This window comes from Mustela nigripes, chromosome 7 (assembly GCF_022355385.1).
Source record: "Mustela nigripes isolate SB6536 chromosome 7, MUSNIG.SB6536, whole genome shotgun sequence".
Classification (NCBI taxonomy): Eukaryota; Metazoa; Chordata; class Mammalia; order Carnivora; family Mustelidae; genus Mustela; species Mustela nigripes.
This window is the reverse complement of record NC_081563.1, coordinates 113,489,911-113,632,491: the sequence shown is the minus strand read 5'-3', so window position 1 is coordinate 113,632,491 and position 142,581 is coordinate 113,489,911. Positions and strand designations below refer to the sequence as shown.

Sequence of the window (142,581 nt, the reverse complement as noted above, 5' to 3'; positions counted from 1 at the left end):
GGGAAAAACGGGAACACAGGACCCCCTTGGGAATGGTGAGTGGTTCATAGCAGTGGCTCTGGGTGGGTGAGAGCTGGGGTTCACATTTCCAGCCCTGTGCCCCATGGCTCTAAATGGTGTCTTCCTCACAGGTTGTGTGAGGATGAAATGAGATGGACCAGGTAATGAGCTTAGCTCTGGGTCAGGTTCCCCATGAACACTCCAGAACATTGACGGTAATGTTAGTGGTGCCCTTTTTAGACGGGGTTTGTGCCGAGGTGTTTGGCGTGGTCCCCACTTCTGATTTCTCTCGCTTTATTACCTGCCTGGACCCTAATTTGCCTGGTTTAAGAGAGGCTCAGTGGCCTCGGCCCCCTCAGTCCCCTCCCCGAGGGGCTGTTGGGAAATGCGCTTTTCTCAGAATCCTAGTTCACACTCAATTGCTCTGCGTCCTTGAGAAATGACTCAACATCTCTGAACCTGTGCCGCCTCGTGTGTAAAATGCCATCAACCGACCCGTCTCACAGGACAGGCTCAAGTCTGCCAAATGCGTCAGGCTTTCAGGAAGTGGGTCCCATTAAGGGTGAGAGTGTGCAGGGGTGGCATGGGGTTCCCCACGGGAGCTGACCCCTCTGTCTCTCTCCCCCTGCCACAGGACAAAGCTGGTGCTGGAGAACCTGGAGGACGCCTGTGTGCTGACCGGACCCGACGACTCCCTATGGGACAAGCATGCATGTCCAGCCTATGTGGGACCGGAGATCCTCAGCTCCAGGGCCTGCTACTCGGGCAAGGCCGCCGACGTGTGGAGCCTGGGCGTGGCGCTCTTCACCATGCTGGCTGGCCACTACCCCTTCCAGGACTCAGAGCCTGTCCTGCTCTTTGGCAAGATCCGCCGCGGTGCCTTTGCCCTGCCGCAGGGCCTCTCGGCCGCTGCCCGCTGCCTGGTCCGTTGCCTCCTTCGACGGGAGCCGGCGGAGCGGCTCACAGCCACGGGCATCCTGCTGCACCCCTGGCTGCGGGAGAACCCGATCCCCTCAGCTCCATCCCGATCCCGCCTCTGGGAGGCTGACCAGGTGGTCCCCGAAGGGCCGGGGTTGGAGGAGGCTGAGGAAGAGGAGGGAGGAGGAGCAGTGGGTCTGTATGGCTAGGTAGCCTTAGACTCTCAGCCGCAAACAGTGGACCAAGTTTGGAGTGTCTCCAAGCTCTCTCCTGCCTTTTTTGCACTGAGCCAAACCTTAGTGCCTTCTACAAGAGAGAAGGGAAGAGGCGTGTTGTGGACTGTGCTGTCTGCACACCTGTGTGGTTCCTCATACCTGCGCACACAGGCCCGTGCATTTAACACATCCTTCTTGGGGGTTCACTGTGTACCAAACCCTGTTCTGGGTGATGGGAACACAGCAGTGAAGGAAAGGCAACTCTTGCTCCCAGAGCTCCCCACACTTCTCCACGCCCACAGGTCAGTGTCCACACAGGGCCCTCTCCAAACAGGTGTCAGCACCCACTTGAGCTGGTGCCTAGGCCCTTCTTACCTGGGACAGTCCCTCTCACAAATTGCTGTGCCAAAGGCTCCAGGCCTCTCCCTCATAACTCAGGATTCCAGACCCCAAGCCGTGGTGGGATCTGTGCTCCCAGCAGCTCTGCCTTCTCCATCCAGGCCTGAGCCCAGGATTCGGGCTGGAGGCTCACTAGTTCAAACTGTGAGGCTGGTCCTCATCTAACTCAAGGAGTGCTTTGGAATGAGGGTCCATGTCTGTCCACCTCTGGCAGAGCACCAGAGTTTGGGGTCAAAGGAGGCAGGGTCTTCCTCCTGGCAAGTCTCAAGCCCTATTCTGGGTTTTTGGATCAACACTATGGGTTTTGGATGCCATAAGAATATATTTTTACCTTTTGCCTAATAAAGGAGTTATGAGATATGTTAATGTCTGCTGGACATTTGTTTGAGCCTCTCCTCCCCATCTCTGACCAGTTTTCCTTGTGGTGTGTGAGCTCAGATTTCCTGCAGCCCAGCGGGATTTGTGCACGCGCTCTGTTCCTTCTGGAGGCACTGGTGTCTCTGTTAGGGTACTTTTTGGCTGCAAGTAACTGAAACTCTGGGCCAGAGTGGAAAGAAGGAAATTTCACACAAAGCAAGAAATCAAGAGGGGCTGGCTGATTCAGCTCTCAGAGCTTTCAGCAAGGACTGGCTCCCCGGGCTCATTCTCTCTCTGCTGTTGTCCCTGGTGACTACGGACACAGTAGCCACAGCTGTCCCATGACCAGAGAAAGCCGGGGGGGGTGAATTTGTAGCCCCCAGAGGACTCAGTCCTCTGGAGTCAGACTGCCACTCACTGGCTGACCCTCAAGTGTCTTAACTGCTCTGCTCTGCTCAGCTTACCCTCTATACAATGAGGGCAACAGTGCCCACCAACTCACAAGAGTTGAATGAGTTATTTCCTGGAAAGCACTTAAACCCTCAATAAAGGTTAACTGTTACTATCACCCATAGAACTCTTTCTTGGGATGGGGAAAACTCCCAGAAGCCCTCTTAGCAGACATTTGCACAGATTTCCTTGGCCAGGGCTGAGTCACATGTCCTTTCTTGACCAATCACCAGCAGGGAAATGAGGGTACCCGAATTAATCATGAGTGGGTACAGCCTCCCTGAGGCTCCTGCTTCATGTGGGAGGGGGAGCATCACTTCAGCAAAGTCAAATTCTGGGAGGAGGTAATGGGAGAAAGCACGAGAACAGAGGTGTGCCGGTTAAGGTTATGGCTGGCTGCAGACAGGTGAGGGAGGCTGTCCAAGATCATCCAGCCACCAGCCTGCAAATGGACAGATCAGTCAGGCTGGCTGAGACCAGAAAACTTGCCACAGGTTCGTGAACTAAATAAAGAGATCTTTGTTTTAAGCCACTGAGTTTTAGGGTGTTTTGTTACACAGCAAAAGCTAACTGATGGACAAGTCAGCTTCCTCTCTCTGCAGCCAGGATTGCCATGGACAGGGCCCCAAGCTTACTTCTTTCCCCTCCCCACTTCCAAAGGACAGTTGGAACCACACAAATGAATAGTCCCAGTTCCCTCACTGAGTGTCCTCTCTGGTACCAGTGGAGAGAGAGGAAGGGGCACAAACTCATATAAAATGGGGGTGCCCAGTGGCAGGAACTCTGTTAACTTTTTATCTACCTTACATGGCAGGACTTGTTTGATTCTCATGCAACTCTTTAAGAGAAATGTGCTTGTCATCTTACAGGTAAGAAAAATGTGGTTTAGATTAGAGAGCAGAAGACTCAGCCAAGACCACACAACAAAGAAAAAGACTCACCCAGTTTTGCCTTGAAGCAGGAACTTTTTTTTTTTTTTTTAAGATTTTATTTATTTATTTGAGAGAGAGAGTGAGAAAGCACAAGCAGAGGGATAGGGGGAGAGGGAGAAATAGATTCCCCACTGAGCAGGGAGCTTGATGCAGGGCTCAATCTCAGGACCCTGAGATGGTGACCTGAGCCAAAGGCAGACGATTAACCGACTGAGTCACCCAGGGACTCCGTGAAGCAGGAACGTTTGACAATGTGGCTCAGAGGCAGCTGCATAAGAACTGGCACAGAAAAATGCAAAATCCACTCCCACCAAGTAATGCATGTGGCCACACCCTGGATGCAGTCAGTGAGGACTTTCATGTTCCGTTGATATTCATATAATGATCCTTGTAAGCGTTTTACAATATCAACTGGGATACATGTATATTATTGCAAATGAGGGATTATAGGAAAAAATTTTTTTTAAATTGTATTTATTTATTTGACACACAGAGAGGGATCACAAGTAGGCAGAGAGGCAGCTGGGGGCAGAGTGGGGCGGGAGGGAGGCTCTTTGCTAAGCAGTGAGCCCCGTGCAGAGCTCTATTCCAGGACGCTGAGACCATGACCTGAGCCAGGCAGAGGCTTAACCCACTGAGCCACCCAGACGTCCAGGACCATTAGAAATTTTAATTGAGGGGAGCATCTGGGTGGAGCATCTGGTTGGCTCAGTGGGTTAAAGCCTCTGCCTTCCACTCAGGTCATGATCCCAGGGTCCTGGGATCCAGCCCTGCATCGGGTTCTCTGCTCGTTGGTGAGCCTGCTTCCTCCTCTCTCTCTGCCTGCCTCTCTGCCTACTTGTGAGCTCTCTCTCTGTCAAATAAATAATTAAAATCTTAAAAAAAAAAAGAAAGAAAGAAAGAAAGAAAAATTTAATTGAGGTTTTTCTCTGTAACTGGGAGCTAAACACAAAAGATAATATTGTGGCCTGCCCCATTATTATTCGCTTTCGCAATTCAACCACTACTATGAACAGAGGCTATGGGCCAGGCATGGAGCCAGATGGGTGCGAACGTGGTCCCTCCGCTCAAGGACTCAACCTAATAGAGAAGCCAGATGTTAAACAGGTAAGCACCCACTAAGAAGCTAATAACCAGGGGCACCTGGGTGGCTCAGTTGGTTAAGCGGCTACACTGCTCAGGTCCCGATCTCAGTCGTGGGATCGGGTCCCACGTGGTCTGGCTCCCTGCTCAGCAGGGGGTCTGCTTCTCCCTCTCTCTCTTCGCCCCCCGCCCCCATGCTCGGTCTCTAAATGAAATAAAATCTTGAAAAAAGAGAGAGAGAAACTAATTACCGCTGTGGTAACTAAGTTCTTTGTTGCTAAGGTGGGAGTCATCAAATATTCCAGGTGCTCCCCTACCGGCCCCCAAGTCACGTGATCAGTTCCGACCAATGAATAGTGTGTGTGCATAGCCCTTCTGGGCTGAGGCCATTGAGAGCTGGTGAACTTACACACCTCTCGCAGGCACCTTGAGGCCACAGTTCCCCTCGCTACAAGACCGAGGAGGAGGACCGCCAGATCCACACTGGATTTTACTGAGCAAGAAACGAAGCTTCCTGGGTGATATCTTTGTGAGTCGGGGTGTGTCTGTTGGGCCGTAGGTTTAATGACCGTGATTAAGGAAAATTTGCCCCAGAGGAGGGGAGGAAATTTCTCTCCGTCAGGAACTAGGCTGTAGCCGTCTTGGCTGCATTACTAACAAAAACTCAGTGGTCCCTGGGCTCAGGCTGGGCTGCCTCACTCACAGGGTAGCGGGCAGCCCCCTCTAGAACTGCGCCCAGCCTCACTCCTGGCTGTGTGTCCTGCTCTGACATTGTCAGTCAGCAGGCTCCAAGGAGGCAGGGCTGGGTGGCTCCCCTCTGTTCCCCCAGGTCTCTCTCCAGCAGGCTTAGCCGCAGCCCCCTCACCTGGTGGTCTTGGGTTTCAGAAAGCAACAAGAAAGGGCAGATGGGAATGTAGAGCTATGCTGGTGTCACACTCGCAAAAGTCCCATTGACCAAAACATGTTACACAGCCAGATTTGGGAGGTGAGATTCTCCCTCTGGATGAGAGGAGCTGAAAATGATTTATGGCTTTTTTTTAAAATGTTTTATTTATTTGATAGAGATCACAAGTAGACAGAGAGGCAGGCAGAGAGAGGGGGAAGCAGGCTCCCCATCGAGCAGAGAGCCTGTTGTGGGGCTCGATCCCAGGACCCTGGGATCACGACCCGAGCCGAAGGCAGAGGCTTTAACCCACTGAGCCACCCAGGTGCCCCGATTTATGGCTTTTTATATACTTAATTATTTTATTTTATTTTATTTATTTTTAAAAATATTTTACTTATTTGGTGGAGAGAGACACAACAAGAAAGGAAATACAAGAAGGGGGAGTAGGAGAGGGAGAAGCAGGCCTCCCGCTGAACGAGGAGCCCGATGCGGGGCTCGATCCCAGGACCCTGAGATCATGACCCGAGCTGAAGGCAGACGCTTAACGACTGGAGCCACCCAGGTGCCCCTAACTTACTTATTTTAACGGGCAGCATGAGATCTACTTGATCAAAGATGTTGACCACTGTGTACCCAAAACTGACGCTGCGGGCTGTGGTCCCTGAACAAATTGCTGGGTGTCTCTGGGTCTCCCCCTGTTCCCCTGCTCTCTCTGCTTGGCTAAGCCCCATCCAGCCTTTGAGCCTGGACCTGGAGACTGTGAGAGTGGGCCAGCCCTCCCTCCCCTGCGCCTGCCTGTGCAGCCTGAAGAAAAGAGCCTAGATGTGGTGGGTCGGTCCCCTGGGTGTTTGTTTACAGAGCTGATCCCTGACCTCTCCTGACCTGTGAGTCAGACTTCGTGCACTCGTGCATCTTAGCAAACTCCCTGGGAGATGCTTCCGCGCATCTGATTTGGAGAACCTCTGTATTCTGGAAAAATCCTGACTCCTTGGGGGAACTCAGAGCTCACTTCAGCTCTTCGCTGAGCTTGCTTGACCCTAGCCCAGGTATAAAATGGGTATAAGTTCCACCTGACCAGGATGCCAGGATGGGCTCAGAGGTCTGAGAGGTCCCTATCAGGGGTCAGATCTGAGCCACCATGCCTGTTGTACTGACTTTACCTCTCCCCTCACCTGACTCTGTGGTTCTTCTTACCACTTAGCCCCACCTGGTAGGACATTCTATCTCTGTTGTTTGCAGGAGTTACAGAAGGCCAGGGACTATGTTTTGTTCATAACAGTCTCCCCCTAGAACAGTGCCTGGCACCCAGAGCTGCTCAATTAAATGTTTGTTGAATGACTAAATAAAAGCGGTTGCTATGCAGACCCTACATGGCTAGAACAAAGAAGGACACTTGTTAGGGAAGGTTAATGTTTACTGAGCATACATCACATGCCAGGCATGGTTCTAAGCACTGTCTGTCCTGTCTCATATGACATGTGTTAGCCAGCCTTTACTGTGGCCCCCATGATCCTTGACACATGGGATTCATGCCCTTGTGTAGTTCTCTCCTACCCTGAGCTGGGTTAATGGGGGTAACAAATACGATGCTGTGAAAATGAAGAAATATGACTTTTTTTTTGGTAGCAGTCCTTAAGTAGTGTATTATGTCTTCAAGACACAATAATGTCAAATCTTATCTAAGAGAAGAATCTTTCAGACCAAGGAACCATCACCCTGATGAGTGGCCCATTTGTCATTTTCTTTTCCTTCTTTTTTAAAGATTATATATATTTATTTATTTGACAGAGAGAGAGACAATGAGATCAGGAACACAGGCAGGGGGAGTGAAGCGGGGGAGAAGCAGGTTTCTGGCCGAGCAGGGAGCCCGATGTGGGGCTCGATCCCAGGACCCTGGGATCATGACCTGAGCCGAAGGCAGACGTTTAACGACTGAGCCACCCAGGCGCCCCACTTTTGTCATTTTCATAAGCAGCTGAATTCTTCCCCTTGGATTTCTCAAACTTGTGGGTCCCCCACGTGTGGCTAAAACAAAACACTACAAATGGTGGCCCAGTGCCAAGCGTGGATGTCTGAGTGTGGTGCCGCACACCGGAGCTGCCCTCACCGAAGTGTGTGGGAAGGTGCGATGCTCGAAGGACCACAAAAATATGTGTGGTCCCATGTTGCATCCATGTTAGATTCCCAAACTCGTGGGGTAGGGTCACAGCGACGCCTCACTTCCACACAGGGATTCCCCTCGCCCTCCCCAGTCGTGGGGAATCACTGTCTGACTGAAGGAGTAAGGCTCGGCCATAAAATATGTCATGGCTCCTGCCTCACTCTCCCAGATCATCTGCTCTTGGGAAAGCCACTGCCATATTTCAAGGACACTCAGACCTATGGAGAGGCACGAGCGACAAGAAACTGAGACATCCTGCAAACCAGCACCAGCCAGGTGTAGAAGCAGCTTTCCTGAAAGCACCTCGTCCACCCCAGTCAAGACTTCAGATAACTGAAGCCTCCGCCATCTTTGCGATGACCTCTGAGGGACTTTAAGCCAAAACCAAACTAAGAAGGTGCTCCTGAATTCCTAACCCCCAGAGACTATGTGAGGTCTACATGTTTACTGTTGTTCTCAGCCACTAAGTTTTGGGGTAACTCATTAGATATCACTGAGCAATAACTGACCAGATCAAGACAGCCCTATGTGGGAGGGGCCATCGTGATTACCATTGCACAGGCGGGAGGCCAAGAGAGGGGGGAATCTTGTCCCGCGTGCACAGATCGTGAGCAATGGGACTGAGCCCAGGTTTGAAGGACTAAAGAGCCTACCCTCTGGGATGAAGGATGTCCGAAGTGAATGCCAACTCTGCCCTTGAAGGCCCTGCGCAAGGACCAAAACAGCCAAAAGAAAATACCTGCCCCGACTACAGGTTTGTGTAGGTAACTTCATGGCTGAAGGGACCGTGACCATCACAAACCGGCAGGGTCACCAGAGGAAAACAAGGCACTGGAAGTGAAAACCAGCAGAAACAGACACTCAGAGTTCAGTTCAGCAATATTATCAGATATAGATTACAAAAGAAAAAAACACCACCCTGAAATTAATAACAAGCTTGAAACTATGGCCAAAGTGTAGGAACTTATATCAAGTGAAATAGATTTGAAAACCTAATAGAGGGGCGCCTGGGTGGCTGAGTGGGTTAAGCCTGTGCCTTTGGCTCAGGTCATGATCTCAGGGTCCTGGGATCAAGCCCCGCATCAGGCTCTCTGCTCAGCAGGGAGCCTGCTTCCTCCTCTCTCTCTGCTTGCCTCTCTGCCTACTTGTGATCTCTGTCAAATAAATAAAATATTTAAAAAAAAAAAAAAGAAAATCTAATAGAGGGGCACCTGGGTGGTTCAGTTGGTTAGATGTCTGCCTCTGGCTCAGGTCTTAATCCCAGGGTCCTCGGGTTGTGCCCCTCGTGGGCCTTCCTACTGAACTGGGAGCCTTCTCCCTTTCCTTCTCCTTCTCCCTCTGCCCCTCGCCCCTGCTCATCTTCTCTCTCTCTGTCTTTCAAATAAATAAATAAATAACATCTTTAAACGGAAAAAGAAAGAAAAAAAGAAAACCTAACAGAACTTCTAAAATAAAAATACAATAAAAATACAATAACCAAAATTAAAAATTCAAAAGCTTGGGGTGCCTGAGTGGCTCAGTTGGTTAAGCATCTGCCTTCAGTTCAGGTAACAATTGCAAAGTGGTGGGAGTGAGGCCCGCATTGGGCTCTCTGCTCAGCAGGGAGTCTGCTTCTCCTTCTCCTTCTGTGATCTCGAGCTCTCACTCTCTTTCAAATACATAAATGAAATTTTTAAAAATAAAAAACATTCAAAATCTGGGTTAAACCACAGAGCTCTACAGGCGATTCAAATGTACAGCCCAGGCTGAGAACCTCTGTGTTAAGAGATGCCTTTCAGGGGAAAGATAAGTGACCCTAGATGAAAGTCAGAGATTCCTTCATTCGTTTAAGATATAATCCTTGAGCACCTATTAGGAACTGTCCTAGACACCAGGAACACAGCAGTGAGCAAAATAGATAAGAGTCTTGGCCTCTAGAAGAGGGAAACAGACCAAACCAAACCAAACAAAATAAAAACAAAACAAAACAAAAACTCCAACCAAGATATGTAAGTAAAACATGTCATTAGATAGTAATATATGCTTTAGAAAAAAAGAAAAAATGAAGCCAGGAAGGAGGGTATGAAATGACGGATGTATATGGCTGTGTGAAGTTTCAGACAGAGTGGATGGGGAAGACTCTTGGGTAAAGACCAAACTAAAGGGAGAGAGCAAGCCATAAAGATATTTGGGTTATGGCATAAGCAAAGGCCCTGAGGTGGAGTGTGTTTGCCTTGTTGCAGGACCTACAGAGGCCAATGGACTTGAGTGCAGTGAACCAAGGAATCGAGGGAGACCTCATTAAAATGGAGGGGAGGCCAAGAAGGGGACCTCTGACAGTTAGTCCTGGAGGTCCCTTACAGGAGGAATGTCAATTACACTTCCCAACAAAGAATCCTCAACTGGAAAGAATAAACTACAGGCCCCAAGAGGGAAAGATGTGCATTGCATCTCCCACAAGAAATCCACTACCTCTGTAACTCCACCAGTGAGAAACTGCCATCACCCTGAGCTCTTGCTTTTCTCCAGCAGACTTGGTTCAAAGCACCAATTTCCTCCTCGTCAGTAAAATAATATTCCTTTGCTTTGTTAGACTTGCCCGTTGTTTTTTATAGTTCGAATGTCCCAAATCTCAATTCTTGGCTCTTCCTGAATAAACCCATTTTGCTGGGGAAATAACGGGCTGTTTTATTTTTTAGGTTTAACAGTAGACAGAGAAGGGGAGGCAATCTGCAGTCCGTGGGGGAGGACCTCGACTTTTGCTTTGCGGTGAGACTGTTGGGAACTACTGGGAGTGTTTTGAGGAGTGACGTGGTTTGATTTACATTTTAGGGACCCTCTGGCAGCAGGTGGAAAATGGACTGCTGCAAGCCAAAAGGAGCCAAGTGAGGCTAGGGCTTCCGTTGGTCTTGGGCATACAGAGCTGAGGATGGGGGCGACTCTCAGGTGTTCGGGTGGGTCCACTGAGGCTGAGCCCCGCCCCAATACCGCCCAAATCCCCGCCCCCGGCAGGCACGGTCCCGCCCCCGTCCGTGCTCGGCCGCTCCGTCCGGGCCCCGCCCCCGCCCCTTCCGCGGCGCTGCGGGAGCTGCTGGGCGGGTGAGTGAGGGTCGGGGAGTCCGAGGTCAGCTCAGCGGGGTCACTCCGGCCAAGGTCACCGAGGACCCGGACCGCCGAGATCCGGAGTAGGGCGGGGACCGCCGGGGACTGCGTAGGTGGCAGCCGCCGCTGGGTGGGCCGGGTGCTGTGTGTGGAGGGGGTGTCCGGATGTCCCGACAATCCGCTGCCCCACTTCCGGGGCCTCCACTTTCACTTTCCCTTCCGCTGTGCCGCTTTTCTCCCCTCCCCTCTGTGTGAGACCGCCCCGCAGGGGAGGCAGTGTTGCTGCAATCCCGGGCGCCGGGCGGCGCTCCCAGCAGCAGAAAGTGGGGGCTCTCCCTGGGGACTAAACAGCGCCCCGCGTTGCGGCGTCACTCTCATCCCCACGGGCTTGTCCCGTTTCCTCTGTCGTCCATTGTGGGCTTGGCTTGGTGCCGCCTGCCCTTTCACCTCCCACGCGGGGTCCTATCGGTTCCCATACCCAGTCCCCGGTGCTTGTGATGTTACCCGATTGCCGCTGGGGACATCAAGGCACAAAGAGGGCTCGGGCCGCGTTGGAGGTCACCGGCCGGGGCTGAGTTGCTTGTGGTCGTCCGTCCTCTGCCAGGTGACCCAGGGATAGCATTTCTCCGGAGCTGCTGCCCCCGCCCGGGGGGATGGGCGCAACCACGCCAGATGGACGAGAAGACCAAGAAAGGTGGGCACCCCCTGGAGGCGGCTGGGAAACTTCCTTAAGAGTTGGGCCCCGGCAGGACCCGGTCTCCCCTGCCCAAAAGGGTCCGGAAGAAGCAGCTTTAACAGTGTCCTTCCTCTACCCACCGGTCCCTGAGTTTCCTTCCTTGAGGCCTGGTTGCTGCTAGAGGCTTGTCATTCAATTATGGGATGCCCCTGAGGCCACCATGAGCCAACCGGCTGCAGTGGGGTAGGGAGCTCCCAGAGGGCACAGAAGACCTCACAGGCTGGTGGGGGAGACAGATCTCAGCTGACCTGAATACCAGGCGCTCTTGCCTCCCCTCTTGCCTGCTTCAACCAGCATCATAGAACATGTCAGGTCACCACCCTGCTTAATCATCACTCCCCCATTCCTCCTCCCCTGCAACCCGGTGCTCCTCTGTGTTCTTAAAACTGAGGCCAGAGCCCTTGGTTAGCCCACAAGGCCCTTTGGGCTTTATTATCCTCATAGTCTTATCCCACTCACCCCCTTGCTTGTTCTGATGGAGTTCCACTGGCTTCTTTCTGTTCTCTTCTAACCATTTCTTGCTCAAGGCCTTTGCCCTTACCTTTCTCTTCACCTGGTAGACTCTTCTCTAACTAGGTCTAGACATATGTAGCTTCTCCTTCTGGTCTCAGCTTCAGCATCCCCTCCTCCTAGAGGCCTTCCCTGATCTTACCCTGTCTATTTACTTGCCAGCCTGGATCACAATCTGAATTTTTTTCTGTTGTCTGTTTCCTTACTGGGCTGGGAGGTCCATGAGGAGAGGGTCCCTGTTTATCTTATTCAGTGCTGAATCCCAGTTTCTGGGACAGTGGTTGGTACCCAGTAGGAGGCTCAGTAAATGCTTGTCAGATAAATGAATGGAAGTATGGGGACCTGGGAGTATGAAGAAAAAACAGAACCAAATGAATAGGGAGGTGGAATGGGAGTTTCAGAGACTGGCCACTCAGAGAAAGGGACTTTTAAGCTGGGTACTGTTGGATATGTAGGAGTTCACCATGAAGACAGAGGAAGCAGCATGTACAAAGGATAACCACCCCCCTCACCCCCAGCTCCTAAAAGATAAATTCTGTGCTAACCTGCTTCCACTGTGCTGGGTTTCAGCGGAGGAGATGGCCCTGAGACTCAGCCGAGCCGTGGCAGGCGGGGATGAAAAGGTGGCAGTGCAGTGTGCCATCTGGCTGGCAGAGCAGCGGGTGCCCCTGAGTGTGCGACTAAAGCCTGAGGTCTCCCCAACACAGGATATCAGGTGAGGAGTGCACGGGTGGCCAAAGATGTAGAGTTTTCTGAACCCCAGCGGACCACAATGTATTCAGTTATGCTTAGTGGCAGGTTCTGGTTCTGGTGTCAGGAGACCTAGGTTCAGACCCAAGCTCTATCACTAATCAACTGTGAGATCTATGGCAAGTCACCACCCCTCTCAGAATTTCAGGGTTTTTTAAATTTTTAAAATGAGGCAATAATAGTAAGCTATTTCATAGGGTTGTTTAGAAGGTGTATTAGAATGTTAGTTCTCATGTAACAGAAAGAAACTTAGTAACAGTGGCATGAACAAGTTTGAGGGCAGGCAGTTGAGATGTGGAGGCTGTGCTTCCCAGGGTCTTCAGAGACTCAAGCTTCTGTCCTTTTATTCTGCCATTCATGGACTCCATTGTGAGGTTTGCTTCATGGTCTAAAGTGGCTGTTCCAGCTCCAGCCATCACATCAGCATTCTTGTCAGCAGGAAGGAGAAGGGGGTAGTGTCTCTCCCGATCAGGTGGGGGAGGCCCCCAAATGTGGGGCCACCCACACCCAATTGGGTGGAAGCCCCAGGGGGTGAAAGAATTCACCCTAGGCCGAACAATGGACATAGAAGTTTATTGCATACACCACAAGGGAGCAGTGGCAGGAGAGCAAAGCAGAGACTGCGAAGAGGCAGGCTGGGGGGCTGTAGTTAAAGGGCAGAGTGAGGAAGTAGGGGACCGGAAAGGATGTAATTTTCCCTTCATTGGTAAGTGTGCCCAGTGTAAGGTAATCCATTGTCAGCTAGTGCTATGAATATGTTGAAGTGGGTTGCTTAATGAGCCTGTTTGCATTCAGCTGTGGGCCCTTTTGCCTTGATCAGGTTTCCATTGCTCCAGCTTGTTGCCCCAAAGTGGCTTCTACAGAAGGGCAAAAGGATACCCCCTCCCACACTTGAGAGCACACAGCTCAGAAAGTTGCCCACTTCTTCCACTAAATTCCTGTGGACTAGAATTTATTCTCGCAGCCACGCTCAGCCTGAAGGGAGGCTGTGAAATGTGACCAAGTATCCAATAGAATTCAGGAGTTCTGTTAGCAAGAGAAGCGAGGGAGGATGAATACTGTTAGTCTTTCCCCAGAAGACTTAAACTTGACGTTGTAATACTTAGCACTGTGCCTTGCACATGTCAATCACTCAATAAACAGTGGGATTTGTCTTTTTTTTCCTGCTCTTTCCCTGCTGCTGTATAGTAAGACAGTAGTTTCATAGTTAGTGATTTTCAATGTTCCTGGTGCATCCCATTTGATTTTTTTTATGGTTTCATTGAGGTAGGGTTGACATACCATACAATTCAGCAATTTAAAGTATATAGTTCAAGGCTTTTAGTATATTCAGAGTTGTACAGCCATCACCCTCAATCAGTTATAGAACTTTTAAAAGACTTTATTTATTTATTTATTTATTTGAGAGAGGGAGAGCAGAAGCAGGGGGAGTTGGCAGAGGGAGAGGGAGAAACAGGCTCCCCACTGAGCAGAGAGCCCAATTGGGGGCTCGATCCCAGGACCATGGGAACGTGACCTGAGCCGAAGGCAGATGCCTAACTGAGCCACCCAGGTGCCCCACTTATTGAACGTTTTTATCACCCCCCTGCAGAACCCCAGTCCATACTTAGTAGTCACTCCTCATCTCCCTGCCTTTCCCCAACCCCAGCCTTAGGCAGACACTGATCTACTTGTGATCTACAGGGTTGTGCCGAGTCTGTTTATTTCATGTAAATGGAATCGTACAATATGTGGCCTTTTGTGTCTGGCTTCTTTCACTTAGCATAATGTTTTCTCAATTCAACCGTGTTGTAGCATGTATCAGAACTTTACTCCTTTTATTTTTGTTTATTATTTAAGTAGGCTTCCCTGAGTGTGGAGCTTAGTTGGGGGCTTGAACTCACAACCCTGAGATCAAGAGTCAGAGGCCTAACTGACTGAGCCACCCCAGTGCCCCAGAACTTCATTCCTTTTTGTTGCTGCATAATAATCCACTGTACGAATATACCATATTTTCTCTATTTGTTAATCATTTGATGGACATTTGTTTTTTTTCTACTTTTTGGCTAATATGAATAATGTTGCTGTTGTGAACATTTGTGTCTAGCTTTTATATTTTTTTCCAGTTTACTGAGATAGCATTGACATGTAACATTGTATTAGTTTAAGGTGATGTGATATTATGACTTATAGAGTATATATCTGGTCTTTGTCCTTTCCTGGCACAAAACTCCTTGGAACTTGGTAAGTAATGAGAGTGGTAAAGGTGCCTTTTGTTATGTGAATGAGGTGACTTTTGGAATGTCCCCAGATTACTTAGGAATAGGGCCTGGGTGGCTCCATGGTTTAGCCTCCGCTTTTGGCTCCGGTCTTGGGTCTTGACTGAGGGGAGGGAGGGCTTGATCCTGGGATCAAGCCCTGTGTTGGGCTACCTGCTTAGCAGGGACCCTGCTTCTCCCTCTCCTACTCCCCCTGCTTGTGTTCCCTCTCTTGCTGTATCTCTGTCAAATAAATAAAGTCTTAAAAAAAAAAAAAAAAAAGGAATAGGGGCTGGTGCAGAGAATCCAACCCTGTGATTAAAGAGTTGGAAATTTCAGTCCTATCCCCTTGACCTGGAAAGGGACAGGGGCTGGAGGTTGAATCAGTCCCCAATGACAATGGTTTAATCAGTCATGCCTGTATAATGAAATCTTCTTAAAAACTGAAAAGTACAGCATTCAGAGAGCTCCAGGATTGGGGAAAACATGGAGATTTGGGGAGAATGGTGCAATCCAAGAGGGCACAGAAGCTCCTCACCCCCTCCCATATACCTTGCCCTATGTGTCTCTTCCATTGGGTGGTTCCTGAATTATATCCTTTTATAAAAAAACAGTGATCTAGTAAGTAAAATGTTTGAGTTCTGTGAACTGCTCTAGCAAATTAATTGAACCTGAGGAGTGGGCTGTTGGAACCCCCAACTCTATAGCTGGTGAGTCAACACAGGTGACAACCAGGCTTGTGATTGGCATGGAGGGGGGAGGGGCAGTCTCGGGTCTGAGCCCTTAAACTGTGGACACAGCTGCTGTCTCTGGGTGGAAAGGGTGGGAATTGAGTTGCAATGTAGGGCACCGTGCTGGTGCCTGAGAATTGCTGGGGCTGTGTAAGGAGCTCCCCTCTTCTTGTCCAACGTTGGAAGTGGAGTCTAAGAATCATTTTAGATGTTCGCCATAATGATTTGGTACATGTGTGTATTGGGCAGTGATGACCACAGTAAGTTAACGTCACATACTGACATACTTACAGGTTATTATTTTTTTTAAAGATTTCATTTATTTATTTAACAGACAGAGATCACAAGTAGGCAGAGGCAGGCAGAGAGAGGGGGAACGCAGGTTCCTCCCCGAGCCGAGAGCCCAACTCGGGGCTTGATCCCAGGACCCCAGGATCACGACCTGAGCCAAAGGCAGAGGCCCAACCCACTGAGCCACCCAGGTGCCCCCAGATTATCATTATTTTTAAGTAAACTGTACACCCAACATGGGATTCCAACTCACCCCCCCCAATCAAGAGTCACATGCTCTAGGGGCATCTGGGTGGCTCAATCAGTTAAACGTCTGCCTTTGGCTCAGGTCATGATCCCAGGGTCCTGGGATGGAGTCCAACATCAGGCTCTTTGTGCAGCGGGGAGCCTGCTTCTCTCTCCCCTCTGCCTGCTGCTCCCCCTACTTGTGCTCTGTCAAACAGATAAATAAATCTTAAAAAAAAATAGGCACCCCTATTTTTTCTTGTGATAAGAGCTTTTAGGACTTATTCTCAGCAATATTCAGATACAGACACAGTATCGTTAACTGTAGTCACCATGCCATACATTACCTCTCCATGGCTTGTTTATGAACTTGGTATCATTATCATACCTATTAAGGAATTATTAGTAATAATTCCTTATAATTTCTAATAATTATTAGTAATAATTCCTTAAAATTCCATTTATATTAAAATTTCCCTGATTATCTCATTAACAATTTTTATAGTAGGTTCCCGTTAGGAACCAAAGGAGATCTACATGTAGCATTTCTTAATATCGTCTCTTTTATTCCCCCTCTCTTTTTAGGCTATTAATTTAAGAAACCTGGTCTAGGACTTCCAGAATTTTCCCACATTCTGGGTTTCTTAATTGCTGTCTCGGGGTGTCATTTTAGGATCTCTAGTTTTTCTTGTGAACTTGTAGTTGGAGCTGAAGGTTAGGTTCATCAGGAGTCACTTTTTACATTTCCAGGTGCTTGTCCTCACTTCCCGATGGCTCCTTGCTGTTCTTGTTCTGTTCTATGATTTTTCTGTTTCCTTTGGGATCAGTTCTGTTTTGTTTTGTTTTAACCTTAGCCCTTCCTTCCATGCTTTTCTTTTGATCTTCCAGAAATGTTGAAGGGTCCTTGAGAAGGCTGGTGTTTCTCTGCAGTGACCCCGGGTTGGAATCCTGCCTCTCACAGTCACTCAGTGCTTACTGGGTAGAGTCTATGTGATCTGGCTGTGCCTCAGGTTTTTTATCCTAACATAGCGGTGACAACAGTATCTGCCTCGTGGGTTCGTGGAGAGCATTAAAGGAGCAAAAATATATAAAGAGCTTTGAAGTCTTGGCATTATAGTAAATGACTGTTGGTGGCTTGGCTAAGGGGCAAAGGACAGAACCAGAGAGGAGGCTGCGGAGTAGGGGAGTGGGGCGGGGCCGATTGCAGAGGTGCTCTGTGGGGGCTGTGGTGAGTGTGGATTTGATTCTCAGAGCAGTGCAGATTCATTGCAGGGGCTTCAGCAGTGGGTTCTGATCAAGAAGGAAGCCCAGGGCTGCAGGAATCCAGAAAAAGTCCCTACCCCAGTCTGGGGGGCCGTGGGCATGTGCCCATGTGTCTGTACACATGTGTGCGTGCGCAAGTATGCAGACACATACGTGCCAGTAGCTGGAGGCTGGGGCTGGACCTGTGACCTTCTCCGCAGGCTGTGGGTAAGCGTGGAGGATGCTCAGATGCACACAGTCACCATCTGGCTCACAGTGCGTCCTGACATGACCGTGGCTTCCCTCAAGGACATGGTGAGTTGGCAGGGGGCAGGGCCACACTGAAGGGACACATCAGGGCACATGCTTCCCATTTCGCTTCCACCTCCCTTTACTCTGGTCTTCCTTTTCTACCCTCTCGCTCTCCGTATCCCCTGCCAGGTATTCCTGGACTACGGCTTTCCGCCTGTCCTGCAGCAGTGGGTGATTGGGCAGCGGCTGGCCCGGGACCAGGAGACCCTGCACTCCCATGGGGTGCGGCGGAATGGGGACACTGCCTACCTCTACCTGCTGTCAGCCTGCAACACCTCACTCAACCCTCAGGAGCTGCAGCGGGAGAGGCAATTGCGGATGCTGGAAGGTGAGGCTCAGTCTCTGAGTGGCTGGGGACTCACCTAGATCCAGGGCGAGGGAACAGAGCCCATGGCTTTGGTCAGGAGCTCTCATGGGGAGGACCTTATCCATAGTGGGGAAGAGAGGACAAAGGGCACCCTGGAGGGAGCCATTTCAGAGCCATTCTGAGAGCAGCAGGAGAGGGTCTGAGTTCAGTCCTGGCATTCACCAGCTGTATGACATCGGGCCAGTCCCTTCTTGTCTGTTCCTCAGTTTCTAAATCCTTACACTGGATATGATGATGATGATAACAGCGTTTATTCTAAATGTTTTGCTTATTATCTGGAAATATTTCAGACTTCCAGAAAAGTTGCAACATTGTACAAAGAGTTGTATAACAAATTTCCAAGTACCTTTCACCTGGATTCCCCAAAAGAGTAACATTTCACCACAATTGCTTTGCTTTGTCATTATATAAAAATTATTTATGTACGTCTAAATAACTTTTTTTCTGAACTGTTTTGAAGTTGCAGACACGATGTCCCTGTCCCCTAAATATTTCCGTGTGCATGTTCTTGGAAAAAGGGTCATTTTCTTACATTACCACATATAACTACCAAACTTAGGAAATTAGCAATGATGAAATACTATTACCTAATCCACAGATGTTACCCAGATTTTACCAGTTGTCCCACGAATGTCCTTTTATAGCCAGGCACCTGGCAGTGTCCTCATGTCTCTCAGGGCCTTTTAGTCTTTAGTGTCCTGTGTTCCTCTGACTTTCCTGATATTTGGCCAGTTTTTTTTTCTTGTCTCATATCCCCTCATGAATGGATGTAGATCAGTACTTGGCAGGAGCATCTCAGAAATGATTGTGCCTCTAGGTGCATGGCCTTTGGAGCACAGGAAGCCGGTTTTTAAGCGGGGGGCTAGCAGGGGCACTCACGGGTGGAGGAGGGACCCCGACCCTGTGGTAGCCATACATTCAGCCAGGTGTAGGCTCACCTGTCGAATCCGGGGGAGACTTCCCCCAGGGAGAAGGGAGCTGCGTGGGGGCAGGGCTCAAGGCGCCTGACTGGCTCGGAGTATGCACGAAGTGGGCTGCCTGGAACTGCCACCCCCTAAACCCTCCTCCCTAGATCTGGGCTTCAAAGACCTCACGCTGCAGCCCCGGGGCCCCCTGGAGCCTGTCCCCGCGAAGCCCGGAGGCCCCCAGGAGTCGGGGCGGGGCCAGCCTGATGCCACGCCAGAATCCCCGCCGGTAAGCCGCCCCCGCCTCCGTGTGCAGGTGACCTAGCGCCCTGCCTCTGACTCCGCCTCCAAGCTCCCGGGCCCCGCCCCCCAACCGACGCCTGGAGTCGGGACCCCCGGCCGCCCCTCGCGTTGCTCAACCCCCTCATCTCCCGACTCTGCTCCCAGGTGGGCTGGCAGTGCCCGGGCTGCACCTTCATTAACAAGCCCACGAGGCCCGGCTGCGAGATGTGCTGCCGGGCGCGGCCTGAGGCTTATCAGGTCCCCGCCTCTTATCAGCCGGACGAGGAGGAAAGAGCTCGCCTGGCGGGCGAGGAGGAGGCACTGCGCCAGTACCAGCAGGTAGGCGCGGGAAGTCCCGGGACTTTGCCCACAGAGTGGGCGGGGAGGCGTAGAACGGGAAGGGAGGCCCCTCCGCAATGCCGCTCCTCCCCCGTTGCTGCCTTGCCCTCTGACCCCACCGCTGGTGGAAACTGCACTTGACGCGACTCACCCTCTCCTGGAGGTCTTGGGTGCTGAGAGCTTGCTCCCGGGCTGTGGCCCCGGCCCCAGCTTTGACTTACACACCCACTGTGCTTACAACTCGCCTGGCTGTGACTCCAGTACCCTAGGTCCGACCATGCTTTTGTCCACCTCCCTCCGTATCCGCCTGTGACCTAGCTCTTGCTCCACTCAGACGTCACCTCACCCTGGACCCTAGTGTTCCTGACCCCCTCCGTCCCTGTTGTGTCACCCCCGACTTCCTATGAGCCTGGACCCAGCCTTTCACCTCTCCCTGGGAGATTGAGCCTGTCCTCTGTCCTGCCCCTCCCAAAGCTCTGCCCCCGATCCTGACACAAGTCCTGATTAAACAGATACCATATCCTGACTGTTCCCCATTCTGATCGGATGCCCCCTAACCCCCACCTGCATTCCCTTTGGATCTGGTGCTATCCTTTTCCCACCCCAGCCATGACCTCATTCGTGGTCTTACCTCCAGCCGTGGTCCAGATCCATCCTCTCTCCCGTCTTGCTTTGCTGCCTAGCTTTACCACCACCTCCATACCCCTGACCCACTCTGTGACCTTGGCCGGCTCCAACGCCACCCCCGCTCAGCCCTGCCCTACTTCTTGGCAGGGATGTGAGCCCTGTTACTTCGACTATCCCCTCAAACCTTAACCCTCTTCCTTTCCCTACCGCCATCACTTGCTCACGTGGTTGCAGCCCCGACCTGCCGCAGCCTGGCCCACCTCCGTCCCTTGGCTTCCTCCCCTCCCCTCCTGGCCCCGCTCTGGCCCCACCCTTCCCAGCATCTAGTCTCCTGCCGGCGACCAGGTTCCCCCCTCCCAACCCGGACCCAGGGATCCTGCTCTACCCCAGCTTTGCCCCGCCTCCAGGGTATGACCTGGTCCCGGGTCCTGCCCCTTTCCCGGTCTGCCCCTCCCCTGAGACCCTGACCCGCCCCGCGGCCCCACCCCGTGTGCCCAGCGGAAGCAGCAGCAGCAGGAGGGGAACTACCTGCAGCACGTCCAGCTGGATCAGAGGAGCCTGGTGCTGAACACCGAGCCCACCGAGTGCCCCGTGTGCTACTTGGTGCTGGCGCCCGGCGATGCCGTGGTGCTGCGTGAGTGTCTGCACGCCTTCTGCAGGTGCGGCCCCCACCCCCACCTCCCGCAGCACAGCGTTTCTCACAGCCGCCAATTCCCGGAGGGCTGAGAATGGGTGGGGCCCGTGCTCTTACATCTCATTGGATGCCCGCAAAAACCTGCGAGGTCGGCGAGGTAGGCGCTGTCTCCGCATTTTGCATAGGAGTGCGAGGTTCAGAGAGGTCTGCGGCGTGCTCAAGGTCACACAGCTCAGGCGTTCTGGTTCCAGCATCAGCGCCCTTTGCTACTGCCTGGGCGGGCGCCTCGAAGGGCAGTGGGGCCCTGTCTCCCGCAACCCAAGCCGAGCCCGCTCTCTGCCTGGCCCGGGAGCAGGCTGCCAGCCCCGGGCTGTGAAGATCGCACCCTTCTTCACCCCAGCAGGCCTTGGTTGAGTGGCCCCTTGGTGCCAGAGACTGTGCCAGGCCTGGGGATCCACGGGTGAACAAAAAACTGTTCATTCCAGTGGAGAGCCTGATGGTGATAAAAAAAATGACTGGTATAATTGTAAATTGTGTTGGATGCTAAGTCCTGGTGAATTATGAGAAGAAAACAATAAACCCAGGGGCTCTGCTTCTGGAAGGGGGTCAGGGAAGCCCCACGGCAGGTAGCCCTTGAACAGAGACCAGAAGGTCTGGTGCAGGGGTGTGCCTGGCTCATCTGTGTGGCCAGAGCAGAGGGATGGACAGGGGTGTTAGGATGCACCCCCGGGGTTCTTGTGAGCTGTAGTGAGGGGTGCGGGTTGTTCTGGGCAGGTCGGGTTGGGAGGCTGCTGGGGACAATGCGGCCACTGTTGAGAGTGGACTGTAGGGGTGACGAGGACTCAGGGATTCCAGTGAAGCTGCACCCACAGTCCCCCAGGCAGGGGGTGATGGGGGCCTGGGCCAGAGTAGTGGGGGTGGCCGTTGGGTAGACGGAGGCCTTGCTGGTGGATCTGTGGGAGGGATAGGAAGGGAGAGAAGTACTGAAGCAAAGCCTACCTGGGGTCAGGCCTCGCCACGTGAGGGGTATAGTCTGGGTAGATGGGGTTCAGAGGACACTAACCTCCACCCATCACCCCTCTCCCCCTTCAGGGAGTGTCTGCAGGGCACCATCCGCAACAGCCAGGAGGCGGAGGTTTCCTGCCCCTTCATTGACAACACATACTCGTGCTCGGGCAAGCTGCTGGAGCGGGAGATCCGGGCGGTAAGGCCTGGGGGCTGGGAGGGGGAGGGGCATGCCTGGAGCTGGCAGGTCTCAGGCTGCACACATATATCCAGAGCCTTCTGGGTGGGATGCTGGGGGCCAAGCAGTGAAGAAGATGGGACTTGGGGGAAGTAGCTGCTTAAGAAACCACTCTTGTGAAGGAAAGACAGCACAGGTGTTAAGAGTGGGGAAACCTGGGGCCATTGGTCGTGGTGACCTCCAGTCAGATACTCAGCCTGTGCCTTGCTTTTCTCATCTCAGGGTCAAAGTTAGTTTCTTCGACGGTTGTCTAAGGTTGTGTGTAAAGCACTACTCTAGAGTAGTGCTTAGCGCATGGTGAGTGAGCCCTTGTATCAGCTTGCGTCTGCTGAGTAACAAGTTATTCCAGACACTGTGTCTTCAACCACTGTTTATTTAGTTCATGCATTTGCAAATTTGTCATTGGGGTTGGATGGGTTTAGCCAGATGATTCCTGTAGCGCCTGATCCTTCTAGCTTCTGCTAGCCCTGGCCAGTCTCCGGTGGGTTTAGCTGGTGGGTCCACTGTCCTGGACTGGTTCATGATGGCCTTACCAGTGGGAGGGGAAGGGCAGCTGGTTGTCTTTCCAGTTTGCTCTCTCCACCCGGCAAGCTGGACCCGCCTGCCCACTGGCTGGTGGTCCCCAGGTTCAGAGAGCAGCCAGCAGGGGGCTCCAGTGCAAGAGTGCTTGCCCTCTTCTCTCACTTGCTGCCCTCCCAGGGAGCATGCTTAAGCCCAGAGTCCCTGCGAGAGGGGACCACCCAAGGGTGTGGAGTCAGAGAGACACAGTAAATGGTGGCCATCGCTCCAGCAGTCCATTCCGGTGATGTAGGCATCTGGGTGCACAGTCGCCTTGACTGTTACCAGTGGCATTACCAAGTTCTCACCCTCTGGGAGTCTCCGTATCCCCACTTGGAAAATTGACTGTTGGGCTTGATTCATGGTTTTTAAACTGCTGGGGAAGGGGCCTTCTCAGAATTGGGCATCTTGGGATTACCAGGCCAGAACATGAGGCAGGGTCAGAGGTGGCCGAGGCCCACGTGGGAGACCCCTCCAGGCACATCCCCAAGCCCTCTGTTCTGTTCCTTCTGCCTCTCCTTTCTGCGAGCCTCCTTGGCTGCACCTAGTATTTCCTGGAGTCCAAAGGGTCTGCCTCAGCTGAAAAAGGGGAGGCAGAAAGGGTGGGGCTTGGGGAACTTACTCCTACAGCAAGAACAGCCCCTTGTATGTGTTGTCTGTGGGGCATCAGGGAAGGGCGGCTCCAGGGGGCTGCTGAGGCCTTCTCACTGCGGCCTGGAAAGCTCCCAGACATGGAGTCAGTCATTCCGTATGTTCTGACACCCATGTGGTTACCCAGAGGTTTGTCCTTGAGGTCCATCCCTGCCAAGGGCATTGTGATGGGACCAGAGTTCCTGCCAAGGGGTGCAGGGCCCACGCTTCCCCAGAGCCCCTGGGGATTAACCCAAGACGGAGAAGGTCAGGTGTGGCAGAGGGGGAAAGGGGCATGGATCAGCAGAGTAATGCAGTGGGGGTTATCTTTACAAAACACATGTCTCAACCACCTAGAACTGGAACAGAAATCAAAGAGAAAAGTCACCTGCCACCTTGCCGTCCCGGGGGGTCGCTGATTGCATTTTCCGGTTTCCCAGGTCCCAGACATGACTTTATTCATTTTTAAATTAGGTTTACTAAGGGAAACTTGGCATGCAATAAAATGCACGCATTGCATGCAGTTGGGTGAGTTTTGACAAGTGTTTAACTCTTGTAAACACCACCCAATTGAGATGTAGAAAGTAGGCATGGTTTTTCCTTTGTTGTTACCAGCAGAGATAAAACAGCTTTTGCTCTTTCATGGTAGAGTGTTTCTAAGGATTATCATAAATCTTACGGCATCTGTCCTGCTTACACCTCTTCTCATAATAATTCTTGTTTCTCAGTTTGGAACAAATGCTTCAGGGGACATTTTGTGTGGTGTCTCTTCTTCTATGTTGTATGTTAGGATGAACTCATGGAAGTGGAGTGTGTCCCAAAGGGTCAGAGAAGTTTATTTTTTTTAAGATTTTATTTATTTATTTGACAGAGAGAAATCACAAGTAGATGGAGAGGCAGGCAGAGAGAGAGAGAGGGAAGCAGGCTCCCTGCTGAGCAGAAAGCCTGATGCGGGACTTGATCCCAGGATCCTGAGATCATGACCTGGACTGAAGGCAGCGGCCTAACCCACTGAGCCACCCAGGTGACCCGGGTCAGAGAAGTTTTGTTGAAACACGACTGCCACGTTGCTTTCTCAGTGTGATGTACCAGGATACTAGTTTAACAACATCTTCCCCAGCATTGCCAGTTACTTTCTTGATTATTTTTCCTTTTTTTTTTCAAATTGTAGAATATACATAACAAAATTTACCTTTTTTTTTTCATTTATACTCTGTAAGTGCACAGCTCTGTGCCATTACGTACTCTGACAGAGTTGCGCAGCCATCGCGACCATCCATCTCTAGAACTTTCAATCCACTTTCTGATTGGAGTTTTTAAACACTGAGGGTGGTACAAAGTAAAGAGCCAGGGCCAGGTTGGACTTCATGGGTTGGGGGCTTTCTGGAGGATATTTGGGAGCAAGGAGGGCCCTCATGGGCTGTTCTGAACCCCAAGCAAACCGGGTTGTGGGTTGTGGCCTTTTGGCAGCTACTGCCCCCTGAGGATTACCAGCGGTTTCTGGACCTGGGTGTCTCCATCGCAGAAAACCGCAGTGCCTTCAGCTACCACTGCAAGACCCCGGACTGCAAGGGATGGTGCTTCTTTGAGGATGATGTCAACGAGTTTACGTGCCCGGTGTGCTTCCACGTCAACTGCCTGCTCTGTAAGGTGGGGACAGGGACGCATGCCGTCTCTCCCCCCATCCTGCCAGGAGCTCACTGCAGCTCAGTGCCTGTTCTCCTGGGAAGGGAGCTGGGGCACTACTAGCCTGTCAGGACAGATGCCAACATGTCTGTGACGGGACCTGGCCTGGGCTCCAAACAGAGCCTAGGGTTTGGTCCAAGCCTTGGCCCTTGGTGGAACCTCAGCTTAGACTGACCCCTGACCTTGGCCTCTAACCAGACCCTGTTCCCAGTCACAGACTGACCCCAGCCCTGGCCCCTGACGGAGTCTTTCCAGACCCTGACCTCAGGATGCTCCCTCCCCTCATCGTCTCAGTTCTTGACCACTGAGGAGACTGGTCTCCAGCAAGGAGACAGATCTGAGCCTGGTCACGGCCTAAGCAAGCTCGGTCTCAGAGCATCGGTCCTGCAATCAGGCAGAGTCTAGCTGGGGCTGCAGCTGTGGGGAGAGGGGGCGTAAGGATTTCTCTGGCCTCAGGACTTAGCGTACATGGGTATTATCATCATCCTATGGGACAGCCCTGGCCTCCCCTCCCTGACCCCTTGTCGCCTTCCATAGAATGGGTAGCTGGTGTATGAAGCGAGGCCCTGTCCCTGACGTCATCTAGAGGCAGTTAGTGCCCCTCAAGTCTCTCAGCTTCATAACCCCTTAGGGAACCTTGTCACCTCGAGCTCCTCACTCTGCCGCAGGCCATCCATGAGCAGATGAACTGCAAGGAGTACCAGGAGGACCTGGCCCTGCGGGCTCAGAACGATGTGGCCGCCCGGCAGACGACAGAGATGCTCAGGGTGAGGCAGGGTTGGGGCTGAGGGCCTGGAGACTGGAGTTCCGGGAGGTCTTGGCGGGTGGGGGGCTTCTCAGCGCTGTCGGGCGGTCCTGGTGTCATCGCCATCCGGAAGTGGGACCTGGTTAGGACAAGTGGGCGGGTGGCGAGCAGCAGGATGGGCGTCCGCAGAGATGAGGCCTGGGTGGAGTGGTGGAGCAGAGTGAGCCCCTGACCCCTGAGGGAACAGCCGGCTTCCCTGTGTGGGGGGCCAGGGGCTGAACCCCCGCTCCGCCCCAGTCCATGCTGCAGCAGGGCGAGGCCATGCACTGCCCGCAGTGCCGGATCGTGGTGCAGAAGAAGGACGGCTGTGACTGGATGCGGTGCACTGTCTGCCACACGGAAATCTGCTGGGTCACCAAAGGCCCGCGCTGGGGCCCCGGGGTGAGTCCTCTGGAGATCAGGGGCTTGGGAGTGCTGTGGGGAGGTGCCCAGGGGGCCCTGCCCGAGAACAGGGCCCAGCCCCTGGGCCAGGTCTGACCACTGCCTGTATTTATGCAGCTGGTAAAGTAAGAATGTTCTTTACATTCTTTAAATGTTTGAAAAGTACCAAGAAAAGTAGACTGTCTTGTGAGCTGTGAAAGTGACACAAAATCCAAGTGTCTGTCCTTATGTAGCATGTTCCGGGAGCACTGCCCTATACATCCCCTGTGGCCCATGTGTGGCTGCGTTTGCGCCGCAGGTGGGGACCGTATGGACCCAGCAACCTGAAGGACCCGGCCCCCACCCCACCAAGGGCAGCGAGGAGGCTTCGGTCTGGGGGTGTAGGGCAGCAGAGGCAGAGTGGCCCCCGGCACCAGCACGCCCTGGCCTTGTGGTTAGGCTGTTCATCTGGAACCCAGAGATGCCGGCAGGGATGGGGCTGGGGCCTCTCGCCCCTTCTCCCAAGTCAGCTGGAAACGCGCACGGGGTGCTCCATGGCAGCCTATGGGTGAACGTGGAGGGCCGCTGCCTTTATTAGGAGTGTGGTCGTGGAGACGGGCTCAGCTTTGTGTACTGCCGGACGCCAGGAGAGACGGAGGCAGAGGGAGCTGCCCTCTCTCCAGGGCCCGGGCATGGGCCCACCCAGGATAGGCAAGGGTCTGTCGCATCCTTTGGCTGCTCTGGGTCCAGGGGAGCATAGACTGAGACCATGTACTTAGGGGTGCCATGGGAGCCCAGAAAGGTCTTACTGCTTCCACCAGGTAGCTGAGGCCTAGGGGGCTGTTGGTAGCAGGAGGACCTGCCTGAGCAAAGGCCTGGAGTGGGAACGTACAGCGCTTGGGGGTGTGATGGAGCAGCCCCGGGGGAGGGCACTTTCTTAACCACCATGACCTTCTCTCCTCCCCATCCTCTAGGGCCCAGGAGACACCAGCGGGGGCTGCCGTTGCCGGGTGAACGGGATTCCTTGCCACCCCAGCTGTCAGAACTGCCACTAGCTGAGGATGGCCGGGTCCCCACGCTGGCCCAGCCCCACATCCCCACGCTGCTGTGGGACAGGGCTAGTGCTTTGGCTCTGATTTCTGGCCTGGGAGATGCCTTTGTGCTTGGCTGAGACGGGCCTTGTAGAGACCACAGCCCCTGAGCCGTGTGGATGTGTCTGTAAGGGGTATTGCAGGGGGCCCTGCCTAAGCTTGTGCTCGGTGTTTGTGGCTCCCTCTGCCCCAGGGCCTCTGCCCTGCCTCTGGGGCTGGCTGGCCAGACCTCTCCGCTCTTCTCTGCATCTCTCCCCTCTGCCTGACACAGACTTAAACACAGCCCTGCCGGATGAAACCTCTGAGAGCCCCAAGTGAGCCCACACTCTGCCCTTCCCCCACCCTCAACTGCTGAGCGCCGAGCACCCAGAGCCCACCACTTCCTTGTCAGCTCTCTGGGGCTGACTTTCCTGTCTTTGCTGTCGGAGGTTTGGGGCCTCACAGCTGCTGCTAAGCCCGTTTGGAGACGGGGAAGACCTGGTGCTATCTGAAGTGGTCCCTCAGACTTAGCTTCTGGGTCTCCCCTTTGCTGCCTGTGTGAACGAATTAAAATGGCTTTCCAGAAAGGGATGAGGGTGATGTTGTGAGAGGGCGTGAAAGCGTCACGGCCGGTCCCCTGCACGTGGGCAGGACAGCGAGTTCTGTGGGCACCAGGGCAGGGTCGGGGAGCCCCTGGCCATGGTGGAGCAGGGTGTGACCAGCACGGGGATCCTTGCTCTGGTCGGGGCATCCTTGTGCCCGCTGGAGGGGCTGCCTGCTCTTGAGTCAGCAGCCTCCTGGGCGGGCGATTGGCAGTATGTCCCGGGACGAGGAAGTGGGCTCTGCGGATGGGCCACTGGGCGGAGCGGGGCAAGGCCCCGACCAGACGGCAGGCCAGTCTTGCTGCAGACTTGGGGCCCTTCAGTGGATGTCCAGGGTTGGACAGCGATCTTTCAGGAACACATGAAGCTGCTACAGTTGAGGGGCAGGGTGGAGGGGGCTGGCCATCCTCGTTTAATACCTCAGGCGAGCTGGCGCAGTGTCAGGGCAGCAGCATTTATCCATCATCACTCTGCTGGTCAGAGATGAAGAAAGCATGGCGGTGGGTGTCCATTCTGGAAGTTCTGCTGCCTTTTCTCACCAACCCTTTTCCCCGTTGAGATCTGGTATTTGATGGCGAACACGTATCTGAGCTTGGATGTGGGTCACCGTCATGACAGGCAGAGGGCGTCTCTGCCTCTCAAGGCCTGACTGGATTCAGGCCCCAGAATTTGGGTTATGTGGCTTTGGCTGGGGGTAAACGATAGGGCAGGGCTCATTCCGGTCCCTCAATAGGCACTGCCACCCGTCCCTGAAAGACAAGACTCAAGAGTTGACCCCAGAGGATCTGGGTGGCTCAGTTGGCTAAGCAACTGCCTTCGGCTCAAGTCATGATATCAGGGTCCTGGGATCGAGCCCCACATCGGGCTCTCTGCTCAGCGGGGAGACTGCTTCTTCCTCTCCCTTTGCCTGTCACTCCCCTGCCTGTGCTCTCTCTCTGTCAAATAAATAAAATCTTAAAAAAAAAAAAAAAAAAAAAAAAAGACTTGACACAAGACACTGGGAACGGAGATGACTGAGAACATGAGTGCCTTGTGTTCTGCTGGCCTCCCTGTCCTGGGAGGAAGAAAGGGTCAGATAGAGCCCCTGCCTGGAAGGAAACAGAACATGCTAAGGGGAGCCTGGCTGCAGGAGAGTGAGATGGGCCCCAGCGCGGGTGGGAGGTGTTCTGTCCCCAGCGCCTCCCTCATCCTGCCGAGGAATAGCCCTTGGGGGCCCGGGGCACAAGATCTAAGCAGAGACCATTCTCTTAATGCAGAGGGGATGAACTGACGAGCCACAGGCTGTAACCAATCTACCCGGTATTTTAGAAATTTGAATTGGTTGTCAATGATTTTACATTAAAAGATACTACATTAAAGCCTAGATGCCCAGCGTCTCTTGAAAGAGACAACACCTGTAACCCTGGGTCCTCGTTTCCATAGGGCAGGACTGGGCCACAGTTGTGACTGGCTCCCCGGTTCACCCCTGTCCTCACCCCCAGTATGCCCCACACTGTGGCCTTTCCTGGGGCCTTGTACCATTCTTTGTCCAGTAGCATTAAGAGGTACTGATGGGGTCTGTCTTTCCCCACGGCTGTATCAAAAATGAAGACAAGACAGGCCCCGGGGGCTGTGCAGCTCCGCTCACTCGGCCACTGTGCCAGAGAGTCCGAGAGTTTGAGTCTGCTGCAGCCAAGCAGAGGGTCAGGAGTACAAATGGAGGGGTGCAGGGCTCCCAGGTTCTGCCTCCAGCACCAGACATACACGCCAGTGGGTGAAGGAGCCAGGACGAGCGGGCCTCAAGGGCTCCCTATGTTGGATCGGGTGGGGGCACTTCCCCCTCCCAAGCGGTCAGCCCATTTCCAGGAGGCCCAGACTGCTGAAAGCCCTGTGCAAACTCACCAGGACAGGCTGGAAACCAAATCCCACGGGCTTTGGACTGGAGCCACCCACCTGAGCAAGCAGCCAGAGGACAGTCTCCATCCTGGGGCAGGAGACCGCGAGTGGAAGCCTGCTGCTCCGATGAGAGCAGCTGCTGCTGGTGAGGGTGGCCGTGGAGGTTGGGCTGCCCAGCCCCTGCCGAAGCTGACAGGTTATCCTCTCGTGTCCGGGGCTAACACGAAAGCCCCACACTGCAAAGGCAGGAAGTTGGAGGCAAGCCCACAACCTCACTGGCTCACGGAGGCTGCTGGGCCAATTCCAACCGTCTGTACCTCTGGAGAAGACCACTAGCGAATAGAGGGCCTTTCTAAGGACAGGGGGAAAAGGCAGCAGGTGACACAGTAGAAGGGAGAGGGGTAAGGGGATAAGGGGATGCAAGACGGGGAAGAACAAGCCAGGCTGAGCCTCAGGGCCCGTCACCTCTTGGTTGCATTTGGCAAAAGCCTCAGGCCTGTTCCTCCCTGCAGTCCCCACATAATCCCTGGATGAGCCCGGCGGGGCCCCCGGGCGTGGGGCTGACTAGCGGCATTTATGGACCAGTAAATGTTCACTGAAATGGAAGTAAAGGCCTCGCACGTGCTCACACACCTCTGCTCACGAAGCTGCCGGTGTGGGAGGGGCGGATCCTCACCTCACAAGGCCAGGAAGTGACACACTAGCCCTCCCGCCACCCCAGCTGTGGTCAGGAGTGTCAGGTCAAGGGGCAGCACGGGGCTGGCCAGTGGTGGTGGGACATGGCCTAAGAGCTGAGTGATGCCTGTCCAGCTCGGGCGCCGTCCCACCTCTGCTCTGGGCCAGGGAAGCATCAATAAACGTCCTAGACAACACGGATTCATGCCTCCAAGGTGGCCTCAGGCTCAAGATGGACGCCACTTGGTACTGCCCTGGGCTCACTGTCCAAAGGCTGGCAGTGTTAAGAGGTGTTGGTAGAGTTTGGCTAGAACAGCTCTCAACACCTCCTCTGAGGAGGCAATTACATGTGGAGATAAAGTTGCATTCACATCACTTGGATTATGTTCCCAAACCAAATGTCCGCCTTTAGAGCCTAAGGCATCTCCAGAAGTATGTGGAAAACAGGCAAGATCCCCCAGACCAATGGCCCATGTCACCTGTGCTGCTTAACTGGGACCAGTGCCTCCGGGGCAGCACCTGGAGTGTGAAGGTCATACCTCTTGCAGATGAAACAGAAACAGAACTGCAGGTGCTCCCCAAGCTCTCCAGGTAGGTCAAGGCCAACTGAAGTCCCTAGACTCCAGCACAGGCCCAGGCCGGGCTGGGAGGTGGGGGAGCACAAGGACGGAGGAGACGGATTAGTGACCACATATGGCTGTTTATTTTATACAGGGCTCTGTACAAAATATTTACAGATATTCTTTACAGAATAGTAAACCACCTGAAGATAGAAGGATAATGCTTTCTTCTCATTGGCAGGGAGAATCCTGATGTCAGCAAAGCTACCAAACAAATGAACCCCCTCCTTCGGCTACAACAGAAGCCTGTGCCACTTGCTTTCTGGGATCCGAAAGCTGTGGCCCCGGGAGCCTGATGCCATGCCCCTTCTTCCCTCTTCCCCAACAATCCCTTTACTCTTTACAGACAGGCCCCAGTGCTGGGCAGGAGGCGCGATGCTGCTGTCCATCTGTAAAGGTGGTAAGGGGACAAACCTGCTGGGGAAGATTGGGACTCCCTGCTGCATCACTACCTCTCCGTCCTGGAACAATTTCCTCTGTCTTCATGATTCCACCACTGTCGAGAAGAATCCATCCACATTACACTTACCCCAAGTGGGACTCCTGCTAAGAAAATGACCCCTCACTTTAACCTTTGGTATTAAAGTGCTTAGCGTCCCTCACGTGACGTGGCGGAGACACCTGCCCTCACAGCTCCGGGCCTGCCGGCTGCCCGGCGTGCTAAACACCCTCCACTCTGCAGTCTGGAGATGCTAAGGGAGAGGACTTCTGGCACATTCACTTTAAGAAAACACCTGCCAAGAGAACAGTGCCCAAGAGACAGGAAAATGAAAGTACATGGCTGCTTCATACTCCACACCTCAATTCTTTAAAGCAGCGAAAGGCACTTTTTTTCCAAGCCAGCGTTCATCGCACACAAACTTGGTTTCGCTTACAGGAAAAGCTGGCCAGGACTGAATGATCCATCTTGTCCCCTAAGGCCTGGAAAGTCCTCCAAGAAGCTTGGGGCGGGGGCTGGCTGGTCTCGGCCTCTCCTGAGCGCTTCAGGATGCAGTGTGTCCCTTCTGGTGGCTGACAAGTCTCCAGTGACATTTCCAACCAGGAAGGAGAGACCAGCAGTTGAGGAGATAAAGTGAATCCCCCCAACAAAGCCAAGACAGGAGGGAGTGGGAGCCTACTTGGGAGGAGAACAGTGGTCTGAGGAGAAGGAAGGAGAGCAGGCCTGGGGCGCTCTGGAAGGGTGGGGCTGGTGACACAGAAGCTCTAGCTCGAGTAAGATGTTCAACAGTTGAGCAGAAAGGAAACTTCAGGGCCTTAGAAGCTCATCTTGCTGATGAGGACTATTTTTCCCGTGAAGGAACTATCATTTTTAGAGTGAGGGTACCTTACGTGTTGGGCATATGTAATTCTAAAAATAGTAATAAAAGTGTCCTTGAAGAGCAACACCATGTGGCTTGTGGGAGAGAAAAGGGAGGAAAAAGAAGGCAGGCAAAACCAGTTTATATCTGGGCCCTACAACCTCACATTCCTTCCTGTTTGACTGGGAATGCCCAAGCGATTTCTAGGCTGAAAATAGGTCGGATTTACCTAGTAACCTAGTTCACGTCTGTCTGATTTCTGACCAGCTAATGGAGCTGCTCTCGAGAGGGGCCGACCTTATTCCTGGCTAGCAGCCTCTGTCCCTTGCCTCCAGTCCAAGGCCTAACTCCCTCGGCAGCAGCTCCTGCCTCCCCAGCCCAGCAGCAGAAGATGGAACAGAAGGTGACTGGGGGCCCCACTTACTACAGGGCTGCCAAGAGGGTCCCCAGTAACCAGGCCTGGCGGGCTCCCCAGCAGCTGGCAGCTCCCTTAACCCACAGCGCCCCCCTCCCAGAGGCACGGGTGGGGAGTGCAGGGAGCAGGCGGCGGGGAAGGAGAGGGGTCCCATGGCCCGGCCCCCCGGGGGCAGCTGCCAGGTGCCAGCAGCCTCTGAACCTAAGGCGGACCAGGGGCAGTTGGGTGGGTGGGGGCTGGGCAGGAAGAGAAAACCCTTGACAGAAACCCTTTTAATAAAGGAAATGCCACCCCCTCCCAATCCTTCCATAGAAGGGTGAGACCTCAGTTGCCAGAGGAGGACGTGCCCTCCCTGGCCTCTAGGGGAACAGCTGCAGCTGGAACTTTGGGGCCCACTCCAGGGCGCTTTTCACCACAGCCAGGGCAGCCGCTCCAAGCGCCACCGTCAGCCCCATCACCGCCAGCTTCACAAAGCGGTTGGTCCTCGGTTTGGTCAGGACGTCTTTCGTTCGGTCCTCAGGTCGCAGGAGTCCCCGAAACCGCTGCCGCAGCACCATGTCAGGCCTCTGCTGGGCGGACGCCAGCTCAAAGTCTTTGAAGGTGGAGGCGGCCGTCCTGCTGGGGCGGAGAGACAGAAGAAGGAAACACTATGAAGGAAGAGAAGGAAAGAACAGATCCTTACAGAGGCTGAGGGCAGAGCTGCTGCTGCTCGGAAGGCTCTTCTTGACAGAGACCCATGAAGACTGAAGTAGGGATTCCTTGGGCCTGAGCTTAGAGCTCTGGAACTATCCCCCAGCCCTGACCCCGAAGACACCATCCCCCACCACTTCTGCTCATTCACAGACACCCCCAGTTCGGCCAGAGCCTTGGCCCCACTCACTTCTCGGCCTGCTGTTGGGCAGCTGCCTCCCGAGCCAGTTCAGACGGCGGAAACTGAACAAACAGGTCTCCGGCTCTACTGATCAGCGTCTCATAGGGCAGGTCCTGAGGGATCTGGGACAACAAGTGGTGGACCGAGGCCATGTCACAGTCACAATCCAGGACTTCCTGCTCTCGATACAACACGATCTGTGGGGAGCAAGGCCTTGCATCAGAGATCGGGCCACGCACAGCCTTCGCCACTTACACATCCTTCTCCTTAAAGAGGAATTTAAATCAGTAAGATGGCAGACTCTTGCATCCAGCTACGAAGGAATAATGTATGTATGCTTTTCCCAGGGGGCTTTTCCCAGGGGGCTGGCCCTTCCTGCTACAGGCAAACTTCCGCCCCAGGATGTGGAAGGCTGACCAACGAAATGCAGGAGGTTCTTTAAGGAGGAAGAAAAGGAAAGGGATCACAAGGAGACTCCTGGAGCTCCCACACAGAAAATAATGGTTCAAAGCAGCAGAAAGAACAGTCTCGCTCCCCTTTCAAAAGCCCTGAAGGGTGGGCGCCTGGGTGGCTCAGTGGGTTAAGCCGCTGCCTCCGGCTCAGGTCATGATCTCAGGGTTCTGGGATCAAGTCCCGCATCAGGCTCTCTGCTCAGCAGGGGGCCTGCTTCCCTTCCTCTCTCTCTGCCTGCTTCTGTCTACTTGTGTTCTCTGTCAAATAAATAAGTAAAAAAAAAAAAAAAAAAAAAGCCCTGAAGGGTGTCCATGCGCTCCCACCTCCGCCCTGATCTCCACGATTCAGGCCGTCCTAAGAACTGGAACCCCACCAAGCCCCGTCAGTGCTCCCCCGTCGTGGCGCACCTCCTCCCTCCCTGGCCTGCAGCCGGCAGTCTCTCTACTAGTTCCGGGAGAGGTCGAGAGGAACAGGGACAATTCGTAACACGCACGAGTATTTTAAAGGTTCTGAAGAATCATGCAGGAAACAGATCTCTAACTTGGTTTAACCAAGTACTTCTCAATCCTATTTTTACACAGGGCCTCATCCTTCCCCATGACGCTCGTCACATTGCACAGAGCGGTGTCCGGGGGCATCAGTCTGGGAAATGCCGTCTTTCCCACCTTCCCATAATCGCCAGGTTTCCCTTGAGGAAAAACAATCAAGCTGGAATGGGTGACGGTGAACCTAGGTGCTGGCCTGTGGCCTGTACCTACCACGGCTGCGAAGTAAATGGGCATCAGCGGGTGGCAGGCCAGGAAGAAGTCATATAACCGCACGACGTGCCTGAAGTCAGACAGCACATGCCCAAACCAGGTGATGAGCCAGCTGAGGGCAAAGATGGTTCCCACCTCGGCACTAAGAGCAAGGAAACTCAGATGTTAGATTCCCCGATGGGCTGTCCCTTCCCGTTCTCTGGAGCATCTTTGTCCTCAGTGCTCATGAGAAGGAAGAATTTCGGAAATACACTTCCTGGAAAATTCAGCCCCCTAGGAATTCAGTATCTTCTCACCAAACACAAAGTCCTCAAAACATACCCACCATCATGACACTAAAACTACGATGGGGTCCTGACTGCCTTATCTCACTGGCTGCTTTCCTAATGCCTAACCAATGTCAATTACAGGAAGAAACAGCAGCTGTTACCACAGAATACCATGGTTTTCTTTCTGAGAAAGTCATATATCCTTTTGGCAGACAAAGGCACATATTCTCAGGGTTAGAGACACAACTGTATTAATTGTTACCATGAGATGATTGAAACATCTTAAGACAAAGACATTATTTTAAAAAAAGGGGGGAGGGGAAGGTGAGGCATTGGCCAAGGATTAATTTCTAATTACACAAAACAGAAAAAAGAAATCATATGAGATTTGCAAAGAAGCATTTCTTCTCCTTGGACCCTGGAGAATAAAACAACCAACAGATGGCCTTCTCTCCTTCTTGATTCGGGATCTTACAGTAGTATGTCCTTCTCTTGCAGCAATAACCTCAAAGTCCACCTCGGCACACTCACCTCCCTCCACCCCCAGCTGTGACCTCAAGGGCTGTGACATCTTGCATATTCTGCCCCCACGAGCACAGTACCCATTAAAATGCTCCCAGACTGTACAGAACTGAATTACCCAGCTCGCTGGCAAACAGAAAGGACAACTTGAAAGAACTTAACACTAGTCAACATGTGACGGCGGTGAGATAGAGCTGGACTTGTGAAAAAGAGACCACGGCCCGGAGAGAGTCAAATGGGTGTGGGTGCGCATGTGCACGGATATACCTAAGTGGAGACGGGGGTGCCTGGGTGGCTCAGCCATTAAGCATCTGCCTTTGGCTCAGGTCATGATCCCAGGGTTCTGGGATGCAGCCCTGCATCGGGCTCCCTGCTCAGTGGAAGGCATGCTTCTCCCTCTCCCACTCCCCCAGCTTGTATGCTCTCTTCTCACTGTGTCTGTCTGTCAAATAAACAAAATCCGTAAAAAAAAAAAAGTGGAGACGTGTGCGTACCTCTGCATGAAGTCATGCAGCTCGGGATTCACCTGGTCAATGATGGGCATCAGATAGTTCAATATATGCTTGGTGTTGTCCATTGTTGGATCCATGAAGTCCCTGCATGGAGACAGTTCAGTGAGCTCGGTCAGATCAAATGCTCAGATCAGGGTCAAGTGGGTAGAACGGGATGAGCAAATGGGCCGAGGACTGAGCCTCAGCCTCACATCTGCCTGCGCCGGTACCTGAGGTGGTGCGTGGACAGTTTCTCCACCAGGGAAGCTGTCAGCTTCTCGCCCACCACCAGCAGGAACGTGACCACGATGTCGTGGTAGCCCTGGTAGTAGTGCAGCTGGGGGTTGCGCTCCAGGACCAGGAGGATGATGTCGATCAGCTCTTCCTGGAGCCCCTCTCTCTGCTGCTCTGGCATGCCTGCGGGGGGAAAGGGAGATGCGCCTGAACACCCCAAGCAGCCTGCTACCATGGAGGGGAAGAAGATGATCAGCAAACGATTCGCCAAGTGTTTACTAACAAGGAGGAGTTATGAACAGCCAGGCAGCAACATACTAAAACCCCCGCCCCACCAACACTACTCGCATATGGGAAAGAGCACAGGGGCGGTGGGGCGGGGTGGGGGGGGGACCACCAGCGCCCCCTCAGCCCGCTGCCAAGGCTAATAGTGCCGGGCACGAGACCACCCGCCCGTGTGTGCCCCCTCACAGGGTGCCCTGAAACAACTCGGGTTCACCGCTGGGGGGTGCCTATCGGCAGGCACCTGCCCAAGTCTACGCATGACATAATCCAAACTGAGGGGAATTTGGTAAAAATAACCAAGCCATAAAACACAGAGGAACTACTCTCCAGGATCAAGGAGGCTAACGAGACGGAATGACTGAATAGGAGCTGCTTGCATTCTTATAGCCTTTTCCTTTAAAGGACTTTACAGCAGTGAAGGGTGAGACCTGAATAAAACCTACAGGTTAGTAGCAGTGGTTTTCAGTGTGTTGCTGATTTATTGTAAGAGCCTTGTTTTTTGGTTCTTTTGTTTTTTTAAGATTTTATTTATTTATTTGACAGAGAGAGATCACAATTAGGCAGAGAGGCAGGCAGAGGGACAGGGGGAAGCAGGCTCCCTGCTGAGCAGAGAGCCTGATTCAGCACTCTATTGCAGGACCCTGAGATCATGACCTGAGCTGAAGGCAGCGGCTTAACCCACTGAGACACCCAGGCACCCTTAAGAGCCTTGTTTTTAAGAACCACACCCTGAGATATTGAGGGGTAAAGGGACACCATGTCTGTAACTGATTCTTAAATAGTTCAGGGGAAAAAAAGTGTGTCTGTGTGTGTGTGTGTACAGGAGACAGACAAAGCAATACTACAGCAACACAGCAAATATAGTTAAACGTTAACATATAAGGAAATCTGCATAAAAGGCATCTAGGGAATTATTTGTCCTATTTTTGCAACTTTCCTATGGGTATGAAATGATATAAAAATAAGAAAATTAAGAGTTGCATGTTTTCCCCTAACCCAAACTAAGAATCACAGGAATATATCTTGATCCAAGACATATCTGGAAACCCCTTCTCAAAAAAGCTTCCTCTAAAAGACCCAATTAAAAGAAAATGGAATTAACAACTATGGTTAGGGAAAGTAACCAAAGTGGTAAGAGAACAAGACTAAACTCTGTTTGAATTTTCAGAGTAAGAGAGGTTAGCTGAGCTCAAAAGAACATGGATGTAAAAAGAATATGAAGCCACATGGAAAGTGCAGCCCACATAGCGAACCACACAGACCGATGTTCCATAAATGGAAGAGGAAGAAAGGGTTCAGAGGAAAAGCAGGTTACCTAGAGGGAAGCGAGGGCACCTGCCTGCACGGTCTCATCCAAACCAGCAGGAGAGGGAAAGAGGACTGGGCCATGGGCAGACATTTTTATCAAAAGCAAGCGGGCAGGCTACTGGCTACACAGGAATCATAAGCAGGGGCTCAAGCAAGATTTAAGAGGCAAAATCCAAGCCAGAGCATGGTTTCAGAAGAGTAAGGCAAGGAGTTTGGAGGCTCCTGTCCCCTTTAGCAATCCTCCTTTCTTCATTGACCTCAACAAAGGTGAGGCTGCCGAAGGAAGAGAAATGGATCATAAACACGAGGTCTGTTGCCCAGCTTCCTTCGCTGTGAACATGGAGACAACAGTGGGTCCTTCTCAAGTTTCCCAGAATGGGAAGTGATATTTTCAAATAGACCCTTAAAACGTGCAGGGAATGGCCTCCCTTCTGATCCAGGGACCCAAAAGAGGCATAGATAAGATATCCCTATCTGTATATCTAATCAAATGAAGGTATGATACCTCTTAGTGCCCCCTTGTAAACCCATCTGCTCTTTAAGGCCGGACCATGGCCCTAGCAGTCCCTATGGAGTCTCTTCGGTGGCTCTGAAGGGGGGAAAGCCTCTAGGTCTTTCATCCACCACCTCTAGGCCAAGAGAAATCACTCTAAGCCAGGCTTTCACGGTGGGGGTCTGAACATGACCGAGCCGGTGAGAGAATGTCTCAGCAGACTGAGAGTACAAAGGGCCCCTGAGGAGGCAGGGGCCCCCTCGAGGTCACACTGTGGGCCCAGACGGAAGCAGCAGCATGAGGACGTGTGCGAAGCTGGGACAGCAACTCCGGGATGGCGGGACTGAGGGCGCTTCTCACCAGGCGGGAAGCGCCGCAAGGAGCGCCTGACGTCCAGCAGCACTTGCTGGTAGTCCTTGCTCACTTGCCGAAGGTCCTTCCCTGTGGGAGGAGAAGGAACACGTTACTGCAGGAATGTCTGGGAAGCCAGATCAGGGACAGAAACGTTCTCGTATGGTATCAAGGGCCTAGAGGACATCCTTCAGCTTTTTCCTGAAGAGGGCGGGACACCAGGAATCCCCAGCTTAGTTCCTTCCACACAGGTTGTTTCATTTGAGTCACAGCGACAGTAAGAGGGACGCACACTGTTCAGGGTGAGGCGGAAGGAGCAGAAGAGAAGTCAGGAAGCCTACTGGAGGCTGCTCCTGCGTGTCACTGGGGGACTGCTCTGAATTTCAACGTCCACGTGGGTAAAATGGGGCTATTTCCTTCCTATGTACTTCTCAGGTGACTATGCTGATCAAACGAGATCACGAATGCTAAAAGCACAGATCCCCAGGAAACCCGAACATCTATGCAGCCTGGGGAGCGCTGAGCTGTTCAGGAAGGAGCACTAAGATACACTCACACAAAGAAGAACATAACCTCTCTTGACCCTGAAATTTAAAAACTAAGACACTGTGAATAGGAGCCTGTGCTCGGTGGAGAAGTCCAGCGCAGTGTGAAAGTGAGGCGGCAGTCTCTAGCTGTTGAAAATGGAACCGGTGTACATTTCCCTCAACCCGAACCCAGTCTTATCTAACAGGTGCACATTTCCAGCACAATCCAAATCCAAAGCTCCCAGAGGAGCCTGCGTAACACCTCCCTGCACACAGACTTCATCTTCTAAAGATCTGGAAAGTCTGGAATCTGACAGAAGAACATCATCTCAAGGTTTAGAGTGTGAAATGTGGCAACATCTTTTCCTTCCCACTGAAGGCTGACTGCTCTGATGCAGCCAGTTTCCAACAGCTAAACACTTACTGGGCTGCCCAGCAGTGCCCTGAGCGCATCAGCAGAGGCCGTGGGACTCACGTGTAGCCCCTGGCACACAACAGGAGCACAACCAGTACCTGCCACACGAATGATAGCTCCAGCACCTGGACTCTGGCCATACATAGCAGGAAAGCAATCAATGTTTGTTGAGTGAATGACTGACAGAGTGTACTCACTGCTCTCCCATACTTTCTTTGTATTTTGTTCTATATTCCAAGGAACTGCTTTCTCATGGGCCTTACAAACAGTTAAATAACAGCCTTTCTTTTCTTTAAAAGATTTATGTATTTATTTTAGAGAGAATGTGCACAAGAGCACATGGGGAGGAAGTGCAGAGAAAGAGGGAGAGAGAATCTCAAGCAGACTCCCCACTGAGCATAGAGCCCCACATGGGGCTCGATCCCATGACTGCGAGATTGAGACCTGAGCTGAAATCAAGAGTCAAACTCCCAGCTGACTGAGCCACCCAGGTGCCCTAGTAACAGCTTTTCATACTGTTACAGAACTTTAGAATTCAAACCGATCTTAGTATTTCCCCAATAAAAAAGTTTTGTTTTGTTTTGCTTAAGGACCAGAGACGTATTCTCTCTCCCCATGAACCAGTGTTCCTCAAAATGAGTTCATCTGCACCAGCATTAGCTGGGGAGCTTGTTAAAATACAGATTTCCTATAACCCACCTCTAAGTGAATATAGAACCTGGAATAATAAACTCCCCTACCCAGCCAATAAAAGCTATCGATCAACCTAATAAAAGTTCATTCCATTTTTTGAAGAAAATTCCACTTATCAGTTTTAGAGTAGGCCCAAACATGTTCTAAATTGCTTTAGGTTTACTCATTTACTGTTATCTTAAAATGAGTATCAAAATCAAAGATCCTGGAATTTTTTTTTTTAAAGATTTTATTTATTCATTTGAGAGAGAGTGAGAGCAAGCGAGAGAGCACAAGCAGGGGGAGTGGCAGGCAGAGGGAGAAGGAGAAGCAGGCTCCCCGCTGAGCAGGGAGTCCAATGGGGGGCTCGATCCCAGGACCCCGAGCCCACGACTTGAGCCGAAGATAGCCCAACCAACTGAGCCACCCAGGCGCCCCCTGGCATCTTTTATCCTTGTGTCCTAGACAAGTTTCCCTCAGAACCACCCCTCACCATTACCTGATATAGGAGGTGGGTCATTGGTGTTGACATTGAGGAGCTTGGGCCACACTTTCTGCCTGATCTCATCAGTCAGGAGCCCTCCTTCACTGATAGCCATGCGTCTAAGGGCAGCCACATCGGTGGGGTCACTGTCCAGAGCCTGGTATATCTCTGCCACTTTCTTTTTCTTTTTGGCGTTCAAGTCTGCAAAACAAAGGAGAAAAGGCACCAGGTGCATATTCAGCATGTGTGCATTTTCTGTGCTGGGCTCAACCTCCTTATTTGGTTTGAGGTACAAGTAGGTATTTTTAAAGTTGATCTACAGATCTGTAATTAGTGCCTAAGTACAAAACACTTAGTGCAAAACACTAAGGAGATAGGCCATATAAGTAACGAGAAAGGAATTACAATGATAATAAACACTCAGGGAATTCAGGCATATCTGATACTATTAATGTTTTGGAATAGAATAAAATGCTTTCTTTCCTAGTAACAAACTTCACAGAACAGACATATGTCTTTATATAAAAATTTTTTCCTCTTGTTTATATACATGCCACCAAAATTCACTACTTTTAAAACCCTGTGAGAAAAAATTCTCCAGTTACATACTAATACAAGTGGTAACATCAGAATTACAGAGAGATTTTTTCTTTTTCTTTCTTTTTTTTTTTTAAAGGCTTTGAGACTCCACGCCCAACGCCCAATGTGGGGCCTGAACTCATGACCTAGAGATTAAGAAGAGTTGCATGCTCTGTCAAACGAGCCAGCCAGACACCCCTACATAGAGATATTTTCAAAAGCAGAATACTGAAGGTTGTATTTGGGTCTCCAGTTGGCTGGTGCTAAGGGCGGCATGATCGTGCACACAGAGCAACTGCTTCTTGAAGACCATGTGAGTTACAGGTGTGCCGAAAGTAATGTTTTAAGCATCTTATGTCCTTATGTGATAGTTTGTGATTTATACACTAACATTTTACTGTGTTTAAACTCCTTTTTAGGAAATTGGCTGAGAGTCTGTGGTTGATGTATGTCCTATGGTAATTTTTCTATCGAAAAGAATATGTTAATATGCTTTCACAGTTTAATGCGGTATATCTAATTTTAGGAATAGCAAATGCAATAAAAGTTAAACAAGACAATGCCAAAGAGACGTTATAATACTGTGTAGTATAACTGCCCCCCAAAAGGGACGTGCGGACACCAAGAGCTCAAAGAGCCTGCTGGAGGTCAGGCTAACTTGAGAATGCCTTACTGAAGAGTGTAATTTCAAGAGGAAGGGGGGATTTCAAGAGGAAGGTGGTGGGGTAGGGAGCAAAAGCTAGACTTGGATCCAAGAAACACAAGGTCCTTTCATCTAACAGGAAACAGACTCATTTGAGAAATACTGATGTAGCTTAAAGAAGGTGCACGATCCAGTTAAGGGGAAGGTAACGCTGGCAGGAAGGTTAGGCTTTAGAAGGGTCACTAAGCAGCTTTCCTCAGTAACAGTCTATTCTGAGACAAATTGTTTCCATCACCAAGACACACATTATTAACACCATGAAAGTTGGTACTAATGGTCCTGGTTACCTACGACAGTGGTGACATACAAACCACACAGAGGCATCACTGGCCAGGAGTCACATGCACCCAGAGGTGCAGACAGGAATACAACACAGGTGACTCTTCACCCAGGTAAGCCAGTTCTCCTGGCTAGACTGTTACTTTCCCTGGTAACCGAGTAGGGTGACCCCCTGCTCCAGTTTGAGAGATTCTTGGTTTATGTCTATAGTCCTGGCATCATTACCCACAGTAAACCCCTCCTGCTAACTGCACTCTCAGAAAAGTCCCAGCTTGGATGTTAAATTAAATGGTAACTCCACCTAGAGATCATGAAAAAATCAACTCTCAGTTCCCTCTGTTAGCTTAGCACCTAACAGGTCTAATGTTTGTTTATAAGATGCATCAAGTTCTTAAAGACTGACCGATTGACTGATTGACTGATTGATTTAGAGTGTGTGCATGGAAGGGGGGGAATGGGCAGAGGAAGAGGGGGAGAGACAATGTCAAGCAGACTCCCCACTGAGCGGGGAGCCCAACATGGGGCTTGATCTCACGACTTTAGCCAAGATCCTCTAAAAGTTTTTTCAGGGGCACCTAGGTGGTACAGTCAGTTAAGTGTCCAACTCTTCGTTTTAGCTCAGGTCATGATCTCAGGGTCATGAGATTGAGGCCTGCATCATCTGGCTCTGGCTCAGTGTGGAGTCTGCTTAAAGAGTCTCTCCCTCTGCCACTCCCCCTCTAAAATAAATAAACAAGTCTTAAAAAAAATTTTTTTTTTCCATATGAGCAAAATACATATAATCTACACACTAATTAAATCTTATGTGAGAGTACATACTGATTAATTTGGTTTAAGCTTACACATCAAGAAACCTTTACAGTCCTTTTTAATTTTTTTTTTTTTTTTTCATTTTTGAGTAAATTCTACTCCCTCAAATTCCCAACCCTGAGATCAAGAGTTGCATGCTCCACAAACTGAGCCAGTCGGGCACCCAGAGAAAGCTTTACAGTCTTTCAACATAAGTTACACTGAAACCAACCAATGTTGGCCAAAATAGAAACAATGGAAGACCCAGCCAGAGGGGAGACAGAGTCCCTCAGACAGACACCTCCTGTCCCATCCCTTGAACTCTTAATGCTGACACTGGAAACTAACTTAAAATTTTATGTTTGAACTTCATACCTGTACCACATAAACACCGTGGGAGAGGAAAGCCTTACCTTACTTGGAGTAAGGTTCCTACTAAAAACAAAATAAAACAAAGTAACCTCTGTTTCTGGAAGTCCTAATTAGTTTCAACAAACAGTATCTAAATCAGCAGAGATCTATTAACTACCTGAAACATGAAGACAAGCATGTATTAAGAAAAACTGCTTGGGGCGCCTGGGTGGCTCAGTCAGTTAAGCATCCGACTCTTGATATCAGTTCAGGTCTTGATCTCAGGGTGGTGAGTTCGAGGCCCCTGTTGGGCTCTGTGGAGCCTACTTAAAAACAAAACAAAAAACTGCTTTACCCCAACAATAAAGAAAAATATTCTAGAGAGTAAACCAATCTGATCATAAGGTCTACAAAGGGCTTCCAATATTAGTAACTTTGCCAACAATTCTCCAATATGATTAAAAGCAGAACAAAACTCTCATCTCCAAATTCCTCACAGAGAAGCAAAACCAAGGAAAAGTTAAAGAAAAAAAAAAAAGTTAAAGCCTCACAACCTAGGGACATTACAACAGGTCACAAAACCCATACTGCTTGGGGCACTATTATGCCATGAGGACAGATGTCATACAAAAACACTAGCAAAGGGTTACAAGGCCAAAGGCCCCAACGAAGTAATATGAGGAGTGAGTAGGAGGAAAGGAAGATAACAGAAAATGAGCCCAGAGAAACAAGGTGTGGACACCAGGTGCTTCACCAAAATGTGGGTTGCACATGTGGCTGGTTCTATTATGGGTAGCACCCATCAGAGGGCGGAAAAATGGGAAGCCTACCTTAATCTTAGGAGAAAAAGGGATTATTTTCCTCCTACCGAGTAAACATTACTAATTTTAAGTGTCCTGTTTTAGCTGTATGTAAAACACATTCAAAAACACTGCACAACCATGATTTCATAGAAATTACTGCTTAGTATGAAACTATAAAAATCTGACAGAATCGTTTTCTTCTACACAATTAAGTAACATTAAATTAGGCGGCACAGGATCGAGATAGGAAGTAGATTAGTGGTTGCCAGGACCTGCAGAGACGGGAGAATGGGGAGTGATGGGGGTTTCTTTTTGGAATTAGAAATGTTCTGGAATCAGATGGTGGCTATGATTGCACAACCCTGTAAACGTGCTAAGAACCAGTGAACTACACGTTTTAAAAGGCTGGATTTTTATGGCAATTAAAAAAGAAATAAGTGGTGCACGTACACTGCGTAATTCAAGTCGGCGAGAGATGAATGAAGTCGGGGAAACGTGCCTTACAACTAGGGAGGAGGCACCAGGAGTGTGCAGACGTGGCCGGACAGCTTCGAGTCGGGGGTGGAGGCTCGGCCTCAGTTCTCCGGGAGACCCAATTCTCCCTAGACGTGACGAAGCCGGACCAGATCCCCCGCCCGTCCTTCGCATTGGGGACACGAGTCGGCCAGCAGGATTCCTCTGGTCTCAGCATCCGCTGACTCCCAAACTCCAGAATCGCTTCCCTTTCAGACGTGACCGGGCCCATCACCCTTTTCCTCTCCCGGCATCCCGACCCCGGCCCGCGGCGCCTGGGCACAGCCCGCGCGGTCCCTCGGGCCCCCCAGCCCGCGGCACCCCCAACCCCCACTCCCGGACGCCGCCTGCAGCCCGGGCCGCTCCTCCGACAGCTGTCCCAAGCCTAACCCCGAAGGGCCGTCCCTGCCCCTCGGGCCATCCCCGAAGGTCGCTCCTCGGCGGCCCCGCAGGCTTCCGTACCTGTCTTCTCCGCGCCGCCGTCCCAGCGGCTGGAGGTGGGGCCGTCGCCCTGCGCACTCCGGAGGGCCATGTCCCGGGGGCCCGGGCTCGGGCCCGAGCCCCGGCTGGTGACAGAGCTGAAGGAAGACGCAGCTATGGCCGCGGGACCCACAGCCGGCTCTGCCGGACAGGGTAGAATCGGTCAGCCCGCGGCGCGCAGGCGCGCAGGCGTCCCCGCGTGGGCCCCGCCCCCGCGCCGGCACGTGACCGGCGGCTGCGCCAGGCGGAAGGCGGTCGCGGGGACACACGCGCAGGCGCTCTAAGAGGCGAAAGGAAGAGCGCGGGGATCGAGCCAGGGAGTTCCATACGAACTGTAGATTCTGGTAGGCACACTTGAGTAAGTGTGTTCAGGATCAGATTTTGCCATTTCTTTTGCTTTTCTTATCTGTAAAATGATACTGATGATGATAAACTTACTGAACTCACGGAATTATTGGGAAAGTTTCTAGAACACTTAGAAGCGTATAGTAACTGCCCCACAAGTATGAGCTATTATTTTTGTTTACCAAGGATTTTACCTCTATTTCACCTCCCCACGCGAGCTCCCGTCGTCATACTTGGTGACTTCAGGGTTCAGAAGAACCCAAGCATCCAGCTCCGCAGGTTGTGCACTGCTCAAGGCCAGAAAGTGGGGTTCACATAGATGGTTATGTGAGTTGTACCCTTTCGAGGGGTACAAATTGACTATTCACGGAAAATGAGCACCTATCTTATCTATCCTTCTTACTATCTTACTGTCTTATCATCTGTCTTCCCATGAAAAGATAAATGTATTTATGTTGGAAAAGCCCAGAAGCTGAGATTCATGATGGAGTGTGGGGCACAGGCACACGCTCTATTCTTGCTTGCAGTGCTGATGAGACAGTGAGTGACCTGCTCTACTCCCCATCACAACTCTAGGGATAAAGTGTGTGGTCTTTGCAAGGCTTGGGCCAACTCTCACCCTCTGTAAAACAAGGGAGCGTGGCTAGCTCTCAGGGAAAATGGAGAGGGAAAAGCTAATCTCAAATGCTCAGCAACTGGTTCAAGGCATCCCAGTGGAGATAACCAGTTCTTGTCCTAGGCTGGTACCCCATCTCTGAGCAGCATATTGTCTAATTACAGTTCACCATGAAGTTGTGATAGTTTAACCAAGAATGCTTTTTTGCCTTGTGATTCTCCATGCACTCTCTTTTTATTTTTTATTTTTTTAAAGATTTTATTTATTTGACAGACAGAGATCACAAGTAGGCAGAGAGACAGGCAGAGACAGAGGAGGAAGCAGGCTCCTCGCCGAGCGGAGAGCCTGATGCGGGACTCGATTCCAGCACCCTGGGATCATGACCTGAGCTGAAGGCAGAGGCTTTAACTCACTGAGACACCCAGGTGCCCCATGCACTCTCTTTTAAAGGAGCACTAGGTGGCAGATGAGAATTTAAAAAAAAAGCTTTCCCAGGCCAACAGAAACGAGACTATCATTCCTGTGTTGTGATGGACAATACCTATTGCCCTGCAGCCTGGGCTTGGAAGCTGTAGATGAGCTAGGGTCTGCTAGGCTGGGTTGCCAGGGGACCCAGGACACCAGGAAGTATGAGTATTTTGAAAGACCCCAAATCACAAAATAGAGATTATTGAACCCTTTTGTTTGTTCAACAACTATTCATGGTCCTTATGCAGAGCAGGCCTGTGCTGGGACCCAACATAATGAACCTCTTCAGTACAGCTCAGGGTGATGGGAGAGATGGACTTAATTTACAAGAGGTGACAAGTTCTAGAAAAGAGGGAAGAAGCGTAGAAGGTTGGAGAAGCCCAAGGAGGGACACTAACCACAGAGAAGCAGGACAGGAAAGGGTGATGGGGGAAAAAAAAAAGACCCTGCGTAGTGATTTTGAAGTTTATATAGACGATGGGTAGCACCGTTAAGTCAGTTGTAGGGAACTAACTTCTAGGCTAAGGAAACAGCACAGGCACTATTGTGAAACTAAGAAAGCAAGCCGTATCTAGAAATGAAGTGATTTAGTGTTCTTACAGCACAGAGAGTATGAAAGAGAAAGTGGGACTTTGATAGTAGTGAGGGCAGAGAACTGTGCATGGGGCATCAGGTAGGACCTCTTAAACCATACTCAAATTTGGACTGCATGTAGTCAGCAGGGTAAAGAATGTTCATAATTGGGGCACGTGAGTGGCTTAGTGGGTTAAGCCTCTGCCTTCCGTTCAGGTCGTGATCCCAGGGTCTTGGGGTGGAGACTTGATTTGCATCGGACTCTCTACTCAGCGGGAAGCCTGCTTCCCCCTCTCTCTCTGCCTGCCTCTCTTGCCTACTTGTGACCTCTCTGTGTCAAATAAATAAAATCTTTAAAAAAAAAAAAAGAATGTTCATAATCAACGTGGTCTTTGAATTCACCTAGATTAATCCTCATCCCCAACATAAGAATCTACTCCACTTATCTACACAAGTTTGTGGAGCGCCAGACCTGTGCCAGGTTGTGAACTGGAATGGAGATAATGAATATTCATTCAGTAGTCAACTTCTCATGGGGGAAGAGACAAGTAACCAGGCGATTGTAAAGGCAAGTGAAAAGAAGTCAGACAACCTGGAAATCTAGTAAAATATGGAAAATTCCAGAAACTGACTCATGACTGAATGTAAGGCAAAAGGGCATCAGGTCAGTGGTAGGCAGAATTCTAAAATGGTTCCCAAGATTCCTACTCCACGGTATACATGGCTGTATAATCCCTCGGAGCGGCTGAACTCGTGAATATGATGGGGATTTTGCTCTTGTGATGTTACAAGGCAAAGGTAAAGGGATTATGCAGACATAACGAATCTCTTCTATCAGTTGACTTTGAAGTAATCGAAGGAAAATCAGCCTGGGTGGACTTAAATAGGGGAAGCCCTTTAAAAGAAGGTGCAAGCCTTGCCTGCAAGAGGAATTCAAAGCAAAAGACATTCTCCTGTTCACTTGTGAGAAGTCAAGTTTCATGTTGCAAGAGGGCTACACAATAGCGTTTGTGGAGTAGCCTTCAGGTGTGGAGGGCCTCCGTCCTACACCACAAGGAACTGAATGTGGCCAACAGCAAGCTTGGAAGAGAAGTCTGACCATCAGTTGACAATGATGAGAGTCTTCGTTGACAGCTTGATTTTAGACTAGTGAGACCCAGGCCAAAGAACCCAGCTAATCCACACTTTGATGTCTGAGCTGGGGAAGGATAAATTTTTGATACTGTATTACACATCAGGCGACTGAAAAACCACACACACCCAAACAAGCTCAGGCAAAAAGCTTTATTGGCTCATGTAACTAAAAAGTTCTTGCCCTTCTGCATCCTCTCCCATCTCTCAGCTGCCCATCTCTTCCCGATGACTGTGCTCACCAACAGGTCTTGGGTCATAACCAGCCTCTGGCAGTGCCAGATCTGAAGTAGTTTCTACATCTGACTCCATGAAATATAGCTCAATTGTCTTTGTCCTGGCATTTCCTTGACATGTCCCACTGGTTCTGACCATCACAGGTCTCAGCCTGAACCAGTCATTGTGGCCACTATGTGCTTCTTGATTTGGCCTGAGTCTCATGCTCCACTGTTGAGCCCGGGGCGGAGCCCTGTACAAAACCTGGGCTGAGAGTGAGAAAGAGGTGGAGAGCCGATTTTAGTGATTCCTCTAGGATTCCCAACACACCTCGTTAACAACTTTGCCTTCAAAGAACATCCTGCTTCATTTACAGCAATGAAGAGCTTGTAATAGTGAATTTCCATTTCCTCTCTTCTGTTCTTCATGTTGTTGTCATACACTTCATTACTTTTTTTTTTTTTTAAGATTTTATTTGACAGAGATCACAAGTAGGCAGAGAGGCAGGCAGAGAGAGAGAGGAGGAAGAGGCACCCTGCTGAGCAGAGAGCTGGATGCAGGGCTCCATCCCAGGACCCTGGGATCATGACCTGAGCTCAAGGCAGAGGCTTTAACCCACTGAGCCACCCGGGCGCCCCTTCATTACACTTTCTTAAATCTCTTCCTTCCTTAAATCCCTTCTCTTCCCCTTCTTGCACCCCATCCCCACCCTGCACTTGTAGAGAACCACTTAACTACATTCTGTCACTAGAGATTAGTATGCATTTTCTAGAATTTTATATGGATGGACTTAAAACAGTACGTAGTCTTCCTTCACTCAGCATAACTGTTCTAAAATTAATCCACATCAGTGCATGTACAAGTGTATTCCTTTTATTACTCGGTATTTTATTTTACAGATATACCATCATACATGTATACATATTTTTTATTTTTATATATGCTATACACAATCTAAAGGATGGCTCATGAGCCAAAAATGGCTTTAACAATTTTAAATGATTAGGGGGAAAAGGGCCAAAAAGACTAACTTGTAGCACATAAAAATTATGTGAAATTTAAATCTCAGGAGTCCATAGTTTTACTGAAACACAGCCATACTGATACACCTATTGTCTAAGACTGATTTCGTGCCACAGCTGTAGAGCGCTTACAGTAGAGATCATAGGACATGCAAAACTTATTATTTACCTGCTCCTTTAGAGGTTTGCTGACCTCTGTAGACTTATTTTAAAGCAACTAAATTTTAAATTTTACTTTCATTTATTCCATTTCTAACACTCTTAATTTTGTTGCAGATCCATGCTTCTGTCTGGTTTCACATTCCTTCTGCCTAAAGAACTTCCTTTAATATTTCTAGTTGAAATAGGTCTTCTGGCAATGTATTCCTCAGATTTTTTTTTTTTAGAAAGATTTTATTTCTCCTTCATTTTCAAAGATTTTCACTCTGGGTTGACAGGTTTTCTTTCAGCGCTGGCCACTCCACTGTCTTCTGTCATTTGGTAATTTTTTGCTTCCTCTGTAGGTCGTATGTCATTTCTTCTCTGGGATGGTCTTCAAGATTCTCGTTAATATTTTGCTTTTATTGTTTTAACATTTCTGACATGCTTAGTGTGGGTATACATTTATTTTGTTTGGTGTTCTTTGAACATCTTGGATCTATAGCTTAATGTCTTATATGCCTTAATTTTGGAATATGCCTTAATTTTGGAAAATTCCCAATCTTTATTTCTTTGCTTGTGTGATTTCATTTGGCCTCTTGTGCTCCAACAGCTCACTGCAAGAAGAGTATACCCTGGGCAGCAGCTCCAACTTCAGCATTGGTCCCAGAAGGAACCAGTGAACAAATCGGAGTCCAATCAACACGGGAACCCAGCCCCGCCTCAACCCAAAGCAGAGCTGTTTGACTGAATCCAGTCTAGACAGCTGAACTACAGTTACAATTGACCTAGAGATCTGTGTGAGGCAGAAGTGCTTCTAGTGAAAGGACCAGAGAGCCAAAGAGAGAAAGAAAAAAATTATAATGACTGCTAGAAACCTGGAGAGATTCTTGGCAGCACAACTCATGCAAAGGCAGTCCAGGAAGCAGAACTGAGCCAGGAGACATGGGTTCTGATCCCAGGTACAGGCCCTGCCTAGGCCTCTTCCCTAACCAGCTCTAGCAGCCCTTCCTCTGGGAAAGCTTCCTTGACCATTCTCTCTGCCCCAAGAGCTTGTTAGGATTCCTTTCTGCAGACTGAGTTTTTGTGACATTTATCCCGCCCCCACATTATTCATTTATTTGAGAGAGAACGAGAAAGCAGAAGCAAGGAGAGCGGCAGAGGGAGCAGGAGGAGCAGGATCCCCACTGAGCAGGGAGTCTAACACAGGAGATCGATCCCAGGACCCTGAGATTATGACCTGAGCTGAAGGCAGATGTCTTGACTGAGCCACCCAGGAGCCCCTGTGACATCAATCTCAACCTCACTTCCCAGAGTCAACTATAGTTAGTATGTTATCTTGGAGGCAGCCTATTTCAGTTTCTACTGTGAAAGTCCCTGAGGCTATCTCCTATCTTCCGGGGGCATTCAACCCCTAGGCCCTAGCCTCTGTGGCCCGTCTGTACCCATACCCCATGTCTTGGGAGGGGGTCACTGGGACTTCAATATCCACTTACCTTCATATTGAATTCTTCTTTCTGCCACCTGGAAACTTCCATATCTTCCTTTGAAAATGGCTACTTAAAGTAAATTATTTTAGCCAGCATCCTCATGTATTTAGAGCAGGATGAAGATGGCTGAGTTAGCTTTGTCTACCATGTTGACTGGGCAATCTGATTTTTCCAGTATCCTTTTTTTAAAAAAAAAAAATTTATTTATTTGATAGAGAGTGAGAGAGAGAATGACAGGGAAGAAGGTCAGAGGGAGAAGCAGACTCCTCATGGAGCTGGGAGCCCGATGAGGGAATCAATCCCGGGATTCTGGGATCATGACCTGAGCTGAAGGCGGTCGCTTAACCAATTGTGCCACCCAGGTGCCCCTCCAGTATCTTTTTTTTTTTTTAAAGATTTTATTTATTTATTTGACAGACAGAGATCACAAGTAGGCAGAGAGGCAGGCAGAGAGAGAGAAGGGGGAAGCAGGCTCCCTGCTGAGCAGAGAGCCCGATGCGGGGCTCGATCCCAGGACCCTGAGATCATGACCTGAGCCGAAGGCAGAGGCTTTAACCCACTGAGCCACCCAGGCGCCCCCAGTATCTCTTTTTTAAAAGTTTCTCATATACATAGTTTTGTTTCCCATTTTTCTATTTGACAAGAACACATTTCCGCTTGGGGTTATGTCTCATCTCTTCCAGTCCTCATTGTTTAGCATAGGGCTGGGTTCATAAACACCAAATAATGTTTGCTGAAGGGCATCTGATATAAACAAATAAACTCTGGAAAGACTGGTCAATAAGGTGAGTGTGTAAGGAATCCTGAGAGGGAGGGATGTGATTCGGTGAGCAGAAGAAGGTATGCATGAGTGTGGAGAGCTGTGGGTATGTAAGCTTCTTCATAGGAAATTTCACTGTGGAGTTCCCAGAACTGTTCACACAGAAAAAAGCAATGTCCTCCGTCTTCCTTTCTAGGTAAGTCTACAAATGTTTATCTATAGCTGAGACTGACTCACAGGGTGTGATCAGGAAACCACTTACCAGCTGCTGCTGCTTTTCCTTTTTCCTCATTAGAGAAAGCAAGAAAACTCTATCAAAGCAGGTGATGCAAGAATGAAGCTGACTCAGAAATACCCAATCCCCTCAGGAACTTCTCCAAGAAAAGGATTGGCCATTTTATTAGCTCCCATCTGGAGGCATTACACTGAGACCACTAAGAATCCCTGGTGATTATGGCCAGAGGGAGGCAAATCCGCAGTGTAATTTGGTACACTGCAAGAATATAGTTTTCAGTAGATAAGTTAAAAATTCAAAGGAGACAGTGATAACTATCTTAGGGGTAATGAGTGAGATGGGGTGGGAACAGACAAGGCAATGCTCGCCTTCATGCAAATTAGAAACGACTTACATCACTGAAAATCGGTCACATTTAATGGATGGGTTTTTTTTTTTCTTAAAGACAACGACATTTTACCACCATCTACTGTGAAATTGTAGGAATGAATGCAACAACCTGTGGGATCCCTATACTTGTGAGATCCTCTTTCTGTATATGAATCTGCACAACTGTACAATGGAAATGGGCATTTAGTCCAACTGTAGTGTGTGCCAGGCACTTTCCAAACACTGATCATCAAATGTGAACCACCACCCTATGAAACAGGTATTTAGACCCCGATTCTACAGGTGAAGAAAGTATTAGAACATCTGGGGCAGGGAGGAAGAGAAGAGGATCTGATCAGGAAATAAAGGGCAAAGTGGGCTTCATCTGAATTTATCACAATAAATCACTTGTGAAGATTCTGAGAGGTTAAGTAACTGACCCTAAACCACATACCCAGACAGAACTCTGCTTAGAACCAGGACATCTGCAGTTCTACTGGGTTACTTCTCTGAAGTGGTACAATTTAGCGCAGAATCATAGTAAGATACAAAATCTACAAAGTACCTGAATACGTGGACTCCAGAACCAGACTACCTCCTGACAACCTCTACACATCTGTTTCACTTGGAGAATAGTCTGAATTTCGTATTATATACAAGTGGTGGAAATCAGGGCTGTTAGCATCTAAGTCTACTAAATTGGTCAAAATCATTGCTTAGTCTTCATTCAGCAACTTTTATTTCACCAAGGGCTCATTGTGTTTTCTTGTTATGTTAATTCAGTCTGACCCATGGCTTATAATTATAGCTGCAAACTTAAGGGCAAGAGTCTTCTGATCTTGAGATGCTCTTCATGCAATAATACTTCCATTACTTACTGTGTGTGTAGCAGGGTGGGAAGGTGGAAGTTGGAGTGGAAGATGGTATTACCACTGACTGAGCATCTGCTCTAAGCCTGGTATGGTGCTAAGCATTTTCCATGTGCTACTCTATTCAATCCTCTTCAATCCTGAGGGACATTGGTGCACTTTTCAAAGAAAAAAAAAGAAGGTTTTATGAGGATGCACAGATTAGTAAGATACAGAACATCAGCAGGGAGCTCACGTGTAGGTGGGGAAAGACAGTAATACAATAAAAGTTCAGGTGTTACAAGACAGAGGGGAAAGGTGGTAGCGATGGCTGTGGGGGGAAGAGGCTCGGGGGACTTGAGATAGGGTGAATATCTGCTCGGATCAAATTTTTTAGACCTGTTTTCTGAGGAGGGAATCACGGACTGCTTTACTTCAAAGCCTTTCAGTTAACTTTTTCCTCAAGTAGGAAAAGACCCTGGGGAAGACAGCCTCTCTAGCAAGCATGTCCCATGAAGACAATCGGCCACAGTCCCTAGAGGTGAGGCACAGGGAGGAGATTACCAGCTGGGGGTAGTCAAGGACTGATGGTTGAGCAAATACTCAACCTCACCCTAATCTTGGGAGAGAATCTGCTCATGGGAATCTATAGGCAGTGGTGAAAAACTAGATTTTTCAAGAGATGTTCAAATGGTCAATTCTAATTATAAGCACACTTGATAACAGGTGAGGCAAAACGGAATTTAAAGACTGAGAGGAAATTAAAATTCCCCAACCTGCCAACCAATCTCCAATTTTCTCGACTATTTTAGGACTATGGTAATTAGCCATACTCTGAAGACAATCTTACAAAATAGATTCCTCTGTCTCTAACAGGCCCACTCCAGCAATTTAGTCTTCCTGTCTCATGTATAAAATGGAAGTAAAATTAAAGTTCATGAAAGTTAGGCATTTCAGATACAAGATATTACACAATAGTTCCTCTTACCTGAACCACATTTGAACTCCCAATATTAATAACAAGCAGATGTCCTAAAATAGTATGCAATGAACATTTAAAGGAAACTAGAAGTCTGAGATAATAGCATCTCTTGATTTCAATTTTTAAAAATTGTAGTTAAATGAAAAAGATCAAATGGCAATTCAAGTATATAATCTTGGAGAATTTACTCGTTTGGCACTGATCAGCAAGTGAACTTTTTCACTTCTTTCACCAGCCCTTTGAACAGTTTCTGTTTAAGCTGCCAAATATGTTCCTATAAGCTCTCCAGAACATCTTCAAGTCAGGACGCTGCAAGTTGCCTCCAGGGGTTAGGTATCTCCAAGGCTGACCTTCCACAGGGCTTGCTACCATTTATTCAACAACGATCTTTTCTGCTATTGAATAAAGCTGTCTCCGTGGACCTCTTTATGTAAGCACCACTCAAACTTTCTAAAATCAGTGTTAGAGCTGAAGAGCAACTGAGAAGACACCTCACCCAACCACACCCTGACTGAGCACATAGAGGACAAGTCCAGAGGAATGATCGTACTGTGAATCACTTGCAAAGTCCGGGCCCAGAACCAATCCTCCATACCAGGGGGCCTGGGGAATCAGGGTTATCAACAGCATAGCAGGTGCCCGATATTTGACATTTACTCTCAATTATTCAATCCCAAGAAAGCAGTGGCCCCATTTTATAGATGATGAAACAGATTCACAAGTTAAGTAACTTGCCAAGTAGCCAAGTAAGTGACAAGACAGGAATGAAACCAATCCTGTTTAGCAACACCACCATGCTTTCTTCACTGACTCTTGAGGTCAAAAACTTCCACTTCAGTGCTCCTCAACCAATCTGAATCCATCCCACGTCACATCTCCATCAACCCAATATTAAATTCAGAGCACATGAGAACTAAGCCATCTATCACACACGGTGTCGGTTGGAGAAGCATACTGCTCAGGCTGCAGGGACATTTCATTTGTTTAAATGTTTTTATTTAAAAAAAATTAAAGACCTTCATGGCACAACTTCTTCCCAGCACAGTTATGTTTTATGTTATACCAATTACAATACAATTACAACCAATAAATCAAGGGGGCGAAGGGGAACTTCTGACTTCAAACTTAAAAAAAAGGGGGGGGGACCACTTCAAACAAAATTAAAAAATACTTAAAAAACCTTTCAGAGTAATTGCCAACACAACTGTCTTATATTGGCATTCCATTTCCTGCCATCTCATCAACGCAGACACAGGTAGTGCTGAGAAATAAAGTGTCCCAATACAAGGTATACAGATGAGGTAATTTACAACAACACAGAAGTTGTTACTCTGTAAACCCTTGCCCCCCACCCACCCGCCCAACTGGGTCTTCTTTTTTTCATGCTTCTGCAGTGACTCCTTAAGTAGCATTTTTTAAACTTCTATTTATTTTAAAAGGCTCCCGGGTGGCATTTCAGAGTCCTCTGCATTCACCTTCCATCTCCCGCAAGGTCTGATGCGTGTTTAGGAGGTTCAGCTGTCTGCAGCTCCCCACATCAGCCTCAGCCACAACTAGATTCTCTGAGCTATAAGGGTGGGATGTGAAGTCCCGATTTACAACCCTCCTCCCCACCTCGAAAGGAAGAATTCATTAGTCGTAAGTGTCCTGTTCAAATCACAATCCAGTGCAAACGAATCACAAACTGCATCTCTGGCACATCTGGTGCTTTTAGCTTCTGCACAAATTCAACATGGTAACCCCCACAGCATTCCAGGGCATAAAAGGGTCAAGAACAATAAATATCCACTGTTAAGTGGCCACAAGAAAGAAAATCACCCTGCCACACAGAATGTTTTCCCTATGGTTGAGAAGCATTGTAAAAGGAGGCTTTAGCTTCCTCTAAAGTTTACCATTATATTCACGAAAGCCACCACCTTGATCAAGTTACTAGAGCCAAGATGGGTTATAAAGTTAGATAAGTTCATTAAATTCAACTCGTGAAACGATTACGCTTGTCTATGGCGCCCAGGCGAGAAAGGCTTATGATCTATAAAGGTAGGAGAAAAGGGAACTAAGACTTTAGGCCTTCAAATATGTTGGAAGAATTTTTCCTAGTTCCCACAAGCAGCTACTGTAATGAAAGAACAGGAGAAAATACAGAGCTGATGGTTTTGCTATTGTGCTTAAAAAACTAGGCTTCCTCAGTGAAGCACCTGATAAACTTAGGTGGTTGGATTACAGTGGAAAATCCACTTTACACGCACACAAACACACAAAAACTGGCGACTTTTCCATCCCCAATCCCTGCACTGCTGAGACACAAAATGAGTTTTATGGCAAAGGATCCTTAATCCCCAGAGACGCTTTGGCTTGTGGTGCTTTTTTAAGGCCTCTCTGCCCTGCCCGGTACCATGGGTCGAATGAGGGGTGTATAAAAATGGGGGCCTTGGGAAGCCTCCACGGTTCAGGGCTGCAGGCCCCTCGGATGTGAACGTGAGACACCCACCCAGCGAGACCTTTACACAGGGAACTTAAATCTAACCTTGATAAATAAAACCAAACGTTTATTTACACCAAAGAATTCCAACACTGGATCTTTCACATATGAAGGACAAAGTATTATATATATACACACAGCAAGGGGTGGCAGGGCTGTAACAAGAGAGTTCATAGTTTTCCCACAATTACAGGTCTACCATTTCAGGTTCACTGGAGATAGTGGCTCTGCTCCTACCTCTCAGATACATTTACAAGACTGAGGGGCAGGTCTTCTCACTGGATGGCATGTGAAGGAAGGGGAATAAAGAAGAAAAGAAGGTAGAAAGCTTAAGATGAAACCTGGTGTGGCCACATCTTCCATTAGCTCTTAAAGAGTTGCTAGCATGAAACCTATACAGACAATGTTTTTCTTTTGTAAAAAGCAATAAGTTAAGCCCAGTAAGTAAGTGAATTCAAAATGGCCAAGTCAAAGAAAACTGGAAAAGATTTTTCCTTCCCCTCCCACCAGCTACAGAGCATGTGGGGAGATGAAAGAGGAGAGGACCAAGGTAAGGAGCCCAGGAGGGAAGGTATTAACAGAACCGAAACTAAAAGCAGAAGTGAGCTGGATTTAGGGTTAGGTCAGTAAGACATGATTCATATTGAACAGAAGATTTTAGGACCTGTCTGCACTTTGGGGGAGATTTTCAGCATCTCAATGAAACAAAGACATATTTCCACTAAATTCACCAGGACAACCCCACTGAAGCACTTGGAGTAAAGTGAGGAAAAGTGACCAGCAGTACACTGCTCTTGTAGCTTGGCCTTAAGCTTGGGCTTCCTCCTTCCTTCCCACCTCCCTTGAAGAAGCTACATTTTTGTAATCTCTGGAGAAGAGCATGAGATATTAACCCCCCATAGTGTGGGATGGTGGGGGAGCAGTGGTGGACATGGAAAAATATCTCCACCCAAATGCAGCAGCCGGGATTGAGGCTGGTTCATCTTTGTTCTTTAGTGATGAGAAACTGAATTTGAAAGGAGGGAAAATTTTTGTCCGTGAAATATTCCACCTGCAAGTAATTTTTCAGGGAATCCCCTGAGTTATGAAAAGTTCGAGTTAAAAAAAAAAAAAAAAAGGAAAAAAAAAAAAAGAAAATCAGCCTATTATAATTTTTTTTTTATGACTGAACTACTATAAATCCACAAGCAACGGTTCAGACACGGTGCTTCTGAAGTATTTCACCCCTCCCCGCCAGGCGCAAGCTGCATCAAGGAGAGCGCAGACTCCCCCACCTCTGCTTAGGCATCAGGAGACAGAAGGGGCCGTTACTGCTGAGCGCCAGCGGCAGCTGGAACAGGCATCCCAAGGGGGTTGGCAGCAGCAATCACTGGTGAGCCTGCCAGAGGTCCAAGGGGTGAAGGGGTTGGCACTGAAGAAATCCCTGAAAGAAAACAGCTAACTGTGAGCCAGATACTAACCACAGAAATCTCAGTCACCAGTTTTACATAGTACCTATTTCAAAAGTGACACAACAGTTATTTTCTCTCTCTCTTTGTAATCTCTACACCCCAGGTTGGGCCCCATAGGGCTAAAACTTAAAATCCCAAAGATCAAGAATCACACACTCTTCTGAGTGAGACAGCCATGCACTCCAGTAATTCTCTGAAGGCCTCTACTCACCCGGATTTCTACAAAGTAAAACTAATTTCAAATTAAAATTAATTTCTAATCAATTTAAAAGAAAAAAAATTTTTTTAAAGAAATCCAAACTTGGAGAGTTTAAGAAGTCTGTACAAAGCACAGTTAGTAAGTGGCAACCATGTCTGAATTAAAACTGATGCCTGTCTAGGCGTCTATCCACCCAAATTTTCTGCTCTGTAACCTTTGTTAATACAGTGGTCACTACCCATGGGTGGCTACTGAGAACTTGCAATGTCACACCAAGGAACCCTGCTTTAAATTTCATTCTATTTTAATTAATTTAAATAGTCACATATGGCTAGTCATGGCCCTAATGAATAGCACAAGGCTAGAGCCAGAGCTCACATGTTCTTGTATCATGCTGCCTAGTTAGCTGGAAGCTTTCAAAATTACCAAAAGTCATTTTCAGTGAGGAAATGCTAAAACTGTGTTTTAGAATTTACTGCCATTTGGTTTCTTCTACTCATCTGAATTACCTATTAGACTGCCCTCTTCAATCAACCAGTAAATTTTCAAATTGTTATATATGTATTTTTTAAAATAGGTAATATATTCATATGGTACAAAATATCAAAGGTTCAGAAGAGTATATAGTAAAAAATTTCTCTTGCCCTTTTGCTTGTATCCTTCCTGAAATATTTTATGTGTAAACATGAATATAACTGTGTAACACTGGGCATATAAAAGTCATATATAAGGAATGTGGTTATAGAGTTATCTATTCTTGTCCATTCCTGGTCTTGGACATGGTTCTGCATTTTGCTCTTTTCATTTCACATTATTCTGGAGCTAAAAAAGAACATGAGATACTTACTCATTCTTTTCTCTGGCTATAGAGCTTTCCACTGAATGGATGTCCTAAAACTGATTTAACCAGTTCCTTACTGGGAGCTGTTTTTAATGCTTTGATATTATAAATAAGGCTACAATTAGCAGCCCTGGATATATATCATTTTGCCCATAGGTAAGATACCTAGAGGGTAAGTCCTAGAAGGTAGCTAGTTCTTAAAAAACAAAAAACCAACTGTGACAACAATTTAGTGAGGATGTGTCAGTAAATGTCCTCACTATCACAAGAACACCCACATGGATGTTGCCCACATGTATAATTCTTAGGGGATGAGCCTATAGTTTCTTTTAGAAAACTGTGTATTCTGTACACTCACTCACTCTTGATTCATGATGACTCAACAATAGTAAAAATTAATTGTATACAAGCCTTTACAAATTTACTAGGCACACTATAGGCGGTCTGGAGAACCATTCTTAGACACATACATGCCTATGTATAAACCCCACTTTTATCTCCACCCCTAATTTCTTAATCTTGCTTGTGAGAATCATACAACCACAGTCATTCTAAAATAAAAGATAAAAAGATCTCTTTTTACTCTCCATGGTTTGTTGGGGACTTTGAAGTCCTTCTGGGAGAAATTTTTGGGACTCTGGCCTAGAAGAGACTGCTCATGCCCTCCTCAGTGTCACTAAGAACACCAGATGTCAAACAGCACGCTGAAAGCTGGTGAGGAGACTGCACAGGGAAGTGCTGCCAAGAAGATAATCACTACGGAAAGGAGAAGGGCCACAAGAAATCAGGCCACAAAGAGAGAGCAAAACTAAGAATAATTACTGACTTCTACTTTTGTCCCCACATGGAAGTTACCAGTGAACTGACCTGACATCATATTGGCGCTGCTGACAGGCGTACTGCCCCCCGGCATGCTAGACGAGCCCATTCGAGCCTGGTCCTTCACAACAGTATCTAGAAAAGAAAAAAAGGGTTAGGCTCTTCTATTCCAGAAGAACGTTAAGGTGGCAAGAGCCTTCACCATGAATTCAGACAAGTAATACAAAATAGGACTATCTTTCTTGTCAAACTGTGGTAGAGGCCAACTCTTAAACCAAATGGGAGGAAGGTGTGATAACTATCCACAGCAGAGCTAATTTAAAACAAAATGATTTTGTTAGGTTTTAATGAGACAATACAACATAACCTGGCCAAGACAATAATATATTATCAGAGCGAATTGCTTTTATTGCAGTCCACAGCTCAGCTGGTCAAGCATGGTGCAAAACTGGCCAAAGCTACAGGTTTTATGCAGGTTGATGCTATGATCAGACTTCACGCTCCATTTCAATTGGCCTGTCAGTTTGCTTTAGGTCTGAAGATTAGGTAAGATTATAATCAGTTTACTACAAAACCATCTCACCACTCCCCAGGAAGCAACTCAACATTGAAGCTAATGTCACAGTGAGGACAGTGTGGGACTAAGTGGCATTTTCACCCAGGACAGCAGTTAGTTATGGTCACAGACCTAGGTTAAGGTGTTCATACAGTAGATGTTCAAGCCTCCTCGGTTTTCTCCAATGAATGAGTCCCAGACAAGGTCAGATGAAGGGTTGCTATGCTAATCCAACTACTCCAGACTCAAGAAGCATCACCCACACAGGAAGAAAAGCAGTTTACCCAGGAATGATCATGCGGCAGGCACAATGTTAGAAAACTACAGTCCTCTGAACAATTCTCTAAGACAGCTGCCATCACTATCTCCATGTGGAGAAACCAAGGCTCACTAACTTGACGGCCAGCTAAGGGAAGCTGGGATTTCAATTCTGCTGGGCCCAGAGCTTTCATCACAACACATATTCTCCCCTGCCTTGTAGAGTCGGCTAGGTGGGCCTGCACAATTGGTGGAGTGGACAGTTCGACTCACAGAAATAGGGGTGCTCCATGGCTTCTCTTGCCGTGAGCCGTGACTGGTGGTCGTATCGCAGCAGCTTGTCCAAGAAATCCAAGGCCTCAGGGCTGACAAGGTGCTGGTTTTCACTGTGGACAAAGCGTTCCCATCGCTTACGGGAGTGTCTGTAGAGCCAAATGGGGAATGAGAAATGGACCAATGGGCACAGAAGCCCAACATTTTACTTCTACATCTTCTTTAGTGGCTAGGAGCCCAGCCACTAGCAAAGAGAGATCAAAACTCAAGAGGGTAGGTCTTCTACCACTCTGCCACTAGGAAAACAACAAAACTGAATGGAGAGACTAGAAATAGCAGTGTTGCAAAGAGAAATCTGGATCCCCATGATTCTACAAAACATAATTCAGGTTACTATAGGACTAAGTGCTCCAGTATAGCAAAGAGGTCAGGTGCTGGGTTAATCAGATCTTTCCTACCCCCACATAAATTCCAGACATCTCTGCCACTTGACCAGCAAAAGGCTTTTTGTCAGGCAAATCACCTAGTTAAGTGGTTAATGAATTTGTCTTTTGTCTAGTTCCTATGGTCAGAGTAGACTGCAAGTAGGTCTTGAAGAATGCATTCACTTTTCCTTTACTCTTAGGGTTTTGTCATTTGCTAAATCAAGAGATTTCGAGTTTTGACTCAACTGTAATCCTTCTCCTGAAACCTACAATTCATTCACTGACAGAATCTGCCATCCATACTCTCCACACTCAGAATGCTGGTAAGTGAATCTGGAAAATGGACCATTCAGTTCAGTGCTTTTGCCACAAGCCAACCCATGCAACACCCTGCCTCACCAGACCACCGAGACACTTGCAGTGTTGGCAAAGAGAATGTTAACTATTTTGAGGATCCAAAGTACCTGTTCACATCCAAGTACTTAAGGCACAGAAGCACAATTTTGTTTTATGACTTACCTCCCTAAGATATCGTTGAAACGTGGATCTAATTCAATGTTGTATTTGTCAATATAGTCATATAAGTCTTCTGTCCCCAGAACCTTGGCTATCCTCACCAACTAGGATCAAAAAGAGACAAAAATCCACACCCCAAACACATTACATAATTCAGTCAACCAGCCATAAGTGAATTAACAGAAAAGGATCACTATGGCTTAAGTTATGAATGTGAACTCCTCACAATTTATTTAAAATTTCTGGGTGTCAAGGTGGCTCAGTTGGTTAAGCGTCTGCCTTTGGCTCAGGTCATGATCCCAGAGTCCTAGGACTGAGTTTTACATCAGGCTCCCTGCTTGGTGGGGAGTCTGCTTCTTCCTCTACCCCTCTCACCTGCTTGTGATCCTTCTCTCAAATAAATAAATAAAATCTTAAAAAAAAAAAGTTTCTGTGCATGGCAGAAAGGGATTTCCATACAGAATTTCCTAATTATTACTCAATATGATGGTGTCAGGAAAAAGCAAAATGGTCTTATACCATGGTTCCTTCCCCTTGAAACGTCTCCCCGGTCAAACTTTATTTCCCGCCTTCACAACCCAACTGAGGATGTCACTTCTTTTAGGAATATGCTCTTGTACTCAGACCACTCACTCCCACTAACTGCCTTTTATAACTGGTCTACTCTGACATTTACGACTGCAACTTATTTCCTGGTATGTTCTGTTCCCTTACTGGATAGACTATGAACTATTTGAGAGAAGGGACTATTCCCCCCCCCCACCCCATATTCCTCAATCTTGCATGGTCCTAACAATAGTTACTGATTTTAACTGAATTCAGGTGCTATTCATTGACCCATTTAAAATGACCATTGTGCTCAAACAAGACAACAGTACCTTCCATAAGGTCCTAGAATCATTCCAGATTCTTTTGAATGAAATGGCCCCTTGATCTTCAAGGGGAAGGGGAGCTAGTATAAAAAAACACCATCCATATTTTTACTGACAAACACCAACTTAATCCATAAAAAGAGACAAAAGGATCATAGAAATACCATATATAAATCAGTATGTTGGAGGAAACATTCCCAGCAGCATGTTGGGGGAAACAACTCTAATGAAAGCTAACCACTTAGGAGATTCCAAGGTAATGTCCCATTTCTTAAACTACTGTTCTTTTATTTGTATGTATGTTTTATAAAATATTTTACATGTATATTTCACAATAAAGCAAGCACATTAAAAAGGCTAGGAGGAAAACTCTGATTTCAAAAAGCTAAACTGGTAGCTCTCAAAACACCAATCTGAAAATCAATGTCGGCTTGGCTGAACAAGTGATAAACTGTAAAATATTTTAGGGGCCCACCCTAAGAGATTCTGAATCAAAAGGTCTTAAGTGGGGGCTGGTCATCTGTATTTTAGCAAGATCCATAGTTTCTAGTGGGTAGGCAGATCTGGCCAGCACTAAGTTAGCCCACTGGGCTCCTTAATGGGAACAACATTATCACCTGATCATAATTATCGTGTCCATGGAAAAATGGCTCCTTCCGGAAGATCATACTTGCCAGCATACAACCCAAGCTCCACATATCCAAACTATAATCATACATCTGCATTAAAGTAAAAAAGTCAGTTATCATACATAATAAAATATAATTTCAAAATAAAAATTAGTATTAAAAAAAAACATATATATTGCTCCATTTACTCAAAATCTGAAAACCAGTAAAACCTTCATGTATTTTCTGTTTTTTTCTATGACCCCACCACATTTCAAAACAATCCATATTACTATCTGGAATTACTTTTTCCACTTACCTTAGAAGGTCCCAAATTGTTACAGCCCATGGGAAACTTTTAATGTATAGCATTATTTTACTGAATAAATGTTTAAGACAGTGTTTTTTCATCACCATTATAAATAATGTTGTGAAGAATATTTTTATGCACAAGATGTTTTCTGAATTCAGGTTTATAGCCTCAGGACTCCAGAAAAGCAGTTTCTAGGACAGAGTCTGAACTTTCTATCTGATAACAACACCTGGGAGGACCAGGCATGAAAGGTACTTCCAAGGACTTGGTTTCTGTGAGGAGAAAGAGGACTTTTTCCCTCCCCGCCCCACCTTTGGCACACGGAAGGTCTTTAGAGTACAATTTAGGAAAATCACAAAAGAACATTTTTGAGTTTACCTTAACGTTGGTTAAACCTAGCACACAATTCTCAAACTAGCTCTGGAATTTCTGATTAGAGAAAGTATCTTTGGTGTGTCTTCTCTTCAGTTAGAGCAAATGCAGATCTATTCTGATTCTCCTGACATTATGATGATAAAAACAACATAAGTTATGATGGAGGAACAGAAGTGACTCATACTTTATACTCGAATGAAAGGGACAGCCATGTTGTGCATAAATAGCCTACTCAAAAGCACAAAACGACATTTTTCACAAATTAAGTGAAAAATACAAGACTGAAATTTTATCTGCCCTTCTTTTCTCACCTGATAGTCTACAAGTAGCTCAGGACCTTTGAAGTATCGGGAAGCAACTCTGACATTATATTCTTGGCCAGGATGGTAAAACTCAGCCAAACCCCAGTCTATTAGTCGTAGCTGAAAGAAAAAAAGAGAATAAATCATAAGCAATTTTATTTTTCAAGCTACCCCTCACACTGCCATCAGAGTATTCTTAAAAATACCAGCCATGTTACTCTCTCTTTTTTAAAAATTTTACTTATTTATTTGACAGAGAGAGAAAGATCACAAGTAGGCAGAGAGGCAGACAGAGAGAGGAGGGAAGCAGGCTCCCTGCTGAGCAGAAGGACTAATTTGGGGCTCGATCCCAGGGCCCTGAGATCATGATCTGAGCCAAAGGCAGAGGCTTAACCCACTGAGCCACCCAGGCACCCCGCCATGTCACTGTCTTTTAATTAAACACTTCTAGTAGACCACTTAAGTGCATTTAGGATGAAAATCAACCTTCTTGGGGTGCCTGGACTGCTAAGTGTTAAGTGTCTGCCTTCGGCTCAGGTCATGATCCCAGGGTCCTGGGATTGAGTCCCACATTGGGCTCCTTGCTCAGTGGGGAGCCTGCTTCTCCCTCTACTTATGCTCATGCTCTCTCAAATAAAATCTTAAAAAAAAAAAAATCAAACTTCTTGGTTTGGCATACAGGGTTCTCCATGACCTAGCTCCTGTGCTCCAATAAACAGTTCCTGAAAAACACCATCTCATTTTGTAATTCTGCACAATTTCTTGAATTGCTCCTCTGACTAGAAAGAATGTCTTCCATTGTCCAACCTAGACTAACTGAACATATCCCCATCTTTTGAGATATTAAAATTAGCCCTTCAATGAAGTCTTTTCTGATTATCTAAGTAGAATTAACCCTTGTCTTTAGCTTCCTGAACCTCAAATATATTTAACAGAATCTACAACTCTCTATTGTATATTTGTTTTCTACCTTTCTTTTTCTTTAAGATTTTATTTATTCATTTGACAGAGACACAGAGAGAGAGGGAACACAAGCAGGGGGAGTGGGAGAGGGAAAAGCAGGCTTCCCACTGAGCAGGAAGCTGATGTGGGGCTTGATCCCAGGACTCTGGGATCATGACCTGAGCCAAAGGCAGAGGCTAAATGACTGAGCCACCCAGGTGACCCTTTAGCTTTCTTTTTCAATTTTGCACTATAAGCTCCTTGAGGGAAGAGACTATGTAATTCACTTCTGCAATTTTTAGAATTCAACACAATGCCCAGTACACAGAAGAAAAATATTTGCGGGGTGCCTTAGTAGCTCAGTAGGCTAGGCACCCAACTCTTGATTTTGACTCGGGTCATGGTCTCAGGTGTGGGATCTGGCCTTACATAAGGCTCTATGCTCAGAACAGAGTCTACTTGTCCCTCTCCTTCAGCTCCTCCCCCAGCTCTCTCTCTCTCATAAATCAATGAATGAATAAATAAAATCCTAAGAAAAAGAATTTGCTGAGTGAATGAAGGGAAAAACCACACAAACCATTCTTATCAGAATATATTCACAAAAATCAAAAAAGAAGTAGGCAAGCCCAAGAGGCACCCTTATTTGCCCACTTTGCCAAGCACAACAATGATTTGAAGTAGGAGTAGGAGGACCTGCATAGTGCCATCACTCTGGCACCATCTTTCCAAGTTCACTGCTAACTAGGTACAGTGTTTTCCTTGTTTCAGTAATGAAGGAAAATGTAACAAAAGCTACAAAAGCAAGCATAGCCTTTGTATGCTTTTTCTTTTTACCCCCTTAACATTAATGCTTCAGAGCCTTCTTTGACCTTCTTATCAACAAGCTGTGGCTTCACAGATAGCACCTCAGTCTTTTCCACCCATACTCTCTGGCCCACGTCTCCTACCAGCTGACTCCCACAATCACCTAACAAACATATCAAAACTAAACATTTTTTTTTCTAAGTTTTTTTTTTTTAAAGATTTTATTTATTTTTTGACAGACAGATCACAAGTAGGCAGAGAGAGAGGCATATTCAGGTCAAAATTTTCACCCTGGATTCTTGTTTCCCTTACACTGCACTGCAACTGTCAACTGTCTGTCAACTGACTCTAGCATATTCTAACCAAAGTTATCACATCCACTGCCATCCCCACCTCTCATCTGACTTACTGCAATAGCCCTTTTTCCTAACTGGTCTCCTTGCTTTCACTCCTGTCCTCTACCTCTATTCTCTACAGAGCAAAAAGCTTTCATTTAAAAATGTTTATAAAGTCACACAAAGTTGGAAATGCTCTGTATATCCTTCACCCAATTTCCCCTAAGGGTAACATCTTGCATAACTACAGTACAATATAAAAACATACTGGCACAATTCAGACAGATCTTATTTTCCAGTTTTACAAGCATGCAGGCATATAGTTCTTTGCAACTTATCAATGCGTAGACTCACAGAACTTCTAGAAGATACAGAGCTGTTTCATCACCACAGGTGTCCCTTGTGCTATCCCTTCCCCTCACTTCCTAACCCCTGGGTTAGGTTTCCCTGGGTTTCCCCTGGGGAAATCCCTATTCTCAAGCTCCATTTTTGTTGTTTTGAAAATGGACTCATTAGTTTAACTTTTTGGCTGCTTTTCCCTCCTCAGCATGAAATCTACCAAGTTGTTCATTATCACCAGGTTCTATCCTCTTTTTTCTCTTTAAAGATTAGAGAAAGAGAGACACAGAGAGAGACAGAGCTCGTGCATGCATGAGTGGGGGGAAGGGTAGAGGGAGGAGAAGCAGACTCCCGGATGACTGGCTTGATCCCAGGATGCCGATATCACGACCTGAGCTGAAGGCAGACACCCAACCAACTGAGCCACCCAGGTGACCCAATCTGGCATTTTTCAAAATGGCTGTGCCAATCCATGTTCCCACTAGCAATGCACGAGACTGACTTTTTCTGCATCCTTGCCAGTATCTGGTATTGCCATTTTTAAATTTTAATTGTTCCAATAGATATGTAATGAATGTTTTTAAAATGTTAAGTGAGAATATGTTAACCTTCTGCTTAAGCCCTGCAAAAAAAGCTCTGCATCTTCAGAGAAAAGGACTGACAACGATCTTTACAGTTTTACATGATCTGTTCTCTCTACCTCTTTGATCTCATTTTGATCCTCTCCTACCTGTTCATTCTTTTTTTTTTTCTTTCAACATTTTATTTATTTATTTGACAGAGAGAGATCACAAGTAGGCAGAGAGAGGGCAAAGCAGGCTCCCTGTTGAGTAGACAGCCCAATGCAGGGCTTGATTCCAGGACCCTGAGACCATGACCTAAGCTGAAGACAGAGGCTTAATCCACTGAGCCACCCAGGTGCCCCTCACCTGTTCATTCTATCTAGCTCTATCGGTTTCAACGTGCCAGGCACATTCTTGCCTCAAGGCCTTTGCACCTGCGATTTCTTCCATCTGGGACACATTTATTTCTGTGATTACATGACTTGTTCCCTCCAAGTGTTGAAATGTCAACTTCCCAATGAAACTTTGCCTTTATAACCTTATTTAAAACTGCAATACCCTCCACCATTCCCTATTCATGATTTATTTCTCTTCAACATCACTGTTTTAACTTTTTTAGTATTTTTTTTAGAAAGATTTTATTATTTGACACAGATAGACACACACACACACACAGAGCCAAGAGAGGGAACATAAGCAGCGGGGAGTGGGAGAGGGAGAAGCAGGCTTTCTGCCAAGCAGGGAGCCCGATTCAGGGCTGGATCCCAGGACCCTGGGATTATGACCTGAGCCGAAGGCAGATGCTTAACAACTGAGCCACCCAGGCACCCCCACATCACTTCAAAAAAAAAAAAAAGAGTATGTGCAAAAAAGCACGCACACACACAGAAGTTGGGGAGGGGCAGAGAGAAAGGGGAAGCAAACTCCCCACTGAGCATGGAGCCTGAAATGGGGTTTGATTCCAGGACCCTGGAATCATGACCTGAGCCAAAGGCAGATGCTTAACTGACCAAGCAAGCCACCCAGGCATCCTTCTTCCACTTCACTTTTAACCTTTCTATCCCATCATCCTCCCTCAAATGCAAGTTTCCTATAGACAAAAATTTTTTTTGTCTATTTGTCTCATGCCTGCATCTCCAGCCTCTAGAACAATACCTATTACATAGCGTGAGTCTAAAAGAATTATTAGCTGGTGAATAAATCAACTATGTCCCCAAAGTCTACAATGGATAGTCATCACTGCCTATAAAAGGTGGGCTTAAAGGTCACCTTAAAAAAACCACTATAGGGGTGCCTGGGTGGCTCAGTGGGTTAAGCCTCTGCCTTCGGCTTAGGTCATGATCCCAGGGTCCTAGGATCGAGCCCCGCATCGGGCTCTTTGCTCAGCGGGTAGCCTGCTTCCTCCCCTCTCTCTCTCTCTGCCTCTCTGCCCACTTGTGATCTCTGTCAAATAAAATAAATAAAATCTTAAAAAAAAAAAAAAAAAAACCACTATAAAGCTATCTGGTCAGTGCAGCTGTATTAAAAACATCTGTAGAGCAAAGGGACCGCAAGACACCTGTTAATAAGCAGCTGCATTTTCTCAATATTTTATCTATATTACAACGGTGTATACTTCTCACAATAACCTGGTGGCACACAAACCAAGTATTAGTATACCCATTTTACAAGTAAGAAAAGGTAAGCAAATGAGAAAGGAGTTTCCCCCAAGAGACCAGTTATTTAATGAATGGAACCAGAAACCAGAAACCTACCGAAAGCTAATGTTTTGTCCACTAATTGGTTTCCTTCCTTTTTTTTTTTTCCTCAAAGTAATCTCTATGCCCAACATGGGGCTCGCACTCAACCCCGAGATCAACAGCTGCATGTGTTACTGAGTCACCCAGCCCCTCAAATCTGTTTCCTTCTTCTTCTTCTTCTTTTTTTTTTTTTTTAAAGATTTTTACCTATTTATTTCACAGAGAGAGATCACAAGTAGTTAGAGAGGCAGGCAGTGGGGGCGGTGGGGAAGCAAGGCACCCCACTAAGCGGAGCCCGATGCAGGAATTGATCCTAGAACTGCGAGATCATGACCTGAGTGGAAGGCAGAGGCTGAACCCACTGAGCTACCCAGGTGCCCAAATCTGTTTCCTTCTTCATAGTATTCTTAGGAATATGAATATTGATTTCAATATTCTGTTAATGAGTTCACTTACTTACTAAACATTTATCAAGTGCTTAATAGTTACCAGTGAATGGACAGATGTTGAAGATGAGCCGATTAACTCTATCATACAAATAAGTAACACTTGGTACTCTATCACATTACCTTTCTGTGCTCATGATCAATCATGACATTATGGGGCTTCACATCTCTGTGCATAATTCCCATGCTGTGACAATAATCCAGGGCCTGTACGAGGAACAGGTAAGAAAGAAAGAGTTAGCTTGCTGAAAAGTGACTTTCTTAGTCTTCTCTAACTTTTTCCTCCATAGTTTTCCTTCTAGCCTCAGCCCTAGGAGTCAAGATTAGGACAATCACTCCCACGCTACTCTTCAGATACCTGTATAAGATCCCATAGTCAGGCAAACTCACAGCCTCTGAACTTCAAGTTCTGTTCCTACACTGTTGTTTAAACTTCCTTTTTGTTCAAAAACACCCAAAGTGTATACCAACTGCATTACTTTCAATCTCTCCCTCTTGCCCAAAAGCTGGATCATTTTCACAAACATAGTCCCCTCAGAAAAAAACTGGTCTGTACCACAAACCTCTCATTCAAAGAACAATAATCCTTTAGCAGCTAAGAGTCCACAACATAAGTTGGCAAACCACAGCCCATGGGCCAAATATGGCCTGCTGCCTGTTTTTGTGAGTAATGTTTTAGTGGAACACAGCCATACCTATTTGTTTGCATATCACCTCTGGCTGCTTCTGTGTTACAGAAGGATGCCGATATCACGACCTGAGCTGAAGGCAGACACCCAACCAACTGCAGATATAAGTAGTGTGATAAAGACCCTATGGCTCACAAAGACAAAAATTTTACTGTTTGTCCCTGTACCTGATTTATGACATCAAATCTGATTTGAAAACCATGTCCAATCTGAAATTAAGGTGAAATGAATGGCATAACCTTTGGGTTTTGCTAATCCCAACCTTTAAGTCAGCTGATGTCACTGGCCAAATTCTTGTCCTTCCTGAAGGGCAACCTGGGCTCTTATGGTTCCCAGGGCTAGACAAGTATACCCTTAACTTTTGAGGTCCTGCTTGCCACAGTACTGCATGAGCCAACGAAAAGATCAAATATCTCTGCTGGCATGGTTTCTTTACGGCACTACCAAGGCTCAAATGCAGGCTTTACAGCAACCCTCATTTGGTTAAGAAACTTTAGCCACCTCTTAGCAATTTTCTCATCTATAAAGCTGATCTTAATGCTGATTAGGAGCAAGATAATTGGTGATCCCACTTTAGAAATCAAAGTCCACTCTAAGTCAGCAATCTCTTAAGAAGAGATTTACATAATCCTTAGGACAATGACCCTGGTGAGGACTGAGTTAGTTTACTGTTTTACTTGTTGAATTTTAAGTAAAATAAAGTATACCAGAAGCAAGCATATGATAAATTATTTTTATAAGTTTTAACAGTTTAATTGTAACTTTCCTAAGGGCATGACAGAGATAACCTATTTTTTTTAAAGGGGGCCCCAGCTCACTTCTAAATGCTGTTTCCAAAGCATTCTAAATTACATTCCTACTGGATTCTATTCCATAATGCTTATTACCACACTGGTTCTGATGCTATTAACTTACTAAAATTTTATATGAGGAGGCCCCTTCTTTCAACATACTTTTCAAAGTCAAGTCACAGACTTTTTCACAGTTACTGGACTATTTAACAAAAGGAAGATCAAACTAAAGATATTTAGTATTCCAGGTTCCCTTACCTTCAGAATCTCATACATGTAAAATCGAATATCATAGTCTGTTAACGTCTGGTACAATTGCTGTTAAAGACAAATGCAACAATTGAGCTCTGATAGGAAGGCAATTTCTCTTCTTTGTAGTAATTCAAACCAAGGCTTGGCTCATTTGCTACTGGTCCAAGATCTGTTTACTGGTCTCTACTTCTCCAACAGAAAATGTGCTTTTTAAAGGAGATACTTTGGGTCTTTAACACTGTATATAAAAGTGAAGACTTACTTAAACTTGTATTGCTAAAGCTATACCCCACTGTTGGGAACATATCAATTTATATATGCAACATGTATTGATGTTATATATCTGTGATTTAGTCTGCTTTTCATTTATCTCCAGACCTTCTCATACAAGGCATTTTGGCATATACATGCCTCCTTAGCAGGGAACTAACCCATTTTTGGCTTACATAGTTATAGGCACTGTGGATTACCAATGGGTATGCAAGATGGCTTGCTGACAAATCCGTTAATTTAAAAGAACTATTCCTGTCCCAATTTAAAAGTAAACTCCAAATAACTTTCCAGGTTCCAAAAAGTTGCAGATTTTTTTTTTACATCTACATATCATAAATGGTTAGTGATATCCTCTGACAGTTTTCCTTGAAGTTATCATTCTGATTCTGAAATAGTTTTTTTCTGTTTTTCCTCCTCTTAGCAAAGGATTCAACCATTTATTGATATGTAACATTCTTAATACTAGAATGGTGCAAAGGCCAAGTCAAAAACCTTTACAGCTTGTAACCCAAGAGAGTGTCCATATTCCTGCACTGGAACTAGCAGTATTTAAAATAAGCAGGTCACTGGATGGGATGCAAATCAGAGATCTATTGTAGAGGTTTGTATCATATCAGAATTTACACCACCTTTCTCTATCCACCCCTTTTTAATATCTATACCCGAGAGCTTCAGAGGAATCCCAAGGTATAAGCAGACCTTGCTTTACATATAAAATACATTCCTTCTTGAATATGGTTGTTTTTTTTTTTTTTTTTAATAAAGATTTTATTTATTTATTTGACAGAGAGAAATCACAAGTAGATGGAGAGGCAGGCAGAGAGGGAGGAGGAAGCAGACTCCCTGCTGAGCAGAGAGCCCGATATGGGACTCGATCCCAGGACCCTGAGATCATGACCTGAGCCGAAGGCAGCGGCTTAACCCACTGAGCCACCCAGGCGCCCTTGAATATGGTTGTTTTAAACTGAAATGCCTTAAAACCAGATCCTGACTGAACATGTGCTATGGTCTTTTATTACGTTTGATATCTGTAGAAACAGTCAAATGAATGGTCAATGTGGTGAGAAGTAAATGTACTGGTAATTGAAAAGAGCACAAAACAAATATAAGAGCAAAATACCAAGATGTAGAAAGTGGACACTGTTTGTATAGGAGTTTCTCTACCTTAAAATTTAGCATGGTAAGGATGAAAAACTCTTTTAAGCAAGTCAGAAGGAAGCTCTTCTAACAGTAACATCACTAAAAGCCTTTCTATGTGGTCTAAAAACCCAACACCTTGAAATGGTTGGTTATATATTATACCTTGAAGTCTGTGTTGTTTACGTGTTCAAAAACCAAGGCAGGGGTTCGTGACTAGGGGAGAGAAAAAGAAAATACACATTAGCAAGAGCCCCGGCAGTTTTAGTGGGCACAATGTTTGCGGATACTACGTGGTGAATTTGGTAGTCCTCGCCTTAGTAGCAGGAAACCCTCTACTGCTACAAGCCCTCCCCACTCTCATCATCACCACAATTAGGTCATTTTTGGGATGGATTTCAAACAGAAGACATGGAGCTGAAGTCTCACCAGGCTCTAGGCAGCCCGACAATGCGCCCATCGCCCATCGGCATCGGACCTGAGTTTGCAAAATGGATTAACACATTTCAGTTTCCAGTGCTATCAGTCTCTTAGCCTAGAAGAATAAGAAATAGTCTGTGGGTGGAGGTCTCTTTGAAAGAAAGACCCAAGCTAGTTAAATGGTATAACTGATTAAGCACTTTTAAAGCAGGACTTAACGGTCGAGGGGGGAAAATAAAGAGGCCAGTTGTACTCTGGGTCAAACACCAGCTCAGCCCTAACGGGCCTTGCCAGCGCCTACTATACTCACCACAGGGTCTTTTACAATGTCTGCCAGTGTGATGATGTTGGGACCGCCTCGTAAATTCTCCAAAATCTTTATTTCACGCTTGATTTTCTTCTTCTTTACTGGCTAAAAGGGTAAAAATATATTAGTGAAATTACTTCAGAGTATTTCAGTAAGTAATGTAATACATAAACGGCTTCCATGTGAACGCTTTCAAGGACGGACATGTTTCAGTCTCATCTCTGAATCCCCTTATTCTAGCCCTGTGCCACATATTCTGCATCCCAAAGACCAGATCCTCTGTAGAACTAGCATTTAAGTCCAGTTGTCAGTCTTAGCATGTTAACTTTTGAAAACTACACAAGCTAGGAGTGCAAATGGAAACACTAAGATATATCTTATAAAAATCTCCTTGTCAATTAGGATGAAACATGGACTCTTTCCATTCCTTCCTCTAAATCTATAAACACCCTAGGGGCACCTGGGTGGCTCAGCTGGTTGAACCTCTTGGTTTTGGCTCAGGTCAGGATCTCAGTCGTGAGACTGTGCCCCATGCTGGGCTCTGTGCTCAAGGCAGTCTGCTCAGATTCTGTCTCTCTCCCTCTGCCTGTCCCTTGTGCACACTCTCTCCGCCTCTAAAATATGATAAATAAATAAATAAAATCTTAAAATAAGTCAGGACCAACAGCAAGGATGGCAAAACCATCGTTGTGTAGCCTAACTCTGTGGGTTAAATGCTGGCCTTGTAGTCAGACTGTATAAGGTGAATCGTACTTTCGTTACCTGCCTGCTGTGTGCCAACAGCAAATTACACAAGTTCTCTAAGCCTCTCTTATGGGTAAAAATGATCAGTAAGAATACATAACTTTTAACACTGGAAGGAAATGCAGAGATGGTATTTTCCAGGTGATCACCAATTTAATCTCCATTTCCAAATACACGTCCCATGTATAGTCACTCGACATCTTCCATGTGAAACATTTCTCACTTGTTTCTTCCTCTTATGTTGTGCATGCTAAATTACACTTGCTCCTTCTCCACTCCCACAAACACCTATCCAAATCCTCCTCCTATTTAGGACCTGAAAACAGTTCCTGGGAGCTTTTCCTAACTGCTACCATCTTCTGAACTGTGAGACCTACTATTTGTGCCTTTTATATGACTCTAGATAACCTAACCTATCACTTTATCATATCCTTATCCATATATCATCCTACAGTTACACAGTAGTTCAGGCTCCAAAGTGTACTTCTGTATGTAATTTTTTATTTGATCCTCATATCAATTCTGAGAAAGATAAAACAAGATTATCTCATTTGCACAGATGAGCAAACATCTTAGATAGGTTAGAAGTACTACCAAGGTTAATTACTTTTAGAGTCTGGATTAGAACCCACACGTTTAGATTTCTAGCCTACTTCTCTTTCTATTTGTGATAAGACAGACATAAATACTCAAACTTTCTGGTTCCCAAAAGGTGTGCCATGACACCCTAGCAAATTCATAGGGTCTCTGTGAAATTTTTAATTTGTGAGGGAAATACCGATCAACATCCAGTATCTGCCAGATACAGAGTATACCACCAGCCTGAGGTAGTTCATAACTTCAGCATTAGATTGAACTACATTCTTTCTGATGGTGTATTTTTATGAAGCTGGGTTTTCACCTGCTGCTGTGATAAAAAGCAAATGTTGTACAAAAATCAATGTTGAGGGGTGCCTGGATGGCTCAGCGGGTTAGAGCATTTGTCTTCTGCTCAGGTCACGATCCCAGGGTCCTGGCACTGAGCCCCACATCGGGCTCTCTGCTCAGCAGGGAGCCTGCTTCCCTAGACCTCCTGCCTGCCTCTCTGCTTACTTGTGATCTTTGCCTGTCAAATAAATAAATAAAATCTTTTAAATAAAATGTTGAGAAGGAAATGAAGCTATCAGTGGCCAAATTATTCCAACATTTGAGAAGCTATGCAGTGATTGACAAGTGTACATACATACCCTAAAATTAATCAATTAAGATTATATTAAGAATAAAATTATATCTTTCTTATGTATAGAACATTTTAAATAGCACCTAACCTAAATTAAACACTTTTTTTTGTTATTTGGACTTAACTACTTAAAAGTTACTGAAACAATATGGGTGGTTATAAATTGAGAAAGTCTGGGAACTTCTGCTTCTCAGTGTCCAATATATTAAAGTTCTTATGACAAGAAATTATATGCTAAATTCCCTAGCATTTGATACTGTACAGTACAGTTGTAACTAACTTACAAGTTGCATATTGGTAGCCCATTGGCCAAACCAGGCCTACCTACAGAACATTTTTAAAAACTCTTGAGCCAACATTTAACCATCAGGATAATTCATATATAAATATAAATTTCTACTTTCTTTTTGCAAAAGAGTATCAAGCAGCATTAGACTTGCACTACTACAAACCAATTTTGAGCCATGGATGGAGCACACGCAGCAGTACCCACCACTCACATCCTCCAGTCATGGGCACTTCTATCAGACTAGCTGCACTGATGGCATCTGCCTGCCATTTCCGGGGCGCCTCTGTGGCTCAGAGGGTTAAGCCTCTGCCTTCGGCTCAGGTCATGATCTCAGGGTCTTGGGATTGAGCCCCACATCAGGCTCTCTGCTCAGCAGGGAGCCTGCTTCCTCCTCCTGTCTCTCTGCCTACTTGTGATCTCTGTCTATCAAATAAATAAATAAATAAAATCTTTAAAAAATAAAATAAAATAAAGGCCTGCATTTCTGACTCTTCATCTTTAAACAGCAGAGGCAACAACTTCTTGAAAACAAAAGGATGGACTGTTCACTAAAAATCTAGGAAATCAGAATTAGGCAAAGTCCTAGGAGAGAGAAGACTGAATCTTTATTCCCTTCTCTACCACAATCTAGTTGTAGGACTCAAATCAAATCACTTCTCTTGCTTCAGTTTCCTGATCTGTCAAATAATCTCTTCTAACAACTTCACTGGATACAATAAAATAAAGGTGTTAAAGCACTCCAAAAACCCTTTCAGATGCTACTTTTAAAAAAGGTATTTAAAAGATAATTTAAAGTATTATTACCTAGAAAAAAAATCTAAATTCCAAATATCTCTGAAATTATAATCTTGCTCTTCTATACTCACCTTGAGAATTTTAACAACAACTTTTTCATTATTTGTGATGTTGATGGCTTCAAATACTTCACTGTATTTACCCCGGCCTAATTTTCGAACCAGCTGGTAGTCATCTTGATTACTGTAAACAGAAAGACTCAAAGTCACAATGATTTTAAAATTTCAAACCATTGGGCACTAATTAACTTTAAAAACTCTACTACCAGAGGAGTAAAAGAAATAAAAGGTATTTCAAATAATTTTTTTATTTTAAAAATTGGGCTATTAATTAAAAATGTGTGTTCCAAGTCCTGGAATTAGAAAAATTTAAGCCTTTCAATTATTCTTTCAAATACCAAATTGTATTTCTACTGGCATACCACACATAGCCAGCTTATATTAGGGTTTGTTGTGTGTGTCTGTGTCCAACAACAGACAGCTTTCCCTTGGAGAATAATTTTATATATTCCTGTCCTCTCATGCCTGGCCCAGCAGAAAACACATATTGTAGGAATATTTCAATTCAGCTGCACTTTGGAGGCAGCTGATTTTTAATGGGCCTTTTTACAGGTAAGTGGCTTTCAATATATAGCCTTGACCTCCCACATGCTCTCCAAGGCAAACCCTGAGAAGAGTCCATACAGTGGAGTTTGCAAATCACGCCACAGATCATGAACCATAGTCAGGGGTCCCTTCCTCACTTTTATCCATATTCCATGACCACTAGCATCAGCAGATGTAAAAAAAAAAAAACAATAATAATAAAATAAGGGAAATGCCAACATTTTCTCCCTGTCTCTGATTACAACTTAGATGACTTTGCTTTAGAGAATGACAAAGACGGTCCTTTTAATAGGCCTAAATTCTATTTACTCCTGCTGAAGACACTGAAAATCCAATTAACAAATTAGCTATGCAATTTCCTCAAGCAGCTAAAAACAAAGTGAATGAACAGAGAAGGTAAAATATACTAAGGACAATGGACAATGAATTAAGGGAGATCCAGGGGAAGGAAGCTTTTAGGTTAGTTGAACTCTCCTGTGGGACGGGCACAGAAAACAAATGCAAGCAAGCAAACAGCACCATGCCAAAAACTCAGAAGGGCTGTTTATAGTGTTATTTAAGCAAAACTAAGTGCAAAGCACTCAGTCTCAACAGAGTGGTTGAAATTTCCTTAGCAAAACACAGGTATTCCTGGAGTCCAAAGCCTGTGATATGAAGGGAACTGTCAGAGTATCAATAATGATAGGTTCTTGATGGTATCTTTGAAGCACACTGTACCTCTTTGTGCAGAGGCAATAAACTTACTGGTAAAAATCATGGTTTCAGCAGGATGACAATATGCCCTTATGCCAATTCTGGGAGATTACCTTCAACCACTTATAGGTTATGTACACCACATGTGAACAGACATAAAATGTAGCACATGGGAGCTGTAGCTTTATGTGCTTTCAAATACTTTATTTTTTTTGTTTTTCTCAAGGTTTTTTTTTTTTTTTTAAGGATTTTATTTATTTCTTTGATAGACAGAGATTACAAGTAGGCAGAGAGGCAGGCAGAGAGAGAGAGAGGGGAAGCAGGCTCCCTGCTGAGCAGAGAGCCTGACGCAGGGCTTGATTCCAGGACCCTGGGATCATGACCCGAGCCGAAGGCAGAGGCTTTAACCCACTGAGCCACCCAGGTGCCCCTCAAATACTTTCTTTTGTAGTTGGTGTCCAAAGCCTTTTACCACAGTAAATATGACCTCATCAATTAACTACATACATGTTAGAGGATAACGGATGCAAACATCCAAAAGAGACTGCATAGAGAATGAGGGGCAAACACAGCTGTTCAGGTAGACTGCAACTATTCAAAATAGAATTTGGGCTGAATTCATGTTACACATGGCTAAACTCATGATAAGGGCAAATGCTGATACGGGTTTAATTTTGCTTCTATCAGAAAGAGGACATCTTTCTGGAGAACTGTTTCATCCTTCAGTATCATCATGGGACAACATTCTCTGACCTCAAAAATATTTTATATAAGAGTCTGGTGTTTTTAAAGTCTTTTAAGTATTAATTCTCACCTAGCTGTGAAGCCTGTAGCTGAGATAAGCTGACAGGTAACTCTATGTTACCGGCCTTTCATCCAGAGTATGTGAGTCCAAGGAAAGAATAAGAGACAGAAATAATTTTTACATGATAAGCCAATCAAAACTCTTAATTTTCAAAGCAATACCTTGTTTCTCCACTGCAGAAGTAAACACAAATCAGGTTTCAATCTTGAGGTTTATAAATGTAGTCAGGAAGCATTCCTGATACAAATTACTCAACAAATCCATAAGAATCAGCCCTTTTCAGTGTGCACAGTGAAGTAAAAAGAAACAATTACCCCCACTCCACCACGTGTGACTCATAATCCCAGTACTCTCGGGGTCTGTGCGTATTAACATCTGTGTAAACTCTGGCCCTGCTTGGCACGGGTCCCGACATGTCAGACAGGTTGGCGAACGAAGGTGGACTTGATGTTTGGAGATCTGGTGGTCACTGTGTTCAGAAGCAGCTGGGGGATAAGACCTTGTTTCAGACCTGTTTTCTTTAAACTGCGAATACAAAGTGCATAAAGGCCAAGGAATTATTTTCTTAAAAGCATATGGGGGAAAAAAATAAATCATCTCAATTTGAGGCTCAATAATGGCCTCAAATTAAAAAAAAAAAAAAAAACACAAAAAAACAAAACCAATAATGTTCTCAAATATACTTCTGATTCTTCTACCTGTTAACAAATGACTAGGTCCCCAATGTGTTAACCAGTGTTTCCTATAACTTGGGACAGAAAATAGTAATCATCATCATCATCATAGTAAACCCAGGAAACATAGTTTAAACTGGTCCTAATACAACTCTGCAGTTGCTTATTACCTCCTCATCTAAAGTCTGGATGTTCTTTATAAGATAGCCTGGAAGGGAAAAAATGGCATCAAGGATAGACCCATCTACATTACTACCATTTATATAATCCACAGAAATTACTGACAAGAACAGCTTTCTGTAGCTCACTCTACAGTGTTAAAAGGCTCTAGAACAGTGGCAAAGCCAGGAGTATAAACCATCAGCCTGACTGTTCCTGGTTGATGAAACCAACCATCCCTTCCTGGCTGATGAAACCAGGAAGGGAATAAAGACTTGTTCTCATACTTTGAAGTTCAATGTCTTTTTATATTGGTCTAAATCATTTAGGGAACCTTGCATAATAACTCAGTAGGTTCTTAATTACCTCTTGAAGGCTCAAGTCATTAAGTTTAAAAACAGAAATTTTTAAAAAATTTTTTAAATTTTTTTAAAAAGATTTTTTTAAAAAAATTTTATTTATTTATTTGACAGAGAGAGAGAGAGAAAGAGATATCTGAAGTAGGCAGAGAAGCAGGCAGAGAGAGGGGGAAGCAGGCTCCCCGTTGAGCAGAGAGCCTGATGTGGGGCTCAATCCCAGGACCCTGAGATTATGAGCTGAAGGCAGAGGCTTACCCCCTGAGCCACTCAGGCATTCCCAGAAATTTCCTCTTGATTTATTCAATATAGGAGCAAGCTTAATAAAAACTGGGAGAAGACAGTTATATTGCCTCAAATAATGCAAAATTTGACATAGAAGGAAAAGTGATGGATTTTAGAAACATGCTTTCTACGAAATTGGTAAACTAAGTCTTCCTATTGGTAAACTGTGATGTCTTCCCTGACCATTCCAATCTATTTATCTTCTTTTAAAAATTCCTGTAGCATTTGCTGATTCCCTTTACTCTGCATTGATTAAAAATGTACTAAGTCTCCAGATTTCATAACCGGAGAACACATCACCTATGCAGTTTTCTGGCCCCGACTGTATAATCTCAATTTAGTTACAAGGAAACACTGGACAAAGAGAAAACAAAGAATTTTCTATAAAGGGGGGGAGGGGGGAGAGATACACTGTACTAAAAATATCAATATTATAAAACATAGAAAAGGCAGGAAGGATAGAGGAGACATGACTATACACAGTGTCCTGTCCCTAGACTATATTCTCTACTGGAGCAGGGTAAATGATGTAAGTAACAATACTATCATACCCATTGTCCCATGGCGGTCAGCCTCTCCTCTTCTGTCCTGCCTGCTGCTCCCTTCCAGTGTATTCAATAAACTTCTATCACCTTTAGGGGTACATGGGTGGCTCAGTGCCTCTGCCTTCGGCTCAGGTCATGATCTTGGGGTCCTGGGAGAGAGCCCCATGCTGGGATCCTTGCTCAGCGGGGAGTCTGCTTCTCCCTCTCCCCGTCCCTCCCCAGCTCCTGCTATCTGTTTCAAATAAATGAATAAAATCTTTTTAAAAAAATTACAACAGGTAAATCCGAGTAAAGAGTTTACAGATGTTCCTTGTACCACTCTTTTGTTGAAACATGTTATTCATAAAAACTGTGGTAAAACATAAAATTTACCAATTTAACCATATTTTCTTTAAATAAATACAAAAATAATAGGAGCTGTAGCTAACTCCCAGCCTTAGAGGGACAACTCATGGGTGAACATGACATCACAAAATGAGACTTTTTCCTGGAAATCACCTGAGTCACATGGAAAACATTCCCCAACTCTCATTTACTAGTCTGTGTATCTCTCAGTTTTATCACCCAGTGTTCCTCTGCTTTCTTAAGGCCTTGGCATTCTCTGTGAAAAGCAGAGCAAGACTAATTCACTAATGAAACTCCTGAGATTCTCAAGTACTTGTTTGACTGACCCTTGCAGCTTTGTGCCTCATCAGCTGGGACCTAATTTATGAACTGGTGACTTGATTTCCCATTGGGAGGACTACCAGCGGTTTTGCAGCACCCGAAGAGGTGGTTCACTTTACTAACATGCATACCAAATAATCTGTTTACAGTAAGAGAGTTGTTCGCATGAATCTCAAATGGTTGGCCTTCATTACATAGGGAGAAGAAATGCAAGAGTTCTTCAACTGTACTTCAGTAATCTCAGATAAAGTGGTGTGGAGAGGGATGGGGAAGAGTGTGATAGGCTAGGGATAAAGAGGGGGATGTGAAAAGATATGAAGGGAAAGTAATCAAAGATAAACATTATTATATTCAGAAATAGTACTTCACTTGCAACCTCTGTAAACGTGTATGTATACTCATATACAGCCTTAACATGAAAGAAAGGGATGGGCTAAATTTCTCAATGATTGGCTGGTTCTTTCATACACTTCTTTTGTCCATCCCTTAAATACATGAGCATCTACTATGAAAAAAATAGTATGCCAGGCCTTGGGAATAAAAGGTAGAACAAATGTGAGACAAATACGCCTTTAAAAAGATTTTATCTGGGCGCCTTGGTGGCTCAGTGGGTTAGACCACTGCCTTCAGCTCAGGTCATGACCTCAAGGTCCTGGTATTGAGGCTTTCTGCTCAGCGGGAAGCCTGCTTCCCTCTCTCTCTCTCTCTGCCTGCCTCTCTGCTTCCTTGTGATCTCTGTCAAATAAATAAATAAATACATAAAATCTTTAAAAATATTTATCTGCAGCTAAGGATATGGAAACTCACTGAAGAGGTGTTTTATTTTTTTTTTAAAGATTTTATTTATTTGACAGAGAGATCAGGAGTAGGCAGACAGAGGAAGAGGCAGGCTCCCCACCAAGCAGAAAGCCTGACTGGGGGTTCGATCCCAGGACCCTGAGATCATGACCCGAGCTGTAGGCAGAGGCTTTAACCCACTGAGCCACCCAGGTTCCCCTCACTGAAGAGTTTTTTTTTTTTTTTAAGATTTTATTTATTTGACAGACAGAGATCACAAGTAGGCAGAGAGGCAGGCAGAGAGAGAGAGAGAGGAGGAAGCAGGCAGCCCGATGCAGGGCTCGATCCCAGGACCCCAGGATCATGACCTGAGCCAAAGGCAGAGGCTTAACCCACTGAGCCACCCAGGCACCCCTTACTGAAGAGTTTTAAGCAGAAAAGTGACCCGTGTGCACATTTTGAAAAGTTCACTCTGGCTGAATGTGGCACAAGCAGAGGAATAGACTTAGGTAGAAAGAAGGCTGTTAGCAGTAGCTTATGCAAGAATGATGATGAAAGCTTGACCTATAGTGGTAGCAACGGAGGCAAGTGCAAAAATCTGAACAACAAAATTTATGGTATAAAATCAGTAACTCTGGGTGTACTAGATAATAGGTTAAGTGGGAGGTGACTTTCAGATTTCTGGCTAGAGATATTTTTAAAAAAGTTTTATTTTAGAGAGTGTGTATGCAAGAACAAATAAGCGTGAGAGCAGGGAGAGGGGGTAGAGAGAGAAAGAGAAGCAGACTGCCCCATGCAGAACTTGAGCCCACAACCCTGAGATCATGACTTCAACAAAAAATCAAGAGTTGGACACTTAACCAACTGAGCCACCCAGGCACTCCAAAAGTACCTTAAAAAAAAAAAAAAAAGATTTTACTCATTTATTTTGACAGAGTCAGTGAGAGAGGGTATACAAGTGCGAGAGGGAGAAGCAGGATTCCCGCTGAGCAGGGAGCCCAACACAGGGCTTGATCCTATGATCCTGGGATCATGACCTGAGCCAAAGGCAGGAGCCCAATGACTGAGCCACCCAGGTGCCCCTAGAAGTACTTTTGATACCACTTATGGGGGACAGAAAACTTCTGGAAGAGACCTCATAGGTCAGGTTTTGGACTAGGTTAAAATGGATGAGACATTAAAATGGATACGGAATAAGCAGTCTGGAGCTAAAAGAGCCTTCTCAAGCTTTAAATAGCTAACCCTCCCAGTTCTACGGTTAGACATTTCCTTCCTTTATCTACAAATAAGAAAACAGCCTAAATAAGTTCAGTTGCTTGGCCATGAATATCCAGGAGAGATTTGGGATTCAAAGCCTAGGTGGCTGGCCTATAAAGTTTTAAAAAACCTTAATTTCCTTATTAGGCACTCAGCTCTCTGAGGTCAAGATCCACGTCTGATTTATCCTTTGAATTTACAGAACCCAGTTCAAGGCTCTGCACCTTGCAGGGTGTTCTCTAAATATTATTTGCTGATGAAATCAAGGTTTGTTTTCCCCCCCGCCACCAAATGAAATGAAAATGAAGTTTACTTCCAGAAGATAGGGTGCCCCTATTTTGGCCATGTGGTACACAGCTAGGAGAACCGGAAGACTGACTCAAGGGTTCTGGAGTAGGTATTTCCTTTGCATATACATTCTCTCTCAGTATCACAGATTCCTCTCTTAAATAACAGGGCCATGGTTAAGATTTGTCTTTTTCTCCCCACAAGAGTTAAAACTAAGATAATACTGGCGAAACCTTATTTTAGCAATTTTTACAAAAAGCTTGTTTAGAAACTAGGTAGAGTGTCTGAGTCCTAGATATCCTGGAGGTCAATTTTCCCATCTAGTGTTTATAATACAAGCATACCTTAAAAAAATCTGACTTACAGAAAAAGTATTAAATAACTTCCATTTTAAATGACCTAACTTCATCCTTACTGTTCTCACGTAATTGCATAAAAGGAGGTGTAACTTTGGCGTTTAATGATTTCATATGACTACTACCTAAAAAGCTTTCAGACTGATGCTGAAGACAATGGCTATATTTTGTTTCTTTAATACTTAAGACTAATAGAAGCCAATTAATCAACTGAAAAATTCTGCCAACAAAATTTACCCTACTAAAGTCAGACCACACCTACAACCAAAGCCAGTTATACAGTTCTGTTTGACCTCTTCTTTAATAACATGCAAGGAAAACTCCATCCAACCAGAAGGTTACAATGTGTACTGCCAAAATCATGTTTATCAACATAAATGGAATACAGAACTAATTAATTTCAATAAAAATTCCTCTTGTCCTCAACGAATCTCTCCCTCTAATCTCTTCTACACTGTATTTCTGTTTTTCAATCTAGCAACTAAAAAGAAAATTAGAGGCTTAGTAAATGGTCCAATACCAGAAAACTGCATGTCTGATTAATCATCTGTGCCAATGTATTTTTTTCTAATGTTTCAATAACACTTTATTTACAAAATCAAAATTACATGCTGGATTTGGGCCAGTGAACTATATAGATTGTGCCAATGTATTTTTATAGATAAATTCCCTAATGAACTGGAAAAGATTATTCTTGAACTTTAAATTTAAAAAGTCTGATTTCAAATAATATAATTTTATCAGTTCTTTTAATCCTGATGTTTTTTAGAGTCTCCATCTTAAAAAAACCCACAAAAACCCTCCCATCCCTAGATCAACCACAGTGAATGAACAAGATCTCATAATCATCCAGACAGGGCAAAGATTTCTACAGTAAAGAATGAGGAATGTGCTTACACTGCACTGACTGCATGATTTAAGACTGCTCATTCAGGGGAAAGCAGTTATATAAGGAAAACAACACCTTCTTAGCACTGTTGCTACAGAGAGTGAATTCTTCTTCCTAGCAATCGGGCAACATAAACTGGCAAGAGAAACAGGCTTTGTAAACAAACTCAGAGAGAACATAACTATACTCGCACCTGGTAAAAGCAAAGACAAATCATAGAAACTTGGCTTCCCCCCCATTTCCCTCTTTCTAAACAGATTTTTGCTTTTAAGTAATCTCTACACCCAATATGGGCTCGAACCCACAGCTCTGAGACCAAGATTCACACATTCCACAGACTGAGCCAGCCAGGCGCCCCACCTTTCACCCTTTCAAAATGGCACTGCCTAGAAGGCCAAATAAACACACAAAAACAGTAGTTAGTACTACCCGAATTACTTGTTTCATGTATCCATAGTTGTCCTTAATCCCTCATTCTCTCTTCCTTTCAAATTAACAGCATAATGTTCACCCAGTAAGCATTTATTAAACAATTATGTACCAGGAAATGTGTGGCAACTGCCAGGAAGAGATTCTTTCTCCAGGCCCTGGAAAATAAAGGGAAATCATCTCTGCCCTTGACAAAGGGTACAGTCCATCACATCACAAGTGACCAGTGCTTTAAAGAATTAAGTCATGGTGCTCTGCAGGCACTGCACCCACCCACTACCATTCATTCAATAAATATTAATGGAGTACCCCCATGTTTGGGGAAAGCTGCCAGGAAAAAAATAACATCTAAGCTTAGTTTTGAAGGTTGCATAGGACTATTTAGATGAAAAATAGTAAAACAAGAAAACTGCAAAGCACAAGACTTTAAACAAGTCAAGAATTTTATTTATTTATTTAGATTTTTATTTCTTTATTTGACAGACAGAGATCACAAGTAGGCAGAGAGGCAGGCAGAGAGAGAGAGGAGGAAGCAGGCTCCCTGCCGAGCAGAGAGCCCGATGCGGGACTCGATCCCAGGACCCTGAGATCATGACCTGAGCCAAAGGCAGAGGCTTTAACCCACTGAGCCACCCAGGCGCCCCAAGTCAAGAATTTTAAAGACAAGGAACATTATACCCTAAAACATTATACCCTTTGATAAGAGGCTGGCACAACTCATTATGCCTTATAAGAAAGAAGTACATCAGACTAGCAAGACCCTTTAATATTGGATTTGGATAACACTGGAACATTTTGTTCCAGTAATTCTGTTACTAATGTGTGCCTTAAAAAAATGATTAACTCGGGGCACCTGGGTGGCTCAGTGGGTTAAAACCTCTGCCTTCAGCTCCAGTCATGATCCCAAGGTCCTGGGATCGAGCCCCGCATCGGGCTCTCTGCTCAGTGGGGAGCTTGCTTCCTCCTCTCTCTCTCTGCCTGCCTCTCTGCCTACTTGTGATCTGTCAAATAAATAAATAAATCTTTAAAAAAAAATTATTAACTCATAACCATTGCAATTCAGATCTCATTCTCTTCCTTTCTCTACTCATACAGATAAGTTCTACTACAGAGGTCACAAAGCAAATGCCCTGAAAGGACAAAGAGCTAGGGGGTTTAGATCCATGAGAGTGTAACTAGTGCTTCTCAGTTTTCAGAGAAACCAAGATTGTAGAAGGCAATTTTCCTGTTTTCAGTAAGGGTGGGCTAGGTTATTTGGGTCAATCTTCCCACTGAGAACAGCTAGAGAACAGATTAAACACACTTACACTCACTCACTCTCACACATACACACATACTCATTTCACTCTTAAATAAAACAGATAAACAATTATAGCCTACAGCGAAGAGAAAATGAGAACCCAGAGAAGGAAGGAAGTCCAAAGGCTCTTTGTTGATCCCTGAAAATTAGAATTTTGTCCTGATGGAAAGCACAGGGCCCTCACAAGGGAAGGAGTCTCAAAGGAGACCTTCATAATAAGCTAACTTCAGAGGGTTACAACCTCAGGGTAAGACTAAATAGGAAGAGGAAGAGCCAGGGAAGAATTACATCCTTATGGAGGGAGTATCAGATACGAAGCTTGCTTTAAGGTGGTCCCTGGACCTGTAATGTCCAGATACCTCACATGAGTAAGCTCTCTGGGGGGGGTGGGGAACCTTGCTATTAGGGGCCTCAAATGATTCCTACAAATTATTTTTCAAATATAATATGCAACCTGTAATAAAAGATAACTAGTTACTGAAGGAAAAGACTACAAGAGTAAGAACCAGCAAAAAAAGAACACAAAAGTCCTACAGAGACTTCTGATCTCATCAAACGCAAACTACAAACAACCATGCTGACTATGCTTATAGAAATAAGAGACAAGCTTCAGAATATATGAAGCAACAAGATACTACAGGTTTCAAGAAGTGAAAAGAACAAAACAGAACTTTTAAAAAGAAACTGTGGAATGGTTTGGTACACTTTTGATCAGGACTACAAGAAAAAGAATGGGGGTACCTGGGTGGCTCAGTTAGTTAAGTGACTGCCTTTCGCTAAGGTCATGATCCGAGTCCTGGGATCGAGTCCTACATCAGGCTCCCAGCTCAGCAGGGAGTCTGCTTCTCCCTCTGACTCTCCCCCACTCTTGTGCTCTCTCTCAAATAAATAAATAAAATCTAACAAAAAAAAAAAAAAAAAAAGGAGAAAATGGCACAGGGGAAAGGCAATATTTATAAGAGGTATAATAGCTGAAAATTTCCCAGAAGCAATCAAACACAACCACATTCCAGAAGCCAATAAATTCCAAAGAGAATAAATAAAAAGAAATCCACAACATACAATAATAAAACAGCAGAAAAATCAAAGCAAAGAAGCTGAAAAGCAAGCAGAGAAGTCAGACGACATCCAAAGAAGCAACTCAGAACAGCTAGTTTTCCAAAAGCAACAATGAAGCTTGAAGACAGTTTAATATCTACAGTGTGCTAAGGAAAAAAAATTGCCAAATTATAATTCTATATTCAGCAAATATCTCTAAATAAATAAGATAAAGAACAATAAACCCTTCTGGAAGGTTTGTGTTGAAAGAAAGAAGAGCAAGCAAAATAAAAATGTATGGAAAAGTTCAATCAAACACTGACCATTAATATCAGACTTTGGTAAATAACGGTTCCAAGTTCCAAGTTATTATGATCTATGATGGTACGACGTATTTCAACAGTAGAAAGAGGGGGGAAATGAAATAATAAAAAGAACCCCCAAAAAAGGTAAGAAAAAGAGAAATAACTCCAGAACATAAGAGACAGTGAGAGAAAAGTTAAACTGAAATATGACTAATTATATTCCACATAAATGAAATAAATTATCCAGGTAAAGATAAAGACTGTCAGACTAGATTTAAAAAAAAAAAAAAAAAAAAAAAAAAAAAGATCCAGGGGCAACCCAGGTGGCTGAGTTGTGTTTAAGCATCTGCCTTTTGGCTTAGGTCATGATCTCAGGGTCCTGAGATTGAGTCCACTGGGCTCCCTGCTTAGCGGGGAGTTTGCATCTCCCTCTTCCTCTGCCTCTACCCAAGCTCTCTGTCAAATAAATAAAATCTTTTTTTTTTTTTTAAGATTTTATTTATTTATTTGACAGAGATCACAAGGAGGCAGAGAAGCAGGCAGAGAGAGAGAAGGAAGCAGGCTCCCTCTGAGCAGAGAGCCCAATGAGGGGCTCGATCCCAGGACTCTGGGATCATGACCGGAGCCGATGGCAGAGGCTTTAATCCACTGAGCCACCCAGGCGCCCCAAAAACATCTTAAAAAAAAAAAATCCAAATGAACTAGAATAATCAAAACAGTTTTGAAAAAAAAAAAATAACGCTGAAGGAATAACATAAATCTTAAGTTATTACAAAGCCACAGTTACTAAAACAGTGTGGTATTGGCAAAGGGCTAGAACAGATCAGTGGAACACAATGGGGAATACAGAGATAGAGCCATACAAATATGGCCTGTTGATTTTTGACAACAGTACAAAGGCAGTTCAATGGAGAAAGGGTAATATTTTCTCTAAGAGGTTTTGGAACATTTGCATATCCATATGCACAATCATGTACTTCACCCTAAACCTTACACACATTATGTAAGAAGCAATTTATAATGAATGGTAAACCTAAATATAAAACACAACATTTTCAAACCTTTAGAAGAAAATCTTGTGACCTGAGGACCTGGAATTAGGATCAGGCAATGGTCTTAAAACATAATGCCGAAGCATAATCCATAAAAATAAAAATGGATAAATCACATATATGATAAAAGACTTAAATGTATAATATAAAAAGAACTCAAAAATAAGAAAACAACCCAAATAACAAAGAGACAAGAGATCTGAACAGACACTTTGTGAAAGAAGATCTATGGATAAGCTTAAGAAAAGAAGCACAGTATTGTTAATCATTAGGGAAAGTCAAATTAAAATAAAAATGAAGGGATGCCTGGGTGGCTCAGTTGGTTAAGAATCTGCCTTCAGCTCAGGTCATGATTCCTGGGTCCTGGGATGGAGCCCCACATTGGGCTCCTTGCTCAGCAGGGAGCCTGCTTCTCCCCCTGCCTGCCGCTCCCCCCGCACGCTCTCTCACAAATAAAATACAGATACACTACAGATCTACTAAAATGGTTAATATTTAAAAATAAAATAAAATAAAAAGTCAATACCAAAAGCTGGTGAGGATGCAGAGTAACAAATTAATTCATTCCCGACATTCCCGACGGGAATGCAACATGGTATATATAGCCAGCTTAGAAAAGTTTGGCAGTTTCTCAAAGTTAAACATATATTAACCGTACAACCTAGCAATTCCCACTCTTAGGTACTTTTTCAAGTGAACTGAAAAATCAATGCTCACACAAAAACCTATACCTGAATGTTGATAGCAGCTTTATATGCAACTGCAAAATAACTGAAACAATCAAGATGTACAACACATGAATGGGTACACAAATGGTGGTACAAGCACACAGTGGAAAACAACTGATCTTTAGAACATGAAGAACAACTGATCTGAAGAACATAACAATCTTAAATATATTTCCCTAAGTGAAGAAGCCAGATCCAAAAAGCTACATACGGGGCGGTCTGGCTGGTTCAGCTGGTAAAGCATATGACTCTTGATCTTGGGGTTTTAAGTTCAAGCCCCATGCTGGATGTAGAGATTACTTAAAATCTTTAAAAACGACAAGCTACATATTGCATACTTCCATTTATAGGCCATTCTAGAAAAGGCAAACCATAAAGAGAGAACAGATGAGTGACTGCCCCATTACAATGAAATGTTCTGTATAACACTGTAGAGGTGGATTTGTTACTCAAAGCATTGTCAAAACCCACAGAACTGTACACAACAAAGTATTACTGAATGCAAATTCCTAACTCTGTCCACTGAGAGCTACTAGAAATAGTGTCAAGGAGTAGCAATGACAGTTAATTAGTGCCCACATCTTGGTTTCTCAATAATTTTCTCTAATAAAAGGAATGACAGCTCCTTGGAGAAGTGGCGGATTCTAGAATGGAGGAGATGATCTTGTAGTCAAAAACACATGGGAGCCAAATGGAAGTAACATCAACTGCCAAAGCTTGAACAATCTGAGTAACAATGATGGAATTAGATTGTGACCCTAAAGAGTAAAATAAATATCCACAAGTCCACACTAAGTAATTAAATTTTCAAAAATCTTCCCTACATAAGAATTCCAACTTACATATACATCCAGAAAGAAAGAGAAAATTTCCATTAGACCAGCAACAGTAATTGCTGTAGCCAAGATCCACTGACAGATGCTAAACTTAGTAGAACTTTTAGGAGAAACAGAATTATCTGCATAGCCTCTAAGAATCTCTTCCAATCCTCATTAATTACTCTGGTGGTTTTAACATAGTCCATAAATCATTTGGTATGTCTCCTTCGAGGAGGTGGAACTTAATGTTCCTCCCCTTGAAATTGGCTTGGACTTAGGAAAGCCCTTCTAATAAATAAGTATGTAAAGGGAGAAATAATAATTCTAGAGTGGAGAAACATAGCAGATACAACCTAAACATCACTAAAGATAAATTATATTAACATCACATAACCTTAATGCAATCATCATGATGAGAAAGACATGTCACCTGTGGTATTCTCCAAAATTCATAACCATAATCTAATTATGAGAAAACATCGGTCAAACCTAAATTGAAAGGCATTCTACAATCTCACCAGTCTTCTCCAGAAGTGTCAGTCTTGCAAATCAAGGAAAGACTGAAAAATTATCAGACTGAAGGAAACTAAGGTGACATGATGACTAATACAATGTGGTATCCTGGACCAGAAAAAGCACATAACTGGTAAAATCCAAATAAAGTCCATTTCAGTTAACAGTATTGTATTATTGTTTATTTCTTAGGTTTAATCAAGTGTCATGGTTATGTGAAATGTTAACCCTAGGTGAAACTGGGTGATGAGCATTTGAGGACTCTATCTTCACAACTCTTCTGTAAATCTAAAATTATTTAAAAATTAAAAGTAAAATATTGAGGGATACCTGGGTGGCTCAGTTGGTTAAGCAGCTGCCTTCGGCTCAGGTCATGATCCCAGCATCCTGGGACCAAGTCCCTTGCTCGGCAGGGAGCCTGCTTCTCCCTCTGCCTCTGTCTGCCAGTGCACACGCTCTCTCTCTCTCTGACAAATAAATAAATAAAATCTTAAAAAAAAAAAGTAAAATATTGACAATACTCGGTGCTAGAGAGGATGTGGAAAAACTAACACACATACTGATGGGAACGCAACATGGTATAGTTAGTTCTAGAAAACAATTTGGCAGTTACATTTTTCACACGACCCAGCAATCCCCGTCACAACTGTGGTCCATCCATACAATGGAACACTACACACTACTGCTAAGCAATAAAAAGGAACGAACCATTGATTCAATTTCAATGAATCTCAAAGGCAACATGCTGTTTAAAAAAAGTGAGTTTCAGGGCGCCTGGGTGGCTCAGTGGGTTAAGCCGCTGCCTTCGGCTCAGGTCATGATCCCAGGGACCTGGGATCAAGCCCCGAATCAGGCTCTCTGCTGAGCAGGGAGCCTGCTTCCTCCCCTCTCTCTGCCTGCCTCTCTGCCTGTTTGTGATCTCTCTCTGTCAAATAAATAAATAAAATCTTTAAAAAAAAAGTGAGTTTCAAAATACTATATATTGTCTGATTTCATTTATATAACATTTCTGGAAAGATAAAACCACAGTAACTGAAAACAGAATAGTGACTACCAGAGAATAGGGGTAGGAGGATGGGTGTGACTACTGAGGGTACACGATGGAGGTGATATAATTAATTGCTCTGTCTTCGTTGTTATGGCGGTTACCCAAATCTCTCCATGTGTTAAAATCCACTGAACTGTACACACAAAAAGGAACCAATTTTATTTATATTAATTCTAAAAATAAAAATTTTAAAGGAGAATTTATCATATGCTATATTCTAAAACATAGAATAACTAAACACAGGATAACACAACCAACTTCATGCCAGTAAATCTGATATTCCTAGAGGAAAGACTTACCAAAACAAACACAAGAAGAAATGAAAGCCTGAGTAGTCCCATAACCAGTTCAATCAGTACTGTACTGGGTATCAGTTTACAACCTCTGCTCTATTCTAATGTCTTTCTACTGTACAGCTTAACATTTCTAACACTTTAAAGAAGTTTTAAACCTTTAAAACATTAAGCAAATGAGTACTGAACATGCTTTTTTCCTTCTCTGTGACTTTAATTTTATGACCTCCAATAATGTTTGCTAGGGGAAACTCCACTCACCCTTCAAGAATCAGCCTAGTCTGGGGCGCCTGGGTGGCTCAGTGGGTTAAGCCGCTGCCTTCGGCTCAGGTCATGATCTTAGGGTCCTGGGATTGAGTCCCACATCGGGCTCTCTGCTCAGCAGGGAGCCTGCTTCCTCCTCTCTCTCTCTCTCTGCCTGCCTCTCTGCCTACTTGTGATCTCTCTCTGTCAAATAAATAAATAAAATCTTAAAAAAAAAAAAAAAAAAGAATCAGCCAGGTCTTACATCCATGATAAAGCCTTTCTATACCTCTCCAAAATGAGCCAAGTGCTCCTCTATGGGACCAAAGCACCCCCATATACTCATTACATTATCAATTGTCTTGTTTATGCAATTCTCTTTTCTAATTATAAACTCAAGGACCTAAAACAGAATTTATTTCTCTTGGTATATAACCTGTATTTATCACAGTGCCTAGCATGGGAATGTGTTCCATAAATGTTTCGCAAACTATTAAGGTAACAATATACAGTATTTTGGCAAAAATCAACCCTGCTTGCACATGGACCTGCTCATGTTCAAAACTAAGAAAAGCAGTTTGGCTCTATGATGGGTATTTTTGATCTGCATCTAATTTTAAAGATGTTCTTTGGTCTTACATGTAAAGCACATCCATCACGAACACCAGAGTTTTAAAACAGTCATACTATTATATTTCCCAATGAGATAAGAAACCAGTCAATATGTGTGAGAGATGTTTCTTTGGAATCAAAAGCTTTTTTTTTTTTTTTTTTTTAATTTGAGAAAGAGAGAGAGAGAGGATGAGTGGAGTATAGAGGGTAAGGGAGAAGCAGACTCCCCACTGAGCAGAGAGCCAACATAAGGCTCCATCCCATGACCCAGAGATCATGATTTGAACTTATGGCAGACACTTAACCAACTGAGCCACTCAGGTGCCCCTGGAGCCACAAATATTTATGAGGCTATGTGATTTACCCATGTGATCAGCACAGTGTCTGACACTCCGTGATAGAGCCACAGACATTTATTACTGAAAGACATGAACCTTGGATTTACAAGGCACCAGGTGGTTATAGAAAGAATGGGAACACTGTAACCACTGAGAAGAAATACGACCCTGACTCTGTTATTGGATTATAGTGAGGAAACTGCAGAATATAAGGATTAATACCTTCCCCTACTTTTTCCTTTACTGTCATGGAGGTTACATAGGAGACAACCACATACTTCCTGTAGGTGACCAATAAGCAGTAAACAACAGGGTGGGTTGTTCTAAACTTGCTAACAATAAAAAACAGAATGGAACTTAGGGCAGCAAACACTGGCTGGCTTCTAACTCTAATGATATATGAAAGCCTATGGAGGGTCAGTTATCACTTCTTAGGATTTATATTTACTACTTTTAAACCTAACTAGTTGTAGGTAATATTTTCCCCATTTTACAGAAGGCAAATTGGAGTAATCGCTGTAAGGTCACAGAGAGGCAGTGATTTATTGTCTAGATCCACAGCTTACTCATTCTGTTCTACAGCAAACAATATCCCATTTGGCTCACACAGACTTTTTCTTTTCTTTGGATAAGAGAGCTGGTTAAGAGACTGCCTTTGGCTCAGGTCATGATCATGGAGTCCCATAATGGGCTCCCTACTCAGCAGGAGTCTGCTTCTCCCTCTGACCCTCCTTTCTCCTGCTCTCTCTCTCTCATATAAATAAATAAAATCTTAAATTAAAAAAAAAAGAAAAAGAAAAACTCAAAATAAAATCCACACTACATAAAACTTACTCTTTTAAAGTGCACAATTCAATAGTTTTTAATATATTCACAATGTGCAACCATCATCACCATCTGATTCCAGAACATTCTATAGAACATCAAAAAGAAACATTCCAGAACATCAAAAAGAAACCCAACACTCCACAGCAGTCATTCCTAATGCTCCACCACCCCTGCCAATTTGTTTCCTATCTCTATGGATTTGCCTATCCTGGACATTCCATACAAACTGAATCAATCACGCAATGTGACCTTGTGTGGCTTCTTTCATTTCATTTAGTATGTTTTCAAAGTTCATCCATGTTGCAGTTTCTGTCACAGTAGTTCATTCCTTTATACAGCTGAATCTACTGTAAAGCTATACTACATTTTGTTCATCCATCAGTTGATAAGACATCTGCGCTGCTTCCTCTCTTTGGCCACTATGAACAATGCTCCTATGAAGAACATTCATGTACAAGTTTTTCATGTTTTTTCAAAAAGTGAATCAGCTATGGGGGCCCCTGAGTTGCACAGTCAGTTCAGTGTCCAACTCTTGGTTTTGGCTCAGGTCACAATCTCAGCGTTGTGAGATCAAGCCTGCGTTGGGCTCCCTGCTCAGCATGGAGTTTGTTTCCCCTGTTTCTCTGCCTCTCCCCCAACTCATTTATGCAAACACGCTCTTGCTCTTAAAAAAACAAAACAAAACCCTTAAAAAAAGTCAATCAGCTATTACATATTATTACATATTACAATATTACATATTATGTAATATTACATATTATAGTACAAAAGTTGAATTATGTACTAAAAATTTTCATTATAAATATTTAAGTGTGACTTAGCTGCCACCCCCCAAAACAACAAAAAGTTAACCTTCAATTTCTCAAAAGAAGAAGAAAAAGTAGGTAGGTCTGTTAGATTACAATAATTCTGTACTCCTGCACTGATAAAAATCCCTTGGATCAGCTAACTTGTGTTATCCAACAATAACCTCTAAAACCCAACCAATGGAGATGCCACAGGTAAACCTGGACAATTCATTTATCTTATTGGTCTGACTCCTGTAGTCCTGTAGGTATTTGGGTTAGCAATCCCTGCTCTACACTAAATACATATGTAAGATTAGAAAATTAATACTATGGGGGCGCCTGGGTGGCTCAGTGGGTTAAGCCTCTGCCTTTGGCCCGGGTCATGATCCCAGGGTCCTGGGATCGAGCCCCGCATGGGGCTCTCTGCTCAGCGGGAAGCCTGCTTCCCCCTCTCTCTCTGCCTGCCTCCCTGCCTACTTGTGAGCTCTATCTGTCAAATAAATAAATAAAATCTTAAAAAAAAGAAAGAAAGAAAGAAAGAAAGAAAGAAAGAAACGAAACGCAGAATCAAACATGGATTTACAAAAAATCTAATGGTCAAGACCCTTCCTCTGTACTCCAATAGCACTCTTTGTTTACTCCTTCAATCTAGCACAGTCACTGTACTGTCACACATCCGTCTTTCTAGCTAAACAAAATTCCAAGGGCAGAAAATAGTGCCTCTGTACCCTCAGGAGTCTATCACAGAAAGATGCATATGGTCCAGAAATGTCTGTTGAAAGAGCATAATACCGTGACAAATGATAAAAAAAAGTCAGGCAAATGTTACAGAACTAAAAATAATAAAAGGGGAAATTATTATTTGGGCTACATAAATTATAGCACTGAAAACAGAGTCCATCGGGGGCGCCTGGGTGGCTCAGTGGGCTAAAGCCTCTGCCTTCGGCTCAGGTCATGATCTCAGGGTCCTGGGATCGAGCCAGCATCGGGCTCCCTGCTCAGCAGGGAGCTTGCTTCCCCTCGCCCCCCGCCTGCCTTTCTACCTACTTGTGATCTCTGTCAAATAAATAAATAAACTCTTAAAAAGAAAGAAAGAAAATGGAGTCCATCAATAGAGATCAGAGGCCCACAAAACTCTCTACAAGTATATACCCTGTGCAGGTATATTTTTTGAAGGAAAGGTCTGCACCTTCTGTTACAGACTCAGAGGAATCTGTAAACCCCGGCCGAATTAAAAATCCCATTATTAACACTATAAAATTTCCATTTTAAAAGGTTAATTTGATAACTTACATAAATATTAAACATTTAAATTTCTCAAACTAAGTATATCCCATCCTTTCCTGAAGGGATAAGAGGAAGACAATGTATCCTAGGCTTCAATTTATGTTCTAGCATGAGGAGGAAGCTTGACAAATGATTAACAAAATGTCAGCTTCAGAAAAGATACAGTGGCAGAGTCACTGAGGTGAAGACAACAGTTTTAAGCAAGGGTACTCGAGTTTTTGCTTCACTGTATTAAAAAAGTAAGAACATGAATTTCTTCACAAGTGTCTAAACTTATATAATTTATAGTCTTTTTTTTTGAAAGATTTTATTTATTGAAAGAGTGAGGGTGTGTAAGTGGGGAGATGGGGATAGGGAGGGAGAGAGAATCTTAAGCAGACTCCACGCCTGCTGAGCACAGACCTACTATGGGGCTCCTCCTTACCACCCTGAGATCATGACCTGAGCTGAAATCAAGAGCTGGACACTTTATGGACCGAGCCACCCACATGCCCCTATAGTTCTTTTTAAAGTATCTCTTTTTTTGAGGGGGGGGAAGGATTTTCTTTTCTTTTTAAAAAAGATTTTATTCATTTATTTGACAGAGAAGAGAGACAGCGAGGGAGGGAGCATAAATAAGCCAGAGAAGTGGGAGAGGAAGAAGCAAGCTTTCTGCCAAACAGAGATCTGGATGTAGGGCTCGATCTCAGGGCCCCAGGATTATGATCCAAGCTGAAGGCAAATGCTTAATGACTGAGCCACCCAGGTGCCCCCAAAAGATTTTATTTTCAAGCAATCTCCATATCCAACATGGGACTAAATTTACATAATCCTGAGATAAGTTACAGGCTCTACCAAGTAAACCAGTCAGGTGCCCCAAGGTATAGATCTCCTGAATTGTATGTGGGAAGAGAATTACTTGAGGGTCTGAGAGATACTTTAAAATGGTCTTTTCTAAATTTCAAGTCAAGATTATTTTAAGATTTGTGGTCTTTTGTATCTTAAAACTGTTAAAAAAAAAAAAAAGAAAAAGTTACCAAATGTTCTCTATCAGTGCTTACTGCCTTTTTAAAGTCAAAACACCAAGGGAAAGTAGTAATTGTATGGCATACTGGGATGAGTGATTTTGAGACTTTTGGAACCAAGGTCATTGGCTTAGACACCCTGCAGCCTGCATGAATGGCCAGAGGGTTGAGGGGACCAGTACCTCAGCACATCTGTAACTCCTGCTGATGTAGTACATTGGCTGAAAAAATCCTGGTTTAAATGACATATAGAGATCGGAAGCTGAAATTGCCAAAATCCATGCAGTAGGCTGAAAAACCTATTTCATAAGTCCCCTTGTTTCAAGGGGAATGCATATAATCATCTTTTGAGCTTTTAGTCCAGATATACCATTAACAAGCAAAACATTTCTTCTGAGAGACCATCTATTTGGATGGAAGTCATTGGCACAAAAACAAACAAAAAACAAAAACAACAAATACAAACTAAACGAAGCAACCCTGACTTGGAAGACTAAACCAGAAGAAAACAGGTTAATGGTAAACTTGAATGTAACATTAAATGAAATTGCCTTTTTCCCTCCACTTTATGATTATTCTACTTTCTTGTCTCAAGGTCATGAACAATAATCTCCCTCACCTATCAAACTAAGCCATGTAAATAGTGGTATTTTTTTTTAATTGGGGAAGAATATACAGGTCAAAAGGTTAACAATTAGCTCCTTGACTCCTTAACAGACTCTAACCTAGTGCACACTGAATAAACAGAAAAACTACCTGTTCAAAGCCAACAATGTAAGTTTTTTCTGTCCCTGTTAAAGGTCCAAATTTGGAATATAAATATTCACAATAAACCTGATTAACTCACAAAGTTATCACTTACACAAACCTGAAGGATATTTAAGACATTACAACCCTACACATTACTGGGCCTTCTGTCTTTATTTCCATCTACAAAATTTACAACATTCCTTTTAAAAGGCAATACACTCAAGCTTTTCCATAAAACAAACAAGGGAGGATGGAATAACAAAAAACATTACCATTTGGGCTCTCTGTATTTTATTTCTCTACCTTTAAGCCAGAAAAGGAATCAAAGTGTCAATGTTACATAAATAACAGCAACAGTTGGAGGTCTTCCAATGAAGGGAAGCACTGTAAGGAAAGCCAAGCAGTTTGACTTGAATTAACACAGCTCCACCTCAAACACCTGACAGAGTACTGTCTCCAACAATGCAGAATATAATAAATCACGGGCAAAGAAGTCTTCATCTGTATATCATTTTATCAGGTACCACAGTCTAAATAAAGTCATAATCTGAAACTTTATTCCACTGGCAGGACCCTTTGGAACCCAAAGACAGAAAACTTCAACTGAGATCCAGAGTAATCTAAAATATGTAGTAACTACTGCTTTCCATTTGAATGCCTCTTATAAACCAGGCATGGGAGGAAATGTAAACTCCCATTTTAGAAATAAACAGGTGTAGGGGCACCTGGGCGGCTCAGCCCATTCATGCTGGACTCTTGATTTCAGCTCAGGTCATGTCTCAGGTCCTAAGACCAAGCCCTGCACCCAGGTGCTTGACATTCTCTCTCCAATTCTCCCTCTGCCCCTCCCCCATCCACATTCTGTCTTTCTCTAAAACAAATCTTTATAAAAAGAAGAAATAATAATAATTTTAAAAAGCAGGTTCAGAGGTGCCTGGGTGACTCAGCTGGTTAAGTGCCCAACTCCTAACTTCAACTCAGGTCATGATCTCAGGGTTGTGAAACTGAGCCCCACAATGGGCATGGAACCTGCATTAACATTCTCCCTCTCCCCTTCCCACCACCCCACACCTTTCACTGTGCAAAAGAAAAGAAGAAGGAAGGAAGGAGGGAGAGGAAAGGAAAGGAAGAAGCGGTGGAGGGAGGAAGGAAAGGGAGAAAGAGGTTCAGCGGTTAAATGACCTGCCAAAGACCAAAGGACTACTAAATGATGGAGGCCAAATTTGAAACCTAGTATGTTTAGGATTCAAAACCTAAATAGGTTATTTTCACTAATTCAACACTATTTCCCTAATTCTGCACATTAATTCAATTAACAGCCTACCATAAATACTACAATGAAATGGGTTGCTTTAAATGTGGAGGCAAGGGGCGCCTGGGTGGCTCAGTGGGTTAAAGCCTCTGCCTTCGGCTCAGGTCATGATCTCAGGGTCTCGGGGCAGAGCCCCTCAAGGGCTCCCTGCTCAGTGGGGAGTCAGCTTCTCCCTCTCCGCCCTCACCACCCCCCACAATGGCTTGTGCTCTCTCAAGTAAGACTAAAAAAAGAAAAGAAAAAAAAAAAAGATGGGAGACCAACTCCAAAGCAGATGGTTATTTGTATTCAATCTATATAGTCAAAAATACACAGAATGCTTTATCACTTTAAAGTACTGATAAAGATAGGTTCATGCTCTGCCTACAGTGTGTGATTTAAGAATACAGAACAAACAGGGCACCTGGGTGGCTCAGTTGGTTAAGCAACTGCCTTTGGCTCAGGCCATGATCCTGGAGACCAAGGACGGAGACCAAGGACAGAGACCTGCGCCTCGGGCTACCTGATCAGCAGGGAGTCTACTTCTCCCTCTGACCCTCCTCCACCTCATGCCTTCTCCCTCTATCAAATAAATAAATATCTTAAAAAAAAAAAAACAAAAACAGAACAAACAAAAAAATTAGTGGGTTACCTGAGAGACTAGGACATAAAGATGTCAATACAGGAAAAACTACTCTAAACATATTCCTAACACATAATGCCCAAACCCAAGTAAACTATGATCAAAAGAACCACTGGGAATTAAGACCTCTGATCCAGGTCCACAAGGATCTAAGTGAGCAAACCTTGAACTTTCCCTGAGTCTGAGATGGGAACATTCACTTTGCTATCTAGATGAGAACCCTAGATTCACCAAAACTAGATAACCACTCTGGCAATGCACACTGTACTTGAGCAACTGAGGCAATCTACACTGGGTGTCACTTATATACTGACCCAGCCCTAACCAACACCAATTCAGGAGCTCACACTCACCCAGCAAGACACACCAGAAACAGGAAGTACAGGTCAAAAGTCCTCATTAAAAAATAAGAATTCCTAGCAGCAAAAAATAAAAATAGAGTAAAGAGTAGCAGCACTGCAATAAACAAACACATTGTCTCCACTGACAGCAAAGAGAAAGAATTCATATTAGTCAGGCACCCAGCATTTTATAAAATAACTCTTTTCACCCTCATAGTAACCCTGAGAAAACACTAACTGGTGCTTTAGTTATTAATCCTCACAAGAACACTCTGATGCAAGTACTATTTATATTCCCATTTTACAGATGAAGAAACTGAAGGTTAATAAACTGTCCATGGCTGTTGCTATCCCAATTGGAGAGATGGCAAAATCCAGGTTTAAGAGAGGTGAAGTAACCTCCACATTTGGTCACCTCACCCCAAAGCTGGAGTTCTTTCCAACTATCCTCTGTGCCCCCTCCATTAAAAATGAGAAATTCTCTGGGGCACCTGGGTGGCTCAGGTTAAGCCTCTGCCTTTAGCCCAGGTCATGATCTCAGGGTCCTGGGATCGAGCCCCACAACTGGCTCTCTGCTCAGCAGGGAGCCTGCTCCCCCCCCCCCCCCCCGCTGCTCTGCCTACTTGTGATCTCTCCCAGTCAAATTTAAAAAAAAAAAAAAGAGAGAGAGAGAGAGAGAATGAAATTCTCAATCCCTCCGCTACCGATTTCTGTAGCTGTTTCAGAAACCATACCCTCCCCCCAACAAAGATAAAAAGCCAATAGGAATTTTCATAAGAAAACATCTCAAAAAGCTACTACACTGTGAAAGCTACTAAGCTGTGGAATGATACATGCACTATTACAGAATGTCATTCAGTTGTAAGGTTGGGGACAGGGACTATCTAGAGATCCTTAGCACAGCACCTACGAGATATGTAACAGGCATTCCGCGGTCTGTTGAAGTAATAACATCTTCTGACCAGTTAGAAATTCAATTTTTTAACAAAAATAACTTATCCATTCATTTTTAACAGGGTTGCTTTCTTAAAATTTATAGCACATTAATGAGATACCTAAATTGAGAAATGGCCATTAGTGTATTAGTCATAACTTCAGAAAAATTCCAAGTGTTCACTTTTCCAAGCAGATTAAAATGTTTCAGCTAATAAAAACCTGTCAGAGAAATCCAGGAGGCCAGAAAGTATAAAAAGAAAAGAAAAAAGTGGCCAAAATAAAGGCATTTAAGATGTGACACATATAAATTAGATCATTCTAAGTGTAACCTGGTATTTAACCCTAAAACCCTCACATCAGATAACCCAGTATTTTCTATAGATGAAAACATCACCACTAATGTAAAAAAAGCTTGTCCACCATAGCAACTGTTGCTAAGTAGGCGTCTCATATCTAAGGCTAAAAGACACAGGATTTGTAGAAACCAGTGAAATACCACTCCCAGCGTGATTGTGAATTCTTCCACTGTAAACTTTTAAAGACTCAACCCGTGATTTCTATGTTGGGGGGAAAACATGTATTGGTCAGCAACCAGGTCTGCTGAAACCTACCCCTGAGAATACCAAAAAAAAATTTTTTTTAAACCACCAATTATCTATAGCCCAATGTAAATATATCCTTTGTTACAATGACAACAGTTCCTTTTCCTTAATCCTGGAGTAATTTCTTTGTCTGAAAGGCTAGCTGGCCCAGATTTCTAAGCAACAACTAAATGATATACCACTTTTGAAATTACTAATTTTAGGAGTTCAAAGATATTTAGGTGTACAAACGCACTAATTTTCTTGGGAAACAAACTTGGCCTAGATCATCCAATGAATTGTGATATAAAAGATCAAATCCATTTCTCATTTTTTAAAAAAGATTTTATTTTTAAGTAATCTATACCCAACCTGGGGCTGAAACTCACAACCCTGTAATTAAGAGCTGCAAGCTCCCCTGACTGAGCCAGCCAGATGCCCCAATCAGTTTCTCATTTTAAATCAAACATCACAAACATTATTATTACCTTAAAGTGCTAAGACCTTACCTTACACCTAACCCAATGCCAAGTCCCATCATGTGTCAGTTTCTGAACTAATACAAATTGACTGTATTATGCAGAGGTTGTCATAGAGTTGCCAAAACAATTACCATAAATGTTGTAACAGTTAACATCTATCTCTGGAGCACTTCATATGGTTGCTAAATATGTTACATTCACTGTGGCAATTCTCACAATGACTCCATGAGGAAAGTGAGGCACAGAGAGAGAATCTGTCCAAGGTAAAACCTAGAAAAAGGGCAAGGCAGGGGTACACAGGGAATATGGTTCAAAAGCCATGTATCTCCATTGCCTGGACCAGGATTCTAGGCCAGCTCTAGGGCTGATACTTGCTTGAGCCACTTAACCTTCATGTGGCCCAATTTCCTTTATTCTAAACCCTACAGTCAAACACATAGTCTCAAAAGTCCTTCATACCCTGAAATGTTCTAATTTTATAATCATCTTTCTATTCAGGTAACGAACTCAAAAAAATTGGGACTTCTTTCCTCCAACTTCTGAAGTCCTCACTGAAGTTGAGAGTCCACATTTTATCAATCTAATCAATAGGATACCACTGCCAAACAAAAACAAACAGCCTTTCTTAAGAGCTAGAGCACTCCATTCTGCAATTATAATTCCCCAATCTGACACCAATGATAACGATCATGACAAATGACAAATGATAACCTCAAATGATAATGACAGGGAGAAAAGACCTTACCATTATGGGTTGGGGTAGATGTAAAAAGAACGGACTACTGTACACGGGTGGTTATCAATTCACAAAAAAGGACCACCCATTTCCATCTCCTCTAAAAAACTGGAAATAAGTCTTTAAAGGGCTCTAATATAAACTTACTCCTTCATTCAACCAATAAAAGGTAATGAAGAAATTATGTCACTAATCCAAGATATTTATTATAAGCATGGAAAAATCACCAATTTATAGGATAAATCCTACCAAAATGGGTTAGAGCTCTAGAATCTACATTTTACCAAGCTAGTCATCTAACCAATTCAAATTGCATTTAAGGACAATGACAGGATATTTAAACACCAAAGAAAAAAGGCATAGGTTCCACTTAATGCAATTACTATACGAAGTCTTCTAGGACCAAAAAGCTTCGCAAAATAATCCTTGGTACTTTTGTTCTCTAGAAAACCCCCCCAAATTCTTAAATAAAATCACCCCCCCGTTAGTTTTCTACTGTTGCTATAACAAATTACCACAAATATAAAACAACACAAATTTATTATCTCACAGTTTCTATAGGCCAGAAGTCAGGTGGGCTTGGCTGGGTCTTATACTTAGGGTCCTACAAGACCAAAATCAAGATGTCCACTTTGCTCTGTTCCTTGTTGGAAAACTCCAGGGGAAAATCTGCTTCCAAGCTCATTTAGATTGTTAGGTAAGTTTAGTTTCTTATGGTTGTATGACTGATGCCCCCATTTCCTTGCTGGCTGTCAGGCAGGGCTGCCCACATGCTTTCCATGAGGTCCCCTCCAGTAATGGTAGGCTGAGTCCCTCTCATGTTTTGAATCTCCAACTTGTTCTGCCCATCTCTCTGACTCCAGCTGGAGAAAGTTCTCTGCCTTCATGCTAGATTGGACCCACTCAGGAAATCCAGGGTAATCTTCCTATCTTAAGATACTTAAACCATAATTATATTTGTAAAGTTCCTTTTGCCACATAATGTTAATATATTCAGATTCCAGGGATTAGGGGAGGGGGACAGGGTATCATTTATTCTACCACAGCCCACCCTCTGACCTCCAGAGATTCACATCTCTCCCAAACGCAAAATACATTCCTCCCACATTCTGAGGTCTCATTCCATTATAGGATTAACTCGGAAGTCCAAAAAACTCACCTAAACCTGATCAATTAAAAAGTCCCAAATCTCATCTTTTAAATCAGGTGTGGATGAGGCCCTGGGCATAATACAATTAAGTACAACTCATGAGGCACAATTCCTGAAAACAAAAAAATTATCTGCTCCCAATATACAATGGTGGGACAGGTACAGGGCAACAGTTAAAGACATTCCAGTTCCAGCAAGAAAAATGGAAGACAAAACAGATCCACTGGTCCAAAGCAGTTTCAAAATCTGGGCAAACTTTGCTCCTTTTCAAAGTTAAGGGGAAAATCCTCTGTAGCTTTCAGCTCCACTTCTCTGCGTGCTTGGTTCCACCCTCCGAGTCATCCACTTTTATTAATGAAAAGCAGTATACTCACACCTGTGCTTTATCAGTCTGTTTCCTGCCTAGAACTTGGGGGTTTTAACAGCCTTCTTTAACTTTCTACCATCTTTTTCAATCCAAGCTGGCATTGTTTCTGATAGTATAAAATCCTCAAGGACCTCAGTGGCTTTCTATAAATTTCACAGGAGTTCACTCCATTAGTCAGACTCACATCCACAAACACACCAGACTGCACCTTCAACACTCTGCTTGGAAATCTCCTCTGCTGGATAGCCAGGTTCATCATTTACCAGTTCTCTTTTCCACATAACCAAAGGATACAATTCTAAACTTTTTTGGCCACTATGTAGCAAAGATCTTCTTTCTTCTTTCCTCCAGTTTCCAAAGCCTACCTCATTGCCACCTGAGCCCTAGTTTGCAGTCAACACCCGTATTTCCACAATCTCTTCTAGGCCTTTTCTATCATACGCCTCAACATTTTTCTGGCTTTCATCCACTTCCACGTTTTTAGGTAACAGTACCTCACTCTAGGTACCAAAAATCTGTACTAGTGTTCTACTGCTGCCATAACAAATTACAACCAACAGGAGTGGCTTAAAACAATAGAAATTTGTTACAGTTTCTGTAGGTCAGAAGTTAGTTGGATGTGGCTATGTCTTCTGCTTAGGGTCCCACAAAGCTAAAAATTAATTCCCTGCTAGAAACTCTGGGCAAGAATCCACTTCCAAGGGGGCACCTGGGTGGCTCAGTCGGTTAAGTGGCTGCCTCCAGCTCAGGTCACGGTCCCAGAGTCCTGGGATCGAGCCCCACATTGGGCTCCTTGATCAGTGGAGAGCCTGCTTCTCCCTCTGCCTCATGCTCTGCCTACTTGTGCTCTCTGTGAATAAATAAATAAATAAACTCTTTAAAAGGGAAGAAACAGGGGGTAAAAAAAAAAAAAATCCACTTCCAAGCTCATTCAGGTTGTTGGTCAATTTCTCATGGTTGTAGGACTGAGGTCTCCATTTCCTTGCTGGTTGTCAGCTAGGGCTGGTCTTTGCTACTAGAGGCTGCCCGTATTCCTTCTCATGTTTCCCTGTGGCCCCCTCTAGCAACAGCAAATGGAATCCCTCTCATGATTGGAATCTCTGATTTCACCCTTTTGCCCTCTCTTGACTCCCAGGTGGAGAGAGTTCTCTGCTTTTAAGGCCTCATGTGATTAGGCTGGGCCTACCCATGAAATGAAGAATAGTCTTCCTATTTTAAGATTCCTAACCCTAATTAGACCTGTAAAGTCCCTTTTACCATGTAACATATTTATAGAACCTGGGAATTAAAGTACGGACATCTTTTTGGAGAGGGGTGGCATTCTGTCTACTATAAACACAAACCCCATGTAAGGCTTTAAACTCCGTTCCTGAAGAAAATTCCCCCTCTCCCCTGTCAAGTAAAGGTGTCTGTTCTGAGTAAAATCAAAGATTCACCATGTAAGAGTGGCTAGGCAACAGGAGAACTAAAAATACACTGTGGGAAAGAAGCCGCCACTTGTTTCATCCCCAGACAGCAAGGCAATAAACCCTTTACATAGAAATAACCCAATGTTCCCCTTAAATATATGCTTCTCTTCCTTACTTTATTCCATACAAGAGAACATAACTGGGCATGTTTTTGTTTTAACAGAAGTTGTAACTTTGTAATCAGTTGATAAATCAATCTGAGCAAACTTGAAATCTTTTCATTCTTTCTTGAAATCATGCACCCTCCCCCAATGGCACATGAAAGGAAGTATTTCAAAGTCACAGAAGGGTAAACCTGTCCAGATAAAACAGCAGGTGAAGTTTTTCTAAATGACTTGGGAAAGATTGAGTTATTGGTACTAGTCTTTCAGTCAAAGGTCCACCAAGCCAATTAAGTCAACTAACTTACAACAAAAGAAAAAACTGCAACAATTACTACAAAAGTAACATTCTGAAGTCTTGCCTACTGTTAAATTGCTGACCACAAATTTTACCTAGAACAGAGAAAGCCCAAATATACCGCTAGTCCCTTTAATCTATCAAGCACTTACTACCTGTCAGGCACTGTGGTAAACGCTTGACAAAAATTATCTTATTTATTGCTCACCATAACTGTATGATCCAGGAAATACTACCCCCACTTTACAGATAGGGAAACCAAGGATTACAAAGATTAGGGCACACAGCTAAGCAGTAATGGCACTGATATTTGAGAACCCAAGCACTCTGGTTCTTTACCACTAGCCTGTATTGCCACTCCTTAGATGTAATGCAGTCTCCCAACTCCTAGAAAAATCGTCCCTTTCTAGTCTTCTTTTCTTGTCCTCTCCCCATGCCCTTCTCATAGAACTCAGTAGGAAAGGTAATCAAGTCTTTCCAAATTAATTTACCACCTTCTTTTCAGAACTCTTCCCTTCCCACAATAGCAAAAGTCAAGAAGCGACTTCTTCCGACCCTGACTTTGCTTTCCAAAAACAAACTACTGAAGCTCCACCCATCACTTGCCTAGACTATTAACGTTCCAACGCTGCAAAATAATAACAAAATGACCAAAACGAAAATAAAAAAGTCGTACTCTTTCAAAAGGTCACAAACTTAACATGTATACTGTTGGCCAAGCTTTCATTCTACATACCTCTCTTCCACCTAGGCTCCCAACTAACCTTTAACTCCAACTCCACCCATTCTGCCCCACTTCGTGGTCCCCTCCCCCTTTCTCCCCAGAGACCTCGCCCGGGGTTCCCTCCCCTCTGCACCCCAGTCTGCAGGTGGGAAGCCCAGCCTGGCCCAGAGGGACCCTTAGAAGGCCCCTACTCCAGCAGCTCCGCTCCGCGGGAGGGTTCACCCCACCCTACCCAGCAGGCACCACTCCCCTAGGCACCCTCCTCCAGCATCCCCTAGTGGCCCCACCCCTCAAGCTCCCTTCCCCCTCCAGCAACCCCCTCTTCCAAGTTGCCCCCCTAGTCCCCGCCCCAGTCCAGCCCTCTCCCCAGCAATTAGCGGGAGTCCCGAAAGCCAGTTCCCACCCTCACATCAGCCTCTGCCCCCTAAGCCTCGCTCCCCGTCCTGGAGGGTGGCCCCAGGCCTCCCCGATGGGCTGCAGGGGCCTCGGCTGATGTGTGTGTGGGGAGGGGGGGGCAGGGGAAGGCGACGGGCCGCTCCGGAGTCCGCTGGGAGCGCGAGGGGAGACCGCGCCCCGTTGTCCTATCCTGGGCCCACCTCCACACCCAACGACCTCGCCTGGCGGCTCCCACCGTACCTGTGGTGGAAGCGGCAGCGGCGGTGGCCGCTCTCCCCTCTCCTCACACAGACAATATGGCGGCGGCGGAGGAGGAGACACACGGCTCGGCCGCCAGCCGCAGGGACCAGAGCGAGGCTGCGGCCGCCGCTGCCGGAAGCGGAAACCCCCTCCTACCAGGAGGGGGGGCGGGAACTCTTCCGACTCCACCACCAGCGGAATCCGCCTGAGTGCGGCCATGCTGGGACATGCTATTTTATCTCTGCAGTTGTGGTTCCGAAGTGGGGGACAAAATGGAAGACATTCTCAATGTAAAGCATAATAAAGAGATTTGCAATAATTAAGCGCATTTTATTTCACTACTTGTGAAGAACTGACGAGGTAAAGAAGAAGAACCTCCCGTAGGTGTACAATTGGTTTGTCCCAAGCTAAGATGGCGGTCCCTATGTTTCCTGCGCTTCACCCAGCTGACGAGTCGACAAGCCGGCAGGCCTTTCTTGAAGCATGCGCGACCCGCAGGGCTGTTCAGCAAAGCATTTTGGGAGTTGTAGTCTCTTGCTCGGACCCCTCGACTAGGGTTAGGGTTCTAGCAGCACATTTGCTCTGCTCAAACTTTGAGTTCGTGACAAACGAACGAAAACAGTGGAACCCTCGGAGTGGTGCGACGCTGGAGTCGAGGGAGTGATGATCCAAGCCCTATAGAGACTTGAGACCCAATTCCTGCCTCCTGCAGGAGTCCTATTTAGAACTGCCCATTAAAATAAAGGCTTTTCTTCCCGTCGATTTGCCCTTCCTCCCCCTCCCCCGGCCCAGATAACCTCCCCAAAGCAGCCACGGGGCACTTTTTATCTTGCAAACCTGATCATGGTGTCCTCATGGATAAAAATCTTCCAAGGCTCTCCTTTGTGCACCAAAGATAGCCTAAATTCTTCTCTTCACATCCAAATTCCTAGATAAATTGGACAGCCCACTCACTCCCCTTTCTAGCCTCCTATTGTGCCCCTCCCCTGTCATATTTCTGACGCTTCTACCCACTAAAACTGCCAGCTATTCCCGGAGCTTATCTGTGTTGCCTCCCTCCCTTTGTCGCTGGCGGTTACTTCTGTTACTGTTATCCCCTGAACTAGCTAACTTCCGTATGTCCATTGGATTAATTCAGGGATCTGGGGTTCTTCCCTGCCTTGAGCTTCCCCAGACGTTTGCACCATCATTCAGAAGCCTGACTGTTCCCTAACCTGCCTCCTCCATCAGACTCTGAGACCCCAGTCGACAGGGCTGGGTCTGATGATCACTGTCCTCTCTGCAGGCCCTGCAAAAAACTGGTGTGTTACTGAGAGGAATTCAAGTATTAGCCTCACCTCCAGTGGGGCAGGGGTGTGAGGGCTGGAACAAGGGTGAGGAGGCTGGGTTATTTTGGTACCAGCTATTATCCCTGTGCTGCCTCAGAATAGCTGCCTGGCCCAGGAATGGGCCCTCCCACCCTCTCCAGCCCTCCTTTCACAGTTTGTCAGCTCACTGGCACCTCTGCTCCCAGAGGAGAGACAATCACCTCCCCTATAGAATGGGGATGGGCGCAACTGCAGACATGCAGCAATGATCGCCAGGAGGTGACCGTAACCTTTTCTGGGCTTATCTGCCAGACAGGTCTGCAGCATTTGACCCCAGGGGCTGAGAATCTACATTAATGGCTTTCTGGGTGCTGGAAGGTGGGTCGATCCTCTTCTCTAGGCCTGTTTCTCCACCTGTGAACTGAGAAGTTTCAACAAAATGATCCCAAAGTTTTCATGAAGACCTTCTTAAGGAAATGACTGGCCTTCCACTTGGCTCATGGATCTTGTCTGTTTGTCTATCTGTTGAGCCAGCTGTCATGGATCCTTTGTTCATATCTATTCAGTTCACAGCTATTAGTTACTTGCTATGAGCCAGACACAGTGCTAAGTGCTGGGGTTGGGGTATGAGAAAGACAGACACCAATTCCCGTGTGGAGCTCACTTTCTAAAGTGAGAAACAAATAATACATGGGTAAGCAAAGAAATAAACAACATAGTTTCCAGTAGCAGTGAATGCTATGAAGGAAAAAGATAAGTAGCTATGGAAAAGACTAAAAGGGGGAGCTCTTTAGCTTGAGTGGTTTAGAAGTTCCCTCTGAGAAGGGAGCAGTGAGTACAAAGGTCCCGAGACAGGGAAGAGGTGGGTAAGTTTGAAAAGGAGACCGAGGTGGCTGAACCACTGTGAGTGAGGGGGAGAGGGTAAGGAATCCGATGGGAGAAGTGGGCAGGGAGCTCAGGCCACGGTAAGGAGTCTGGGATTTCATGTGAGAAGAGTGGGGATATTGCCCAAGGCTTAGCCCTCCCGCCTTCCTGTGGTCTCAGCCCCTCTTACAATGTCAATTCTTCATTCTTCCACCCAGTTCTAGCGTCCATCCATGACCTCATTCAGAGAGTTCACACAGGCATACACATATAATCCTTCCCATTAAAGAGGACAGAAATGAGCCCCAATCCCTGCCATCTCCCTGGCTGCCTGGTATAGATCTCTTGTCCCAAGAAGCTCCCATTCTCCAATGTTCACCCAGTTAGGGAGGGTCCAAAAGATCAGCTCAGTTTTCTTTATTACTTCTTCTTCCTGACACCCCACATGACAACTCTCAGTTGAGACTTCCTTCAAACAACAGTAGCAGTGATCCCATTTAAGAGCTAAAGCACTTGCCCTGGGCCTCACAGTGAATGTTCACCATCTCATTTAACCCTGACATCAGCCTGATGAGGTAGGAACTAAAAGTAGCCTACTGCACAGACGAGGAAACCGAGACTAAGAGAGATTATGAGATATGACCCAGGGGACATGCAGTGACAGACCTTGCATTCCAACCTGGGTCATCCTCTCTGTGCCAAACTCAAATGTATCCGCTTTCTACTGCTGCTTAACAAAACACCCCAAGTACAGAGGGGCTTAAACCAACAATTATTTATTTGTTTCTGCTTGTGTGGATTGGTGGTTTGGACATGTCTCAGCTAGGACAGTTTTCCTCTGCGGTGCACGATCTTACTCCCACATCTGTGGTCAGTGAGCACGATGGCAAGCTGACTGGCTTCATTTACATGTCTGTCAGCTGCCTGGGTCTGTTGGCTTGAGTGCCTGGATTCTCCCTCACGTGGCTGCTTCAGCAGCTAGCTCAGGCTTCCTCGCATGATGGCCTCCAAAAGGCAAGGAACAAAAGCAGCAAGGCCTCTCAAGGCCTAGGCTCAAAAGGGCTGGCACATCCCTCTCACTGCGTTTTATTGAGCAAAGCCTGTCCCATGGCCAGCTCAGGTTTAAGGAGGTTAGAAGGAGCGTTCATCTTTTGAAGAGAAAAACACCAAAGTCATCCTGCGAAGAGTCGTGTGTACCAGGATGGCCAGAATTGTTGTGGCTGACTTTGAGAACGCACCACACGAAGTGATCATATGTCTGGACCTGGTTAGATAAGTTATCATGTAGCTAAACGTGGAGCTGTGAACTACCAGAGCTAATATTTTGGGAGCACTTAGTATTCATCAGAGTCTATGCACGAGGCCTTATGTGCATGAGCTCTTTTAATCCTCTTGACAGCCCTTGGTGGCAACGACATTTTTATCCCCATTCAGAGATGAAGCCCACCCAAGATTCAGAGAGGTTAAACAACCTGCACAGGGTCACACAGCTAGTCAGTGGCAAAGTTGTTAAAAAGAATGACAATATACTATCCTGTCGTGGAAAGCTGGCTCTGTCACACTGTTATGTGATGAAAAGCAAGAGATGAAACAAAAGTTTGGTCAGAACACATTTAAAAACACATTTAAAAGTGGGTAAGATGTATATGAGTTACAGAGTTTTAGACAAAGTTCAGGAAGGATTTACCACAGACTATTAATGGAGCTTATCTCAGAAGAGAGGAAGAGGAGGCAACTTGACTTGAAACACTTCCGTCTGCATTGTGCAAATTTTTTATGTTTGAATTTTTTGGGGGGTAACAAACATGAATCCTTATTTCAACCCTCCACAAAGGAAAAAGATTTTTTAAAATGTCCTTTCGTTGGACTCTCACCTCTGTCTTCTTCTATTTGGTTCTTACGTTTACTGTTTCTCCCCCCTTTTCTTGACACTGCTCTGGTCCCTCCTTTATCAGTTCTGGCCTGAAGTTTTGTAACTACCTCCGGCAGCCCCTCCCCTCTCCCTCTCCCATGCATCCTGCACACACACACACACACACACACACACACACTGCCACTAGAGGAAAGTTTATTAACCACTATGTTCCTCTCTTGCTCAAGAGTTTTCAGTGGCATTTCATTGCCTTCATGGAAAGTCCAAATCCCTTGGCTTGGTGTCCATGACATTTGTAAATTTGATTCTAACTTGATTGGATTCCAGCTCTGTAGCATAACTAATAGCATAACCTTGGACCACTTATTTGATCTTTCTGAGCCCTAGTTTACTCGTCTGCTTAAGAAAAAAAGAAAGAGGGTGCCTGGGTGGCTCAGTCAGTTAAGCATCTGACCAGCTTGGGTCAAGATCTTGGGGTCCTGGGATCAAGCCCTCCTTGGCTTCTCCCTCTTCCTCTCCCTCCCCCGCCAACCACCTGCTGGTGCACTTTCTCTCTCTCTCTCTCTCAGACAGAAAAATAAAATTTTTCAGAAGGGAAGAAAGAGAGAAAGGAAGAAAGAAAGGAAGGAAGGAATGTAGGAAGGAAGGAAAGAAAGACAAAAAGAAAGGAAGAAAGAAAATAAGAAGGAAGGAAGGAAGGAAAGAGGGCTGGAAGGAAAGAAACAAGAGAGGATGTAGCATGAAAGATCTTGTGGCAGATTAGGTTACTACTCAGTGACTGTCCTGTTCTTCCCCAGCCAGGGCTGATTATATACTCCTTACCTCACTGATCTTAAGCTCTGCCTAGGGGATGTGCTTTGGTGTGAAATGTAGATGAAAGTGACAATGTGTAAATTCCATCCTAAGCCTAAAGAGGTCTCCTGCTTTCAGTATCTTCCTGGGAGTTTCCTCCTCCACCATAAAGATGGGACTGTCATTGGTACACTGCGTCTTTTGAAACAGAGTTCAAGTCGAAGTTTCTGTAGGAAGGTGCAGGTGAAGAAAGTTTTGTGTTTTGGTGTTGAGTTTGTATTCAACTTTAGAATGCATATTTCATGACCTCTATCCCTTTTGTGTGACAGAAGGCTAAACAGCTAGGAGGAGAATGTTCTATGTCTGTTTAGGGAACCTAGAGCTTCCCTCCAAAGCCCCAACATCAAACAGGTTGGTGTCAAAGAGTGGAAGAAACACACAGCAAACATGATGTGGAGCCAAGCCCTTCAGAGCACAGCCGAGATCAGCCAAACCCCAAAAGACTGCAGATGAGAGACGGAGAAATCAATATTTGCTGCTCTAAACCACAGACTTTGGGAGTGGTTTGTTGTGCAACATTATTATAGTAATGGCTAACTGGTAGACCCAGTTCATAGGGCTCTTGTCAGGATGAAATGACTGAAGACAGTAAAATGCTTAAAAATATGCTGGCACCCAGCAAGGGTGCAATCAATGTGAGTCTTTATGATGGGGGTGTAACTGTGAACAAAATGAGGTCCCCGCTTTCACGACCTCACCATCCAGGGAGAGACGGATGGCGTATCAGATGGCCATGAGCTCTGTGGAGAAAATATGACAGGGAGAGAGGAGTGCTGTGGTACAGCTTTGTATAAGTGGTCCATGGAAGGCTCACTGGGAAGGTGGTCCTTGAGCAAACAGCCGGAAGAGGTGAGGCAGGGAGGCTCGAGGGTATGTGGGAGAAGATTGTTCTAGGCATAGGCAACCGTATGGGCAAAGGCTGTGGAGGGGGCTTGTGTCTGGTGAGCAAAGGGACGACCTGTGGATAGGGTGGCTGAACTGAGCAAGTAAAGGGAAGATGACGTCGGGGAGACCCCGCCCCGGGGGCTGGACCATGCACAGCCTTGTGCATCACGGTCTGAACTCTGGCTTCTGCTCTGAGGGAGGTGGGGTATAGCGCAGGGTTTTGACCAGAGGGAGGACAGCCCCAGCTTTGTATTTCTACAGGATCTCACAGGCAGCGGAGGTGTAGAATAAACGGAACGAGAGTGAGGGCTGAAGCAGGGAGATCAGGTAAGAGGCCAAGGCCACCATCCAGACAAAAGATGGCTATGGTTTGAATCAAAGTTGGGCTCTGGGTTTATTTTGAAAGTAAAGCCGAAAGGACACATTGGGGATGGGGTTGTGAGATAGAAAGGAATTGAGGGGGATCCCAAGGCTTTGGGTCAGAGGAATTGAAAGAAGGAATTTGCTACGCGCTGAGATGCAGAAGGCTACCGGAGAACTTTTTCAGGTAGGGAAAGGAGGGAGGGATTAGCAGTTCCATTGGAGACTTACTCCGTTGGAGGCACCATGAGCCCTCCAAGTGGAGAAAGTTCAAAGTTCAAAGTTACATGCATGGCCCTGAGCGCAGGAGAGAAGTCCAGGCTGGAGATGTAATTTTGGCAGTTGTTATGGACTGAATTGTGTCTCCTTAAAATGCATACATTGAAGCCCTAATACCCCAATGTACTGTTTTTGGTGATAAAGCCTTTAGGAAGGTAATTAAGGTTTACTGAGGCCGGAAGGGTGGGGCCCTCATCCAGCAGGACTGGTGTCCTTGTAAGGAGAGAAAGAGACCTCAGAGCTCATTCTGTCTCTCTTTCTCTTTCTCTCTCTTCCTAGCTCTCTCTCTCTCTGTCTCTGAGTGTGCACAGAGGAAAGGCCATGTGAGGACACGAGAAAAAGGCAGCCAGCCAGCAAGAGAGTTCTCACCAGAAACCAACCCTGCTGACACCTTGAGCTTCCAGAACCAGGAGAAATAAAAAATAAATTTCTTTTTTTTTTTTAAGATTTTATTTATTTATCTGACAGACAAGAGATCACAAGTAGGCAGAGAGGCTGGCAGAGACAGAGAGGGGGAAGCAGGCTCCCTGCTGAGCAGAGAGCCCGATGTGGGGCTCGATTCTAGGACCCTGAGATCATGACCTGAGCCAAAGGCAGAGGCTTAACCCACTGAGACACCCAGGCATCCCCAAAATATATTTCTGTTGTTAAGCCACTCAGTCTGTGGTCTCACATTCTGCAGCCCAAGTAGACTAATACAGGAGTCCTCATTGTAGAAATAGCTTTGAAAGCCATAAGACTGGGTGAGATCTCCAAGGAAGTGGACAGAGAGAGAAGAGGATGGAGGACTGAGCCTCGGGCATCTGACACTAAGGGGAAGGGAAATTAAGGGAGAAGCCAGGGACAGATATCCTGAAAGCCAAGTCAGGAAAACATTTCAAGGCGGGGAAAATTGTTGGTCTGTCTCAAATCCTGTGGAGAAGTCAAGGAAGACGAGAACCCAGAGCTGATTTAGGAAAGTAGAGGGCATTGTGACTCGGACAGGAAAGAGTTTGTGTAGAATGGTGGGAGTCCAATGGAGTGGAATTTAGAGGGAGAAGAAGAAAATTTAAATGCATACGTCCAGGAAGACAGAAAGAAAGAAAGGAAGGGAAAGCTCTTAAAAAAGGAAACAAAGATTTTATTTATTTTTTTAAGATTTTATTTATTTATTTGGCAGAGAAAGAGAGAGAGATCACAAGAAGGCAGAGAGGCAGGCGGGGGGGGGGAAGCAGGCTCCCTGCTGAGCAGAGAGCCCAATGTGGGGCTCGATCCCAGAACCCTGAGATCATGACCTGAGCTGAAGGCAGCGGCTTAACCCACTGAGCCACCCAGGCACCCCCACAAAGATTTTATTTTTAAGTAATCTCTACACCCAACGTGGGGCTCAAACTCACAACCTCCAGAGCAAGAGCTGCATGCTCCACCGACTGAGCCAGCCAGGGGCCATCAGATAAGTAAGGGGAGCCCAGTGCCCATGGTGCCTTCCATGCTGCATTCTCCAGCCACATTCCACTGCAGGGAAACAACCACAGAGGGAAAGAGCATTGGCACCCATCTGGGGTATATTTAACCAGAGAGGGGCAGGGGCACCTTGGGGGGTACAGTGCGTGGGATTAAGGATGTCCATGGTCTTTAGCTGGCAAGAAAGGAAGTGAGGACATGAGGGAAAAGGTGGTAGGCTCCATGGGATCGGAGGTCCCACTGGGACAGAAGGATTTCAGGGGTTGGGCTACCAGAGGGATGAGCTGGCAGGATAGGAGGCGATCATCATCCAGCTGGCTGCCTGAAATTGAAATACTGGAACAAATGCAGGTAACAAACGTAACAGGCCAACTGCCCTGGGCCACCACGGACCACACTGGTAGAGAGGCCACATGTTGGTACCCCCCGCCAACGGGAAGCCACTGGAGCTTCAAATAACCACATGCCTGACCAGCATTTGCCTGTAACGAAGCAGGAAGTGTTCAGCTCTTCCTTTCCCAAACTCCTGCCTCACGACAGCAAGGGAAGAAATAGTTGCGTGAAGCTGCTAAATTCTGGAGTGTTTTGTGCTGCAGCAAGAGCAACCGGACCGAGCCGCTGGTTTTGCTGGAGTTCCAACAGCGTGTTGAGTCCTAATGTCCCACGGTTTGGGTTTTCTGTGATAAAGTCACTTGTCCACCTCTCCCACTTGATAGTTGGGGACATGAAGGTTCGGAGAGGTTTAGTGACTGCCTAACCTTGCACAGCTAAGCAGTGTGGCTCAGAGCTTTGTTCTGTACTAGCCTAGCATGCGAATGCTGTTCCCAGTGTGTAGCCCGGTGTGTGGCACATGTAGGCTCATGCTGAACAGTGAATTGAATTGTGCCTGGGATCCCCTCTGCCTTCCACTTTCCCCCCCTCGGGCTTGGATGTCTTGGATGTCTCCGTCCACTTGGTGGAGGAGACGAGCCATTCCCTCTCCTACGAGTGGCCGTTCCTGCCTGCCGTCCGCCATTCACCAGGTTTCCCGAGCACCTCTTCTGGGACAGAGACTTCTGGGTTCTCAGCACACAGCAGGAAACAGGTCAGTGTCCTTGGTCGGGTGGAGCTCAATCAAGTGGAGAGAAGATAATCAGACAAATCTGTTACAGCAAGCTGGGAGTCCTGCCAGGGGAGATGAGAGGGCGAGGCCAGAGGGTGGCATGGGAAGGAAAACTGTCATGTTGGAGGGAAGGAGAAAGGGAGGAAGGGTTTGCTCGGTGAAGGCAAGGACAGGGCTGCGCATGGGTTGATCAAGGAGGAGGAAGACTGTGGGCACCGGTCCCAAGATAGGAACATGGCTAGTGTGTTAAAGGCACATGGAGGAGGCCAGTATGCCCTGAATGTAAATGAGGCAGGTGGGGAAGTGGAGGGAGCATTCTGGGAAATGAGATGAGTGAAGTAGGTGAGGTCCCGGGCACTGTGTAGCAGCATTTGGCTTAGGAACAATAGGGAGCCATGGAAGGTTTAAGCAATAGAGTAACTTCATATGATTTTACATTTATAAAAGATCTCCTCGGCTGCTGGGCGGGGAGTGAGGAGGAGGGAGGCAGAAGGTGATTATGGCCTAGACTTATATGGCAGCAGTAGGAGGGATGTAGAAGAATGGATTGATCTGTGATCTGTTTCAGAGCTGAAGTCCAGCACAGGGAAACTGGGGCACTGCTTTTGAGGACAGTATTTCCCAGCCCTCCTGGTCCATTGGGGGCTTTCTGATATTTCTGCCCTATGGGAGTCACGTGGGGATAGATAGAATGAGGAATGGCAAATGACCCCTAATCTGTGAATCTCAAATTGGGCTTTGAAGGAGTCTTGGGGACCTTACCGGGCAAAAGAGTGTGTCCTTACCTTCAAGGACCATTTCATACTCTTCCCTCCATTTCGCATAGGGTATGTCACTTCCCCTCTATGAGCCATAGTTTCCACACTGGTACCACGGAAAGGGACGGTACCTCCCACGCTTTGGTGACCCATTTTACAGATGAGACCACCAAGCTTCAAAGATGGGAAATGTCTGTCCCAGGTTCACAGGTGACACAGCCTAGATTGGAACGCAGGACAGAACCTCTGCCCTTGACCACTCGTTTCCCCTTTGTAGCTCTCCACCCCTTCCTGGGGCCTTCAGGCCTGCTGATGCTCAGCTCACCCAACATGGTCTTTCCAGAAGGCCCAGAAAATCCAGGGCTGGATGCTGGATAATGCGGAGCATATGTTTGGATTCAATTTCCAGCTCTATCCAAGGGACTTTTTCTGTCTGAACCTCAGTCTTTCCCTCCGTAAAGTGGGATTGCCGCGATCATTGGGTAACACCTGGCGGAGGGACTGTGTGGAGGTGCTGATTCTCAGGTAAGTTGGTAAGTTGCTTAGCCAGCATGGTGACTTTTGAGGGGCTGAGGCTCCTGCCCCTGCGACCGTCCTACAGAGGAACCCTGGGCTGACCCCTGTGGGAGCCAGTGGTCCTCTTGTTGTAAGGCTTCTTTTCTTTTCTCAGATGACATTCATGAATGACATAACCTACTGACATATAACTTTAAACAAAGAAGACCATAATTGTAATATAAAAGAAAACAAAATGAAAATAATTTAGAGTAAATTAATATGTAAATATTCAGGCACAATATATTTTAAAAAATCACATGGCTGAAGGTGGAATCACCTTGATCTGGGACTGAATCAGGAGCTCTGGCAACTCAAACACAGCGACTGCACAATGGTCCTGAATGTTTAGCAGTTTGAAGTGAAGTTCAGACTCAAACTCAACCTGGCCTGTTCCCAACTTAGGCGGAGGTCGCTTTCCTGGCAGATTCACTGTGTACTAAAACCAAGCATGCTATTTGCAATGACGTGGATGGAACTAGAGGCTATTATGCTAAGGGAAATAAGTCAATCAGAGAAGGACAAGTATCATATGATCTCACTGATCTGAGGAATTTGAGAAACAAGACAGAGGATCACAGGGGAAGGGGGGCGGGAATTAAACAAGACGAAACCAGAGAGAGAAACAAACCATAAGAGACTCTTAATCTCAGGAAACAAACTGAGGGTTGCTGGAAGGGAGGGGAGGTGGGAGGAATGGGGTAACTAGGTGATGGACACTGGGGAGGGTGTGTGCTATGGTAAGTGCTGTGAATTGCATAAGACTAATGAATCACAGACATGTACCCCTGAAACAAATAATACATTATATGTTAATTAAAAAACAAAACAAAACTAAAACAAAAACAAAAACCCAAACCAAGCACATACATGCTGTGCTGGAATGTCTGTGTGGCTCAGTTTGTCAAGCATCTGATTCTTGGTTTTGGTCATGATCGGGTCATGATCTCAGGGTCATGAGATTGAGCCCCGTGTTGGGCTCCATGCTCAGCGAGTTGTCTGCTGGGGATTCTGTCCATCTCCCTCTGCCCATCTTCCCCCCTCCCTCCCCCATTCACTCTCTCTCTCTCTCTCTCTCTCTCAAAAATAAATAAATAAAATCTTAAAAAAAGAATGCATCAATATCGGCTCAGTTGTAATGAATGCATCGCACTAATGCAAAGTGTTAATCACGGGAGAAACTGGGGGTGTTGAGCAAAGGAAGTATAAGGCTATTCTGACATTTCTGTACAATTTTTCTGCAAACCTAAAACTGCTCTAAAAAAACTAAGTCCATGAAAAATTAGTAAAAACCTAACAAACCCCCTACACATCGTGTTTGCATACGAAATAGAATTTGGTCATGGGCTCAGATAATTAAAAACAGGATTTTCACCTGTGCTAATTACCAAAGAGAGATCTGAACACCTCAAAGGACTTAGTACCCATTGCAGATGTCCGCGTCCATGTTCCACTCCTGCTGTATACCCAGGTACCTCCTATTTGCTGAGAGCTGCCCCACGCTCATGGAGGTGCTGTCCCACTTAGGATTTCAGCACAGGATTCTTGCCCTCTGTTTCTTTACCTTGACAAACATCCTTCAGACCTCACAACCTGCTTGCTGATCTTATGTGATGGAAACATGGCAGCCTGGTCGAAAAGTCTTCCCAGCCTCAGGAACCCCAAGTGACACTTCAGCTTCCAAATCTTCTACTTCAAATCTAGATCTGAGCCTCTTCTTCATTGTATGAACTTGAGGGAGTCCCATGGCATTGCTGAGCCTCAGTTTCCCCATTGGTGGGAAAGAGGGTGATAATACCTGCCTTATAGAGTATATTCATTTGGTATATATCTATCGAACACCCACTGTTTGTGCTGGGGATACAGCAGCGAACAGAACAAACTATCATTCTTGTCTCATTGGAAGTCCCAGTCTCATAAGAAAGATAGACAAAAGTCAAACAAATATGTGAACTAATGTCAGGGATGAAGAAAAAGAAGACAGAGTCATCGTCAGGGAGTAGGGCTGGAGCTCCCAAGTGTAGTCATGGAAAACTTCCCAGAGGAGGGGGCATTTGAACAGAGATCTGAGTGACGTGAAGAAGCTAGCCATGCAAATCTGGGGGGAAGAGCATTACAAGCAGAGGGAACAGCAAATGCCAAAGTTCTGAGAAACAGCAAGGAAGCCAGTGTGGCTGGCAGGGAGAGTGAGAAGAAAAGGAGAGAGTGAGAAAGAGCAGACTATAAGAAATCGGGTTTTAGGGGCGCCTGGGTGGCTCAGTGGGTTAAGCCGCTGCCTTTGGCTCAGGTCATGATCTCAGGGTCCTGGGATCTAGTCCCGCATCTGGCTCTCTGCTCAGCGGGGGGCCTGCTTCCTCCTCTCTCTCTCTCTCTCTGCCTGCCTCTCTGCCTACTTGTGATCTCTCTCTGTCAAGTAAATAAATAAAATCTTTAAAAAAAAAAAAAAAAGAAATCGGGTTTTATCCCAAGTGTAGCAGGAAGAAAACCTGAAGTTAATCACTGGGGAAGCCCTCCTATGTTGTGTGTCCTTGCGTGTGAGAAAAGCGGACAGGCGCACTCTAAAGCCACCCTCCTGTCCAAGACCCTAAAATGTGTCCTGCTGCCATCAAAAAAGGGCTTGTTGTGGAAGTGGTGTTCAGGATGTAGTTCCCAAGAAATTCCACCAGGTGGCAACTCTGGGTCACGTTTTTAACTTGCAGGTTATTGGAATGCAGAGCCCTGGTTCCCAACCTGGGCATCCTCAGCCTCACCTGGAGGGCTTGAAAAAACACAGATCGCTGAGTCCCACCCTCAGAGCGTCTGATCTGCAGGTCTGGGATGGGGCCCAAGCGCCTGCACTTCTGACAAGTTCCAGATGATGCTGATGCTGCTGGTTCCTGGACCACACGGTGAAAACCCCTGGTTGGAGCCCTGAGGCATTGAAAGCAGGACCTTCCTTTCAGAGGTGGGGATAATGGAGGTGTCTGACCAAAACATTTCATATCTTCCTATTATATTTATATTAATTTATATATTATATTATATTTATATTATATATGAAATCTAGGTCTTCTGCCAGATCTCCCTCTACCCCCACCACCCTCACCACGATTCAGGTCCTGCTGACTTTGCACACATCATCTCCTGCCACTCTCTGAACAATGGCCACACTATTTCTCTCTGTTCCCTAAAGCCTGTTCCCGCACCAGGGCCTTTGCACACACTGTACCTAAGATGACTTTCCCGCAACTTTTCCATTGACTGGTATGCTCTCATTCTTCATGTCTGAGCTTGAATGTCCTCTCTCTTTAGGGAGGCTTTCCTCTCCTGGCGAGGAAGCTGGTGATTTGTAATGAGTTAACCTCTACCTTGGTTAATTTTCTATCTTCTGTCTAAATCCTAGGCCCTCGAAGGCAGGGACTGGTCTATCTTATTTTCTGCTTCAACCCCAGTGCCCAGGACAGTGTGTGGCAGTGAGTAGGCCCCCAGGAAATCATTGTTGTATAAATGAAACTAGAAAGACTTGTCCAGGTTGTCCCAGAGGGTCAGTAGGTGAGTGGGGGCTCTTTCTAAAGGACACTTCTGGATTGTGTGTGTCTAGCAGGGCTACACCCCAGTACCAGCCTTGCTGATCAGAGTGTTCTGGAAGGACTTAAAGATAAATAAGAAATAATTTGCGTCTATGCTACACAAATGAGCCAAGAGGCATTCAGGCCTCTAAAATTTATCAGTTCCTCTTACTTCCATTATCTCACTACATTCTCGTGTTTAAAAAAAAAAAAAAAGTGTGCCAAACTTGCAAATAATTCCAGAGAAGGGTCACCTGTCCTTTTAGCAACATGCTGGAATATTGTCCAACAGCCCTGCCTAATGGGTAGCTAGCTCTCTGGGGGAAGAGAGATCTTTGTTTCACCTGTCATACACTAATTTTTAGGGTCCACACTTGGGGAAGTTGTATGTTCCCTTTGTAGATGTAGGATGCAGATCATTTTTCTCTGGTAGAAAAGACCATGCTGAAGGTTATAGTTGTTTTGTCATGTATGACATTAGTCAGTTTCACAATCTTTTCTTTTTTCTAAGATTTGTTTCTTTATTTGAGAGAGAGAGAGAGAGAATAGAAGCAGGAGGGGCAGAAAAAGAGGGAGAGAATCTCAAGCAGAGTCTCTGCTGACTGTGGAGCCCGATTCGGGCCTTGATCTCATGACTCTGAGACCATGAGATCATGACCTGAGCTGGACACTTAGCCAATTGCAGCACTCAGGCACCCCAACCAGTCTCATGATCTTACCTCCGTGTTGTCTCCCATTGGCTATCGACATTCCAGCCTCTGTTAAATGTTTTGAATCAGCTTCACTGTTCTGCTGATGAGTTCATACTAATAAATTACATATGATTTGGGCATAGGCCCACTTTTTTATTTGGATGAGAGTCATGGTTTTAACTTCTAAAAAAATAAGGTTTGGGGACCAGCACCATCTTTGTGAGAGGGGCTGATCGCCCCTGCTTTCCAGATGAGTTTAGTGAGGGTCAGAGAGATGCAGAGTAATTGTCTCCATGAGCAAAAAGGGCAAAGTTGGCCCTTGGGCCTGGGTTGGCCTGACCTCAGAGCCCCTAGTCCCTCAGTGATGCCTCACCTGTGTGTCCACTGTTGTTCTGGGAATTTTATAAACCGATGCAACATAATTCTCCCAGCTCAACAAATCTCATTAAGTGTACTCTTTTCATTTGAGAGAGGAGGAGACTGAGGAGTAGACCTGGGAACGAAGTCACCCAACGTCAGAGCTCTTTGAAAGCACTCTGAAGTCAGAGACCCGAGTCTCATCTCTGGCTTGCATTCCCCCTAGCTATGTGACCTTGTGTGAGTTGCTCATTTAATTGCTCTGAGTCTCACTTGAAGATGGGAATAAGAGCCCAACCCATGCAGTAGCAGTTGATAATATTTATGAACTAATCTAGGCCTAGGGCTCCCCTCCCCCTCCCGAGGCTCTCTTGTTCTGGAATAAGGAGGTTGATCTGGCATTGGCCGTTCCCAGCCTGGATGGAATCAGAAGGCCCCTGGAAGGGTAGGCAAATGCCTGGGGAGAACGAGGGAGAGGAGATGCTGAGCAGGAGTTGCTGGGATGCTCAGATGGGCACGGGTATGGTGGGCTGGACAGGGACCCCGGTCTGTCAGCCAGGGACAGCAGCTGGAGCCCGGGCTTCGGCGGGGTCAGGCACCTGAAGCTCTCTGGTTTCCAGCTTTTGAATCTTTAAACTGGAATAATAATGAAACTTCCCTGTGTTGCATTATGGCGAGGTGCCCTGGGGGATAGTGGGCTTAGCTGGAGGGGTGTTGTTCTAGAATGTTCTCTGAGACCTTACCCTTCTCTCAAAGGAGATGGACTTTGATGATGGCCTTTCTCAAACCTGAGGATGCTATCCAGGCTGTAACGATAAAGATAATGATGGTAGGGAACCCCTGGGATAGATTACGGGTCACTGGGAGGTTCTCCCTCAGAGTTCTGGGTTTGTTGGGCCAGAAACCCGGCATGAATCCACAGCCAAGGGTGCTTTAGGGCTTTGTAATTTACAAAGCTGCTCCACCACAGCATTGCATTGCATCCTCAAGTTAACTCCAGTTCTGACACACAGAGGGGTTAGTGACTTGCCTACGGTTCTACAGCCAGCAAGCAGCACAGTGGAGACTGGAGCACAGGGTGCCTAGCTCCCTAGCTGGCCTCTGAGTGGAGAGATGGGTCACATGGCAAGGCAGGGGCTGAGAGGCCTGTTGAGGCACCCAGCACTTCTGCCTGATCCCTGTTCCCGGACCTGTCCCCTGGAGGTGCCTGGAGGGGAAGGGAGGGGAGGAGTAGGGTGCTGAGCCTGAAGGGGAGGCTTTCGGGCCCAGGCCAGGAGGGCGGGGAAGGAGAAGGTGGAGGGAGTTCCTTCTACCCCCGCCCCCCCAGCAGCTGAGGAGGAATAGGAAGGCCAGAGGAGGCTCAGGCCAGAGGAAGAGGAGAGGAAGAGGTCTGGAACAGCTGCAGGGGGAGGAAGCAAAATCTGGAGTCCCAGGGGAGAGAGCTAGGGATGGGGTGGGAGCAGGCCAGGCCCTTGTCCCAGGCCCTCCTGCCACTGCAGACTCCTCAGGTAGCATGATCCTGAACCGGGGAAAGGTCTCCCTTCAACAGATGCCTCCATCATTCCTGTGCCAGGGGGTACTGGGGCCACTGGGGAGCCCAGGGTTCCTGCCCTTCATGACTCACACAGGCTGGGCCCAGCTAAGTGACCCCATGAACACAGTCCTTGGCATGTAGTCACTCATTCATTTATTCGTTCAAAAAGACATGGTGGGCTTACTGTGTGGCAGATTGGGCTCCCAGCAGGAAACAAGTCCCTCTGAAGAGAAAGAAAGGCTCCTACCTCATGGAGGGATGGACAAAACACAGAAAACAAGTCAGTGTACAATATCACATCAGACTGTGCAGTCAGTGAGGATATGATGAGCGGTTGGAGCAGAGCAGTTTTATGAGAATGGTCAGGGAGGGCCTCTCTGAGGAGGTGACATCTTTGGGCAAAGACCCGAAGGAGGCGGAGCAGCACCTATGTGAATCTCGGGGGAAGAACATTGTAGGCAAAAAGAACAGCCAGTGCAAAGGCCCTGGGGCAAGAGCATACCTGGCATAGGGGGAAGAGTAAAAGGCAAGGAAGCCAGTGTGGGTGGAGACTGGTGAGTGAAAGAAGTGATGGAAGAGGAAAGTAGGCAGGAGGTGTTAGAGACAGGGCAGACAGGGCCTCAGCTCTTTCTCCCATGACACGGGGCAATGTTGGAGAGTTTTGAGCAGAGGAGTGCCTGATGTGTCTTGGGTAATAGGATTCTCCACCACTGTGGCTGCCACTGGGGAGAAGATGAGGAGGTGGGGACCGGCAAGGGCTGGAGCAGGGTCCCAGGAGGAGGCTGATGCTGCTGCGTGGTCATGGAGGATGGCAGCTTCGCCAACAACCAGGAGCACTAAATAGCAACAGAAGTCAAAATGTATTGCCTCCTTACGACGGGTCAGGCCCTCTGCTAAGTGCTTGACATTTACTGCTTTTTAAATCCTCACTCTACCTTTTAGGAAGATAGCTTTTTCCTTAATGCATGTGTCCATTTATATCTACATAGATGATCTCCTTTCCCCCCTTTTCCTTTTTTATTGAGGTGAAATTCACATAACAAGACATTAACCATTTAAAGTGTACCTTTCCGTGGCATTTAGCACGTTCACATTGTTGCACAACCGCCACTCTTTCCCTGGTTCCAAAACATTTTAATCAGTGAAAGAAAACCCTGTATCTATTAAGGGTAACCAGTTTTGTTTTTTTTTTTTTAGTAGGCTTCACATCCAATGTGGGGCTTGAACTCATGACCCCAAGATCAAGAGTCCTATGCTCTGACGCCCCGGGTGCCCCATGGGGTGAGCAGTATTTTTAATCCTTACTTTACAGATAAGCAGGCGGAGACACAGGCGGGTAGGGGCACCTGCCCCAGGTCACACAGACAGGAAATGGAACCAGCCAAACTGGCTGCAGGTGTTGGGAGGAACACCTCCGGAAACTCCGTCCAAGGACTCAAACCTCCTCGGGCTCCTCAGGATAACAGCACCAAACTGCCTTCTAAGGAGGGTGTGCCAGTGCCCCTGCTGGTCTTTTGTTTTGAGGAAGGGGTGGGGAACCTTGGAGGCCAGGAAAGAGGACACCCCTGGGAAGGCTGTCCAGGGGCTCCAGCACCCCCTCTCATGGGGCAGACTCCGACTTGCCAGTGATGCTCTCTTGAGCAAGAACCACCCTCCTCGCCATACTCTGTTCTGTGAAGTGGGGATAAGAGCACCCTCGTTACTGTCACTGGGTGTTTAGGGGAAGGTGAATTTCCCCCTTTGGAGAGCTCAGCACTGCCCACAGTAGGTGCTCGGCACACAGCAGGCTGCGTTCACTTCGCAGCGCTGTTTGCTCCCGGAAACCAGCGAGGCAGGTGCCTACAGGCAACCTCAGGGCTGGGTCTTTGAACCCTTGGGGAAGTGGCACCCTCTAGGACTAGGAAAAAATGCAGTCTGACTCATAAGCAATCATAAATTCTCGGGGTTGGCAGGAGGGTGCCAATTTTGTAGAAGAAGTGTATCAGGATGTAATTAACATAAAATCAGAGGTGCCCAAGGTTATCCATTTTAAGTGTATCTTTCCGTGAATTTTGACAAATGTATATATACCCTGGGTAACCACCACCTAATCAAGATGCAGAAAATTTCTGTCACCTCCAAAAAGCTCTCTTGGGTCCCTCACCCATCAATTCCACCTCCTGGCCCTTGGCCACCACTAATCGGGCTTCTGTCACTCTGTTTTGGCCCTTCTAGAATTTCTTGTAAGTGGAATCAGACAGCATGTACTCTTTGTGCCTGGCTTCTTTCCCTCCTCTTGATGTCTCTGGGGTTCCTCTATATTGTTGCACTGCTCACAGTCTCTTTCTTTTCATTGCCGAGTTGTGTCCTACCAAGCAGTGCTCTAACATCTCCAGTGGGTCGCTTTTCATTCTGTGCAGAGCCTCCCCTCAAGCAGGTCCAGAAACCCTATGCTTTCCCCTCCAGATTCACCCCATGTGACAGAGAGACCATCTCTGCAATCCCTCCCTCCCTCTTCATCTTTCAGCTGGACTGCTGCGGCGTGGAGATGCCAGTTTCGGACTTGAGAGCTGGTGGCCGGGGAGGACGAGGGGAGCAGATAGGAGCTTGTAAAGACACAGCTGGGGGCCCTCGGTCTAGACAAGGGTGCTGCCCAGGCTGTTCCTCACCGTGTGGTCTTCAGCCAGAGATCTTGGGTCCTTCCCTCATCGGCTTTCTTCTCCCTCCAGTGGGAGGAGTGTGTCCGCTTTGCTGGGCAATTGAGAAGTTCCCAGAAGATGACTTTGTTCATGGCGTGGGGAGGAGAAGCCTCCAGCAGGAGGCAAGGATTTTACTCCATAGGTGTTTACTGAGCACTTACTACAAGTCAGGTGTTATGCTTCCGGAGGATGTGATGGCAGTCAAGAATGTCACTGTCCTTGTTGTCAGAGCTGTAATGATGGTAGGAGAATGGGGAGGCTGAGGAGGGCATTGCTGGCGGGGGACATGGTGGGGGACATGGGCATCGCTGGTGGGGGACATGGTGAGGAGGCATCACTGGAGTTCGCTCAGTGGTGGCTGGCACTGTAGAAATGGGGAGGGGGAGAAACAGTCTCCGACCCTAAGCCCTGGGAGAACCTCAGACATCAAGTTCAGGTCATCTTGCCCAGAAAAGTGGGAACCCCTTTTGTATAGAGGGAAGGAAGGAGCCCTCCCTCCTTGGCTAGGGGGGCATCACCTGCTCCTGTCACATAGCAGCTCTCGATTGGGGGACCCTCCCCACCAGCGACCCACCTCCCCAAAAGGCCAGGACCCTGACAGAGTGTCTGGGGTGCTTATGACAACATGTCTCTCACCTGGACCCCCAAATGAATTCCTGCTTGGCCTCAGGGGATGGCGGGAATCTCACCTTGTTGAGTCCCTAGAAGCCAGTTCTCTGCCTCTAAGGCTGGAGATGAGGGTCTGCCCTGCTTAAGAGTTAAAAAAGACCTGTGTGTGTGTGTGTGTGTGTGTGTGTGTGTGAGTGAACGCATGAGTGCACACGTTCGTGTGAGTGGATGCGTGTGCGAGTGTAAAGCATGAATGATTGCTTCTGCCCAGGGCCCAGCAGCTCGGCTAATAGTGCATTTCCCCCTGGTCTGGAGGCCTCCTCTGGGCCCCCAGCTGCCCTGATGGAACAGGTTAGCCCCCCTCCACGGGAGCCCCCAGCCACTCCCCACTAGGCTTTCCTTGTATTGTGCACGGCCTGGTTCCTCGAGGAAATGGGGCGGCTGCTGGGTGCGGGGGCGGCCGCCAGCAGCCCCACCTCCTTCCCCCCATTGTCACTCCTGACTTTGGCCCCTAGCCCCTGCTGTGGACACTAAAAATAGTCCTGTTCACATTGAGACAGGCCGCACCCCTGAGCGGGCCTCCAGGCTGAGTGTGAGGTCGGGGTTGCCAGGATAGGGCTCTCCCCAGGGGGTAAGGTAGCTCCATCAAGTGACCTGGGTAAAAAAACCACATAAGAGCTGTGTGACCTCAGGTGGCCTTCTTCCCCTCTCTGAGCCTCTGTTTCCTCATCTGTAAAATGGGGGGAAAAGACACCGACCTTCCGGGTTGCTCCTGAGAGTCAACAGTCCTAGTGTTCTGTTTTTGTCCTGCCTGGGTATTGGTTCTGCCTGAGTATCTGGAGGGCCAGGGACAAGAGGGCATAACACACCCCATTTATCCTCACTCCTACCTGTAATGGCTCCCAAGGGGTCCCCAAACAGAGGAGCTTCTGAGCTGGAAGAGTCCACCTGAGAGTCCAGAAGCATCTACAGGCCTACCGAGTGAGACCTGGCAGGTTCTTTCTGTCCGAGATCATTGAAAGCTCACGCTGTGAACTGAGTGGCTAGGCTGGGACTTGAACCCCCATCCCCAGCCTCCGAGGGCTGTGTTTTTTCCGCTTTAAGGGGCTGCCTCCATGCTGATGACTATAAGCACTTCCTGTCTGGGTTAACCCTGCCTTTCAGTCCACAAACACATGATTCATGCAGAAGGAAGATGCTGGGCTGTGGGTGTTGAGGTCTGAGCTGGGGGCTGGGCAGTTCCCCTTGAGCCTGAGTGGGTGGAGAGCTGCCCTCAGATGCCCCCAGGACCACAGAGCTGGGACTGCAAAGGAGTTTGCCAGAGTCTGCCTACAAGGTGCTCTCTCTCCTCTTTTGTCTTCTTCTTCTTCTTCTTTTTTTAAAAAGATTTTATTTATTTATTTGACAGACAGAGATCACAAGTAGGCAGCCAGGCAGGCAGAGAGAGCGGAGGGGGAGAAGCAGGCTCCCTGCTAAGCAGAGAGCCTGATGCGGGGCTTGATCCCAGGACCCTGGGATCATGACCTGAGCCAAAGGCAGAGGCTTTAACCCACTGAGCCACCCAGGCACCCCTCATCTTCTTTTTTTAACCATGAGATATTTTAAACTTTCAAAAACTGTGTTTCCACCAGAGCCACAGCCATCTTTCCAGAATCCAAACTCTTTCTGAATATATATGGATATGAAAAAATAAAAAAAATTAAAAAAAGAAGGACTCGAAGTGTTGAGTGACAGGTCTCCCTCAAGTGCCAGAGATGACCACTGTGACCTATGTGGGGCTGCTTCTAGGCATTTGACGGCCATCGAGCAAATGTACATGGTACATGCCCAGTCTGGTTCGTACACAGACACTGGTGTATCCTGCTTTTTGTACTGCACTTAGCATTGTGTTTTGACAATGTTCCAAGTCAGTATACAGAGGACTTCCCCATTTAAAAATAAAAATGGCCTCATATAAGGCAGGGGTTTTTCGCTTTTTGTACCATGAATTGCTTTGGTATCTGGGGAGGCAATGGACCCATTTTCATCACCATTTAAAAAAAATTTTTTTAATTTAAATTTAAATTTTTATTTTTCAAAGAATTTACTTATTTATTTGACAGAGAGAGAGGGAGAGCACAAGCAGGGAGAGTGGGAGAGGGAGAAGCAGGCTCCCCGCTGAGCAGGAAGCCTGATGATGCTGGGCTTGATCCCACGACCCTGGGATTGCAACCTGAGCTGAAGGCAAACGTTTAACTGGCTGAGCTGCCCGTTGTCCTAATCACATTTTTTTCTATGTTTTTGTTTTTTTTTAAAGCACATAAAATAAAATACATAGGATCACAAAGGAACCCAGTTATCCTGAGATGCTATCACCACAGGAGTCACAATGGTCTGTGATATGGTAAGACATAGGTTTCTTTATTAGCACCTTTTTTTTTTTTTTTTTTAAAGATTTTATTTATCTATTTGACAGACAGAGAACACAAGTAGACAGAGGCAGTCAGATAGAGAGAGAGGGAAGCAGGCCCCCTGCCGAGCAGAGAGCCCGATGCGGGACTCGATCCCAGGAACCTGAGATCATGACCTGAGCCGAAGGCAGCGGCTTAACCCACTGAGCCACCCAGGCGCCCTTTATTAGCACCTTTAATCAAATATGTGGATGCCCGTGTCAGGTCATGAGGAACATGAACCATTGGGGAGGCTGTCTGCATCCACTGCTTTAGTCAGACCGAAGTACCTTGACCCCCTGTTGTGACAAGGTCACTGCTAACTTTGCCATAGCTTGCGGTCCACGCTCACACTTGAAGGAAGTGTTGCACCGTAGACAGAGGCTAGTGAATACAACGTTGTGAACTCTTTTCCCATTCAACTTCACAGAGTCTCTGAGTCTTGGACCCCAAATGAAGAACTAAAAAGTGTGACAGTTCCTCCCTTCATTCAACCGGTCTCCTAATGAGAAGTCACCAGAAGTCAGCATTTCTTGAAATCTTGCCATTATACAGATGGGGACACTGAGGCCCCAGTGGGAGAATGGGCTGGGGTGGCAGATCCCAGTGTCCAGAATCCTGGTCCAGGCTCTTGCCCAGCTCCTCCCCAAACAGGCTGGTGGCAGAGAGCCCATCCACCCGCCAGGAGCAGGTTGGCAGCTGGTGTCCTGTCCCCAGAGTGACCCGGCTCCGCCCGCGCCCTGCGCCCTGCCCTGGTCAGCACAGCTGTGGATGGACAGGAGGCTTGGCTCCGATTCACCCAGGCACATTCCTGGCCCAGCCACTATTTTATTTTTTTGTGACTCTTTCTCCCACACCCCTCACCCTCACCCCCCTTTTCCTCAAAAATGCTCTGTCTCTCCCCAGAGGGTCCCTTTGGGCGGAGGCTCCTGGAGGGAAATGTGGTCTGGATTTCCTGGAACATGCGGAGCCGGAGTCCCAGCACTGGGAGGAGGGGAGCGGCTGGCTGCACAGCAACACCCCTGTGGCCAGCGTAGCTGGGGTCTCCTGAGCAAGGGGGTGAGCTGGGGCCCCAGCAGTCCCGTGACTGTGCCCCCTGTGCCCTTGGAGCGGAGGTGCCTCCCATGGCAGTGATGGGCTACTACAGTGGAAGAGTGGGGGTAATGAGACGCCCCCCAGGGAATTGGGGCACTGTGACCCTCGAGGCTCTGTGACTTCGCTGACCTCTGATTTCTTTGCTCCTGAGAGTGGGGTCTGTGGTCAGGACCTGCCAAGCTTGGTGGACAGTCCAGTGAGGTGATGGCCAGGGGTGGGCTTTCCCATACCTGAAAGCCAGGTACCAGCCAGGAAGGTCTTTGGGGGATGCCATGAGGGTGGAGGGTTGGGGGCAGGGGATTGGAGATCTTTGGTCCTTCCTTCATTTGTTGTGTGACCAATGTTTGCTGAGCACTTGCTGTTCTGAGCACTAGGACTCAGTGGTAAACAAAAGGGACCAAGTGCCAGTTGTCCATGAAATGACTGGCCTGGGGGTCCTACAGGAGAAGCCTCTGTAGGGGCTGGGCTTTGAGGCTGACCAGCTGGGAACCCAGCCACAGCCCTCTCTGGGCTCTGCCAGGATGCAACGTATTTCTCCTCCTTAAGCCTCAGTTTCATCCTCAGTAAAGCTCTTAGCATTTTACATGGTTAAGCATTTTAGCATTTTACATGGTTAAGAAGAAGTACCACAAAAGTCCACGATGGGTGCTGATCTTTCCTGGGTCTCCAAGGAGTGAAGCCACTCCCTTGGAGCCAAAGGCTGGCCTCGAACCCGGGTGTGGGTGCAGCTTTAAAGGAAGCTGCTCAGCTCTTAGGGACATGTGGGGTCATAACCTGGGATGGGGCTATCCCTGCATCATCTGTGGCTCTTCTTCTCTTCTGGGTATAGAGCTGGATTTAGGGGACCTTTTGGGGTGAGAGGAGAGGGGGCAAGGAACCCGAGAGGCATGGGGGGAAAAGGAGGCCGGGGTCCCCCTGAGTTTCTCCCAGTCTTGGGTGCCCTTCCAACTACTACCCCTCTCTAGAAGGGGTGGGGACCCACCTGGTGTGCTCTGTCTACTTTCCTCTCTCCCCTGCCCCGAGCCTCCGTTTCCTCATCTGTGAGATGGGTGCAACAAGTCCCAACTCTGACAGTGATGAGGAGGTTTGGGAAAGCAGTGGTTTGTCACTCATGAGGGGCTTGGACAGGACCCCACCGTCGAGAAGGGGGAAACCCGCTGCCAGGCACAGTGCCAAGCACTTTCATGCATTAGCTGTAAGCCGATGGGTTCATGTCCCTCCTCCTGCCATGGCTTCCCTTTGTTCTCTAGATAAAGGACAAACTCTTGTTCCAGGTGCACAGGCCTCCTGTCTCTTCTTAATGCCAACTTCTTCCGGCATCTGGACCTTTGCACGGCTCCCTGCACACCTTCCCCTTGGCCTAGTAAATGTCCACTCCCTGTTCAGCGCCATGTAACTGCCTCTTCCTAGAGGAAGGCCACCCTGACCTGTAGACCAGCTGGAGTCCAGTGTTGCACAATCTCTCTCTCTCTTGTTTTTTAGATTTTATTTATTTATTTGGGGGGGATGCAGAGAGAGAGGGAGAGAGAATCTGAAGCAGACTCCTTGCTGAGCACGAGCCCGGTGTGGGGCTTGATCCACGACCCTGAGATCATGACCTGAACCAAAACCAAGAGTCAGATGCTCAACCAACTGAGCCACCCAGGTACCCCCAGTGTTCCACAGTCTTAATGGTGCTGCCTTCTCTCCCAGTAACCCCCGTCACTGTTGGAATGTTATGTCCTGGTATACTCACCTGGTTATGGACTCTCTCCATGTTAAGCCTGTAGGTTCCATGAAGGCAGGAACACGGGGTCTCCTTTCCAGCTGTATCCCCAGCATCCAGCACAGTGCCCCGTAAATGCCTGCTGGCTGAATGGAGGGGTGGAATCCTCCTGACCACCAGAGGAGGGAGGTGGTGTTATTCCCCTTTTATAGATAAAGACTCAAAAGCACAGAGAGGTTAAGTAACATGCCCTGAGGTCACACAGCAAGAAAACAGCCAGAATCAGATGGTGTCCGTCTGGGGATGTCTCCCTGCCAGCAGAGCCCAGAAGGTGGGCAGATGGGGTGGTGCAGAAAGGAGCTGGGACCATCTAGACAGGGAAGGGGTGTTGGGGGAGCCCCACCCATCCGTGTTTTCTCCTCAATGATGGTGGTTTGTGGCTGTTTTCCTCAAGAGCGACTCAGGTGACCTTCAGGTTGGGGCCTGCAGCAGTCCCAGGGGCCAGCTGGGTGGAGGGCCCGGTCTGGCCGGGTTGCTTTTCTCGCCCCTTTGCCCGCCCTCTGGCTTCACGCACAGATTACAACTTCCCCTCCTCGGCTGTCTTACGCAGGCCACCTCCGGCGGGCCATTGTCTCATTGTTTGCCGAGGGAAGCTCCAGGAGGAAATTAACCTGCTACTCACCCCAAGCAGGGAGTCGCACCCCCAGTCCCCACTGGGAATGCCTGGGGGCCTGGCAGGAGGGGGGGCAGAGATGCTAGTAGACAATACAACAGGCAACCTTGAAAGGGGTGAGCTCCCAGGCAGAAAAAAATGCAAGCAGAGGCTACATTTACAGGCGAAGTTTATTAGGGCCCTATCATGGGTCAGGGACCTGGAGATGCAGATACGAATCAGAGATCGTAAGGATCCTGTCACTGATTGGAGCCCTCCAAGCCAAATGCCTCTGGGCAGGTGACAGAAATCTGAAGGCATGTGGGCAATGGGGGTGGTGGGGCATTCGGCAAAGTGAAGACGGCATGAGTCTCCTACAGGCCTTTAGATTCCACCTTCATTTTAAAAAAGTGCTGATGAAATGAATCCCCCAGACTCATGCAGCTCGTAGACTCCCAATCCAGATCTTTAGAAGGGAGTTTTTGTTCGGAGTACAATTGGATCATTTGTTGTTATCAGTGTCCCATACGTCATCCCTTCAACCTACCACTGACTTTAGCCATAGCAGCAGTGCCCCCCACCTCGCCCCGCTGCCCCCAGCACAATGACAGCATCCCATTTCAAGGGCCCGTCATTAGGTTTCTCTGAAGACTTGGCACTTCTCTCAACCAGGACCTGAGAAGAGTCTGATGTTCCCAGTGGCAACCATCAGTCCCGGGGGGGACGGGCCTCGGTGGGTAAATATCTCAGCCTCCTATCCATTGGAGGTGGTTCTCCTTGGTGGTTCAGAAGATCAGGCACTAATTGCCCATACTGGAAACTAGCATAATAGTTTACCTTCTGTTGGCTTTCCTCCCTTCTCTGTCTCACTCTCTCAGATCCCTCTGGGCTTCCTGGACTAGTGGCACTACAATCCTTGCCTCAGGCTCTGCTTTCAGGGCCATCCAAATTAAGACAATCTAATGTTCTTTCTGAACACAGTTTATGATCCTAGTCTTTTGTGATTCTAAAATTGAATGGCTTTAACTCTGTGATGTAAGTTCTCATTAGTTAAGTCATCTGTGATTTCTGAAAAATGTCATACTAGTATGGCCAAAACACACCTATCAGCCATGTTATACTGGTAATGTAACACCCCATTTTCTAACCATTAATTAATTAATTAAGTAAGTAAGTAAGTAAGTAATCTCTACATCCAACATGAGGTTTGAACTCATGACCCTGAGATCAAGAATCAGATGCTCTACCAACTAAGCCAGCCAGCCACCCCGTTTTATAACTGAATTTTGCTTCACCTGAGTACCTATTTTCCCTGATGCCAGAAAATGTAGATGTCAGTCACATCTAGACAAAAACCAGTCATTTCACATTTGAACACAATTGAGTCAAGCTTCCTCCCCACTTCCTCCTTTTTCTCTTGAGTTGATTTAAGTCCGGGATGGGTGGGGGCATCTTGACATAGGTTGGGAGTTGAGGTGTGTGTGGCGGGTATTTCTCAAGATGTAGCAGCCCATCTGGCCCGCCAGCATGCCTCCCCTATTGGTGTCCACTGGGAACACTCCACCTGCATTGACAATGTAACATCTACGATCAAAGAAGCATGGTTCTTCCTAGGCCACTAACTGTAAGTAGAGTTAAATCACCTGGGGGAAAACATGTGAAAATTTTCTGCACCTCATGCAACCCTGGTACACAGTCTCATCACTTGATCAAATGTATTTGCTGAGCATTTGTGTTGGGCATTGTGCCAAGCACTGGGGATACAAAGATGAAAGGGCGTATATGGTTCCTTCCCTCATATCATTCAGAAGCCAGGTAAAGTGTATAGATTTATAGGTTACATATTGTGAAGTCTGTTATAAAGGAGACTAAAAGGGTGGGCTGAAAATGTCTCTTTGCAGAATTGTCTCTTAAACTAAGACTAAGAATATAGCATCAGGAGGAGCTACCAAAAGACTGAGCAGGAAAGGAAGAGGTCTGAGTTGTCTCCATAGCTGAAAGACATTTTGTAATCCTAACAACATCTCCTGCATTTCTCTGTACTAAGGTTTTGTTGGTGACCTCCGTCCCCTTAGAGAAGGGATTAGGAGGCAGAAATGGAAGAAATATTTTTCTGAGTCTCAAAGGCCAAAGCTTTTGATTTGCAAGAGTCATGGACATTTAGCCAAAACCCTGAGTAATTCGAGGATATATAATTTATGTCATAACTAAAAAGGTGAGGAGAATAGATGAGTCAAAATTGGTTTTCCTATTTAGAAAATGAGATAAAGACTATCTGGGAGGGGGGAGGAAGTATGGCAGATATAGTCAGTTGTCCCGCAGTGATCTGACTTTTTCTCCTGGAGCTCCAGATGGCCACACAGCTCAAGACTACATTTCCCATTCTCCCTTGCAGGCAGGTGTGGCCACATGACTGCGCTCTGACAGGGTCTGTAAGCCTAGTGCTGTGTGCAACTTCTGTGTCATGTATTTAAAGGATAAAGGGACTTTCTCTTGGCCTTCCTCTTCTTTTGTTCCTGCCAACTAGAATCTGATACTGTGGTAGCAACTGCAGCACCCATCTTAGGTCACAGGATGGAAGCCACATATGAAGAAGGTCAGAGCAACAAAGTGGAAGGAGCCAGGGTCTCTGATGCCATGGGACTCCATGTCAGCCTGGACGGCTGATGGAGAAATCAACTTCAGTCATAGGACACAGTTAGTTTGGACTGTGTTACATTAGCTAAATTAGCATCCCCAGTTAATACAGAGGGTTGGATAGAGGAAGCCATGGTGAGGGGAGATACTGGTATGTGACTCTGTAAAAGAACTCAGAGACGTGGGGTAATCGTGAGGGATTGGAGGGCAAGACCCAGGGCCTCAATCTTGAGTCAATGTCAGGAAGTCACACACCCAGAAGTCTGAGTGGATGTGTAGGCCCCCTGGACCAGGACCCTTTCTGCACAAATGAAAAAGTGAAAAAAGATACCCAGGATTGATTAAGTTTCTACCACCAGTGGAATGGAGGGTATGGACTGAGAGTGATACCTGCTTCACATTTTTTTCACTTTATTTATTTATTTGCCTCATATTATTACTATTACTACTACTACTACTACTATTACTACTTCTTGCTGTCACATCACTTCTCTGAGCCCAGGTGATCTCACTGGGCACATAAAGGAGTTGAACTTTAGAAGGTCCAACATCATTGTTATTTCTGCAATGATGTTCTGTAGTTCTTCTCTGTGTCTGACACTGAAGGAGTTTCAGGATATGTGTAATGAAGAGTCTCTGGTCCAATCCGTGGAGAGAGAAGACACAAACACATGGGCATACACACACACACACTCACACACACACACACACACACACACAGACATGGATAGTCACACATGACAGTAGCAAAGAGGAAATACAGCATTGAGGTTTAAGACACAGGCTTTGGTATCGAACTAAGCAGAGTTGCACCATTATCTTCATCACTAACTATCTGGTGACTTTGGGCAAGTCACTGCACTTCTCTGAGTCTTGGCTGTATCATATTTAAAATGAGATTAACAGTATCTACCTTTAGAGCTCTCATGGAAATAAAATGAGTTAATATACGTGGAGCTGCAAGACCAGTGCTGAGCACATGGTGGGTGTTCAGTAAATGGTCATGATGAAGATTGTGAATCATGGTAGGAACCAAATGAAAGGTAAAGGAAGGCAGAGGTGGGAGGTCTAGATCATACAAGAGAGAGATCCCTGAGGGCAAGGGTGTGGGGAGGCTGTTGGAGGAGGAAAGCCATGAACAGTGCAGGGATGTGTAAAATGGTTAGCAGAGGGGGATGTGGTACCACTGGCAATGTTGTCACAATGATTACTGGAGATGACATAAGTCAAGCACCTATGAAGATGCCTGGATCATGGAAGCTTATCAAATATCAGTTTCATTTCTGATGGAGTCATGAAATATCAAGGCTAGGACTCACAAAATATCGGGGCTCAAAGAATATCCATGGTAACACACACTTGAACTGTTTGTATATCATCCACCAATCTATCCAATGATCATTTATCCATTTCTCATACATCCATTAAAATGCAAACAATTTATTCATCACCTACTCACCATCCCTCTAGCCAAATGTCCATTCATCCTTCACCCACCATCTATTTCTTATCCATCATCATGAATTAACCACTATCCATCTACCTATCCTCCATTCCATACCCATCAATCTATTTATCATCCATACATCTATTCCACCAGCCAGCAAGCTATTGTTATTCCATCTGTCTGTCCACTTACCATATATCCATCACTCATCTGTCCACCATTCACCAGTCACTAATAGCCATCCACCATCTCTCATGCATTCATCAGTTCTTCATCCATCCATTATCTATGCATCTATTCATCTATTTATTCCTCATCCATCCACCCATTACTCCATTCATCATTTATCTACCCACCATCTCTCATGCATTGAGTATCCATCAAACATATGTTCCTCATCCATTCCTTCATATCTACTTACCATTAACAAGCCAATCGTGAACTCATCAACCTATTCTTCATCCATTCCCCTTTCATTCACCATCTATCCTTCATTCACTCTTTCACTAAATATCTACTATTTATTAGCCACATCTATCATCATCCATGCATCTGACAACTATATAACCACGGGTAATTCATCTAATCACTTCATCACCCGCCTGTATCTACTCATCCAGTCATCCATCCATTTATGTTTCATTTTCTGTATCACCTGCCAGCTAATCTGCACTAGGGATAGAGACTACATAAGCCGAAATCTGTCCTCAAGGGGCTCTGTGTCTAGTAGTGATAGTGATAGTGGAATGATAGTAGAATGATTGTACCATGGGAAGGACACAGGAGATGAAGGGAGGACTCATAGTGGGGGTGGCAGTTGAACTGGGTCTTGAAGGATGAGTAGAAGTTCGGTAAGTTTTTGTGGGGGAAAGAATTGAGTCCTAAACCTGGGTGGCTCAGTGGGTTAAAGCCTCTGCCTTCGGCTCAGGTCATGATCTCAGGGTCCTGGGATGGAGCCCCACAGCGGTCTCTCTGCTCAGCAGGGAGCCTGCTTCCTCCTCTCTCTCTCTGCCTGCCTCTCTGCCTACTTGTGATCTCTATATGTCAAATAAATACATAAAATCTTAAAAAAAAAAGAATTGAGTCTTAAAGCAGTGAAGTAACTATATACAACCATAGTGATAGTTAGCAACGGGTAGAGACTTCTAACCAGGTTTAGCTTTCTAGACAAGTTATTTCCACTCCCCCAGTATGGGAGGGCAAGTACGTGAGGAAAGCCCACCTCAGAACAATGAAAGAAGGTTGCATTCTCAGAATCTGCCTGTAGATTGGGTGGAGAAGAGGATTTCCTTAGACCTCGGCTCTCCATTCAGGGAGAGGTGACAACAGAAACCCCCAGAACTGGCATCTCTTTGACAAAGGGAAGGAAAGGATGACCTTGGGAGGGCGAAAGGGAGATGGGGAGGGGGTGAGGTAAGGAACACTTAGGTGTTAGCTTCTCAGGTAAAGTTGGATCAGAAAAGAGACCCCAGTATTTCCTTGTTACCTTTACTCAGACAATTATTATTACTATTACTATTATTATTATTATTATTCTAGCAGTCACGTTTCACTGAACACGGCTATGTGTTAAACACTGTACTATAAGCTTTCCATTCATTAGCTCATTTTGTCTCCTCTCCCCAGAAACCGTAAGACGTAGTTATTAGTTTTATTCCCATTTTACGGATGAGGGAATTAAGTGCCAAGAGGTTAAGCTAGGATTTACATATAGTTCATGTGGCTACAAATTCCACATCTTTTCCACTTCTTTTCATCGCCTCTTTTTCATCATTCTTTCGGTATGGTATATGGCTATGCTTGTCCCTGGGCATGGGAGATGAGTGGTGAAGGAGGAGGAGCGGTAGAAAGAGGAGAATCAGACATGATGCAGACACAATTATACATTTACTAAAATGTATGCTCCATCGTATTTGAGATTCTCTCTGGATCCTCAGACCTTCAAAGAGTGCCTAGCACATACTCAGCACTTAACAAGTATTTGTTCTTGCTTGAATTCTATTGCAAAGAAAATGGATGGACAATTAGAATATAGATTATATAGGTTCATCTGTTCTAACACAAGTCCAAAGGAGTACTAGCAAAAAGAAGATAGAATTTTATTTCTCTCAGGCCTGGGTATAAGTAATCCCGGACTAACTCAATGGAGATGGGGTCCCAGGCTGCTTCTATCTTGTAGCTCTGCCATCCCTGGGGTATTGCCCTGATCTCATGGTCTCAGATGGCTCCCCCATATCTACACACAGTCAGTGGGCTCAGGGAAAGGGCAAAGGGCAGTCATGACTTTGAAGATGCACACATCACTTCTGTTTGGATACTATTGGTTAGAATTTGGTCACATGGCTATAACAGCTGCAAGGGGAAGGCTGGGAAATGTAGTCTTTATTCTGTGTGGCTAAGTGTCCAGCCAAAAGTCAGAGGTTTTATTTCCATAGGAAGAGGGAACATGAACATGGGGGGCAACTGGTGGTCTCTGCCACAGATGAGAAGACGACGTGTGGGCACCAGTATCCTCCACTGCGTGAAAGGTCCATAGGGAAAGACATCATCTCTCCCACTAGGCCCTGAGGGGGGCTATTTTAATCACCCTGATGTTTCTGGCAGCTTCTAGCACACACTGAAGGAAGATGACCTCTCAGATCCTGGATAGAAATTTGATGATTTGATGGCATCAGAACAAGTGGGTTAGAGGGTTTTTGCCTGGTGATGATCAAGGTGGGGAGGACTAAAGGTCAGGCCAGGCGCCTGAGAGGCAGCCAGCAACCGCAGAGCAACACAGGAAGGTGACTTGCAAGGGGGCTGGATTGGGCGAAGGGGCAGAGAAGAGTCTGGAAAGGAGGAGGCAGTGTGGCTGGAGGGAGGGATGACTCAGTAATCACGGCTCTTCCTCAGTAGAATGCTCAGCAGTCTGCCTGGCATGTTGGCCTCTGTTACCTCATTGGTGAGGACGGGTGGTGCCTGAAGCTGGGGGTCGGGTGGGGGATGGGGGGCAGCTTCAGTGCCGCTGTCTGCCCATTCTGTCAGAGAGAACCATTGCGGGTTTCCTTCTTCCTTTCCTTCCATCCTTTTTCCCACTCTCCCTCTCCCTTTCTTTCTTTCCTCCTTTGTTTATTAAACTCGCCTCAGAAATTTGAATCCTTCTTCCAGAAAGGATTCCATTGTATACTGGGAGCTTCAAAGAGGTGTCCAGTCTGTTCTTAATCGGGCAGAACACAACCCATCCCCTCTGTGTGTATACATAAACATAAACGCTAATATACCTGTGTATTTATACACGTACTCACATACGTACACAGGCATGCCTAACCACTGGCACGTGTCGGGAGGTACCATGTTGGTCTCTGAGAGACACAGTGGCCAGCAGGTCAGACAAGGTCCTTGCCTTCATGGAGCTTCATGGAGCTCATGGAGACAGGGAATACAAAAATAATTATTAAATTAGTACTACAGGAAGTACAGAATGCTATGAAAGCACATTTACTAATAATCCCAGCGTTGATTATACAAATATTTAACAAAAGAGATTATATGTGTTAGAGGATCATTTTTACAAGAGAATAAAATTATGCCTCTCATTCAAATATAATATGAACATGTTTCAAAGTTCTGATTTAAATCATTAATTTATGAGGGAACCAATGTTAAGAACCAGTTCAAAGGAGAATCCAGAGAGAAGACACGCACACATACATACACACACACGTAAATGAAGGAGGCTGAAATTAACTGGCTGAAGATGTAAAATTATTTTTTTCCAAGAGGGCTGGGAGGGATGCAGGTCAATTGTGTCTCGAGCAGATAAAATCTGTTTGCACCTCTTTGGACAAGAAATACTTTTGTTACTATCAGTCTTGTTACAACTTACAGAGCTATATGACAGCTCAAAGATAGTGACAGGCAGGGACCACTGTAGAATCAGTTAACCCGAAATGAGGTGAAGACAATGCAAAATATTCCATAGGACATCCAGTAATCTTTTTTTTTTTTTTTTTTTTTACCATTTCAGACTCTCATAATTTTCCCTGATGTGAGTCAGATCTGTGGTAATACAGAGGTAAGCCATACACACCCAGAACCTCTCAGGGGTTATACTATTCCTTTCTGTTCTAATCGTGGGCTAGAGGGCTGGGGGGCTGGAGAACAGACAGCATCTGGAAGCCAAACTGGGTCTTTCCCATTTTTTCTAACAGTCAGATTATAGAAGCACTTTGTAGGCTGAGAACTACCAGGCCCCTCTGTCTAGTTCTAAATCCCCTAATAACCAAAGCCTGAGCCTTTCCTGTAAGTTACTGACTCTTTAACAAAACAACTTCATTTCTTACTTCTGCAAAACTCTGTCTGAAAAGATGTGATTACACTTGCAGATATAATAATCAGGAGAGAAAATTGCTCTTTTGTCTACTTTGGACAGACTGACTCTAGGTAATTTGTTTTCCCTCAAAAAATCTGTTGTATTTTTTATTTGGTGATTTATGGTTCTAAAAGCTGGAACTTCTTGTAAAGCTCCTTTTCTTGAGATAACAATTGAGCACACACACACACACACGCACACACGTGACAACTGAGGTAATTACAGATTGTTTTAAGCAATGTGAAGTAGATAAGTGGAGTGGTACAGCAGAGATGCATGTGGGAAGAGGGAAGGAGTGCTTTGGATCAGGGGTCAGCAAACTTTTTTTTTTTTTTAAGATTTTCTTTCTTTCTTTTTTTTTTTTTTTTCTTTGACAGACAGAGA

The 142,581-nt window shown here is 46.1% G+C and overlaps 4 protein-coding genes across 12 annotated transcripts in view; 2 read left to right on the top strand and 2 right to left on the bottom strand.

The window, feature by feature from the left end:
- TRIB3 (tribbles pseudokinase 3) overlaps positions 1-1,892 on the top strand; it is a 10,839-nt gene extending 8,947 nt beyond the window's left edge. The window contains exon 4 of the mRNA XM_059407935.1: positions 635-1,892. Within this exon, the coding sequence (XP_059263918.1) occupies positions 635-1,127 (493 nt within the window). The 3' untranslated portion in view covers positions 1,128-1,892. The remainder of the gene's footprint in view (positions 1-634) is intronic.
- An 8,514-nt stretch (positions 1,893-10,406) lies between these two features.
- On the top strand, positions 10,407-28,551 carry RBCK1 (RANBP2-type and C3HC4-type zinc finger containing 1). 3 transcript variants are annotated; one of them, XM_059406724.1, is made up of 13 exons: positions 10,407-10,479; positions 11,087-11,176; positions 12,299-12,443; positions 17,426-17,519; positions 17,646-17,844; positions 18,956-19,077; positions 19,236-19,409; positions 20,535-20,695; positions 21,763-21,874; positions 24,572-24,751; positions 25,456-25,554; positions 25,830-25,973; positions 26,927-28,550. In XM_059406724.1, the coding sequence occupies exons 2-13, from the start codon at positions 11,155-11,157 to the stop codon at positions 27,005-27,007; spliced, it is 1,533 nt and encodes a 510-aa protein (XP_059262707.1). In that variant the 5' UTR covers positions 10,407-10,479; positions 11,087-11,154; the 3' UTR covers positions 27,008-28,550. The 3 variants fall into 3 exon arrangements, with proteins under 3 accessions (XP_059262707.1, XP_059262706.1, XP_059262708.1); XM_059406723.1 differs by lacking the exon at positions 10,407-10,479 and adding an exon at positions 10,486-10,591; XM_059406725.1 differs by lacking the exons at positions 10,407-10,479; positions 11,087-11,176; positions 12,299-12,443; positions 17,426-17,519; positions 20,535-20,695 and having other exon boundaries at positions 17,651-17,844; positions 26,927-28,551.
- A 2,303-nt stretch (positions 28,552-30,854) lies between these two features.
- On the bottom strand, positions 30,855-45,333 carry TBC1D20 (TBC1 domain family member 20). Of its 6 annotated transcripts, none has more exons than XM_059406717.1 (10): positions 45,120-45,333; positions 44,595-44,866; positions 43,520-43,667; positions 40,656-40,841; positions 38,552-38,632; positions 36,102-36,288; positions 35,875-35,976; positions 34,590-34,731; positions 33,388-33,575; positions 30,855-33,122 (listed from the first exon to the last, which is right to left on the bottom strand). In XM_059406717.1, exons 4-10 carry the CDS (start codon positions 40,753-40,755, stop codon positions 32,867-32,869), a joined length of 1,056 nt encoding a protein of 351 aa, XP_059262700.1. In that variant the 5' UTR covers positions 40,756-40,841; positions 43,520-43,667; positions 44,595-44,866; positions 45,120-45,333; the 3' UTR covers positions 30,855-32,866. The 6 variants fall into 6 exon arrangements, with proteins under 6 accessions (XP_059262700.1, XP_059262703.1, XP_059262705.1 ...); XM_059406720.1 differs by having other exon boundaries at positions 43,520-43,664; XM_059406722.1 differs by lacking the exon at positions 43,520-43,667.
- An 11,522-nt stretch (positions 45,334-56,855) lies between these two features.
- Positions 56,856-108,318, bottom strand: CSNK2A1 (casein kinase 2 alpha 1). 2 transcript variants are annotated; one of them, XM_059406714.1, is made up of 13 exons: positions 108,186-108,274; positions 79,119-79,329; positions 76,773-76,884; positions 73,658-73,759; positions 73,093-73,143; positions 71,524-71,583; positions 69,909-69,992; positions 64,627-64,737; positions 63,637-63,738; positions 62,151-62,251; positions 61,207-61,355; positions 60,168-60,254; positions 56,856-58,232 (listed from the first exon to the last, which is right to left on the bottom strand). In XM_059406714.1, the coding sequence occupies exons 2-13, from the start codon at positions 79,217-79,219 to the stop codon at positions 58,117-58,119; spliced, it is 1,176 nt and encodes a 391-aa protein (XP_059262697.1). In that variant the 5' UTR covers positions 79,220-79,329; positions 108,186-108,274; the 3' UTR covers positions 56,856-58,116. The 2 variants fall into 2 exon arrangements, with proteins under 2 accessions (XP_059262697.1, XP_059262698.1); XM_059406715.1 differs by lacking the exon at positions 79,119-79,329 and having other exon boundaries at positions 108,186-108,318.
- Between the last annotated feature and the right edge of the window lie 34,263 nt (positions 108,319-142,581).

Bases quoted from the DNA above. Each gene is read 5' to 3' on its own strand.
- RBCK1 (XM_059406724.1), top strand. From the start codon at position 11,155: ATGGACGAGAAGACCAAGAAAG. The intron at 17,520-17,645 runs GTGAGTTGGCAG...ATCCCCTGCCAG, and splicing joins TGGCTTCCCTCAAGGACATG to GTATTCCTGGACTACGGCTT. The intron at 24,752-25,455 runs GTGGGGACAGGG...ACTCTGCCGCAG, and splicing joins TCAACTGCCTGCTCTGTAAG to GCCATCCATGAGCAGATGAA.
- TBC1D20 (XM_059406716.1), bottom strand. From the start codon at position 45,189: ATGGCCCTCCGGAGTGCGCAGGGCGACGGCCCCACCTCCAGCCGCTGG. The intron at 38,633-40,655 runs GTAATGGTGAGG...CTCCTCCCACAG, and splicing joins TGACCCACCTCCTATATCAG to GGAAGGACCTTCGGCAAGTG. The intron at 36,289-38,551 runs GTGAGAAGCGCC...TTCCCCCCGCAG, and splicing joins CTTGCGGCGCTTCCCGCCTG to GCATGCCAGAGCAGCAGAGA.
- CSNK2A1 (XM_059406714.1), bottom strand. From the start codon at position 79,219: ATGTCGGGACCCGTGCCAAGCAGGGCCAGAGTTTACACAGATGTTAAT. The intron at 61,356-62,150 runs GTAAGTCATAAA...TTGGCTCTACAG, and splicing joins TTCAACGATATCTTAGGGAG to ACACTCCCGTAAGCGATGGG. The intron at 60,255-61,206 runs GTGAGTCGAACT...TTTCTTTTCTAG, and splicing joins CATGGAGCACCCCTATTTCT to ATACTGTTGTGAAGGACCAG.